At 46.4% G+C, this 124,032-nt stretch overlaps 3 protein-coding genes and 3 long non-coding RNA genes across 9 annotated transcripts in view; 4 read left to right on the top strand and 2 right to left on the bottom strand.

The window, feature by feature from the left end:
* gramd1bb (GRAM domain containing 1Bb) overlaps positions 1–15,199 on the bottom strand; it is a 59,320-nt gene extending 44,121 nt beyond the window's left edge. For all 3 annotated transcript variants that reach the window (XM_078108541.1, XM_078108545.1, XM_078108547.1), the window contains exons 1-3: positions 15,095–15,199; positions 6,910–8,053; positions 1,068–1,145 (exon numbers count right to left, since the gene is read on the bottom strand). In XM_078108541.1, the coding sequence (XP_077964667.1) occupies positions 1,068–1,145; positions 6,910–7,313 (482 nt within the window). In that variant the 5' untranslated portion in view covers positions 7,314–8,053; positions 15,095–15,199. The remainder of the gene's footprint in view (positions 1–1,067; positions 1,146–6,909; positions 8,054–15,094) is intronic.
* Positions 15,200–15,939: 740 nt separating this feature from the next.
* LOC144411480 (uncharacterized) lies at positions 15,940–16,897 on the top strand. Its single transcript, XR_013468661.1, has 3 exons — positions 15,940–16,144; positions 16,212–16,363; positions 16,625–16,897. It is a non-coding gene; the product is annotated as an uncharacterized LOC144411480 (long non-coding RNA).
* A 1,185-nt stretch (positions 16,898–18,082) lies between these two features.
* LOC144388217 (uncharacterized) lies at positions 18,083–22,283 on the top strand. Its single transcript, XM_078087918.1, has 4 exons — positions 18,083–18,856; positions 19,838–20,826; positions 21,671–21,866; positions 22,156–22,283. The coding sequence occupies exons 1-4, from the start codon at positions 18,406–18,408 to the stop codon at positions 22,281–22,283; spliced, it is 1,764 nt and encodes a 587-aa protein (XP_077944044.1). The 5' UTR covers positions 18,083–18,405.
* A 265-nt stretch (positions 22,284–22,548) lies between these two features.
* Positions 22,549–23,504, top strand: LOC144411482 (uncharacterized). The gene is made up of 3 exons (XR_013468663.1): positions 22,549–22,751; positions 22,819–22,970; positions 23,232–23,504. It is a non-coding gene; the product is annotated as an uncharacterized LOC144411482 (long non-coding RNA).
* Positions 23,505–48,389: 24,885 nt separating this feature from the next.
* On the bottom strand, positions 48,390–104,944 carry clmpb (CXADR like membrane protein b). Of its 2 annotated transcripts, none has more exons than XM_040179306.2 (7): positions 104,499–104,944; positions 63,905–64,056; positions 59,640–59,844; positions 57,304–57,471; positions 55,991–56,113; positions 55,392–55,533; positions 48,390–53,476 (listed from the first exon to the last, which is right to left on the bottom strand). In XM_040179306.2, exons 1-7 carry the CDS (start codon positions 104,527–104,529, stop codon positions 53,143–53,145), a joined length of 1,155 nt encoding a protein of 384 aa, XP_040035240.1. In that variant the 5' UTR covers positions 104,530–104,944; the 3' UTR covers positions 48,390–53,142. The 2 variants fall into 2 exon arrangements, with proteins under 2 accessions (XP_040035240.1, XP_077964662.1); XM_078108536.1 differs by lacking the exon at positions 104,499–104,944 and adding an exon at positions 64,287–64,376.
* On the top strand, positions 103,979–104,552 carry LOC144411473 (uncharacterized). The gene is made up of 2 exons (XR_013468650.1): positions 103,979–104,109; positions 104,320–104,552. It is a non-coding gene; the product is annotated as an uncharacterized LOC144411473 (long non-coding RNA).
* Positions 104,945–124,032: the final 19,088 nt, after the last annotated feature.

Genomic DNA, 124,032 nt, shown 5'->3' with positions numbered 1-124,032 from the left:
GCCCGTCACTAACTCTCAGCAGCACGCCGACGACAAGAGCGGCGGGAAGTCCCATAGGGCGGGCAGGTGCTGTTCCTAAAACCGAGCGAGGGGAGACACTGAGCGAGGAAAATCGAAAAGAAAAAAAAGAAAAGTCCGCGGGAGGGAGAGCCAGAGAGAGAGAGAGAGAGAGAGAGTGAGAGTGAGAGAGATGGTGCAGTGATCGGTACTACAGAGCTCAAGGCAGCAAGGTGGGCGGTTATTACGAGGCTAGACGAGGAGGGTTCCTGCACATGTTCTCTATTCATCAGTCACACACCGGGAGGGTTTCCTGCAGCATCAACATCCACGATGACATAACCAGCGGCAGCAGCTACTCCACCGGGCAGTCCGTCCGTCTCTCTCAGGACAAGCGGCTGGCTTTTATAAACCGTGTCACAAGAAGCCAGTTTAGGAGCTAATGCTGAACAGATGGAAAGCTTAACAATCATCAGGAGAAGGCCGGTGGGCTCAGGGACTAATTTTATTGTGACACCTGGTACCTGACAACGAGCATCTTGCAAGACAAGGAAGCCAAAGGATTAAGAAATCAAAAATACACAGTTAACGCGGAAAAACGGGTCGCACGACAGCTAGAAACTAAGGCCCCTCCCTGTGTGCAATGCACTTTTCACTTCATACTGTATTTATAACATATTTAAGGCTCCTGTGACGGGCAGCGTCCAACATGACAAAGAGCTAATGATGCTGTCCGCCCGCCAACCATAACTGAGTTACAGGGAAAGGACTAGAATACAGGCCGATTCCTGGAAAAACCACTGTTCATTCACCCACTATGGGTTTAGAAAAATCTCATCAGCTAGTTAGGTATCAGTGTACGGGAATGAAGAACACGCCCCCTAGTGGGGAATGCATGCAACACGTAGAGTGACGTGACCAAAGGTCAGGGAATAGGTTCGATCGAATGAACATGGTCAAACGGTTCCTGGATCGAACCTATTTGATTTTGATTCAGTAACAGTTAAAACAAAGGGAAAAATCTCTTTTAATAACCAGGCCCAGAGAGAGACGACACAAACGTTGCTCACCTCTCCTCTCGGATTAGAGGAGTCAAGAAGCGAGCGCCGTCGTCTTCATGGCTGCTCTGCTGGCTGCTCTGCTGGCTGCTGCACGGCACATGACACAAAAAGTGTGGCTGTCAATCATTACAGCGGAAGAAATCAGTGAATTAGTTCCTGTGTAAACTGCAAAGACACAATTGGACTCGGCAAACCAGAAAAACAAGGCGAGAAAACAGGAAGAAAAAAAAACACATGCCATTAATAAGCTTTATTTCATAAACTTGTTAATCATTGTTACAAGCTCTAAACACAAACTAACATCAGATATGCAATATTCTGGAAATTAAGCATCACTTTCATATTAATATATATATTACATGGTAACTGTCAATATGGCAACGTGTTCGGTTTGGATAAGAGTCCTCTACCATTCATGTACATATCCAGGAATAACACTAGAGGGAGCTATATGACACGGGCTATAAAAAGATAAATCCGCACTTAGAAATACTGCAGACTTGTAAAGTAATATATTTACAGAGAGAATCATTAACACATACAAAAGCACCAGCAGTTTGAAGATCAGACTGCCAAAGCAGTTCAGGTGAAGGTATTTGTTATAGATTTACTTTCACATTTCATTTTCGAAAATGTTTAAGATGAATAAAGAGAGAGATCATTTCCCTATTTTAAGAATCCACACTGACATTTAAGAATAAAGCCAGTCTGTTGGGAAAAGTCCTAATTAATTCACACTTCATCTCTGCAGAAGCAACGCTCTACACGCGGTGGGAAAGGAATAAAAAGCTCATTTTGAGGGTTACGATGGTTTTGATATACTTTATTTGCAACCCTGCAAATAGTTTTCCAATCGTTATAGAAGCCACTATCATCATCAAGCTGTGTGACCCAATTTACTTAATAAAGTAGTGAGTCTTCAAATCAAAGTCAGCTTTAAAAAAGTATGTCATGCTGTAAAGTATAATGTTGAAAATTTGTATTCTCAGCTTGGGTCTCTTGCGCAGGAGGCGCCGCGTGCCTCCCACTTTGTTGCTGAGTGCATTCTCGTCCTTTGGTGCATGTTTTCTTGAAAACAAAGAGGACCAAGTTGATACGACATGCGCCTCAAATGAAGGGCTCATTACTCAAACTAGGCCTGGGCGGTATACCGGTATGACATTTCCGCACGGTATAAATTTTCCACGAAACAACTGGCGTAGCTATACGGCAAGCGGCAGAATCTGTTTTTAGACGTCGTAGAGGAGCTCAGCGGTCGCAGCTACTTGTCTTACGTGTGTTGCAGTGAAAAACCCACTACAAACATGTCAACAACAGCTTGAGACACAAGCAATTTGTATCTCTAATAATTGTACCTTTATACAAACGACCCCACGAACTGCATGCTGGGTACAGCTCACAACAAGTAGTAACTGTTGCTACATGAAAACACGGAAAAGAGCGATGCAGGAGGAACAACGAGAGACCAGAGATGCACCAACACAACTTGTGCCCACGAGAGGAGCTGTGTCTGTTTGGAGGGTTTTGGTTTTTAAAAAATCCAACGTAAGTTAGCTCAGAAAACTGGTATTGCCTCTGGTGGCAACGCTAGCAGCCGCAACACACTAACGAGCTAACACGCTAACGAGCGAACACGCTAACAACCAGCGATCGGCTATTCGGGAAGTCTGCGACCCCTTTCGAGGTCAATGAATTAATGTGTTTACTTGAAAAAGCAGGACCGTCACATACCGAGATACCGTCAAAAGCTTTCCAAATACCGTGATATGGATTTTTGGCCGGAGCGCCCCCAGCCCTAACTCAAACACAACTGAATGAGGAAAAACAAAATATAGAGAATTTTAACCCAGAGCTGCACGGACGCACAAAACGCAATAAACTCACTTCACAAATCGCATTGTTTGGGAATACAGACAGACATCTTAAAGCATCATCTGGACATTGTTAATGTGTTGGGAGTGGCAAGAGTGTCTTTAGTTTGAGAAGCAGTAACATTGTTAAGTTATGTTCATGCAATTTTTATTTTTTATGTGACATCATTTACATTACATTACATGTTGTTTCATTCAGTTTAACCAGGAAGTTAAATGGCTGAAAAACAGGAAACTAATGAGCTATTCAACAGAATAGCGTCATCGAAGGGGCCGAGAAACCCCGAGGCACTGGTGGACCTACGTTACTTCGTTTGGATAACGGTTTCTCGTCCAGTTGACTGCTTTCCTAAGCTGCTCCGAGAGCAGTTGTGCGTCTGAAAAATTGAATTGCCGGAAGCAGTGCAGCCGGGCGAACGGCCGTACACCACCTACTCGACATCAGCCGGCAGGTATCAGAGCAGGAGACGAGGATACATCCTCCGGCTCACACTCCCCCTTGACACTAAAGCTTTACCAATTCAAAACAATCCGGGGGGGCAGAAACAGCACAGGGCTTCATCTCAGTGGAGTAAAGCAGAATGTCTCATAATTACTGCATAGCTAACAGTCAACACAAAATTAGAATGCTTCTGTGAGCAGGACACCACGTTAGCATCGGTCGGAATTTTCCCGACACAATAAACGTCTGATTAAATGCACCGCCGCGCTGGCTCTCGAACTCGGTAAGTCATGACATTTGGGGATCGAGAGTCAAAGTCCCGGGAATCCGTGAGCGATACGAAGAACAAAATTTGCAAGAAAAATATGTATTCTAGTGTTAGTTCCATCCGTGTCAGAAGAGATGTTATCAACACCATTTATCCTTCCTGATACCTGCACTAGCATATCGGCCCACTTTCCTTCACACCGTGATCAGTTGGCTGTGTAAAGAAAGAAAGCAGGGCTCCTTCCATGGCTCTATTTATTTTTATGTGAACACTGCAGAAACACAGGAATTCTACCAAACAGAAACCCTCTGGAAATGTCTCATTAATATCAACATTATTTCCATGCTCAAAAATGATCACGTAGACTCGTTGACAATGGGCTTTTTCGCTGTGCAAACTGGTTCCTTGGGGGCCTAATTTGGCTGTAGAGCCAAGTGGGACACGTCCTTCAACATCTCCACTCTGGCTTCCTGGGTGTCACGCAGGGGATTTTTAAGGCCTCCGACGCTCTCTGGTATTAGTGTACATCTAGTGGAGATGTTGCCCCCGCCTCCCAGGTAGAGACAAGTATCTTTGGGATTTTACTATAAATTATATATATATTATATATAATTATATATATTATAAAAAGGAGCTACTTTTACCCATCAATTAATCTTTGTCATGACTAAATACTATCTTTGAAAAACACATATGATTAAGTCTTTTAAATTATCTTTAATTTAGATATAACTAAATCATGTTCTTAGATAAACAACTGCAGAGAAACTATATAAAGTCATTAGTACGTAAAACAACAATAAAACAGTTTAATTGATATCATTCCTGAGTGAAGTTGATATATAATATATATCATATATAGAGTGAGCTAGAGACAGCTGTTCTGATGTGTAAACAAGGCAGCAGTGGCCGATTCCTCCTACGTAGACATAAAAAGATTTTATTCTGATTCATGAAGCCGCAATATCTCATTTCTGCCACGAATACCGCTAAATGTTGCACACTGTTTCTTTGAAACAAATTGTGCTGCCTCTTGTTTTTTCTATTTCACATGGTTCAGCATATTTAGTACCACGTCGAGCGCTTTAAATCGCCCCAGAGGGGGAACACAAATAAACTCGCATTGCTGCAGGTGCATCTCGCGTCAAGCACAAGAATCTCAACCTCAACATCCGAGGTGAACGGCTACTCACCTGGACAAAAGCTATTCCCCAAAAGTCGACATGAGATCCCCAAAATAAAGTTCACACAAGTCAAAAGCAACAAATGAAGCACAACGGGTCCTCGCAGCTCAACGTGACAAAACCCATATTAATGATAACACCAAGATTACCATCGGGATCGGGATTATTTATGGTCACTCCCACACTTCGCTTTGAGCCCGTGCGTGTTTTCACACATGCAGCTAGTCACAAGCAGCAGGCTGAGGAGGAGCAGCGTGGTGCTCAGATGAGGAACGCTTGTTAGACCCGCTTACTTCTCTGTGTCGCGCCGGATAACGACAGTGTTTTGCACTCGGTGATGCTGAAAAAGGTTATGTACTCATCCTGAAGAGGAGGCAGTGTTCAGTTCCGCTAAAATTGGACATTGGACTGATCTCTGGTGGGGAGGAGTCCGCCCACAGGTGGGAATCTGACCATCTGGTGGCGTGGTGCAGCCCAAATAACCTGGAGCTCAACGCTCTGAAGACAGTGGAGATGGTTGTAGATTTTAGGAAGAACGCAGTCCCACCATCACCCTGTGGATTTCTTCTGCTTTCTGGGCTCCATCATCGCCGTGGACCTCAAGCTGAACATCAGCTCCATCACCAAGAAGGCTCAGCAGAGGTTGCTCTTCCTGAGGCAGCTGAAGAAATTCAACCAGCCAAAGACGATGATGGTGCACTTCTACGCGGCCATCATTGAGTCCATCCTCTGCTCCTCCATCACCGTCTGGTGATCATCAGCGTGTCATCCGCTCTGCAGAGAGGGTGATCGGCTGCAATCTGCCGTCCCTGCAGGACTTGTTCGCTTCCAGGTCTCTGAAGCGAGCTAAAAAGATCGTAGCTGACCCCGCTCACCCCGGACAAAACCTGTTTGTGCCCCCTCTTTCTGGCAGCAGGCTGAGGTCCATCAGGACAAAGACCTCCCGCCGCAGGTTCTTCCCGTCGGCATTATTTTTAAATTGTCTTCTCTACATCCCCCAAGCCCGTAGCCTTATATTTTATTCCGTACAGTGAAATTGTAAGTTCGTAAATTTAACATGTAATTTTGTTGCACTAATTATTGCCAACACATTTAGTCTACCTCCGTTTAATGTCTTTTTAAGAGCATATATTCAAAAACTAATTTTCCCTCTTTAACAGCGCTCCTGGAGTGCCCATTACAGTTTAACATGTTTACACCAAGTTACTCTGAAAAGGACCCAATATACTTTCTGAAACACTTTTCTTCAGTGCCAACATCATATTCTGTCTCTCAGGTCTCTTTCTACTATGTATCGAGTAGAAAGAGACCTTTTGATTTTGTTAATCCCTTGACCTTTCCTCTAGTACTGCAGTCAGGCCAAACCTTTAAGTATTAGATGAACCATCACCTGAGGGACTTATTTCAAAGACACACACACACACACACTGTCTGCTGGGTGTATTGATGCTCTTAAGAAGATGGCACCTGTTGGCTGTGGTGTCCCCGGGGCAGAGGTCTGCTGAATCTTTCCCGGAGTGAAACGACCTTTGCCATTAATTGTGATTCTAGAAGCTCAAAAATGTGCCGGGTTAACGTTTCTTCTAAGTGTAACCTAGACCCACGTTACCGTGGTCACACTCCACTTAACACAAAACAGCCGAGACAGGAAAAACATGTTAAAACATCACTGAGTAAGAGAAGATGCCGGCCTAAGCACGCCACTGCAAGATCCCCGCTGATCCCTGTTAACAGAGGTAACACCCAGGATTACTTTAATCCCTTTATAGACAAGAACACAGGACGGGTGGCACTTTTTTTCTTTATGTAGCTACACATTTTTTTTTTTAAAGTTATGTTTTGTTTCAGTTAAATATAAGAAAAGCAACCTGGTAACCCTCTTGTATTAAAGCCACATGCATATTATATATATATATATATATATAGAAAATTGTCTCCTTCAAAGTACCCCCGTTGACATGACAACTTAACCCTCCTGCAGTCAGCGACACCAAACATAAGTGCATGCAGCACGCAGCCCTGGAGCAGCGTGGAGGTTTTTTGGGGGAGAAGGGGGAGAGGCGAGTAGGGAGGGGCCCACACCAACCTGCTCTCACTGCCTTGCTCCTTTTTCTGCCGGACCTTCAGCCACTTCCTCAGCAGGAAGCGCTTGCGGCGCGGCGAGGCGCTGGGCGTGGAGCAGCTGGACCAGGAGGAGAGAGCGTCCTCGTCGCTGGACGGCGTGATCTCGATGGAGGGCAGCTGCAGGTACTCCTTGGAGCCCGAACGGGCCTTGAGGCGCCCGACGGTCAGCTGCGCCGCCTCCGCGTCCCTCTCGCTGGGCACGTTCCTCATGCGCCGCATCTTGAAGCGTTTGCGCCTCAGCGTCGGGGTTGAGGAGCTGGATCCCACGCAGCCGTCCGACGCGGCGTTGCGCCCTCCATCCGAATACGACGGAGCGTCCTTCGGGACGCTCACCTGAAGCGATGGCGGCCTGAGGGTGTCGCCCATGGTCCCGACTAGCTGACACCGAAATGCCCTTCACAAGAACCGCAAAGGCTGTACTTCTGCAGCTTGACGGGCTTTTGGAAAGTTGAGGTTTCCCGCTGAAGAGATGAGGCAAAATTCAATTCGCCGCCCCCCCCCTCCCTCAGCTCTGGTAGTTTATTTTAAATCCCTCTCCACGTGCCAGCCAGTGGATGGAAAAGACTGGCTGAGAAATCCCACTAGCAGATATCAGGGGGCCGGGCCGAGTCCTTCTGCTGCTCCTCAGCTGCCGCCAGACGCGTATCGGCTCAGCGGCTGGCTGGCGGACTGAAGAGCCGTTTTCGTGGCAGTAAACTCTCGGGCCGGGAAGGAGAGGGCTGGATTAGATGACAAAGGGGGCTTCTGTTCGGGAGAGCAGCGGATGAAAGATGTATAAGGTCTGACAGCGGGTGTAACGCAACTCCTCTGCTGGACGTCCCCGGGGACAGGCAGGTCAAGTTACACACACATCTCATTGGCCACCGCTACTGTCCAGAGCTGCCAATGCCGTGGCGCGAGGGACGCAACGGCAGTAAGGCACCAACTGTCAGCCCTTGAATATTGGTGCTAATGTTGGGCACAGGCCGGGAGGTGGTCTGCTCTCACTTTGTGCTCATTTTACAGTCCCGGCAGCAGGCGAAGATGGCGTTGGCGCCGGGGTTGTGCGCCCATTGGGGGGAGGGTGAAGTCCGTCCTGCGCCCCGGCGTGTCCACGCAGGTGATGCCTACAGGTTAGAGGGAGGTGATAGGACTGCAGGGTACGAGGCAAGGCTGAGGGTGACGATGACCAAGTGATGCAGCCACACACGCACACGAGCACACAAATAAAAAGCAGTGATAGTGTAGAGCAACATGCACAGCCAGATGGCATGAGAACCATCACAGGAAACAAGCAGCACAGACAATCTCATGCTCTCATGCTCACATGACCATGTTCTGATCTACTTAACTCACAGCGCCTTCTCACCACCGTGCACCAGAGTTCCTCAATCCCCAACACTTTCAGACCTTTCAACATCCGGTCTAAATTCTGCAAACCAGACCGGAGATAACAGACAACCTGGAAATATCACCGCCGCCGAACACAATAGCTGTGTACATGGTGTTTTTTTTTTTTTTAGGGTCAAGGGGGCATCCACAAAAACGATAAGAGCACAGCACAGTAAGGGCATCTGATAAAAACTGAAGAAACAAACAAGCGCAACCTCTTGGCGAACGTTCGACCTTGACTGAAAGGCAACGTGCTGATGAGTCTGATGAGTATCGCCGAGCGCGGGCCAGGAAAGTGCCTGTCCGCTAACATACGAAATATAATATGAATTCGGGCAAGACTTCACAAAGGAAGCAGTCAAAGGTGAGGTGCGAACACCCACATATGTGTTCTCCTACTAGCCTACTTTTAGAGGAAGTGAGAAACATGGCAGTTGGAACGGAGATACAAAGAAGCACAGAAATATTGTACATCATACGGGTACAACTTGCTACACCCAAAAATACCATTTCCAAACTGTTATCAAATAAATCAACTAAAGCCGGAGAATAAAACGTCAACAGAGTTCAGATACCTTTTACATTATCACATATTAAAAGTAGTAAAGACAAACATTGATAATGTATCATGGTGTATTTCCTGTTGTTGTGCAAAGAAACAATACATGTACGGCTTAAAACAAATATGAATGAATTCAGCTAACATGAAGTTGGGTCGCCTACATACATGTAGAAGATGTGGCTGGTGTGTAAATAGGGCTGTCTACGAATATTACTACATTCAGATATGTATTCAAATAGTCGTGAAAAACAATAGCACCTGACTACTGACTGTTTATTGCATGAAGTAAATACATCGGCTACAACAGCTTCATGGTTTGATTATTTGCCGTTTCATGCAAAGGAAAAGTTCCGTCTTTACAGCACAGCTCGCTCGGAGCGTTCAATGTCGGTACTGTAAAACTTTCAGTTTCAATCACTGAATGCAGCCTGATGTATGTGGGACAAGAATCACGACCTTACATTGCTTGCACAAAACTCTCGATCAGCACTCAGCATTTGTTTATTGTTCATTTTAAACCGCTTTGCGCCGAGAGCGACGGTGCGAGAGAGAGAGAGAGAGAGAGAGAGAGCGAGCATGGGTGTGTCGTTAGTTCATTTACTTATTTTTGTGCAGGTAATATGTTCTTAAACATGTTTAAACTTAAATAAATTACCAATACAAGTAGTTACGTCTCGTTGTATACATTTGTCCTGTTATTGACGTGCCTAATGCGCAACCAGATATTCAAATATATTATTTTTTAAGCGAATATTTGAACGTCCCTTCGAGCAATTTTGACAGCCCTGGTGTGTAACTGTTTCGGGAGCTGAACAAGCATTGCCTCCTCAGAGGGGAACTCGACCGTGCAGTAATCTAGCCTGGAGCGAGTGGAAGCACGAAAAGGCCTTTTCTTAAATGGCAGAAGTGAGAAAGGAACTTCTCTTACAGTTTATCCAAGAGATTTAGTAGAAGGGCGAAATGACGAAGACACTGGAAGGCCAAGACAAAAGGAGCTTTCTGGGAGAGGGTTTTAAAGCTTCAGCCGAGCAGCTTAAGAGATACAAAAAAAACAATATCTTCCACCTCAAAGTCTTTTAAAAATACTTTTAAAGAGCCTAAATACAATATGTCCAAACTAAGTTTCAATGACTGCGTTTACAAGAAGTGTCATACTATATACTACAAAATCAAAACTCTGGTTATGGACAGGTACGTCTTCTGGTGAGGCAGTTGATGCTTTGGCTAGAAAACAAATGCAGAACAGTACTTCAGCATAAGTAAGTCTGCACACTGACCTTAATGCAACGATCAAAAACCAGATATGGATGCAGAACAGATACCACGGTCCTGAGAGAAGCCTGACTGAGACGGCTAAGCTACTTCTAGAAGTTGCATGGAGATTGATTTCTCCATTGAACGGTTTATTGAAAAGGGTATTTGGTGATCAGCCTTTTAATTATTCGTCCCAGCAATAACCACATAGTGGTCCGATAAATGGCTTGAACCAGGAGAAGAGGAAGCTTTGATAGGCAGATGTTTTCATTTTCTACCCCTTTCTAGGCACAATAGATAACAGCGTGAATGCAAACATTGCTATCAGTGAAGTGGAGATAGCCAGTCAAACATCAAGGGCTCCTTTGGGATCCCGCCAGCAGTTTCATAAGCAAATATTTGACATCAGGCAATTGGACTGTTTAAAAGGTACGAGCTAAAAAGGCTCAAGAGATCGGGTCACTTCACTGCACAGATTCTCTATTCTTGTTGGAATAAAACCTTTTAAAATCCCAGCTAATGAAAGGTGATTCGCTTTCTTTATTGCACTCAGTGAAGAAACAGATCTTCCAATAAGTTAATGATTTACTGCTTGACATACCTGCATATTGTAATATTCACACACACACACACACACACACACACACTCTGACCCGCAGGCTGAGTACGGAGGTGGGGAAACATCATGCATTAATTACGGCTGGACAACGTTTCCTGTTACAGTTTCACACTCTCTACCAGCCTCGGGTGGCTCTCTGGCATCGCTGGGCACGACCGGCGTGAGCAGATGAGGCATGAGGGATTTAGTGAGAGAGAGTGTTCTTTCATGCCACCTTGGTCTTTGCGTGTGGATGTTTTTGAGATTAGTCGGCCTCCAGCTGGAGAGCGTGTTGTTGCACCTGTGCGGTGTAAAAATATGGAAGAGAAAGAGTGCACAGCAGGGAGGGACCCTGACGGTCTAGCCGCCTCGCGCACGTCGCCTCGGACAGATGGACCTACCACGGTGAGGCTTTGCTTTTGCAGCTGAGGCCGGGGTCGGAGTTTTCCGTGGCCGTGACGGCGACTCGGCGGTCATGCGATTGCCGGACTTTCACGAGCCATTGAGCGCGGTTAGATTACCGCGGCATTGTTGCCCGAGTCTCTATTCTTAGCGCCGAGTCGCTGTCAGCACAGTGTCAAAGGCCGTGGGTAGATTACGCAGGCATGCTGATGCCGATTAAACGAACACTCACCGTAATACCCGCCGCATAAAGCGCCGTCATCAGTGAAAGGGGGCAAGAAACATGGAGCAGTGAAAGACCTGTAGTATGTAAGTAAGTATAACAACCGTCATGTAAATAAAGTCAAATAAAGGATAAAGGAGAGGCCAAGTCTACGGAATCTTTCCCCAAAAGATGGATCATTTACCAACTGAGCTGTGCTAAACTAAAGTGTAATGAACACAGAATCAGCCCGTGGCGGATGAGCGTATTTAGAAACCATGCGGAGAAAATGCTGGAGGGAGGAGCAGGGGGGAAATAGAGATCACTCCCCAGTGGAAAAGGAAAAGTAGTCACTAAGGCAACCAAGGCGTCGTTTAATTCAAACTTCTATTTACCGACAAGAGACGTTTGGAAAGAGAAAGAAAGGAGACATTGATGCTAATGCTGTGCCACAATGTGGAGCGCAAAACCAAACCCGCCGCTCCCCAGACTGAACACGATTACTGAGAAATTACTCATTCGTGTAGCATCATGCATCATGCGGCGCGAAGCTACGGTGAGAATCGCTCACAACAGCACCTTTGCTTCTCACCATTTCCCTTTCCTGTGCACCAGTATAAATCTTACGACAGCGCTCCAGTCACACGGGCAGCCGCATGCACAGCGGCGCGCCGCAAAGACGAATGAGGGAACACGTTGTGCTGCGAGTGGACTGAAAGAAGACAGATCTCTTCCTCAGAGGAGCTGCAAGATTATTCAAACATTTATTACGGACAGCAAAAAGTTACAAAAACACACGCACAAAAAGACCATCTCACGTGGCTTCCTCACAAATTTGGGAATTTTAAATGAGGCTTCACATGCAAACTCCAACATACAGCTGGTATTCTGATATTTCCAAAGTGTCAAAAGTCTTTTTAATGAGAGCCGGCAGGCAATCGATGTCAACGCAACAAAAGGGCTCTGCCTCCTCCGACTCTTTGGTCCACGTCGACAGAGACTTGCTGATCAAAACCCCAGCTTTCATCTCTTATTCAGACACCCTGCCTCCTAAAAATAGCCCGGGTTACGCTATGGAAACAGCCACGGCGCTTTGCTGAGGCGCAACACAGTGTGTAGTACTATGTGAGGACGTGAAGATTGATGCCAAAAATCACCGTTCCTTTAGTTTCAAAATGATTGCGTTTCAAATGAAGGTATTGAAGGATACTGATTGGAAATGTCACATACTCGTCAAAACCCTCCCAGTACAGTAGTTCACTCATTGGTTTACTGGTACACACAGCAGGCTTTATGGCTCCCAGTGGATGCTTTTTAAAGCAAAGTCAAAGTGAGAATAAGAGCACCTACGGAGCGTGAAGGACGCTGCAACTACATGAAATGACCCAGCAAAACGTTGGTCATTATGAAATAAGTCACTAAAGAAGGATGGGTGGTCCAAACAACACGTTGAAAAGCAGCGACTTGTGCTAATAATTAATCCTAAAGAGCCGTCTGATTTGATTTGTTTGATTTGCTATACTGGCTTCATATGTGGTTGTGAATATGAGCGATATGTTTATGTGGCAGTACGGTTTCCATCTGGCTGCACAAACAATCCACTAATCTTGCCCAAAAGCGCAACTTCTGTGGTTTAAAAAAAACAAAAAAAAACAACAACTCGAAAATAGCGCGTGGGACTGTGCCACATTTGGTTCCGTGGTCACAACAGCTTTTTCACAGCTTTGACATCGGATAGCTGGCTGTTCCACTCGCAATCAGATGAACGTCTCCGTTTGCTGACAAACCGTGTTTTGTGCGGTTTGTGAAGGAAGGGATGCGGTGTGAAGACAAATCAGTAGACATTCTCACAGGCTTTGAACAGTATACCCTTTTATCACGTTTGTGCACTTGCGCCAAATGTCTATAGCAAGCCGGGGTTTAGAGCACAGAGAATGCTCAACAGGAACAACGCTCTGAAAGCCCACCATCTCTGGAACTGGAGTATTAATACTGAAACCCCCAAAACCAAAACCACAACAATGTCATTTCAACGGGCCGCATCAGACAAAGGCATTTGGACGTGTTAGAATAAAAAGTACTTACAGGTTGCAGGGGTAGATGATGAAAGGTTCATGGTAAGCGACAACATTCAACACAATGGACAACTAAACACTGGGTTTTAAAGCGCATGTCCGAAAGTTAGAAGAATCACATTCTTCGACTCAATCTATGAAACTTTTTACAGAACCGCTGGGGGGGGGGGGGGGGGACCACTGCACGCAACGACACCAGTGCGTTCACTAACTGCCGTTTCCTGTGGGGTTCGGAGGCATTTTCTCAGGCAGCAGCTGAGGGAGGAAAAGCTTCCGGAAACCGGGAGAGATGAGACTGTGAGATGCATTTAAAGTGATCTCAATCAGAGAGACAGAGGGCTTGGGGACACAGTAACAGCCCCAAACGGTTCAGAGGAGCGACTGCGCTCTTTGGGAGCGCGATGCTGCTGCTGCAGCTGCTGTTGTTGCTGTTGTTGTTCTGCCGCGAGGGAGCTGCAGGACCTTCACCGGCAACTACGGCTCCAGATCAGCAACCCATTCAAAACGGTCCATTTCATGTGGAAACGCAGACAGAACAAAGAATTCCATGTCTCGCAAAGTAAATGGCAGAGAGACCGACCGTGACACATGCAGGTTCTGCTTTCTGAATATGCCGCGTGTCCATAGCAACACAGATGTGTCCTCTGAAACAGCTGGACAGCCGTCATATAACAGGACCAGTTGACCAACACTAGACGTCTATGTCCTATTATATCTGAATTGATCAGCACAGGTAGATCTCCTAATCAGTAAAGATAATACAAAACTGTTCAATATTTTTATTTACAGCTACTGATTACTTTATGAATGGAAATTCTTGGAAAAACAGCAATCATGCTTTAATGTGAGAATACTGTGCGTTGACACTGAGATGCATTTAACGTACGGTAAAAACATGCATATATTTCAGCTCATAGATTTCTAGTGTATTACTTAAGCATCACACCCACAAACTACAAACTACCAACACAAAGTTGAGAACAAATGAAGCAAACTGCGCTTATCGAGGACCAAACTGAAATATAATGTTGCAAAAGTCTTGTAAAGGAGCGAATTGTCTCAAGGTGAGTGATACAAGCAACAGAGCAGTACAGGCAAGCGCCTGTTGCCACCAACGTGAAGGTTATGAGTTGGAACAGGCGGGTTCTGTTCGACTCGGCTAGAACCAACACACACAGAACTAACTCTTTCTGCTCCTCACAGCACGCATGACCTGGAAGTGTGTCCAATACAAGAGAACACTAAGTTACATCACGTACTGCACGTACTCATGGAAGACAAAAAAGTCATTTATGGACACGGACACCTTCATCCAAGTTAAAATGGACCGACCGACACCCAGAAGGAGCTGGGGATCGAACCAACAACCCTCCTAACGCGTCTGCGGTGTGAGTTTGACTAGAGGCCCCGCTGGCTGACGCAGCATCCGCCTGAGACTGAGACGGCAAAGAGTCCCTTCAGAGTCCCATCGATGCCGCCAGGACATCGACCCCCTCTGTGACCACGAACACGTGTTCCGAATCCACGGCGACGTGTAAAGCGGGAACGTCGGCGACGGTTACGTCGTCGTTTCGACGTCTTTTGCCGGAGTGACAAGGTCGAACAAGACGGCGAACCTCAAAAAAACTCCGATAAAAGTCCGACGCAGGTGCGTTTATTTATATTTATTATTATTTTCTTTACCTTCGATTCGACCTCCGCCAACTTCCACGAACGTGTCCAGCCGACGCGGGCGCGCGCGCCGGTACGCGGAACTCATCCACGGCGACAGGTTGAGTCCACCCGGCGTCACTCCGCCACTACGAGAAAGTGGAATCAGTGCACCCGGGAGGCGGAGACCCGCAGCCCGCTACTTGACGGAGGAGAGCCGCGGGCAGCGGCGGCTCCACCGAGCGGTGACCTATCAGGGTCCAGTGACCTCCCTCCGGTTTTAACCTCTTAGCTGCCCGCGAGCTGCGACGATCGCTTCCCGAGTGGAGCGAAGTGTTCTCCCGATGTGCATTTCATTCATCTGCGCAGGTTGAACTTGGTGGCTTTAAATGTCTCTTCGGGGGGATGCGGCACAATCTGATGCGTTACAAAAAAATGGGACCACGTGGAGAACCTTGTCAGATGTTTTCGTTACTCAATCAACAGTTCTCTTTAAAAGCTGTCTGCTCTACTTAAAATATATTTCAGGGTCCTTGATGTGAAAACACCAATGAGATTTTCTGGACTATTTGGTTTTGTTGTTCTTCAACATTAAGTTGAAGACAATGTGTGGCTCAGTGACAGATAAAAAGAAAAGAAAAGCAACCTTCAATGTCAACATGAAAACATCTGGATAAAGCGAAAATAATTATTAATATAAAATACTGATACAAAAAAAAACACCACCACAAAGACAAAGGATCACAACGGCAGTCAAACTTTAATGTTGTTAAACATTAAAACATGACATCATCTTCCAGGATTGGACGACTGCACAAGGGCTTTTTTAATCACTAAAAAGGAAACCCATTCATCCAGTGAAGCACTACAGGCGATGCATGTGTAGCAGGATGACTGCTTTTCCAGTGGCTCCGTCCACTCGCAGTATTGTCCCCCTTTAATTTATTATATAAGGAGGGACCTGTAGATCTGCTCGCTCTCTGACAGCTGATACGCACCTCCCCCTTCCGGGTTTACCTGGCTGCAGGTTCGGCAGACGCTCGGCACTCTCTGCAGGGTTGTGCAAATTGTTCCATCGTGCAGGTATGTTGCAGTCTATTGCGCGTCGGCGATCTAGTCGGCACCGTAATAAACTTGCGTTTATGTGCAGGCGCTGGCAGGTCGGACTGCGTGTTTGCTCGTTTTGTCCCGGAGCTATGCCACGCTGAGGTCCCGACTGTCCTGACCCGTTTTGGACTGCTGCTGCTTTGTGTGGGGATAAAACCCACACTTTTTACGGACATTGCCTGCTGCTGCGTTCGGGTGTGGAAATCCCGTTGTCCGCATTTTTATGCCTATTGTATTATGTTTTCATGTTTAGCTGCCTGAAATAGGAGGTGGATGGCAAGGGAGATTTTTCTTTATTATTTTTGTAGCTATTTTTGATTATTTGATGGTTTAGTTCTTTGAGTTCAAACTGTAACCTGTTTTGATATTTTCCTTTCTTTTTGATTTGTATTGGATCTCTATTGTTGTTGAATTTATTTTCAGTCTCCCATTAACTGTCCATCTTTGTGATTCCAGGTGCTGAGGGCCTCACTGGTGATCCTGTTTGGTGATGGTGTCCCTTCGTGTGTAGTGTCTTATTCACTCCCCTCCTTTGTTTTGCTTTGCCCTTGTGTGTTTGGAGTGTTAATTTTGGATTGTGGTGCTCCCATTTTAAGTTTATACTCCCACCCCTCACTCACCTTGAGCACAAATGCCCCAGCCCTGGAATACATGATAATTTATACAAATAGGATAACTTTTTTTAGATTTGAATTGTGCCCAATAAACTGTTGTATATGCTTTTGGAAACACGTCTCTCGCCTGCTCAGTGTAACGAACTTGTGTTGTCCTTTTGTTTAGATTTAGTAATTTACCTTATTCATAGATTTCTTTCTTTTCCCTGGGTGATTTCTCCCAGGGTGGCGTTGCTGGTTTCCTTTAGTTTCTTTCTTTTTCCCCTAGTTAAAAACATAGATTATTGGGGTAGTTCCTACCCCACCTCACGCTTGCCACAAACTTGGCGTTGCTGGCAGGACTTATACTGAAAAAAAAAAAAAAAAGGCAGAGACGTGTGTTCCTTTGTTTTTTTGTTGTTTGTTTTTCTGAATAAGACAAAGCAGCAGCAGTCCCCTGGCAACCATGGAGGAAGAAATGCAAGAGTTGCGAGCTCTGGTTGCGCAGTTAAAGGCTGACAATGAGAGGTTGCGTCAAGCTTCGTTGGTGCCGCCCTCTAGTGCTACACCTTCAACCTCCTCAGTACTGCCGACTGCCCTTACTTCTATCAGTGCCCCTGCAGCCGAGAGGTTAGTGTTCGTGCCCCGAGACAGAAAGTGCCCTATGTTTAGAGGAAGGTCAGGGATAGCTCTGAGCGAGTGGCTTGAAGAGCTACAGTCGTGTATGCGGGCTCGTCATTTAGCCCCAGCTGATCAGGCCTACTTTCTGTATGACCATTTAGAGGGAGAAGCACGGGAGGAAATTAAATACCGCCCCAGCACAGAGCGCGGGGATCCAGCTAGACTAATCACTATATTACAAGAACTCTATGGCTGTTCTGAGTCGTATGTGGCCTTGCAGGAAGCATTCTTCTCTCGTAAGCAACATGAAGGGGAAACGCTACTCGAATTTTCGCTCGCTCTCATGAGCCTTATGGAAAGGGTGAAGCAGCGTGCACCGCCTGGAATGCTTAATACAGATAGTCTGTTGCGGGATCAGTTTGTTGAGCAGGTCTTAGACAGCACCCTGAGGCGAGAGCTTAAACAGTTTGTTCGTCATCAACCTGCAGCTACCTTGCTCGACGTCAGAGGGGAAGCCATTAGGTGGGAGCGTGAAGGTCTGCCCAGCACCTTCAGAGGCCGCAGTAACTCCGTCCCTTCCATCAGTGGCATTCAGTATGGAGTTCAGGGTGCTCATTCTGTTGTATGTGTCCCTCCGTCCTCAGAAATGGTAGAGTTGAAGGAAATGTTGAGGCTGCAACAAGAGCAGCTCAACCATTTAACCCAGACCCTCGCTCATATGCAGCGCCCTCATGCTGGTAGTCATACAGCGCATCGTGGGCCCAGAGTGTGTCATCGCTGTCAGAGACCAGGCCATTTTGCGAGAGACTGTGACGGTGTGCGCAATTCCCGCCCCCAGTTTTCTTCACCAGATTCCAGGCCGTCTGCTAGGCAGGCAGAACCCAGCACGGCTCCGGAAAACTAGCACCCACCAAACTGCAGAGCCACAGTTTAGGTGGGGCCCCTCATGGCTCACGCCCTGTGTCTGGTGGGCTAGCTCAAGGCCCCAGACTGGTGTCGTCCTGTCCCTATTTAGAGGTTCTCATGGGAGGAGTCAAGGTGCCATGTTTGATTGACACCGGCTCTATGGTTTCTACTGTTACAGAAAGCTTCTTTCAAAAACATTTTGAACCTTGGGGTCAGGAGCGGCTCAAAGCCTGTAGCTGGTTACAGCTAAGGGCAGCTAATGGTTTGAGCATCCCATACCTGGGTTATTTGGAGCTCGATGTTGAGTTGTGCGGTAAACTAGTTTCACTGTGTGGTATCTTGGTGGTAAAAGACCCCCCTGGTAATGCTTCTCTTCAGGCCCCTGGTGTGTTGGGAATGAACGTGATCCAGAAATGTTATCAAGAGCTCTTTGTGCAGCACGGTTTGTCCCTGTTTAATCTGCCCTCTGTCACGCAGGCCCCACAACCTGTCACGCAGGCATTACAGGAGTACCATCAGGTGACCACGCAGACCTCCCAGGAGCTGTCTGGGAAGGCAAAGGTCAGAGGTAGGCGTGCCTGTCGTATTGCAGGTGGTGTGATGCAGATAGTCGCAGCTACTTGCTCAGGGCAGGGTACCGATAGCACAGTGTTGTTTGAGCCCCTTGACTCCGGTTTACCTGCAGGTTTGTTGGCTTCTCCATCTGTGGTGAGGGTAGTTAGAGGTACAGCATACATACCCATTGTAAACGTTGGCTCTATAGAAGTACTGCTGTACCCATGCACTGTTCTTGGCACTTTACAAAAAGTGAGTGTTGTCAGCCTCCCTGCAGGAATCGCAGAGGTCCCATCCACTGTAGCCATTGTAGCTTCTCACACCGCCTTACCTACCGTGCCAGACCAGATTGAGGGTTTAGATCTGTCTTCTCTTTCCCCTGAAGAGCAAGGTCAGGTGAGGTCTCTCCTTAGAAAGTACAGTCCTATTTTCTCTACTCATGACGGTGATTTAGGCTGCACTAACCTCATCTCTCATGACATTCCTCTGTTAGACGAGACCCCAGTCACGCAACGCTACAGGCGTGTATCCCCTTCTGATTATGAGGCTGTCAAAGACCACATTAATCAGCTTCTTTCTGCTCAGGTAATTAGAGAGAGTTGTAGCCCCTATGCCTCCCCCATTGTGCTTGTAAAGAAGAAGGATGGGAGCCTGCGTATGTGTGTCGATTACCGGCAACTAAATGCCAAGACCAGGAAAGATGCGTTCCCGCTGCCACGCATTGAAGAATCATTGGATGCCTTGACGGGTGCACGCTGGTTCTCTACCATGGACCTGGCCAGTGGGTACAACCAGGTTGAGGTCACGGAGAAGGACCGACCGAAGACGGCGTTTTGTACACCATTCGGCCTGTTTGAGTGGAACCGTATGCCATTCGGACTCTGTAATGCACCTGGCACTTTTCAAAGATTAATGCAGAGGATCTTTGGCGATGAACAAGGTCTGTCTCTGCTTTTATACCTAGATGACATTGTTGTTTTCTCTTCTACTGTAGAGCAGCATCTTCAGCGACTTGACGTGGTACTAGCCCGTCTGAAACAGGAGAGACTCAAGGCCAAGCTCTCCAAATGCACCTTTTTTCAGCCAGAGGTGCGGTATCTCGGCCACATTATATCGGCCAACGGTGTCGCCACGGACCCATCCAAAATAGAGGCCGTGGCAAAGTGGCAGCCTCCCCAGACGGTCTCTGAGCTTCGGTCTTTCCTGGGTTTCGCAAGCTACTATCGCCGCTTCGTGGAGGGCTTTGCAACGCTGGCAGCCCCCCTCCACCGACTGATTGCTGAGCTTGGAGGCACAAAGTCTAGACGGGTCCAGCGGTCCCCACAGCTGAGCCCTGAGCACTGGAAAGAGGAGCTTAAAGACTGTTTTGAGACACTTAAGACCAAGCTCACTAATGCCCCTGTGCTTGCTTACGCAGACTTTTCACTGCCCTTCATCCTCGAGGTTGACGCCAGTTATGGTGGGTTGGGTGCAGTGTTATCACAAGAGCAAAACGGCAAGGTGAGGCCCATAGCTTATGCCAGCCGCGGACTGAAGCCCACCGAGCGTAATATGGCAAACTATAGTTCCATGAAGCTGGAGTTTTTAGCCCTAAAGTGGGCTATGACCGAAAAGTTCCGAGAGTATCTGTTGGGCCACCGCTGCATAGTCTACACGGACAATAATCCACTCAGTCATTTGGCGACTGCTAAGCTTGGCGCCACGGAACAGCGCTGGGCAGCTCAGTTGGCCTCTTTCGACTTCGAGATCAAGTACCGTTCCGGCAGAAGCAACCGAAATGCGGATGCTTTGTCCCGTCAGCATCCGCCTGGCCCATTAGATATGACGGCCATGCTCCCTGGCACACCACTCCCGGAACCACTCCGGCAGGTCCTAAAAGTGAATAAAACGGTCGTGACACAAGCAACTGTGACTGTTTTACCTGAGAGAACCCCTGACGACATCCACAACCTGCAGCAGGCTGGTCATTCGGGAAGTCCAGAGGTACTGGGAGGAAGGACGGCGTCCCAGTTACGCAGAGCGACAAGAGCTCTCACCTCCCGCATTGATCCTGCTGCGTCAATGGGGCCGGCTGGTTAAGCGGGGCGACATCCTGTATCGGCAGACCTTGCGCCCTGATGGAGCTGAGCCCATCCTCCAGCTGCTCCTGCCTGCAGTTTTAGTTCCTGAAGTGTTGACACAGGTTCACCAAGAACATGGCCATCAGGGTGTGGAACGGACCCTCGCTCTTCTACGATCCAGGTGTTATTGGCCGGGTATGTCAACAAAGGTCGCACAGTGGTGCCAAGCTTGTGAGCGGTGTCAAGTTGCCAAGGACCGTCAGCCTGCTGCCAGGAATCCCATGGGACACCTTTTTGCAGCAAGACCAAATGAGATCCTCGCCATTGATTACACCCTGCTGGAGCCCGCTCAAAATGGCATGGAAAATGTCTTGGTGATGACAGACATCTTCAGTAAATATACGCTCGCCATCCCCACCCGTGATCAACATGCTTCTACTGTAGCCCATGTTTTGGTGGTGGAGTGGTTTTCGAAGTTTGGGGTTCCTGCAAGGATACATTCGGATCAGGGACGCAACTTCGAGAGTGCACTTATCCAGCAACTTTGCAGTCTTTATGGCATCCAAAAATCTCGCACCACTCCATATCACCCAGCTGGCAATGGTCAGTGTGAAAGATTTAATCGAACTCTCCATAACCTCCTCCGCACACTGCCTCCATCCCGAAAAAGAGACTGGACCTCTTGCCTCCCACAAGTCCTTTATTCTTACAACACCACTCCCCATCAAACCACTGGCGAATCACCATTCTTTTTAATGTTTGGTCAGGAGCCCAGACTCCCCATCGATTTCCTGTTGGCCAGAGTCCAGGACCCTGTCAGTGGAGGTGTTCATGAATGGATCCAAGAGCATCAGGCCCGGTTGCAGATTGCGTTTGATGGTGCAAGAGAATGCATGAAGACTGCAGCGGAGCGCAGAAAGACGGCGCATGATCAGCACCTCAGAGGTGAACCACTGAAAGAAGGTCAGTCAGTCTTCCTGCGCGACTTGAGTACCAGGGGGCGTCACAAGATGAAAGACCGCTGGAGCTCGACAGTGTATTCAGTCCTCAAAGCACCAAAGGAAGGAGGCGCCGTCTACACAATAGCCCCAAAGGATGATCTGTCTAAAGTAAAGCATGTTCACCGTACCTTGTTGAAGGCGGTGGTTGGAGCAGAGCCCCCTGACCATGCGGTGGCCAGTCATGCACCGCCCCCTGACAGCCCAGTCTCTGAGTCCTCCTGTGATGGTGACTTGTTGTTCCTGGTCCCTAGGACTGCTCCCTTCCCCACCTTTCCAGCCACTCGGGCACGGGCCGAGACTGAAACCGCTCCTCAACAACTACACCATCGACCTAACATGGATCCCACTGTGCCAGGTCCATCAGTGCCCCCTGTTCTGAATCCAGACCTGCCATCTGCATCCCCAGTTGCTCCGTCCACCAGCTCCTCTGACCCCATTAACTTGCCACCCCGGAGGTCAACGCGGTCAACTGCTGGCCACCATCCTAATGTCCACCGCATTCCAAGGCCAGTGGGGGACTTGGCATCGGGGGCTGCAATTTCCGAACGCCCCGTATCACACTTAGTCACTGCACTCTTTAGACCCTGGAGTTAAGCACGCATTTAGTTTATCGTCGGGACGGCGATACAAAGAGTGGGGGTAGATTGTAGCAGGATGACTGCTTTTCCAGTGGCTCCGTCCACTCGCAGTATTGTCCCCCTTTAATTTATTATATAAGGAGGGACCTGTAGATCTGCTCGCTCTCTGACAGCTGATACGCACCTCCCCCTTCCGGGTTTACCTGGCTGCAGGTTCGGCAGACGCTCGGCACTCTCTGCAGGGTTGTGCAAATTGTTCCATCGTGCAGGTATGTTGCAGTCTATTGCGCGTCGGCGATCTAGTCGGCACCGTAATAAACTTGCGTTTATGTGCAGGCGCTGGCAGGTCGGACTGCGTGTTTGCTCGTTTTGTCCCGGAGCTATGCCACGCTGAGGTCCCGACTGTCCTGACCCGTTTTGGACTGCTGCTGCTTTGTGTGGGGATAAAACCCACACTTTTTACGGACATTGCCTGCTGCTGCGTTCGGGTGTGGAAATCCCGTTGTCCGCATTTTTATGCCTATTGTATTATGTTTTCATGTTTAGCTGCCTGAAATAGGAGGTGGATGGCAAGGGAGATTTTTCTTTATTATTTTTGTAGCTATTTTTGATTATTTGATGGTTTAGTTCTTTGAGTTCAAACTGTAACCTGTTTTGATATTTTCCTTTCTTTTTGATTTGTATTGGATCTCTATTGTTGTTGAATTTATTTTCAGTCTCCCATTAACTGTCCATCTTTGTGATTCCAGGTGCTGAGGGCCTCACTGGTGATCCTGTTTGGTGATGGTGTCCCTTCGTGTGTAGTGTCTTATTCACTCCCCTCCTTTGTTTTGCTTTGCCCTTGTGTGTTTGGAGTGTTAATTTTGGATTGTGGTGCTCCCATTTTAAGTTTATACTCCCACCCCTCACTCACCTTGAGCACAAATGCCCCAGCCCTGGAATACATGATAATTTATACAAATAGGATAACTTTTTTTAGATTTGAATTGTGCCCAATAAACTGTTGTATATGCTTTTGGAAACACGTCTCTCGCCTGCTCAGTGTAACGAACTTGTGTTGTCCTTTTGTTTAGATTTAGTAATTTACCTTATTCATAGATTTCTTTCTTTTCCCTGGGTGATTTCTCCCAGGGTGGCGTTGCTGGTTTCCTTTAGTTTCTTTCTTTGTCCCCTAGTTAAAAACATAGATTATTGGGGTAGTTCCTACCCCACCTCACGCTTGCCACACATGCGGAGCGTCTCTGCACAGAAAGTCACCAGCAGGGTGCACACTCACTCAGATCTGACTGTTTTAAAAAGACGGCACCAACGCGTACGATTCCGATCTGGGGTGACTGTCGCACAAGATGAAGCTTGACCTTCTCTGCCTCCTTGGGAACAAAGGGTCAAAGGTTACAGACAAACAATGTGTGCCAGCCTGACTGTCTGTGTATCACCACCCCTCCCTCTCCGGGGTGTGACTTGTTTTTCTTCCTCGGGCCTCGTGCCCGTTGTCCGGCAGAAACCACCTCAATTCAGGGATTCTATGGACGACACGAACAATGTCTCCATTGATGGGAGAGTGACAGAAAGAAAGAGAGAGCGAGAGAAAAAGAACAAAGGCAGACAGTCCAACTGATGAGATGGAGACAGATGTGCAGTTATAATTCGGTTACAATCAACATCATTCACTGATTCACTGATTGACTTCCATTAGTCGGCTCTCCTGAGGGTTTGCACCATTCCTTCTGAAACACGCTTTGTCTTTTCCATTGCTCTTTACTTTAAACGCCAAAGTCCTTTATTCTCCCAAATGGGCAGTTGTTTGCTACTACTGCATCAAAAAAAAAAAAAGATAAACACAGGAAATGACAGACAAAACTACCACACGTGGTAGAAAATCATTACATGCAAGAGTAAAAGATGAAGACGTGAAGAACAAAGGTTACAGTTCGGATTGGCGCTGCCTTTCAATGATCTTTCAACCTGATGTCGGCGAGTTTCTTCAGACAAAAAGAGACACGGCTCACTCAGCATATCTCTATTTCCTCCAAAGGCCATCTAATTATACAATACAATAGTCAGTTATGGTGTGATGCAAACACATCTGCCAAGACTAACACAGACAATGCAAAATACAAATACACCACACATGGCATACATTTTAAAGTTTCCTCAATTATCAACGGTTTCTGAGTTTTTTTTTTTTATTGTATTTTCACTCTTATTAAATTGCAAAACAAAAGACAAACATTTCTTCTCTTACAGCTTTAAAGTAAAGTCAATTATGGCCGTTGCGATGTTGTTTTTTTCACCCAATGAATAAAAATTGCCATATTTGACATTGAATGTCAATGTCTTATTGGGCAAACTGTGTAAATACAATTCTCAGGTCCTTCACATGAAGCCGTTGGTTGTTTCCAGGAGACCGAGGTCGCTGTAAAAGTGCCGCCTCTGATTGACAGCAATGGTACCAACGGTGAGCTGTCTTCACGCACTTCATTCACAGCTGCTGCATGAAGCTTTACTGTACAGCTTTGCTGCTGCACTGTACAATTTACTACCCGTATGAGTCTGTTAGAGCTGCAGATTAAAGGTAGAAAAGGATAAAAATACAAAAACCGAGAGATGGAGAATGACAACGAGAGAAATGCCGACCTTGCACAAGTCTTGGTACAGCAATTACAGCCTTCTCCAACACGACATTCGCCTGGAGCCGCCTATCTGGCAGCGCGGGATGAATGGGGAGGGAGGAATCTGTTGTTATTGTCAACTCCCCCTCGTCCCCGAACTGATTTGTGAAAAGACTCTTTCATATACAGTTTGTGTACAAGATATGAGGTAAGAAATATACAGAACGGGGGAAGGCGGATACAATTTTGCTTGGTTTCCACGGTAACAACGGGGAGATGGTTGCTATATTTAACTTCGGAGGATAAAGTTGGTTCACTGGTGGTGCATGTGTGGTTTATAGACTCTTATTGATTGAAAGGTAGTTTACATTTTTACACAAACTGCAATGAGAGACAATTGCTGGTTTTATTTGAAAACACCAAATTTGAAGAAAATGTTGATTTTCACATGTTTCAAAATATTGATATCGTCCTTCAAATTGTAAAAAGCAGGCTGTGCTTACCACAAACTTGCATATACAAAAACATGTGAATACCCATGTATATTATTAAGACTACTACGATGTTGCAGTGAAAATCTGAATCAGCACTTCTACCATAACTAAGTGAATATTATTGGGCCAAAAAAAATCTTTCAACTTGAAATGATGTCTTATTTGTAATAAGAAAAGGGACATTTTTTGAACATTGCATTCACATTTTTTAAATGGGTTACTTTTCTGTCAAATAATAGACATAAAATATATACATTTTTTTAAAGAAATGCTTTGAAGGCTAAAGGGCCAATGATGAGTCCTTCACGCTAATTTCATACAAAGCATCTTTTTACAATGCTCCACATAAATGTGTCAGTACATTTTCTTTTAGCTCATTAAACGCTTGGCTTCAATTTATGAATCTAGAGAATAAAAAAAAAGAAGGCTAATGTTTGTGAACATTATTTGAACTCGTGTTGTATAAGTTTAAGGCATTAAATTGTCCTGTTCTTTCCTCGTCTTGATTGCTGATGTTGCAGTTCCGACTTGTTACCATTAGATGTTACTGTCGTGTCCGTACTGAATGGATCTGAGTTTTACAAGTTCCCATGTGCCACTCATCTACTAGCAATAATACCAGAATCACATTGCTGACACAGTTTTGTTGGTGTGCTGATTCTTCCAGGAAATCTCTTTGTTGTTTTGGGAGCATCCTGCTTACAGACTAGAGATGTGAGGCTGGTAGAGAAGACAGAACAGAAACAGAAGAGATGGGAAATCAGACAGCACGGGTCCTGAAGTATTTACATTTCTACATGTACAAAACATATTGATTTAAGCAGTACATTACTTGGCCTCATTTCAGGTTCATAATTTGCTTCTTATACGTGCAATGGCTACATATAGCCCATAAGAGGCTGTTAAAGTACTTAACAACCTGAGCGGCTCACAAAATAAAGTGTTGGCTCTCTCCAAGTCCAATTTAGCTTTTAGCAAGATATTAGTGATGCATTCTTGTTTGCTGCATTTTAATTATAGTAAAAAATGTCAGTTGTAGTTGGCGTTCCAGTGCTGCTGGAGCTATTGATTTATCACACAAAATAACCTACTTGTCTCCTAGACGTGCGACTGCAAGGGGGCAGTTATGAATTATTGATATAGTTAGAAGCAAGTTTCTTATTCAAAGCACTGACATGAGGATGCGTCTTTGTGAAGCACTCGTTAAATGAGGGATCGTGGCGGTGAATGAAGAGGTGGGACAATAAATATAGTTGGATCAAACACGAGTAATATTAACAAGTATTATGACCGTAATTATTAATAAAAAACAAATGACCCGGCAACCCACAGCCCTGCAAATCATAGAGAAACTGTAAATTTCACATGAATATTGAAATCTGTCGAACGGCACGTTTTTCCACCGATCTTTAAAATTCGGCCTCATGCTTTCACGTGGCCAGAGCAGCCGAGGAAATAGAATACACAAAAACACGCTCGAGTCTTTTTGGTAATGAGGCTCACAGATACTCGTCCCGTCGCAATGCTGATCATAAATCCCAGAGATTATACCAAAAGGACATTGGCTCTTCATGGCTTCCCAGCGTTATAGATGGATCGAACTGGAGATCTGTCATCTGCTGCAACTTCACTATCTACACTAATGCTGTTGTGACGTTGGCGGATAGCAACAGTGATGCTGCCTGTGATTGGATGAAGCTCACAGCCAACTAACTCGATAGTTCACTTTTTTTTCCAGGATTTCAGCTCTTTAGCCTCTGAAAAGCTTTTTACATCGAACATGTTTTATTGTGTTTTAGCAGAATGAAACGCAGTGAGCCAACAGAAACGGCGGCTCATCTCCACAACACTGAAAGTATTATTTTCTTAACTGCGGTCACGTCATCGGAGGGAGAAAAAAAAAAAGCCACACTCCCGGAGGCGTGTGAAAGTGCTCAATATGTCCCTGCAGACGTGTGTATTTTGCACATTATGCAGATGAGATTTTCAGCAATGAGTGCGGGAAGAACTGTGAGACACATTCACAACCTGCAGCATTATAAATGGAAAAAGAAGCCCGCTGTCCTCACAGTAGAGGCCACTTTCAGCACAGAGAACCAGCCTCCGGTTTTCATGATTTGTCTACACTCCTTCTCCTCGTTTCCTTTCTTGAAACACTGAAGGATGCTAGAATTTTATTGCTGGTGATTACCATGACTGAGAATAGTTACATGGTTGATCATTTGTGCAAACACTCACTTATTCAGGGGATCTGGCTTTTTGCAATTACTGATTGGTTGCCTGTCTATTTAGTTAATTATTGATTGACAAATGTGACAATGTGTGAGGATTGCTATATAGCATTGTGACAAAGTGGGTGACAACTGACCTTTGTCCCCATGTTAGTCTGTGTCTTGGGTACTTACCATACTCACGTGTGCTGGAGGCTAAAGGGGAAAACAGGCAGTGAGCCCTAGTGTTTGCACAGGGGATGATGTCAGCAGTTAGACCAAGTATAGGAGGGGGGGGGGGGGGGGGGGGGTCTGTCGTAATGGGTGTCACCTGTACACATGATGCGACCTAGACCAGGTGGATTGACAAAAGTTAGAAGACATGTGGACTGTTGAGGGGGACAGGTGGTTGATTAGGTTATGTTGAGTTTATTAATTTACGTTAAAGTTAACTAATTAGGTTCATTCGTTCGCTTCATTCCTCTCTGATGTCTGGACCAAGTCACTCGGTCTTGGCATCCTCACAAGGTTCACAACGTGAATTCATTGCTGGATAGAACAATCCCTGTGAAACATGCAGCTCTTGGTTGTGTCCCAAAATCTCCCATCTGCAATAGAACATGATATTTGTTTCTGAGCTTTTCATGGACTTTGTGTCATGTTGGCCTGCAAGCTGAAGCTTTGAATTGGATTTTTTTTTTGTAATTGTTAATAATACCTCAGCCATTCGCTCACCATTAGACAAAAGACTCTCCGGGTTTCCATAAAATATCAAATCTACATGCAGAGCAAAGTCCATCCGCTGTTAAATATAATAAGATATAATCAGTAGTTACAGAACGGCTATTGGATGTGGTGACACTATTTTTTACCAACTCCTGTTGTTCAGAATGAACTTTGAGTCTCATAATACCTATAATTTCCTTATTTGATTCTCTAATTAAAGCCTTCTGCCAGTGCCGTTGACATGAACTTGAAGGAAAAAGTGAATCACAGGTCCGCTGGGTGACGAGGCCCACTTCCTCTCCAGTCACCTCTTATATTAAAGATTGCAATTATCAACCAGCTTACATAAACTACTCCCTCCAGTTTGGACCTTTCGGCGGTTTGCAAAAGAGAGCTTGGAGCTTTGTCTAATTACGTGCAGCGTTACTTCGGCAGGGTTCAGAGACAACTGAGTCAGGGTTATTTGCTTTGAATGAGATCATTTGCAATAACACATAAAACAAAAAGGGAACGAGATGTCCACTGATTCCAACGACGGAAAAAGCTTATGTGAATACAAATGTCGTAATATCAGATTTGTTGTCTTTTAGCATTGAGAATACATCTCTACATTACAGCCTTTGCCTGTTTGGAGATTTGTAACCTAGCGTGCAAAAGTTGCAATTTCAGATTGAGGTTTGACATCATCATCGTTATTCGTAAGCAAGCTGTAACTTTCAGTGTCGTGATCGAGCAGCCAGCGTGTGTGTGTGTGTTGCCATCTGGAAGCGGCTGCAAGTAGGTAATTAGGGCTTGAAAAACAGATACCTGGTAGCTCCAGAAAATGTAGAATATATTCAATTCAGCTTCTCCCTGAGGATTACAGCATCAATAATAATAATAATAATAATAATAAGTGACAGTAATGGACGTCTTCAATTTTTGAATGAATCAATATACTGCAGTGTTTGTGTTGAACTATAATAAATGGTTTTCCTGCAATTAAATATTGATTTATGAGACAAATGACGCAGGAAGTCAATGGATTGCATTAACTTTCCATAACAGCAGTATAGAAATGGAAGCACCCTGCGGTTTGTACAAGAACATATTTGAATATGAGTCAACAGGTGTCAAAGTGCCAGACTCCAGGAAACTGGGAATTCATCTAATCGCCTTCTCAAAAGACACTCAAAGCAGTTTGCATGTTGATAATAAACCCTTACGGGTGGCTTGGCAAGCTACACCCCATTCACCAAATCATTAGTCACAATTTCTGTACCTTAAAGCTGCCAAATGCTAGAAATGAGTCATGCCAGGTCTAAATTTCAGCAGAACGGACAAAGAAGAAAAAAGGAGGAGAATAAAACATGATGAACCATTTTGCATCATGACTCATTCAAATGATTAATCTGTGCTGAGGTAACGGTCATTTTAACAATGCCGGTGAGTTAACGCGTGAAACAAAACAAAACCGCAAAAAAAGTGCAAAGTGCTACTCCTCTACTGATAAATGTTCAGACAGCGTGTGAAAAAATAGGTCAGCATGAAGATCAGTGAGAGCCCAACAGATGATTACACACTAATGATATCATTTTTTCTTTTCCCAGCACCATCACGCATGCTCTTTGTTCACTTACGTCTGCCATCGTGGCTCCGTGTTCGCGCTGCTATGCTGATCTTTAGTGGAACAATGACACCGGAATTGAGTTCTGACAGAGACTGTAAAAGAACAATCTGTTTCACTTCCCGCTCTTGTAAATATGAGAATGTACGACGGAGGAAAAACCCATCAAGTCTACTCCCATTTGCAATGTGTGCTGTTCCTTTGATCTGTCGTGTAGATACAAAAAAATAATTGACTTAATAAATCCTTTTTAAATATTTCTTTCAAATCACCATCAGAGGCCCACTCAGAGGAAAGAACCATCCTCTTTCCTCCCAAAGAGAATGAAATAAGCGAACCCAACAAATCAATTAATCTCTGCACAACCACATAAAAGGAGGCTCTGCTACTTTAGCATGTACGGTGTAATAACAGCCTGCAGCATCCACTTCATTCATCCACAGAAATCAGTCAGTATAATCAATGCTTCACTTTGATCTACAAAACGCATGGATTTGAGGAGTCAGTAGATCCGACCTCACAAAACATGCCTTGCATAAGAGATAAAGGGATATTTACAACTTATAGTGTGCATATCTCGCGGATCACTTGAATGTGGCGTTCCGTTGGGGAGATCAAAACACAAACCCATTATCAGGAGGCACACTGTACAAAGCCAAAGCCTCCCGGGCCACTTTAGAATAGAAATGTTGAACGTTCCTCCTTCTTCTCAGATTGAATGTCCATATGAATGCAGTGTATATCGGTTTGTAGGTGGTCTCGAAGCAGGCCTTTGAGCAGAAGCAGCGTCGTACGCCACACAGACGGACTGACTGAGCTTGTTTGGGGGACAAGCGGAAGTCATCCAGCCATTCAGCTCCCTCGATCCGTCTGCATTTACGCACACATGCAGCGGCAAGGCTTGATGCGGTTGGGAGTTGAATTATTAACGTTTTTAGGATAACTAGGTTTTCTCCTCTCTCCGAAGGATTCAGGGCCACGCCAATAACATCCCGGCCAAAGCCACGGGAAGCCGCAGGCCGCAGTGAAGCACGTCAAACCAAAATGGCATTTCTTTGTCCGTTTGACTTTTTCAGTACTTTATGTTGTGCGTTGCAGACGCGGACAGACATCCGACACATCGGCTGCTGTGCCGGCATCCCGATACTGACCCAGGACCAGAATGCACAACCCGTGTAATAAACGTGTAATAGCCACATTGGACCAATGTAGTATTGTCACGATTTCTCCCCAAAATCTTGACAATACTACGTTTTATTTTGGCCCATTCATTTACATTGCCTCATTTACAAGGTCTTCTACATTCTCTGATAGAAGATTATGAAAATATAACTCATACCAAATACCTAGAAATGCCATCGAAATGCATACAAATGCTGATGCTTTCTTAAAATATTTTGTTTCTCACAGATAATAGACCGACAGTCCGCCACTTTCTGTTTATTAGCTGAGGGAAACTTGATAGTCACGTGACCTCGTTGCAAATAAAACGTTGTATTGTCACAATTTCTCCCCAAAATACCCTGTTGGTCCACAACGTAGCTATTACACGTTTTGCTGTGAGACTGGGACCAGAATGTAAGAGAGAGCACAGGATCTTGTTGTTAAAATGTATTAGTCCATTTATGGCTCCAGTTTGCCAAAGAAGGATGTGTCATAACTCCATGTGACAAATCAATTATTGCATCAGCGTTTTGTGTGTTTGTGTGGGTTGCTTGTAGGCTCGCAGGTAACTGCTGGGGAGGGATGAGCCCCTCAGCTCCTGTAAAGCTTCCCCTCTGACTCGCTCTGCGCTGCGTTTTTCTCCTCTCAAACATCCTCACACCGCAGTCTCCTCACCTGCACGCGACGGCGCGTGCAGAGGTTCACAAGGTGAGAAACACCTCCCTGTTTACAGAGGCTGCTTGAGTCCTGGGGGAGGAAGAGGTGGATCACTTGAACACGTCAAGCAAGAGATGAGACAGATAACAGTCTCGAGGGTCATCAAAAGGTCCAGCGGGCACAAAGAGAAAAGCTGAGGATTCTTCTGGCCAAATCAATCGAATCAAGGAGACAGAAGGAGACAGATGGAAGAAAATAAATAACAAGGTTCCAGCCGAGAGAGGAATGCTGGCTGTCAGTGGTGTTCCTGAGGGATTTCCGTCTGCAGCTGAAGAGGTGAGCGCACGCGCACACACACACACACACACACACACACACACGCGCACAGTAGCTTTTGCAATTGTATCCAACCTAAAACATCGGTGTGCTGATGAACAGAGCTGATCAGCATAGCCGAGGTCTCTCAGGAGACAAAGGAGGGATGTCAGGTCGTGACCTTTATGCCGTGGATGAACCCTGCCCAACGTGTCAGAGAAGCGACTCTCCTGTGAGAGGTCAACAGTCTAAAAATAGTGCCGCTGCCTTTGTTGAACAGATGTACTGCACACAGGTGCACAGTATGTGTCGAAAGCCTCGCTCCGCCTCATTCATTTTAGAGTGATTTTGATTGGTTTTCATTGATTTTTAGGTTCCCTGTGATTGATCCCTGAGTGATGCTAAACAAACAGGCAGCCGTCAGGTGAAATCTGAATGAACGCGAGACTTTCACGTTGTTGCCGTCGAGAGGGGACGGGACGCTAAATTATAAAGACCGTTCTTCAGCTGCTGATTACAGTCGCCAACTCTCTGGTTTCTGTTTCCGTGTCATCCGCTCTCTTGTGCGACATGTAGGAAGTCGGTTTTGTTTGCTGGTTGCGCGTTAATTTCCCAGAGGCAATGTAAGCGATTTCCTTGCATTAGCTTAACGATCTTTGGATATTGTAATTTCAGTTCAACTCGATGAGAAACTCAAAAGCACAGAGCAGCAGAACTGAACTAATATGTTTTATAATATCTGGAATACTGATAACAGCACAAAATCAACTTACCCGTGCATGGACCTCGGACTTAAGCCCTTTTCTGATTAGTAGAGTTCCCACGAGCTCCCGTTCTTTATGTAAATCAATTCATGCAACTTCTCGTCAAATGCTCTAGTTCATACATAACAAAATACTTATTATAGAAAGGACATCCGCTGCCAAAGGTTAGCAGAGTTTCTCTCCCTCTTCGTTCTTCTCCTTCAGGCAAATGTTCTACAAATCAAAGAGCGTTTGTCGTTTCCAACCGATCTAAAATGCGAAAATATGATTTATATCCTACTGTGGCTTTGCTTACTGTCGCTCAGCTTCAGTCCACCGTGCGGAAAGCGACCGGTGGCCTTACAGAGGGTTCACTTCTTGCATAATGCGCATGATGCTGGTGCACTGCGACGTCACAAGGACTTTCGTCCATGGGCAAGTGGTTGAGTAGAAGACTTGACGGGAGAACTGAACCATTCAAGAAACTGGTGGACGCGTAAGGGATTAACCCCTTGATACCAGTCAAACTATTCCAACCCTTCAAGTGAGTTTTTCATGAGAAAGTGAGGGAACACTCATTAAGTGTTCAGAGGTTTTTTTTTAGCACAGCAAAACAACAAAAGGGAAACAGTTTCAACACGGGCCACTCGGGAGGGATTTAAAGAAATCACACTTTGTGTGCAGGGAAAAGGCGTCCGAGCTGAGCAATTATAGTATTCATTGGGTCTGACCTAATTCAACACACGTATTCAAAGTAACACACACTGAAGAGTAAATGTGTGCTGTGCAGCAGGCGCACGGTGTCAAGATAATGACAATGCAACAGCTCACAGCAGGGTGGTTAGCGAGTCGGCTAAAAAGAGATAACGATCAGTTAGAGGCAAGAATAGAAAACGTGGCCACGTTCAAAATCAAATATCCTCTCTGAGATCGAGGGAAACAAAATACCGGGGAAGTGCAAAGAGTCATGCAAGGTGACTCAATGAGTGTTGAGCCGTGTGCTGAAGAGATGATGTGCAACAATGCAGACATGTGTTTAACATTGCACTTAGTGAGTTTTGCTTACAGCGAGCTATGGAGGGCAATGACGTGCAGGCGTTGTATATTTCATTCCCTTTTGCTTCTGCTTGAGGAAAATGTGAAAGAAAGAAATACATTCAAATGAGTAAGTGACTAACCTGATCTTTCTGTGCACACCATCTGTTGCCAGGCTGACCTCACACAGTAACTGTACCTTGACAGTATCTCAATCGAGGCCACCGCTGGGTACTAAAGTACGGCACTAGACTCCGAATCACCTCCTTTCCCAATCGCTCCGTTAGACAGGAAGCCAGCTAATGGTGTGTTTCAGTACCGGCACTAGAGAGCAGGAGTGACCCTGGCAAGCCAACATCCATCTTTATTGTGAGCGGGGTCAATGACGCCTAAAAATAAACACGTACTACCAAGTGCAAAATACCGGTTTGAATTGTAGATCGTAATCGTAAATTCGTATATAGAGCAGTCTTCCGTCCGATGTGTTTGAACAGTGCATGACATCCGGGCTTCTATGTCTGTAAATATTTAATTAGCACAAGGTATAGCCTTCCTAGTACACACGCCCGCTGAGGGTCTCAGTTCTGCACGACTCTATTATGTTCTAAGTCTTTTGGAGGTCAGAGATGCAAACTGCATGCAAATTGATTCCTAACTTTTCAAGTTGCGGGCACAACATTACCATTTAAGAGTAGTGGAATTCTGTAGAAGAATGCACTTTTTTTGCCCAATCATTCTGGTTTGTCGTATGTCTCGTGGTATTCGAGCCGAACGGATTCACCTTGGATCCCATTTGGAATTTGCGTTTCCACATTATGAAATGAGACTACAGTCGATGGTGCAGACTCAGGAATTGTCTACAAATCAACCTCACGGACAGAGCAGACATCAGAGGACAGAAGACAGACGTGTGTGTGTGTGTGTGTGAGAGCGAGAGACAATTATTACACAGAGCCTAAGCTTGGTTACTCAGCCATTGTTTCTGATGCATACTTCCCCACATTCAAAAATCTGAGACTGCCACCTATTTTCATAAGGAAATTAAACAATACATTTCCAACAGTGTTGGGCTGCTTTAGAGAAGCTAGCACATTGTGTTGAGCGCATGGATCTCTGATGTTAATCCTGAGCGAGAAAGAGTACACAAGTGGAACCGAATCAAAATAACTCTTGTAGAATTTCAGGTTTCCAGTTGCACGTCGAAGGCTTGATGAATGGCTTTAAAATACAATTGCTGGAAACAAGTGCGTTCATTCTTTCAACACGAAAGTACCAAATACCAATTGCGTCGTGCCAAAAATGCCTAACCTGCAACCCTCCATATAGGCCACCCTGCGGACAGTGTCTGTTATTTCCAACACAGCAACTGCCTCTGTTGCAACTTTTGCCACCATGATTAGTAAAACAGCAAGTCCAGGCACAGAGAAAAGCAACATCAGATTTAATTAAGAGTCAGCGGGGTGCAGACAGCAGGGCGCTGCCCTTCGCCTCGCTCTGGACCTCAGGTTACCATGGAAAACAACGGTACACCTCCATCGCAAAAAGAAAAGAAAAAAACACCAAATCCACCAGCTAAGTCCTGTTAAATAACTGTGACAGGGTGCTGATGGGGCGCTGATTCGGACACAGTTCTCCATCACACACACACACACACACACACACACACACTAATGACCGAGGACCAACACATGCAGGCGCACTTTGAGCTGCCACATTCACTTCACACACTCATTCCAAAGCACATTGAAGGCAAACAGCGCTGCAGGATGAAGGTTTTTGGGCATGCAGCTTTTCTTTGGCGTACGTTACCTCAGCGAGGGGGGTGAGGACCGGTCCCCGGGTGAGAGTCAGAGATCACTCTGCCGGTGCCATCTGTCAGGCAGGCTGGGTGGAAAGGAAGTAAGAGCAAGTGTCCCTCTCGCTTCTCCCGGCGCGCCCGTCTTACATTAAAGGAGAGAGCGTGGAGGGTCGGTGAGGGGGGGAGGGGAGGGGGGGGGGGGCTTTGGGGGTCTTCCGTCAGGCTGAAGCCAGTTTAAATCCCCCCGAAAAAGATGGGAGAACGCCTCTCCATTTTTATAACGCGCCTTGCTCCTGCCTCCGTACAACCTTCCATCTCTCTCTCTCTCTTTCTCTCCCTCCCTCTCTCCCCTGTCTCTCTCTCTCCCTCCTCTCCCTCTGCCTCTTCCTCCGCTGTCCTCCTCTCCCCCCCGATCTTGCTCCACTTGTACACTCGCCTGCTCGCTCACTCGCTCGCTCACTCACTCAGGCATGCACTCTTATCCAGAGTGGCTCAGGCACACACACACACACACACACACACACACACACACACACACACACACCCTTTGTTGCAAACACAAACATAATGAAAATAACCCACACAAACAACCGTCGGCTTCAGTATTTCGGTTGGTTGCTTCTTGGTCCACATTGGAACACGTGTTTGTGTTTTTCTGTTCCCAACATCTACATATTGTCAGATGCATCGTACCATCAGGGTCAGACGTAACCTCATTTGGCCGTGAAAGAATACTTCCACTTCAACTGGATTGTATTCATCTTCAGAGAATGAGTCACACTCATATGTGTGTGTGTGTGTGGAGGGATTCAGACGGAGCGGAGGATGCCTCTGCTGTGATGTAAAAATGGACATAATGAATAAGATAAATGGGACTGAGTCACAGACCACAACAATACAGTAAGATTTCCCTCGCTAATCCCGATCCCTGATGCCTTAAATGGGCTCTACTGCCCGCTCGTGCACAAAACTACCATTAGATGCTCTCTAGAGATGTTCTATTTTCAGCCTTTTTCTAATTTGCACAACGGGGGAATCTCCCCTACAACGACACCTCCCCAACCCCCCCCCCCCCCCTCCTCCCCGTGCTGAATACTGTCCCGCTTTAAAGGGATGGTGGTGGCAGGAGGAACCAATCAGATGAGAGGGTGTTTTTCTTCTTTTCTGAAACAAAACTTTTTGAAGAATGTCTATATTTGTCTTCATGTGCTCGTAAAACACAACACCATCTGCCACATGTCCAGTTGACCCTTTGATGGAAATATAGCATCCGGCTAATGAGGCACAGGTTGTGAGTTGGATTGCAGCGACTCTTGCTAATGAAGCTCTGGACACGCGTTCTTCTCAGGGTCTAATTGTGAAGCCTGCGCCGAAGAACAAACGAAGATTAAAACTGTTTTAATCGCCAGAACTCCACCAAGGCTCCCGCCCACCAACATCCCAACCACACATAGAATGAGATGATTGACATCACATCGCGAGCCCTTCACTGACCTTATAAACTCAGTAAATGTGTAAATGTCCCAGAACATGTCAGTCCGTTACAGTATTTAAACCAGGCCGGTGAGGCCTTGACGTCCTCCCACAGCACGACCAATTCATCGTGATTAAAAAGTAAAAGCGTGGCCGCTCTAACTTTTAGTTTCACTCTCAACTCGAGTCTAGATGAACGTCAGCGGCCTGCAGTCTTATTGCCAGCAACAGGCAGCACCAAGTACAAGAACCATTCTGTGCAGCGCGGTGGTCGAAGACTTTAACCGCATTGGGAAAAGACAAATGTAGCCGTTTTAGACTCAAACAGCTAAATCCGTCCATGTCACCCTGGTAAAAATTGAATGTTTGATTATTAAATGTAGCTTCATGCTACAGAGAGCTGTTTTAGCTGGTAAAAATACAGCTATCAATTGCATTCATGTGTCAGGCGTCATTGACAAACCGTGAAAGGGATTTTGAAATTGTAGCACTTAAATTGTACTTATAAGGCCACTCATCTATAGCAAATTGTAAATTGGCTTATTTGAGGAAATTGCACTTTCTTGTTTCTTGTTCTTCTGAGTTTGTATCCTTGTGGTTGAATGCACTTATTGTGAGTCAGCTAAATGAACTGTACTGTAATGTAATGATCTGTGAATGACACAACCATACAGACGTGTGACCATTGTCCAAAACCCACACAGCATGTAGTGCATTAGCGGCGTAGTTAAAAATAAACCTCTCTGTGAGGGAAAACAACGATGCTTTTCTTCCGCCTTTGTTAGTTATAAATTCATGTTTTTAAAGAGAGCTGAAGGCAGATGTTGCAACACACAGCTAATGTGCCATGATGGTACTAACGGATACTCGTTGGCAGCTGTATGGGCTTCATTAGAAGTATATCATCCAAACATGATCAATGTGACCTTCATCATGGGACCATGTTGAAGGTCACAGAATAATGCCTGAAGCTAATGATGGTAATATAGGAATTGTCCTTCTTTAATAGTTACTCTATCAAATGTTAACCATTTTATAACAGAACATTCTAACCATTTCCAAGTATTATATTGAGCCGAGGGGCCTAAACTTGATGGCAAATTAGACTGTCGAGATTTTAGGCAAAGGTGAAGGGAGCAGCTCTTCACTTGAAATGCAGAAATATCTTCAAAATCACTCAGCGGCAATCAGTCGTGTCCCTACAAATACCCCCCACTGTCCAATCATCCCAGCAGGCACCTCCGGGGTCTGAAGAGGCCTCTATGCAAACTTCTCTCCCAGCTGTGAGGTCAGACTGACCCGTACCTGCAGATGGCTTCTTAATGCAGGACCACATCTTCCGCCTGCTAGAGTCTACGTTAACGGGCCTGCGCGCCCTCTTAAATGTCATTTCTCTCCGGCATAAAACTCACAAGTAGGGCTGTCACAGAGGGAAATATATGTCACAGCGAGGAGCCATTGTGACCACGACACGCAACGACATGTCAGTGTGACAAAAGTCTTTTGTGCGACGTTTTCTCCCTGATGAAGATGCATGTTGTCTCAAATGTTTCTGTTTAATGAGAAAAGAAGAACATTCCGACGCTTCATTGCACTAAAACATCCATCTTCTACTATGGATTAAATGAAATTATAAAATAGAGTGTGTGTGAGAGACAATGGCTGATATCAAATTGTGGTTTGATAAGTGCGTTGGTCTTCTGTGATGATGTGATGTGTGTGATAGTGTACTCTATATTTACACTTTCCTCACACCCTTTAAGTCACAATAATATCACTTGGAAGTCAATCTAATATGTCAAAGAATAAAATGAATCTAATATTCCTGAGTCAAGGTATTTTATCATTCATTCCTCCGGTCCTCTGTCCTCCTCAATCTGCGAATGGGACTTTTCTACCTGCAGCAGAGGACATATAAAATGTGCCATTAGATACATAGTATCTAATAGGATAGGATGGATGAGCCACGGCGGGAAAAGGCCCAAACTATCGCTGTAACATTTCACTTGTCATGAAGGAGCCGATGCTCATCCTCTCCAGAATGAGAACGTGTGCCCGCGCTTTAATTTAAAACCCTCATTCAACAACACAATCGAAAGGCTCCAGCACTGCAGTTAGTGTTCAGCATAGCTGCACTGTCTCACTTCAAAGCAATAGTAAGAGGATAATTACAGAAGAGGTGATGGAGAACCTGTAAAAGTCGCAGCACAAAGGACAATGTTGTTACCGATTGACACTTTGTTCCACCTTCTCTTCTTCTCTTTGTGGGGAAAAATCATTCAAAGCATAATTTGAAGGAGGATTTAATACAATTGGTCTCACTGTATCTGCTTGACGAGGCAGCTATGTGGAGGTGCTACACCGTATTATATGACAAAAACAGGTATTTAGGAATATAATCAGGACTGAAAAAGCTAAATCCGCTCAGGGTGGAGGAATGCTGTGTGATCGCAGTGGAGCCGTCTTAACTGTATGCGCTTAATAATAACGTCGGATTCCCAGAGCGTTGTTGAGAGAAGAGTGAGGAAGAGTGAGGTGTGTGTGTGTATGTTCACGTTTCACCGATTCATTTCCTGTTGAATAACCAGAATGCATCAAACTGCGGTGATTTAAATTCTGTACACGTAGCGTAACGACCGACCGCGCGTACAAAGTAAACAGAGTTGTTAGTTTGTAAAAGTCCTCTCGGCTTTTGAACAGCACCTGTTTAATGAGGCGGAGAAAAAGCATTAAAAAGGGGCCCCGATTGGACATTTTGGGAAATACGCCCATCAGCTCTCAGTTAGATGAGAAGATCAATACCATTCTGGTACCTGTCTGTTAAACATCAGGCTGTCTCCAGCCAGCACTTAGCTCAGCGAAGCACAAAGACTGAAGGACATTTCTGCAGCTGGGACGAGAAGCGTTCCTGGACTTGCCACAGTTAAATATTCCGGCAAACCTTCACTATGCAAAACAAACTACACGCAACGTGATGGTTAGAGCGCTTTTGGCCAGCTGTTTGAGGTCGTCAGATGCTAAGCCTTGTACTTAAAGGACTTAAAGGAGTGGAACCCAGACAAGTGTCCGGGATGTTCTAGATTAAACCTTTGCGAGGCAGATTGTCTGTGCGTGAACTATGACAGGAGGAATACTATTGTGCCACCGTGTGGACAGTTATCTACGGCACATTACATGCTGCGGATGCAGAATGGGAGCTGTAATGGTAAAATATGTCAGAACATAGTCTCATGCTAAAAGAGTGCTAATTGTCTGTATTGAAGTTTAACACGTGGAAAGCAGAATGACTCCATGTTTCCATTTGCAGCTGCGAACTGTCTGTTGCCGAGTAGTCTCACCTGCTTTGCAAGGGTCATAACCTAGTTCCATGCGTATCGATGCAGGTTTCATATCTGCCATCTCCCATGTGGTCTAGTGGGTAGGAGTCGGCGGCGCTGCGGACCACCTGCCACATAAAGGCCCCCGAGCTTTGACTGCTCGGAGACGCCGTCTCCACAGAGCACTGTAACACGTGCTCGTGTGTTTGAACCTCCTGCTTTCAAGCAATAAATTGACTTTTACAACTTTGATGATCATTCATCAAGACGTTTTTGTTGGATGAACATTGAAACAATTCTCTCCCCCCCGAACGAGTTGCAATGAAATATTCCAGAGCATTTTCAGAATGTGGGCTGCAGGTGAGGGTTGAACACTTTTGGTTGTTGAATTCTGTGGTTAAAGTATTGCACAGCAATGATCTCCATGATATCCAGACTCAATTTTTCAGGATAGATTAAACATTTTTAACGTGTGTGCGGTCAAATTACTGAAAGAAGTTCTAGATAGCTGGGTGTCTAAATAGAGGCAAGTTTTATTTACTACCTGTAGCAGAGGAGGACATTTTTATATTGTTTTTTTATCTCTCTTACATAATCGTTTGTGCTTTTTGCAATAATATTCCACAGAGGGATAATAATAATAATAATAATCATATTGGAGCACAGGTGCATCTTTACAACCGTTGGGCTACTTGCTCACAGAGCAGGATTGCATCACCGTGCTCACTAATTAGACCTGATTCTAGCTTTTATTGCTCTATAATTAATCTCTTCAGTCAGAAAGGAAATTACTTGGGACGGCTTTACTGAGCCGCACCTCGGGGGACTCACCCCGTTTTTATCTTAGCACTGCACGGGTATGGAGATGGGAAGGTGGAGACTAAATCAATTTCCTTGCTTTGGCTCATTAGCTGGGGCCCTCGGGTGAGCTGATGCCCTTGGCGGAACAAAGCCGAGTCACTTGCAGTCGGTGTTGTGGAGCCGGGAAGTGAGAAGCTGCAAAATGCATACACATGGAAATAAGAAACAGTATCGGATGCATCGGATGCGTTGGTGATATAATCAACCAAAAAAACAGATTTTATTCTTTTTAGATTGACATGCAAATTCCCTCTGAATCAATGACAATACGGGAGGAAAATGCAGTAAAAATTGTTAGACCAATTATAATTGTTTCCAGTTTCTGCACCAAAAAAAGGTCCCAACAGGATCTGCAGTAGGAAAAGATGATTTATCACATACTGTTAGTATATACATGTGTTAGTATATATCAATGTGTTGGTCCAGCAACACATTTATCACTGTGGCATAGGGCCTTAAAGGAATGCGGGTAAACTTGTGATTCAATAAACAGCTTAGTTTTAGAATCTGTCGGGCAGCACTTTGCTATCAGGTCTGCCAGTTAAAAACCAACATAATGCAATCAACAGGATTAGTGCTTTTGTTGTCTGGATTTTCTGTATCTAATTAACCCGCTAAGGAGCTGAAATGACTGCGGCCCATCTGTCGTATGTCGAATTGATCCTTTTTGGATTAAACTGACCAACAAAACAATAATTATTTTACAGAAATGAACCTCTAATAAGTCAACGCCACAGAACCAGTGAGGGTTCACTGCTCTGAAGCTACAGGAGACATCGGCTTGAGAGACGGGACTTTAAAATGATGTGTGTGTCAAATGGGATATGTGATATCTTCTAAGTCTGGTATAACAGTACAAATACTGTATATTCAACACTCTCTTTCCGGTGCTGCTGTACGTCATGAAGAGTTTCACAGTGTGCTTTTTAAAGTCTTTATTCTCTCGTTCTCCATAAGGCAGTGAAAACAAGAACTGGCAAGCAAAGGTCAAAGGTCAAAACCAAAACACACCAAAAGCAAGGACGCTATTAAGATGCTTGGTTATTCTTTTTCAAATTATTTAGCGATTTATTTCATTGTTCTAAATGTGTACATTTTAAATGGACCGTCTGAACACGTGTCGTCCTTTCCGTCGACCTTTTTTACGCCTCCATGCTTTCACTGGCCGTCCCGTTTTTTACGTCACATTGCAATGACTTGTGGGTAATTCCCTTCAAAGTCAAAGGGTTCATAAAGGGCTAAAAACTGTCTGCCAGAGAGTCATCATTAGCATAACACATCATTCTTCATCTCTCAGCATACACAGGCCGATTGGGAAAACACACACAGAAGCCAGAAATACTGCTGTTCTATGGAAACACATCCATGACCGTTCTTTTATATCAATTTATACTTAAACCGGGACAGTAAAAGAGATCGTACTATGTGATTCTTCCCAGAACCGCATGACATCACAGTTGGCAGCTGTGGCTGTTGTTTCTGCTGATTGGAAATGAGCACAGGTGACGTATAGCGAAACGTCTGTTCTCATCCGTTTGAGAGGAGTGCTGTGGGCTGCGGGGGACCAGATGAATTCTTTATTAGTCCTTTTCTCAAGAGCAATTTAATCAACCGGCAGTAAAAATCGGACCGCAGTTTGCACCAAAAGAGCAGAAGTTGAAATCGACTAAAACGTGCATCACGTAACACGAGTCTTGTTAGCTGTCACAATGTCATCTGATGCATCCCATCGTTTGGTCCATGACAGCAGACAGACTTGCGGGCAATGCAAAAAAGAAATAAAAAACGGACTCGCTGATGAATAATGTAATGGATTTATAAATAGCCCACAGCGGGATACAGAAGCAACGCCGCCAAAAAATTGTACGGGCAGCCGTGACATTTTCAAAGTGCTCCACGCTGCAGCAGAGGTCGCCGGAGGGAGGCCGGCATGTGGAACCTAAATTTACTCTCACATGAGACGAGCTTTGACACCTGACAAGTGACAACCGTACAAACGATTAAGTGGAGCTGCCCATCGGCTCCTCATTTCACAGGCAATTGATCGCCCATTCTTTCTCTGCAAAGAGGAGCAGGAACGAGCAATTTGCAACGTCAAATTGGCCCCAGAATGCCCCAAAATCGCCGGTGGGAAGACATTATTTAAACAAGCAGCCCCGACTGTTATTTCACGGCTTGCGGCAATCGTTGAAGTTTAAAAAAAAAAACATGATTCCTAATATGTGAATAAATCAACAACACGGGAGCAGTGCAAAGCACCCTTGAGATGTCGGGCCCATGGTGAGCGTGTGTCATGAGAGATTCAGCACATCTCAACACTTTACTGATCTAATCTGATCACCAGGCAGAGGAAACTTATTTTTTTCGAGCCCAGAAGCTGTCTTTACGAGACACATCCTTAAAAAAAACGGATGCCCCTCAGTGCTCTAACACCACCAACCGAGCTGTGTGATCTGGCTCCGGCATGGTTGGCGAGCACCATTTCTACCGAGGGAAACAATAGATTTGTGACATTGGAGGGGCGGATGACTGTCCAACAGAGGGGGAGACGGACACCTAATCAGCGTACACCAGTACCGGCAGGCAGTTTTCATGTCAGACAAAAGCCCCAATTAGACCCCAACCGTCCACGGTGACACAAGGTCCCATAGCAACAGGCCGGGATGTCTGCAGCTTCACAGCGAGGTCTCACATCGCAGTCAGCTGCAGCATCTGGCATCGGTCAAGTTGCTTAAAACCACCAGCCCCTTTTCACGATGTGCAATCCAAAAACTACAGCAACACACACATTGCTACGGCAGAAATCGGATTTATACTGCACTATTTTGACGTTTATTATAGAATAAAAGAGGCCGTTTGGTAGATACAATCTCACAGGAAAGGAGAAATAATGCTATAATGGCCAGAGACAACAAAATGATGTCTCTGCAGACTGCTGTTTCTCTCTGGAGTAATACTAAACAAATATAGGCTATATACCATATAGTTTTACCTTACATGTTCTGCTGGGCTGTAATGAGAAAATCTACTTGGTAGAAGTTTAAGAAAACTTTTTTAGTCTCCTCCACAACTCACACAATGCTTTTTATTCCCACCAGCTGATGAAAATCCTCAGTTTGCTGTCGAGTGTTTCACAGGTTATTTGTTACTCCATTTCTCCATCTTTTCCCTTTACACCAAAAACCTCACAGCGAAATTCATAGAACCCCCCCTCGCCCCCCTTCAGGCTGCAAAGAAGTCTTACTTGTGTGGTTTCCTGTCGCCGCAGGGAGGAGATGCCTTCCCACGGTGGTGGTGGTGGTGTCCATGCTGCAGGGTCCGGAGGGCGATGCTCCGGAACGAGCCGTCCTCCGCCGCCTCCTCCAGCCTGAGCTGAGGGACGAGATGCCCACAGGCCATCGTCCCCGGTCGCAGGTGTTCTCTGCAGCTACCTCGGCCCCCCCCCCCCCTCCCTGCTATCGGAGCGCCGCTCTGCTCTGCTGTCTGCTGTCTGCTGGTGTGGAAGTGACGCGTTGGAAGTGGAGTCTTTCGTGGGGTCCCGCAGGTGTCCTAGAGGGGGCGGGTCAATGAAGTCAGACAATCATTTCACTCACTTTAATGGGCATTTTTTTGTGTCACTTTTCCTCCACCCTTTTTGTTACTGTTGCACTAATCGAATACGATCACTTCATTTTCATGTAACTTTTAAAATGAAAAAATAAATGGTTGCCTGGTTATGATAAGTATTATTACGTAAACCCTGTTTCAGACATACAGTATAATTCAGATGAATATGCAAATAGTTATTGTGATGTAAATCCATAAAGAAACTAAATGCAGACTTATCTTCTTTTTTTATTTAACCTATAGGCTTGCTGGTATAATAGTACTCATTTTCACAGCTGTCAAAAGGTGAAATCCTCAGCAGAGTGGTTCTCCTCTGCAGAACGTAGAATTATGAAGGTCCTTTGTCTAATTTAGCCCACAGTTAATTTTACTTGCTTGCTCCATTAAAAGATACGGTGTCATTAATTGCCTCATTTTTCAATTAGATGAGCTAATAGCTTTCAGAATTGAGATTCTAGTTTACTGAATTGATATTGATGCATCGTGCTGTCCGTGTTTAACAAAGAATGAATTATTGAATACCAAGAAACATTTGTCTGTGTCGTATCTGTATCCTGTGAAGCGACCCTGCAGCGTTTTCTTCTCCCAGCACCGAAAAAGTTGATTTATCCTGAACCGGCAGCTCGTCATGAAACACATCACACTCCATAGTTAGTTAGCTACAAAGGTCAGATAGTCAGAACATGGGATGGATGCTCACATTTAGTGGGGGGTTTCATGGGTGCATTGTTCATAATTGGGCTTCTCAGGCAGAACGGTATCAGGTAGTTTACAATTTAGTCTCCACATATGGATCATTTCTCTTCAGTCTACTTGCAAAGACAACTCAAGTTTTGAAAGTGGAAAAGCGCTGGCGACCGAGTGTCGAAAAATAGCGCGCTATTAACCTCCCTATCTAAATTCATGCAGCTCTATAATTAGTGTAGTTGTTAGAGAATGAATATGCTGCAGATGTGGGTCACATCACAGTATTCATTACCCAGAGATAATCAGTGCAACGACACACAAAGTCCACAGTGCTGCTGAGGGTCGACAACGGGGAAGACAACTCATGCCATCGGTGGTGAGCGGACAATACTGTGCTTTTATTAACGGTGATCAGCTCAGAGAGGAATGAAATGTGCGGATTCAACCGTGTTTCAAGCAGGAGCCCGAGAGAGCAACAGCACACTTGTTTTCCTGCACTTGGAGCACATGTGAGGCTCCAGCAGAGGGCGCTACAAGCACAGACACCATGACAATGGCAATTTGAGCCATTAGACGACTGTGCACCGTGACTGCATGAATGGACAACTTCTCCTTGACAGACCGTGTTCACAATGAAATCAGGACACGGTTTGGGGATCCAGGATGTGAGATCTGATGACGAGATCATTTTTGAAGAAAAAGGAAATATTATCCTAGCCTCACAAACTCAGGTTATAAAAACGATGACACAAACACAGCTGAAGGCTGGAAACTCAAGGTCCAAAAGGACATTTCTGGTGCACTAATCTTAGCTGACAATGTACGATGTGTGACTTCTGATTCCTCTCGTCCCATCAGCGCCGCAGATAACGAATCAACACCAGGGGGTGCAACTATATAAGTGGATTCACTTATCAGGGACTTGTGTGGCAATCTCCGATCTCAAAAGTATTTCGATTACAGATGGAGGCCGAGAGTAAAATACCATTTGTTATTAATTAGACCGAGAAACTCGCTCAGAGCGAAACACGTCTTATCAGCGCGACGCCACATTGCATCACTCTTGTGTTGGGGGATAATTAGAGAGCAAGTGTCTGCGTTAATCCACAATTGTGACACATCGCGCTATTCGATGCCTCGCAACAAGATGTGCCCTAAATAGGCCCAACAAATTGTGTGAGTAACACATTATCTCAAAGACTCTGAGTCACTTGCTTGACGGTCCGAGCTGTTACCAAGCGACGTCCACGTGCACGTGACCGACAGGTGCGTCTGTGTGTCCGTGGGCGCGGCCAGCGACGAGGGCTTTGTGACAGCGCCATCACACATGGCTAATCATGTGGAACAATGTGCACAGAAGCGTGGGACAGAGAAGGGGACGAATTGGGGATCTGGCCTCAAAAGACGAGACCCCCGCCTCATGTGGATGCTGCGTTTTGAAGGGATGCAAATGAAGCAGGCGAATCCTCGACAAGGTCAAAGAAGGCGCCGGCGAGGGCGCCGTCGCGCTTTTGTGTGCGTCCTTGACGTAGAGACAAAGTCGCACGCTGTCCCTTCAGCCGAGGGGGGGGGGAGGGTTGACGCCGACGATCCATCTTGGCAGTTTAATACATGGTCAACATCAACTTTTCAGAGGGGAGGAGGTGAATGTCAATGAGTGGCTAAAGGGTCAAAGGATATGGCTGACCTCGCTGCAGCCGGCTCAAGTGTCGCGTTGAAGGGATGTTGATGGAGAGACACCAAGGAAGCAGCGTAAGTCGCATCCTCAGCCGCTGTAAGACCGCTGGGCGTGATGGTGCTTAGTTATACTGCTGTACGGAAAAATGGACGTCCATCAACGGCCCATACGAGCAGAACTGCATGGTGCCACATTCATTCCAATGGAAGCGCTCCCCGGGTGCATTTACACAAAAACATCAGGCAATGAATTTATTGTTTTACTGACTAACAGAACTTTTACAGCATCTTTGCGCAGGTGCAGAATTGATTTGAACCAAATGCCCAAACAGAAGCATTATGGACAAGACATTTCTAGAGTTTTTTCATTCAATTCCATTCAAATGTTGATATTTTCGTGGAAAGAATGGAAAAGTCAGTGGACACCCAAATTAAATTGAGTTCATCCCCAAGGGGACATGAATGACATTTGTTTCATGGTAATCCATCCAATAGTTGGCCACGTCCTTCACAACTGTGCGTCAGCCGCTCGGTGCTGCAGTTGTTTGAGATGATTTAGATATTCTCAGGATGAAGTGAAACATTTGACCCGAGGTGACACTACCAGAACAGATCAGGTGGCCACAGAAGATACTCCAGAATTTGTCCTCTGAGGATTTTTAAAGTCTTTACGAAATATCTTGGCCATCTATCCAGTAATTGTTAAAGTATTTAAGGTATTTTAAGGTATTTAAGGTATTATTAAGAAGCAGGTATTACTTTTTTATGTACACACACTCCCCATCAATGTGATGCACAACAAGATCGGCTCACACAAAGGTTTTCCAAAAATCTGAATTACATGATTGTCACTCAGGTGAGTGTTGAAAATGTCGTGTTGTTCTTGTTCAGAGTCCGAACTCCAAATCACGATGCAGCAAGACCAGTTAAGTTGTCATTGGATATTTTATTTGCAAATGAAAGAGTAATAACTCAGAAGTCGTAAAAATATACATTTTTTTACTTGTGATATTTACATGGATTGTTTTCATCAAACGAACCAACAAAGAAATCTGTACTGTTTTATAAAACCAAAGAGAAGCCACGGCAGAAAAACGGATGAGAGTAAGGAAAACAAAAGTGTCTTACGTTTCCCTTTTGTGACGCCGCGCCGAGCGCGTCCCCCTCCCCCCCCCCCCCCCGACATCCAATCAACGTAGTCGGAAGAACCCGCCAACCACACAGATCCCACACAGGCCCGTGATGAGCTCACAAAGAAAGTGCAAAGTACATAGATGATGAATTCAAAATGAAGAAGACAAAAATAAAGCTTCATAAAATTTTCTGTGAATATATTTACAATTGTAGATTTTTCTTTTTTCCATTTTTTTTCTTCTTTTTTTCTTTTCCTATTATTAGCCGGATACAGTTATGTTACATCAAAGCAAAGCATTCCCATTCGTCTGCTCGATCTCCTATGACATGCAGGTACCTTTGCTTTCCTTCTCGAAGGTTGACTACAGCTCCTCCATTTCCTCTCCCGAAAGTATCAATACATCACATTCCCCTGTACTCACATAAAAGGCCAAACCACAAAGTCTGAGCATCAGCTTGCTCTGCTCAATACCTTAAATTGGAAATAAAACCGCTTAATAGGACATAAAACATAGTGGCTACATGAGATTCACACTCCTATCATATAACGTAGGATTTCCATTCCATGATTCCATGTTTCCTCCACCTCCCGAGTGTTGATAAGACAATATATAGTGCTGATGGTTACTGCTTTAAAGAATGATATTGATGTGCTGCTGACTTCTCCCCTCCGCTCTCTGCTCGACTGACAAAAGCTCCTTAACACGAGTTTATTGGCAAGAGCGCAAAGTTAGTCCAGATGCACACGCGAGGAGGGATGAGCACACGCGAGGGCTCATAAACTGGGGAATCTGCCACCTGAGACTTGAGCCGTGGCTGCAGAGCAAATCAAAAAAGCGCGGAGGAATTTAACCGCTGGAAGACTCGCATCCCGTCCTCTGCCTCCAGCCGCCGCTTTCACTGGTGCTGGAGTGGAATTAAAATCGCAAAGAGCCAACAGCCCAGAACCCCGACCGATCCCGTCACACCTCTCCTGATTCCCAGTACTACTCCCGCACAAGAAAAGGTCCTTAAGCATATGCTCTGCAGATAGTTAAGATGCATAGCAGAGTTTGTATTCCCGAGTGCATGAGTGTTCTGCATGCACATATGTGTGTGTGTTTGTGTGTGTTTATGTGTGGGCGCACACGTCCCCCGGGTGATGTAGAAAGATGTCCCTTTCTGTGCCGCATTCAGCATCCCGCTTCCATCAGTCAGTCGTAATACCTCCAGACATTCAATCCATCAAATCGATCCTGAAGGAGCAGAAATAACAAGGGCTGCCGTTTGGGCTTTTGTTTGTGCAAACTGTGTGTGTGTGTGTCCATTTGTGAGCGCATGCGTGCATGTGCAAACTGTGAATGTGCACGAAGCACACGCCTGTGTTTCAGTGCGGACCCGAGTGTGCCACGTGTACCTGTTTATGTGTGTGTATATACAACCCTGACCTGTGTTGTGTGTGTGTGTGTGCGTGCCTTGAGATGCCATCAGTACACCCAGGGCCAAGTGCATTCTATGTTAAGAGACGGCGAGAGCAAGGAGAGAGCGTACAAGTGGCCTCCACCCTCCAGAGCTGACAATATTATGAATTATGGACATGCTTTGTCTCGAGACACCAACCCCGCCAGCGAAAACATGACTGCTGCCCGTGAAGCCGAGTTCAACGGGCGCAGAAGTCAGTGAATACTAAAATAAACACTGTCAGTCCGCAGTCACATCAATTTGGATCGAGGTTACTTTGCCTGACTGGATCCATCTCACTCATTGAATGGCTAACATGAGGATGTGTGGGTGTGGCCAAAGGGCTTATACGGAATTTACATGCACACACCCACACAGACGCACTCGCACACAAACATGCATGCATGCACCCGAGCACGCACACACACACACACACACACGGACGCACACAGCAGCCTCCCTGCTCATATATGAACCGTTGTCTCTGGTTGAATATAAAAAGGCATTTCTCTCTTCTTCCCTTACAGTTAGTCGCACGTGAAACCCCCCAAAGTGAAAGTCAAACCACATGATTTTTTTTTTATGCTTTGTCTTTACTTCCGTGTGGAAACTTGGTTTCGAAAGTGAAACAAGAACAAAGCCCCCTACCAAGCCGGGAAAATATCATTACGAGCTAGAATATTTAATAACATAAGTGATGGACGTACTGACAATTTGCTCTTCTTTGGAACGGTAACAGAGCTTTAATTGTTTAATTTGTGCCAGACGATGTTCTCCAAAATATGAGTTATTAGTTGACTATAACTACTAATATTTACTATTCAAGGTCAATGCCCACATTTTGACCCAGCAGAGGAGGAAAGGTTATGGAAGCGGTCTTGATTTGATTAAGCTTAATTTTCCTAAACCTTTCCTTTACAATTACATAGCTCATATTTTTACCACATAAATATTTTAAAAAACAGCTGTCATATCACATCAGAATGGGGGGGCTTCACTTGTTTGCACAGCGTGTGTACAGAAAACACACGGTTTAAATCCACCTCTGGGTTTCCCATTTGACTCGTTCGTAAGGGACGTACTGTATCCACCCTCACACAGCTGTATTTATTCAATTAAATGACACTGTGTGCGTTTTTCTATGCGTATGTACAATATAAAACAAGAGTGATTACAGAATGCACAGTGCACTGTCCCATGGCGTTGGGATTGCTTTCTCCCCATTGGTCTCTGCCACTGCTCGGTGCCCCCCGGTTCTGCGTCTGTTAATTCTAGGGCGACTTTTGTCAAGTTGTTCCCCCTCAGCTTTTGCTACTGTTGACCCTCAGCGCTGAAGATAAGGAACAAATAAAGGAACCAGAGGAGAAGAGGGATTGCAAAGGCACACTATACAGGCTACTTGCCCCCTTTTCTTCTTTTTTTTTTTTAACTTTCAATCAAAGCGCGCCGGGTCCGTCTGAGGATACAACGAAAGGGGGAATTGGCAGCACCGGCCGACCAATAAGCAAGCAGGTACCGATGACCCGGCGAGACAGCAATCGAGTGCCATTCCATTGTGACGGATCCGGGCAGAGCACTGACAATGAGACCATACGCTCCCTGTACAACTGAAGTATCTGGAATCATACTCCTCGCTCCCTTCATTCAGACAGAGTAATTGTAAAATTGAGCGCGGAGGTCAATTCTTTGTGCCGTCGCACGGATATTGATTGAGTACCTATAGGGAGCTGAAGAGAGTGGGATCCACCATCTTTGTACATCACACATTCATGGTGATTGATTTTGGTTTCAGTTCACAAATGAAGCAGGTAAACAAAAGAGTAAAAAAAGAAAAGAAAAGAAAAAGCAACATTAATGACCCATCCTAAGGATTGGTGGCACTTCTTAATATGGATGAATGGACATATAGCTGTCTGTCACCCTTTATAACTTGTTCAGAGAGAAAAAAAAACACAAACAAAAAGAAGAAAACAAGTCCAGCTGGTCTAATAGATGCTTATCCCCTATATTTAAAGTATTGACACGCTATAGGCCTAATACATACTATTTAATACTCATGAAAGGTACTCAGTTCCAGAAAAGGTGTCCATAGATGGAGACAGGATGTGGGAGGGGAGTGTCTCTTCCACTGATTGGCTCCACTGTCAACGCTACATCCGTGTACCTGAAGTTTGCCCGCAGCTGATTGGTAAAGCAGACGAGCCGTTTTGGGGGGCCGGCCGAGTCGGTCTCCGGACCGCCCCGCGGTTATGAGAGCACGGAGGACAGAGAGCACCGAGGCAGATGATGCACACGCCGCACACACCGTCTCACCGTCCACGCGGCTAGGGGGGGGGGGGCGCCGTCGGCCCGGCCCGTGGGAGGCGAAAAGGGGTTCGTGGGGTTTTCGGAGCAGGTGCCGGAGGCGGCGAGTCGGAGGTGGAGGGTGACATGAATCAGAGAATCACCCCCCACGTCCCCTTCCCCTCCTCCAGGAGAGAGAGAGAGAGAGAGGGAGAGAGAAGAAGAAGAAGAAGAAGAAGAAGTCAGCAGCTGTCTGACGCACTCGCGCTCTCTTTCCTCCCCCTTTCCCGCCCTCTTTCAAATCCGTCGTGTTCTGGTCGACAACCAAAAGCTCAACAGTCTTTGAGTTTGGATCTACTTCCTGTCACCGTGTCGGTTATTTTATTCTCCTCCTTTTCTCAGCTGCATGCCTAACCCTTTGATTTAATATATAAAGACCGCAGGGGGCTCCTCCTTCCACCTCGCTGCACACGCCGCTTCCCTTCCGAAGCCAAAACACGGAACTCAGAAGAAAAAAAAAGCTCTGCCTTCAGCGATGAGACACAAACACAGCGTTTGCATCTCAGGCCGTGTTTTTTATTTTGTTGTTTTACGTAATTCAGAAGGGGGCAAGCATGTCTTATTTTCCCTTTTTAAGTATGCATTCATTTAACGTACTTTTGGACTTATAGTATTGATTCTTTTAATTACATCCTCTTAACTAGTTGCATTTCTTTGTTAATGGTAGAGTCTTAGTCTTTGGGGGGAGGGGGGGCGGGCTAGGGGGCTTGGGCTTGGGATGGGAGTCTCACATGGCTGCAGGAAGCGGTTGCCTTTTCAGTCCTACACAGTCTGAAAGGCCTTGGTCTGGGCGGGGACCATGAGGGTCGGCGGTGTGGGCCCGGACGTGTTCCTGGAGTTGTATTTGGGAGTGGCGGGGGGCTCGGGGGTCTTGGGCACCACTGTAGTGTAGGCCGGAGGGGACTGGGGGAAGCCTGGAGGCTGTCCATTCTCCTTCAGGGCTGCTACAGCAGGCGGGCGGGGGCGGTGACCACGCTGGGCACTGTTGTGCACCATGGACTGGGTGGAGGAGGCACCGGAGCGTGAGCTGCCGGAGCGGGACGAGGAGAGGGAGTTGGGCTTCACCAGCTTGGCCTTGGGAGCCTCCGCATCCTCCCTGTGGTTAGAAACACACACACACACACACACACAAACAGAGCAAACAATGACGACAAAGCTACATTCATTTGGACTACAGAGGAACTACACAATCGATCACTATTCTCAGACTCTATGCACATGGGACCAGTATTATATTGGGATCTTGGGTAATTTATGAGGTACCCTCCAGCCGCTGAGTTTAGTGAAAAACATTTGCATGAAATAGTAAAATCTGCTGAAATCACCAGTTTGACAGAGACAATATTTGAAAAATAAAGTTTCTGCTGAGAGCACAATGAAAACTTCCCTTCATAATTCTACTTTTATGACGTGAGAACAAAAACACTTTGGCAGTTAATATGAGTCCAGACCAGAAATACATCCATTTGTGCTTTGATTGTCAGTTGGATGGTATTGAAATAAATCACATGGTCACCTGGGTGTGTGTGCTGCTTGGCTTATATCATCCCATTATTATGATATTAAATTGTACACTGTACCCTCTCAGACACACAACAGATGGTTCTAAAAGCCTAGGAAGCAAAAAAAAGAAGTAAGGTCCAAAGCCACAGCCAGGAAATGAGTGCCATTAATGCTGGTGTCTTCTGCGTTTGGACATTAGAGGAGAGGCTCAGACGTCACATCATCCCAACTACCCCCCCTAAAGCTGTGCCTTGACCAGTGAGCAGTATGTACCGCTACATTCGTAAACATTCACCTACTCGGGGCTTTCAGAAAGAAAACAAAATACTGTTGCTTTTGTGATTGTTATTGGTGGTCCTCAGCATCCTCCACTGCACGCAGGCTGAGACAGAGGGGAAGGAATAGCAGTGTGATCCGTCCGTGCCTCTGAGGCCACACACAGGGGTGTGCGAAGAAGGCCACTTAAAAGATAATCCATGAGCACTTGACCTTGTAGTTGTTTCTATTTTTAGACAAACGCACACACACACACACACACACACGGGCAGGTAGACACATCCAAGCAGAAAGGCGTTGTTGCTGTGTCAGTTAGCATTTAACTAACCGCCGCCGCGGTTTCGAGTGGTTTCAGTTGACCTGTGGCTTATGGGATAACGCGCACACACACACACACACACACACACACACACACACACACAGACACACATGCGATTGCCGCTATATTTCTGCAGCTAAATACAAAATCGACGCGGGTGTTGGAGAGGCCCCGTCTGCTGGCACATTCAGTTCTACTCTATAATTCCCCAAAGACATTTGACTTAATTTTCCAATCTATTGATTTTCATTACCTTTTCAAGCAATTGCTAAGCAGAGTTTAAGCCAGTCGGAAAGCACTTTTGCATAAAACAACATATATTGGCATTTATAGTGTGCATGGGCTTGTCACATTTAATACTTGTGGTATCAATTATTAATCACCTATTTCCCGTTTTGCCCTCTAAAGAGTTCCAATGCAACAGCATGTTTTATTCTCACACTTTAATGCGAATTATTTCAGTCCATTCTGGGGCGGCGACCTGCTTACAAACGGAGAGAAACTTCAGGCTAAAACGTTAATTTCCTTCCAGCATTAACTTTGACGGTTCATGTATTGCTATCATATGGTCTACAAGGCTTCAGATAGCACTTGGGAGGTACAGGTCCTGCAGCACCCACGTAGCCAGGTGCATCGCCCCCGGCCCCAGGTGGCTGTCAAGGCCTATAATTGTATTTTTGCAAATGTCTCCGGCTAAAGCATGAGATCCGTTGCTTTTGCATGAGACATCAGCTAACACAGGTTTGTTCATACCAGGTTTGGTAGGTATTCAAAGAATGTGACTGGCAAGTATGGACACTTACAGAAACGCACGCGGGAGCATCTCCTCTCATAACCCGACCTTACAGAATGCATTTGAACTCAAACAACCAGTCACTTTAAAATGGCACAGAAAAGGGGAGGATCCTTTAACCTGATCTCATTTGGAGTCTCCTCCTCCTCGTACTTCTTTTTTTCTTTCTTGCGGAAGACGAGCCAGATGATTAATATGACAATGAGGACGCCAAGGGATATTCCCACCGCTGCACCCGCGAACTTGGCCACATCCCTCACATCTGTGGATGGAGAAAAGCAAGTGATGAGCGATGGAGAGACAGTCACTGTCACATATTATACTTACACTATGACGCTCGTTCCCCCGGAAACACCCCAGCACTTCCTGCATTTATTCACAGCGCACAAATCCATCGAACTGTTTCTGCTGAGCTACCCTATGTGTCGCTTTCTCCACACCTGACCCCAGCCGTCCCGGGCCTCCCAGGAAAGGAGTTAGTGTGACAGTGAACCATAACTGTTGGGAGCATATAGGTGGTGCCCAGTGGCCACCAGTTTAGGTTTAATGCAGTCTCTATAGTGTTAGAGCACATGGTGGGTGAGAGGGGGGCGGGGGGGTGATAGTGTGAGGAGGGAATAAATGCATTTCCAGCCGCAGCTTGAAACAATAACCATCAATCAGTGCGGCAGTTTGGTAAACGCTGCCGCTTCGACTCTCCCTCGCCTCCCGAAACTCACGTTGCATGGGGACCTCGATGGTGCAGTTCTCCTCCCCCACGTCGTTGCTCGCCGTGCACCTGTAGACTCCGGTGCTCTCCATGGTGAGATTCCTCAGAGTCACAAGCTCCGGGTTCTTGAGATCTGTGGAATCCCCAAAAAGAAACAACCAATTGGGTCTGCTGTGTGCGTTTCAAGCATTGCGGCATGTTCATCCACAACGTCAGGTGCGTTCAAAGGGCTTGAGCAGAGGACCGGGAGCGTGCCTGAGGGAACCATGGCGCCCAACAGCACCGAGGGATACTTTACTTTTAACTGGATCTATGAATAATGGCTGCTGACGCTGTGTGTTATCGTCCAATGAAAACTAATTAGACTGAACAGGTGTTGTTTGTCGGAGGTCATTAACTTGAGGGTTTTTTGTCTGGGCACGTGCCGTCACAGATGCCGATTGAACACTGCCGGGAAAACCGAGACAGAGAGAGGGGCGGCACTCCGGGGATGTGTGCGCCGGTTTAGAGAATACACAATAGGGAGAGTTGGCCTGCCATTAGCTTTTCCAACACTTAACTGTCTCTGTTGCTATTTAGAGGCGACCGTATTTGGTTCTGATCCAAGAAGGTTGCCAGAATCCACACCATGTGAGTAACGTGCGCCTCAGGGCTCTACTGCCGAGCCAATGTTTTGCTTTGGCAGCTGCCAGAGCGGTTCTGTGTATTACTTTTGATTTTCTCTACTTTACATACAATCAAAGAAAGCACTCAGTTCCCACTGACTTCCTGCATGCAGGTGTAATCCACTTGAGCCAGGCTGACATTTCACTGGCTCGGACATCTTCATCAGATGTCAGTATCAGCTGGGATCCTTGTGTTCATACAACTCATCCCAACGAGAAATCGCAGGATTGTTTTCCGTTTGATTTCACCGAAGAAAAAAACGTGCCTCGTGCACAACGTGGTCCTTAACTGATGGGAGAAACCGGCACCGGCGTCGAGATAAGAAAGGCAGACCCAGCCGTCTAATTGGGACAACCGGAGCCCATTGGAGTGCCCTTTAGTAAAGAACTGTAAATGCTAACGATGTGGCGAACGAGTTCAGAGAGCCACCAGGAAGGATTCCGTTGCTCGAGACAGACACGGGTGTCAGTGTTTGAATGCACGGACGCGAAGTCGGAGGAGGGAGCGACGGAAAGGCCGCGTGCTCAGCAAAAGACTTCCTCGGATGGATGCAGCCTATAAAAATCACTAATATGATCATGAATCTTCGTAGCATTTCCCTGCAGAGGGCTCGAAATGATGAATCAGCGCATCAGCAGTGCCAATTATTTTCCTTACCTATCAGTGCCAGGTTTGGCAGCTTGCCCAGACTCTTGCCTTTGTCCAATACTCGCTCCCACTTGTAGTTGATGGGGTCAGAACCGTCGCTGGACTTGCAGCTCAGCTTGACGTCGCTGCCCTCCTGGAGTTTGCCGTCCAGCCAGCACCTCGGCTTGGAGGGTTTCACTGTGACAGAAAGCATGTGCAACAAGTCATTGTGTGTTTCTTTGTCACGTTGGCGCACATACACTTGTGACTGAGTTTCGCGTTACATTTCTAATGATGTAACGGGGCGAAGAGATCAGACAAGCATGAAAAGTAAATCATTCAAGTCTACTTTTTCATTTGTTTGCAGTTGGAAATAAAACAAATATGACAATATTATCTAAATGTACACACAAATATCAATATTTGTGGATATATAATAATTAAATTAGCAAGAGATACAACAATAAAGTCCAATTTGTAGCACCATCACAGATGTAGTTCATTCTGATAATGAATGAAGAATAACTAACAAACTGGCAACAATTTAAACATTTCCTAATTTGGAATGGTTATTTCTTAATGTATAGCCTCGTATAAAAACAACACTAACAATGATAAAATGTTTGTTAAAATGTATAACTAATATTAAACGTGGACCTTATTAGTGGTCATGTGTGACATGTGTGATGTGGGGTCTCTGTGCAGAAAAGCAACCGCCCTGTAGGGGATGGATCAATGTGACCCCAGAGCTGGCCGCCAGAGGCCCGCGGTAGCGCGTTCTCCACGGGTCAAAGGGTTTTGGTCATAGTCCAGTAGCCGGGGGGCACGGTACAGTATAGCTGGTGCCTGCTGAGCCGTGTGCAGCTGCTCGGTTTAGAAACACGCCGAGAGGCACATGCAAAAGCGGCCAAACAGCACGCACTTTTCCCCCTTCCCGAAGTGAGGTATTTTTAGATCAGCGCTGAGCTATATTTAAACATCTATTTTGCGTTCTTTGTCATGCTCATATTAGAGTTGTCGACTTTTGTGTATTTACTGTCGCAGCGTGAGCAACGCCGCGACGCTGGAATGAAGAGGGCGACTGGTAAACCGCCTGCGGAGCCCGATAGCTTATGTGCCTTTGTCCGTCCGAGCCGCTTTATCTCCACCCCGTCCTCGTCTCGCAGCTTTGTCGGGGTCACTTAGGCCTAACTGCAGCTGCAGCAGTCACAGACACACACACGCGCGTACAGACACGACTGCGCTGGTCCACGCACAAAAGATACGACACAAGTCAGAACTTCTGCACACGCCACTGGCTGGAACCCGCTCGGTAACAACAATGGCGCAGGCATTGCAGGCTTTACCGCGCGGGCTTGCACGTGAGCACAAACACAGCCACCGGGGGCGCGCTTAAACCCCGGTGTGTACACAAACACACACACACAGTGTCTCATGCCAAGCCAGCTACCAGTTTGGCTGCCAAGCTATTATCTTAGCGGGGGGAGCGGGAGAGAAAATGCAAATGTTCCCCTCTCTCAAAATCGAAAGTGTCACCGCGAAGCTGAGGGCAATTTGTAAAAATCGAGGCACTAACTCACTGAAATGTCTTTATGGAAGAGAGATGAGAGCGAGCGCGAGAGGATTAACAGAATGTTCCATTAGAAAACCAATAACCGCGGGTTGGACTAATCTCCCATGATGTTTTAATAAATCGCCCGCTCTTCCGACATTGAGAACGCCGTGGTTCCTCCCGCCGGACTCTGTGGTGCAGCCGCTCCCGTTTTGCTGTCTGTCCTTCGGCGATGTTGAGATACTCAGGGAGAGAAACGCGTTCACGCCGAGCTAGTCGTCCGGCCATTTAGATCCATCCGTGTGAGGAAAAGCTAAAGAAGGGACTAGAATGTACAGACCAAAAACAGGCCTTACCACAGTTGTGAGAGCTTGTAGCTCATCAGTGGTTCCATTGATGACTGTGTTTTTTTTTCCAACCACTCAATTTAGTTCCGGCAAGTACCTCAAAGTTAGAGACGGGTCTGTTTGTCTCATAGAGGGAACGTACACCGGCACATAACACATTTATCTTTCCTTCTCTTCTGTGTAACTCAAAACATAATCAATCCCGCTCCTCCAGAGCCCGTCGACATGTCTCTGGTCTCACCTCATCAACGAGCCAATCCAAAGGAACCCAAACAGCACGAGCATCAAATCAAATCACACCGTCTGAATCTAATTGAATCATTAGGACGGTCGGCATGACGGAGGAAATGTGCCAGGCTAATGACCCGGTGGCTGGGTCTTCTGTGTGTGTCTGTACATAAATAAATAAATATGTGTACAAATGGGTTCGGGTCTCCTCATAACCCGAGCTCTGTTACGACACTCACCCAGCACGATGAGGTTGACCTGGCTCCAGTGGTACTTTCCTCCAGTCTTGACTTTGCAGTAGTATTCCCCGGAGTCGGTCAGCAGCAGGTCACTGATCAGCAGGGAGGCGTCTCCACCCAGGTACTCGCCGGCAAAGGACAGGCGGCTGGCCTCGCTGCTGGTCGCCACATTGGTGTACACCTGACCCCCAAAGAAGGTGATGATCTGCAGACGTGGAAAAGGGAAGAAAATCCGAGAAACATTTTGGTGCATTCACAGAATTTTCTGAATAAATACAAAGCTCCCGATGCCTCTTTCTGCAGCAACTAGCAAACTAGCATTTACTGGTTGTTGATGTCAGTATTCATCGAATTAATGCCACCAATCCCCTAAATACGGCTTTCCTATTACTTAACAACACGGTTGGTTAGTTTGCTGAAATGTTTATGTCCCAACAGTAATACCCTTGGTATATTTGACTGGTGGCCTGGCATCAACATTTATCATTACATAACTCTAACGATGGTGTATTTACAGCTCAAAGGGATCCACCTAGTGAAAGAGAAAATATCAGCACCCAATGGTAACGTTGCTAACAATCACTTTGTAATCAACACTTGGGAAATAACATTTGACAAATCAACGCGTTTGCTGGAAAGCTGGTATCCTGGCGGTGTTCATTTAGCTGATTATCTGTGAGCGCCGTTATCTCTTTGTGCTCTTCCTACGAGTCGGAGCTGTCAAATTGACCAAATAAAAATCTATTCCGGTAGTGAGATAAAAGATTAAAGCGCCCACAGTGGCACTGATGCGATGTTAGCGGTCTGGCTGGAATGAAAGGATTGAGCGCTAATCAAATGTTTCCAAACCCCCTCCAAAGAAGACATGCTAGGATACTATAAATCCAAAGTATGTAGTGTATTTTTCACTAAATTAGTTACCAGGTAAGTAAAAACAAAAATAACATGTCTTGTAAGATATGGATCTTATCGTTTTAGTCTTTATTTCAGCATAAAGTGCTTTTTCCATCCAGAAAATTAGCCAACATTAGCACGTCAGCTAGCGGCCTGGGTCATGACCTGGAGCCTCTCTCCATTCACTCCTCACAATAAACAGCACACCTAAGTAAATACACAAATGTGTAACATATATATGTATATACAATATGTATATATTATTTTCTGTATGATCTGCTTACCAGGGAATGTTCACATTCTCTCTAGTACAAAATAGATCAAATGTAAAAAACACAACAAAACAACGAGCCGTTGAAGTGCATCTTTATCAGAGCTTTGAAACAAAAAAATGTCTGTTACAGTTTGGGATATTTCATTTTTCTTTTCACATTTATTTTTAGCTTCAGGTTCTTTGATGTTTGCAAAGACGTGGTCTTCAAAAAACGACCGCCTCTTTCCGCCGATACACTCTTTCCGCCTCTGCCTATTTACGTGTTTGCATGGCTCTTTTCGTCATTACTCTCCTTGATTCTCTTTCCTTCTTTCGCTCTTTTTGCCTCTCTTTCTCCATTCAAATCCACAAACAAAGACAAACACGGCTGTCACAGTGGCCTATTACTCAGGGCGAGTGAGAGCCTGCAGATGGGGACTGCTAAATGCCGGTGCCACAGTGTATCACGGCCTCAGAAACAGGGTTACCTGCTGTGATCACAGGTCACTACTGGCCATTGGCCACACGCACGCACACACGCACACACACACACGCACACACACACACAGCTGCACACATGCTCAAACCTACACACACAAAGTAGATTTTGAGCAAAAGTACAAATGCAAATAGACATACATTACTTTGCCACCTACACAAAGTGGGACATATTTTTTAAAAACATATATAATATATATATATATATATATATATATATATATATATATATTATGTGGATAATAAATAAGATATAAGTCCAAATGTATTCTGAACACATTCTTATGACAAGGAGGTGGTGGAGGTGGTGGTGTAAAATGGCAACAGGCTGTTTGCATGGTTTGCAATTCAAATTAGGCCGTTTATTTACTTAAAATGGAAATAATGAAAGTTAACTATATGTAGACATTTAGCGTTTTCATCCATCTTAAGTTTATTTTAAACAGATATGAGCGATTAGATGAAATATGTAGAGTGTAACAGTACCTCGTTGCTACCTGTATATAGTAGTACCAGCATTTCTAGCTGAATAATAGAATAAATCAAGAAGAAAAGGATATACTGCAATTTTGCAGTTGAAACACTCTTAATTGTCCCGTTATAAACGCCAATAAAGTAGACCTATTTTTTTAAATTATGTACTACGTGGGCAGCAGGCAGTTTTGCATTGTGAGAATCAACAGCATTCTCTAAAACGCAGTACTGCGCTACTGCAGATGTTTTTCAAAAAAAGATGATAACTTTAGAGTTTCAGCTATAAGCGGCTTACTTCCATTGTTTCACATCTTTGGGAACATGACATTTTCCAGGTCTGCGCCAATGCTGTTGCTATGGCGATACCCAGTGAGTGAATAGAGTTGTAGGTCAGTCCTGATGGGACAGCCTATTGAAAGTGTGCTGGATAAACTTTGGTGAGACGTCCCTCGCCCCTCCATTAACACGTGTAGCCTATGCATGTGCTAACAGAGGCTAAATGTTGACAAGATGCTCTTTCCCTTCTCAACACGAGCCTCCAGCATTACAAAGGAATAACTTATTCATTCAGCCTCAGGCGTAGCCTCTTTCCTAATCAAATTTTCAGACGTTTGATTTTAATTAATGGCGCCTTCAATGTTATCACACCGTTAAATATTCATCGCAATGTGGCAGTCGCGCCCCCCCCCCCCCCCCTTTGAATCATCAGAGCAAAAGACACTTGTTTTCCCGTTTCTTTCATTCCAAGTCGCTCGCTTCCCTGCTGCACACTCTTATTCCTTTCTCTTATATTTATCTGAGCCAACAGACACGTCGCCACATGAACGGACGACTTCGAATCTCTATCTTCCGATGGGAAGATGGCGAGATTTTACGCCTTGTCTATCCTCGGATGACACCTTCAATTTGGGTGAAGAAAGGCAATCATTCAAAACCGCTGAAGCTGAAGCCAAATCGTCTTGAGAAGTGACGCATGACAAAGTTAAGGGCTTCCATTGAGGTGATACTTTACTGATGACGGAATAGTTGAACCGACATTATGATGAGATCTAGAATCAGCTGACCAACAGATATATTTTTTTCGAGGTATCAGGCGGAAACAAAGGAAAATAAAAAATTTGACAATAAGTAAGGAATTGGAATTGAAGTTGTTTTGTTTCATTTTCTGCAAACAATGTAAACGACAGACCAGATGCTGCCCAGAACGAACGATTCAAAGTCTCAAATCGGGCCTGTAATAACTCAAAAAGAAAACCGGAGCACTTCAGAGCGACGGATATGCAGCGCAGGCCTTCTCTCTTCCATGGGCTGACATTTCGGAAACAACGAAACGCCTTCGCAGAAGCTTTAGGGAGTCTGTGAAGAGTCTCATGTTGTTTGTGTTTTAGTGAATTAGGTTACAGCAAAACCTCCAGAGAACCGGCGAGGCTGTTTAAAGGACAAACGCTGCAGTAACGCTGCTCCGGCGGTTAGCTAACTTTCGCTTGAGTTAGCGGTTCCTACCTAACGTTAGCTTGCAACATTACAGTTTTTCGGGTTTCTACTGAGCTAACAGCCACACATCCGATGGGAAGACATACAAATATAACTAGGACTGTTTCTTAGAGGAGTAAGGGAACATTATAGTCACATTTAAAAAAAAAAAACACAAAAAAAAAGGCTAATTGAAAATCTTTCCCAAGTCATTTTATTGTTACATCTTTAATGCTTTAGAAAAAGGGTTCAAGGTTACAACTGCAGAATGAGTTGGGGGACATTCCAGGTGTACCTGTTCCTTTGTGAAAGGTACTAAAACTTGAAGTACCACAGTAACTTTGGCCATTGAGTTAATGTGCAACTGTTATGGCTCCTTGGAAATCAATCAGCGTGCCTCCAAAGGATGTATGAAAGAAGAGAGAGGCTAGAGAAAATACAGTAGGAGAAGAGGTCTGCGTTTTAGTGCAAATGTTCTTATGTTCTAATGTTCCGCCTTTAAAACCACTTTTACTTCTGAAGAGGACACAATTTAGGCTGCTCTTGTTGGCAATGAACAGTTAAACAAGCATGACCTTTTTTTTAAAGTGTTACCTTGCAGTACTTCAAAGAGACTCATTTCAATGAATGTCTTTAAACCCTTAACATGGAAGAAAAAGGAATCTCAGCTCACCACATTCTGTTTGGAGTTTGGTTTCTGGAGAAGCCACTCGATGTCAAGAGAGCCGGATGACGGGAACTGGTGGTGGCACGGTAAAGTGGCATTGTCCCCGACGACCTTCTTCATCTCAGTCTGGGCACCCACCGACAGCAGGCTGAATAGAACTGAGGAGAGAGGTAAGGAGATGTCAGATGCGGACACGCGCTCGATCCAAACTTGAGACAAAGAGGCAGATGCTGCAGACGGGAAGCAAAGCCATGCCGATGGAGGAAATTGCGACGCAAGGCGCACATGACCCAGAATCCCGATTAATATCTGACAGATGTTGAGACACATCACACCCAGATGCTGAAGAGAGAGGATTCTTTTATTTTTTACAGGAAATTGAGTTTACCATAGAAGGTCGGAGGGCAGCATTATGATGATCTTTCTTTAAACCTTTTGACGTCAGCTGTCAAATAACACTTTCCACCTTTTAGCAATTGCGACCTGTGGAGGAAAGATACACGGATGGGAAACAGTTTCCAGAGTCCCTCTGAATTACTACCAACCTTTTCCTCACCCTAGTCGGGCTACTTTTCCATCATCAAAATGGAATTGACACTGGACACTATCCACAAATGGGACATGCAGTCCTACAGCAGTAACACACGCACCAACAACAGTCGACTCAGTGGGGTGCAATAAAAAGCTGCAAGAATTATGATTTTGTGCACAAGCAAGTGACTTGTCTCCCTGTGGGGGAGCAGCGAGGCTAATTTATTGGAGGATGCAGGTCAGCCCTGCGGGCTTCAACAGGGAATTATCCAAAGGCGTCGGGGTGGGGGGTGGGGGGGGCGCTCGCTAAAAGCTAAAGCTATGGATGGTGTTGTTGTGTATTTTTGTGTGTGTGTCCAGAGGGTGGGGGGGGGGGCACTGCTGAGATATTCGACTCCCTCCACCCAATAGAAAGGCTTTACAATACTGCAGAGCGCCACTGAGCTGAGATATTTTTGGCTCAACATTGTTTATTTAGTTTGATTGCTGAACAAGCCAACAGCTCCTAGGAATTCTAACCGCGTGTATGTATATACATACTATATTAACCCTTGATAATGAAATGGAGGCTATATAGTCTCCATTTCATTATCAAGCTATTGAACAGCACGGAGGTTTAATATTTCCCCACGTCTGCACAGACTAAATAAACGTCATGGTGTGGAAACCTGTCCCGTACATCCGCAGGTGTTGTTTTCTGTGGTGGCGTATTTCCACCGCGAGCCTCTCTCTTTAAAGAAATCTCCTTGTGTTTTAACAGACACAGTCGCTGTCAGATGTTCCACAGGAGACCGAAAGCGGCCTGCGCATGCATCAGCATTCACTGGGCGCTTGTCCACTTGCTCGCCCTCACAGGAGCCAACACCCTGTCCCATAAGTGATCTCCGGGCCAATGAAAATGTCAGCTCTGCGCTGTGAAACCAGTGAGTCAGTGCTGACGCAGGACACAGTGGAGCAGCCTCACGCAAACCACAAACCTAGGGAGTGTCATACGAACGACATCATGTGGATTTCAGCAGTTATTTACGTTCTGTTTAAGCCCCGTCTGTACTTCCGCTGTTGGCCCGAGCGCCTCGCTGTCAATCAACTTTCCAAGTTTCCAATTGACGTTCGCTAGTTGTTCAGAAAAAGGCCATTTCACGGTTGGGCGTTTGTGTGCTTGAGAGCCCAAGAGTGACGGTGTGCATTGCTCAGGTGCCTGTGCGATGTTGGACCACCTGTTTAGTTCAATTCATTAGTCAGCAAAAAAAAAATAAAGTGCCACTTCCGTTAACAGCGGCACTCCAGGACCCTGAAGGTATCCCCCCCCTTTATGACTTTTTAATGCAGCACTTGCCGGGTCATTCATCATGTGGGCTCCCCACCGTATTAGTTTGGATGTCAGAAAAGAGAGTTTTGCAGTGAAAAGGAGGGAGGATGGTCATAGTGTGTGTGTGTGTGTGTGTGGGCAGTTGGTTGGGCCTAATGGGGCATGTTAATACCCGATAGTGGTTTAGGGGTCCGCTGGGACACCTGTGCCCACTGTCTCCCCTCAGTTCCTCCAGCTAACCTCTATAATCTCACTGCCCCCACAGCCATCGCCAGCGCAGGGCAGAACGCAGCACTGCGTTACACGCCTGATAAGAGCTGCCAGGCTCTCCTCTCACCTTCCACCTTCTACTTGACTTCCCAGGCCTTCGACTGTAGGCTCTGTGAGTGGCAGGGTTTACCTGAAGGACAAATAGGGCCGCTAAAAGCCCAACGAGATTTTCGACATGCTCACGTCTAGATTGATTGTTACAATGGCCGCGGCCCGCTCACAAACTTTGGTGCCGCTGGTGTTAAAAATGTGCTTCATTGCCAAAATACTGACGTTTTTCATTGCCACAAATTGTACGTATTGTGTTTCACACAAGAGAAATGAAAAGCGAATGTGCTGTTCCTATTTCTCTGGTGTTTTTGCCACCGAGAATCGGAAAACAAATCAACATTTGCATTGAGTGGCGTAGACACCTGCTCCCCACTTTCCCACTCATTAAAGTTCTTGCAGAGGGGCTGTGCTGTGGTATTGGATGACACAGTGGTCCCAAAATAAGCTCGCTCCGTGATGTGCTTTTGCATTTGGATTGGCCTCATTCGCCGTTTGCACAGCTGGAACGATTGGACTGCGAGACCCCATCGTTTGTGTCAACATTAACTATGAGACTAAACAGAATAGATTGCTTTTGCAGCTATGCTCACACAGAAGAAAAAACGGTTTGGTCAGTTAAGTTTTGGTTTACGACCTCGGTTTTAAATTTACAGGGAGGTGACCTAGAAAGAATATAACATGTGAGACTTATTAGCGTAAACTGAGAAGAAAACCTCAGGGTGCTGCTCATGCATTCACATGTCTCAGTGAGATTCCATAAAGACGTGGGAAAGGCCACCTACAACGGCCATGTTGAAGCAGAGATAAATGTGGAGGGAACTTGAGATGTGATAGCTCACGCTTTCTTTTCAGTTCAATCTTTATCCGAAGAAAGAAAGGAAAAAAGCATGTCACAATTAACCAAAAGCGAGAGGAGGCCAGAGGTTTGGAGAGAGGCAGAGAGAAAGGGAGGGACTCGTCAGAGAGAAGTACAAACACATTTGACAAAAGGGAGGGAGTGAGAGGCTGTGGTGAAATATAGAGGAACACATTTCTATGAAAAAGCCCTAGGGGGAGTTGTGCTCCAGTAAATCCGCCTTACAGAGCCCTGCAATCTCGTTATAGTGTGTCCAGTGAGACGGACAGTCAGACAAACAAGGCAGGCCTGGATCTTTCACACTGCCCAAAGTCAAGCTCTGTATCCCTTCACTCAGCACATTGGCCTGGTCGGGGCCTTTGCTATTTCCAAAGCTTGTGACCTCTGGTACTCAAACACAGCGTATCAGAGAACAGAGAGGGACGGGATTGGGGGGGGGGGGGGCGGGGGGGATAAACCATAGGGGAAAAATACTAAGTATCGCTGTTTCATTACTCCCGCCAATGTCCTATTGTGTGCATCAACGCTGCTTTTCCTGTTCTGCTTTATGTGAACACATGCTGCATAGCTTTTTGCGGCAAAGACGGTAAATAGTTCAAACCTTCAAGTCACATTTGAGTAACGTGCACAGCCCCCACTGCAGATGGCCCAGGTCACATTCATCTCCCTGCCACTATGTAAAAGGTCTGCTTATCTTTGGCCAAATACAGTTATGTCAAGGTCAAGTGCCGGGGAGAGAGAGAACTGCTTGGGCTACGACGTCCATAACAATTCCCTAACATATGGCGCTTTATGCATCTCACTAGCAAAATCCCACCCGGCGAATGTGAATAGAATTCGTCCATTGTTACTGCTGACATGAGGTAAGTTTTCAGCTGGGACATGCTGAGAGGAGCATGGTACTGATGAGACAAACAGTGAAATATTCACAGCTCAGCGAGCTGCTTAAAAGGCAGTGTCTCCTCCCCATCACGGCAGTCCTGTGTGACCCCAATTGGCTATCTAATGTCAAGCATATCCCGACTGTATACGCCTCAAATGCCACCAAAGCAGCAAGAAGATTCATGGATAGTACATGTAGGTTACATCTTCTCCTCCCGAATGTCTTTGGGGATTTTGAGACGGACTCGCTGGTTTAAAAAAAAATCTTCAGATGTCTCAAAAGACGAGAGGCCGCCTCCAGTTGAATGTCTTTAAAAAAACAACCCCCGATATACACTGTGTGAGAGAGAGAGTCCCTTATTCACTCAGCCACCGCTCGCTTTTTAATTACAGCATCTTAAGGGGTAAGTCTCTTTAAATGTACCACGTTATCATGCCCTATTAAAACACATGTTTTGCATATGGCACACTACACTAGTCTCCTTGTAGTTTCAAGGTCCAACTCATGAATACATCGCTCCCCGTAAGAAATCAAAGGGGCTGTTTTCTTCCCCTGACTGGAGGCTGACTCTTTGAAGGGATACGATCCCATAATCCTCCTCGCCTCACACCCAGCGACCGGCGCTCCCTTCCGCTGACAAAGAACTTTTGTTGGTGTCATTTTACAACCAAAAAGGTACGTAGAGTCATTACCAAGGAACGAGTAGGGAACACATAGGCGCTAACTGCTAACTGGCAATAGTTTACAATTTCCGCAACAACTCCTGCGTCGCTCATTTCTTAAATGTTAGTGTTCTGTGCCTCTTGCAAGTGAGAATTGTGCGGGAAAGGAGCCATTGCTTCAAGGTGCAGGGTTTCATTTCCAACTAACAAGCAGCTGCCACTTATTGATGAATGACACCAACCCAGAGATAGGTTGCTTACCGGTAAACATTATTATGCAATAATGTTGTGATTCATTCCTTATAAAAATGTAAATCTAGACGTCCTTTTTGAAATTGACATAAAAAATGATACATTGTCCCCCTTTCATATCCGTTAATTGTAGCACCACGAGGAGTGAGTCATTTGGAAACATCTAGGTGAAGGGCTTCCTGTTCATGTCTCTGACGGGGGTTTCAAAGAAGTCTGGTGCAGTAATGGATGGTTTGAGGTGGAAAAGAAGGCATGGAATCATTTCCACAATAGTCCCTTGATCTTGGAGAGGGGGTGGGTGGGGGGACCAATGGCTACAGGGAGAAAGGAGATGAAATAGCACTGGCGTCTGAATAATGTAAGGCCTTGTGGTAAATGTTCACCTTGAGTCACTCTTATTGTGTTCATTAGCGTCTCTTTCATGGCCCCGTCATTGCTGTCACGATTGAGCAGTGGGGACGCCGTCCCGCTGACAGATGCCCAAAATAGATCCAAAATTAGTTTTTAGCGTACAAGCACTTTTAATTCCCTCAACGTTTTCTGCATTTTCTCCCTGCAAAAAAAAAAGAAAGCAGGGAGGAGATGGGGAGAAAAGCTAATTACAACATCCCCCGAGGGAGGAAGAGAAACCTGCTTACGGCGCTTTACGTATCAACGCGGCCTCTGGTGGCTCCACCCACACTCATGGGTGTAGCTGTCCAAGCTGCTCAAGTTACTCAAACAAACGCTCCAAAAAAACCCAAATCGAATTCTAAAGAGAACATTAAAAAGCTAGACATTACTGTGAGCCGCTTGTCCTGTCATTTGTTTTAAGCTTTATGCAGAAAAAAGAGTGACGAGAAAGTTTTTTTTTCTAAAAAAAATAATTCATCATTTTAGAAAGAATGGTCCCCATTGTATGGCATAATGGTAATTACAGCAATGCATCTTGACTTGCAGAGTAATCTGCAGAAGCATAAACCATTTACAGGGTTGCATTCGGCTTAAAAAAACAAACACTTTCCAAGACATTTTTCTCCCCTTTAACGTGTTCAGACTGAACACGGTCCAAATGTCAAATGGTGTGTTTTGGACCAGATAACACGATTCAGTTAAATGGGGCCCGGGACAGCGACCTCCCCATTTTGTAGAAGCAACCGTTCCTCACGACATCTGGCTGAGAAAGCCTCAACGGACCAGCGTGAGTGCACATTCACTTTGTCCTGCACATGCATGTCCCAATGTGAGCCTAAGTAGGAGCAGGCAGCAAGGAAAGAAGAGAGTTACTGTCTGTAGAAACTTATCCCCAAGGTTACGCAAGCTGTGTGTGGTTGTGTGCGTGTTTGTTAAGGGCAAGTACTTCCTGCGGCACGTGCGCACAATCTTGAATAAACCTGCTTGTCTCCCGACTGAGAAAACACATTTAAACAGAGGACAGAGGAGAGTGAATCCTATATTTAGACATGCACAAAAAGTGCTTTGTTCTTTTCTGTGGTTGCCACGAGAACTTTCCTGAAACTCATTTTCGTCTGACTGAAGGGAAACATGACAATTCAGCAATTGAGATTATCAAAGGAAAACAACTCCAAATCCGTTCTGAGGAATCATATTTGCTTTGACAGAAATCAAATTGGGTCTCCCTCGCAAAGAAAACCTTCTTTTTTAAACAATATTGTCTCAGGGCCGGGCACACTTATTACTCTGTGAGGCATTAAAGTATTTTGGTCGGCAGGGTGTTTTTGAATAAGAGCTCTGTTTCACTCCGTATGCCCATGCAGACGGGAACAAGATGTACCCATTAAAACACTGCAGTAGACAGGTCCAATGATCAACTTAAAGCTCTCCTGTTGGACATCGTCTCTCAGCTCTGCTGGGCGAGCTGCAGCCATAATGCCCACTCTGCACATATAAACAACCCTTCTCTCCTGCATAGTTCCCCAGTGACACAAAATGCTCCTCCATTTCCCTGCCTAATTTAAAGTGGTGGCTGGCGAGTGTGTGAACAAACTCCTCTCACATTGTTGGAGTGGCTGGACATGGCCACTGACCCTCAGCGGATCGATAACTAATAGGCTTTTGTGCTGCCAAGCCCATTTTGCTGCAATCTGCAATTTCTTTTTATGTCCAATAGGTTGAAAATAGCGCTGACTAGGTGTATGACCACAGGAAGCGGAATGTATCGCGCGGTCGCCCGGGCCTTTCTCTTATGATGGATGCTTCGCAATAATGCAAGCCGATGTGAAAACTTAGCTTATCTACCTCATGCACCATAAAGAACCACCCGCGTGACTTTTATTAAATGCAAGTCAATAACCCAGTGGTGTTTCCCCAGAAGTGTTGAGAGACAATAAGAGCCACAGTGGGCTTTATGGTTAACTTGGAATGGGAAAACAAGCCCAGAGATAGAGCTATATTTGGAGCAGCTTAGCTTTGGAAGCATTGTAAGATAGCCGCGGTCTGAATACGTAAGAGAGTGTGGCGATTCTAGACGCTCCTCGTATTCTCCTCCTCCTCCTCCTCGCCTCTCTGCACACACAGATTAAATTCCATTATTTAGGTCGCCGCGATTATTCGCCGCTGTCCGAAGTCGGAGTTCACCTGGAGTTAGAGACGAAGCCTCTGTCACTGGAGAGTCTAGTTTAGCGCGGTGGGTCTGCACGGGAAAATGGGAACCGAGCACGAACACAGAGCAGCTCCCGTGTCGTACATTTCAGCGGCTAATTGAAAACAGACGGGACGCTAACTCCCTCTCTCCATCCGCCCAGCTCCCGCGCGCCGCGTCACTGACATATTAGCGCTTTCCACCGGTCCTGTGGTATGCGCCTGACGTATCACTTTACTCCAGCGGCGAGGCGGAGAATAACAAAGCATGGCCGACGCCTCACACCGAAACAAGAGGATCAAATGGCCGCCGCAGAGCTGCAAAGGACATAGAGGTAACCTATCCATCCAAGCCCGCGACTGGGAAGGACACGTCGATGGCCACCATTTCCCCAGAGGTGAGCAGATGCCACGTCTGCTTTGGCAGCTGTACACTGAGAGGTGTTGACTGGTGGCGCGGCTGACTGAGGCAGAACGGTCGCTGCACGACGGCCGCGCGGGCCAACGGGGGCTGAGGGGCTTCCAGGAAAAGGCCTCACTTAGGCTCATTTAGAAGAGTTAATGGACCAGCATAGCATCTGTCCTCATGATTAGCTGAGCCAATTCAAGCGGGACACTAAACTTCAAATGCTAAATATACACACGCACACAAAAACACCTCTTGGAACACTTTTATTGCGGTATTGTGGAAAGTGGTATTTTAGCTTGTACCATGAATAATAAAAGGAAAGGCCACATTTAAGGTTGCAGATTGTAGAAAGAACAATGTCCACATCTTTTTATGTCATAACGCAGGTTTAGGTACTTTTAAAGCTCCACCCAGAGAGTAATAACAGCGTCAGGACTTAAACAGTAAAAACAGTAAGGACGCTGGTAGACGTGTCGATAAACTGACACACCTAGTGAGACACTGGCTGCAGTGACGCTGTGAGGATGTCATCAGCGCTGACGTGGAGGACCAGAAAGCGCTGACCAACCAGGACAGAGTGTGCCTTTTCAGGATGGCAGCTCAAAGAGACGTTCACTAGAATAGAGCGTTGAAGACAGGGCAACGAGAAGCGCTTTTTACGAGGATCAGAGCATGTGAACAATACGAACCTGCAAATGAACACCACGCATCTCCTTAAAGGTCAGTCAAGCAAAGTGGGAATGACTAGACCGTTTATTTTTCCATTCCAGAGGACCACGCTAAACATTTTTTAAAGTCACCAGTAATTGCGTCGTCTCCTAACGGTGATACAAAACACACACAAACGCACACGCTCCTCAAAACAAATACGCCTGCCCTGTGTGCTGCTCAGCACCACCTCTCCCCACCACCCACCCCCGATGTCTAGAGAAGGAATGCCCAGGCGGCCACATCCGAGGGCGGAGAGAAGATTGAAACCAGATGAATGAAGCTCGGGGTACAGCCTGCTCGCCAGGCCCATATTTCACTCCCCCGAAGCCTGATTAAAACGAGGTGCGGCACCAGCCGGGCCGAGCCGGCTCACTCCGGCTCGAAGGAGGACATTTGCTCGCGGTGACACTCGGGGCGAGAAGGAAACGGGGCGAAGGTCACCGCCGAGGTCTCGGCAATTTGCTCACACTGCCTTTTTTCAGAGGCTTCTTCAACGAGACGTCGATAGGCCTTTACATTTGTACAGATTAAATTCATTTGATTAAATGACTGGGAAAGAGGAATCTGTCAACTTGGGTTGTTTTTTGTTGCGGCCGAGGAGGTACAAAGTAGGCCATTGACACGGAAAGTATTAAATGACGTGCCAGCGGAAATGAGGGCAAACTGCAAGAATTGAGGAGCAAGAGTTAGTGCTTGATTTTATTTAATATGGATCACATTTAAACACCGGATGGACATTTAGGTTTTGTCAGGCCCACATCCATGTCTTTGCTACTCCTTTTCGGATTTGAACAATAGTTGTATTGATTTGGTGCCAAAAATGACCTTTCAAAATATTCGTATATTGTGGATGTACGGAGTTTAGTGAGAGTATTAAAGGTCTTGTAGCAAATCACTTCGCTTACAAGGATCTCGTGTGCTGTGTATTAAGGCCGAGTGCTCACGTCAAGAATAAATCCAGAACTCTTAGAGAATGTGACACTGTTTTGAATTCTCTGAGGCAGGATCTTCATGTTTGTGTCCTGAGATATTACAGTCAGTGTTGAGCAACGGTGCAAACTTTGGACAAGATTTACAATCAAGAGGAAAGAAAAAAAAAACTTTTCTATTGAGTGGATAAAGATAAAGTAGAGGTCAGAGAGTGTTTTGGTTTTTATCGTCCACACTACCGGCCTGAGACGTTTGAAATCGCTGACACCCGGATTGCATTTTATTCTGGAAGGGCCTTTTGAATAGAATGACCTTCTGGGGGAAAAAGAACAACAACATCAAGGATTTAAGCTATTTTATTTAAGCTACGGATGCGCGGCTCCTTTTGTCGGCCGTCTGCAGTCGCCTCCTCCCCAGATAGCGAGGCAGAGTGGGAGGATATGGTGCTTTTCTTCTTCTCCCCTTCCTCCCCACGCAGCCGGTCGGCCACACGCGCCACTCGCAGCCCAACGCGCTCCCCCGTTCTATCCCCTGGACGTTTTAGCTACGTTCCCGCCGAGAGAGTCGCGGCTCGCCCGCCTGCACACACGCCAGCAAATTGGGGGCCCCAGCTCGTTTAACTGCGCCGTAATGTTTAATCTGCGTTTGCTTGGTCAACGAGAGGTTAATCTCATTACTTTATGCTAAAAGACATGCTCGGGCATCCTCTGACAAGGAGAAGGCTACACACAAGTTAATTAAAAGAGCAATTAAACCAAGACAGTAGTTCCCGCTGAACAGCGGTAATATGTTTCCTTGACAGCGGCTCAGCGCGATGGAGAAACGCAGTTCTGCAGTAGTTTGTCAGTGATAACATTTTCATTATGAAGGAGTTATTAGTTACTAGTTGTACTGGAACAATAGAAAAGTCTGGCACGAGATTAGCTTCGCTCCGCGGTTGTGCACATGCTTTCAACTAAACTTTAATGACTGTCTGTGGTTCTCCTGCCAGGAGGCGCGCTACTAAAAGGGTTACCACAATACACACGCACACTATTAGAGCTCTTAATTAACTCCAACAGGTTGTGAAAATGAACAATTAGTTGAGACTGAAATGAAAGAAACTTCAATGTCATGTGTTTTATTGGAATCCCTCACAACGCTAGTTTGAAGCATTTCGTCTAGAAAAAATATATTAAGGTGAATGTTAAACTAGATTGTCTGTTAAAGTGCCTTGAACCCGCCTTTAACCCCATCAAACTCCTCTTTTCAAAAACAAGTCTAATTGTACGAGTCTATGAGAAAATGTACCTATTCTAACTTGATTTATCGGTCAACATTATAATCATCGTTTAATAGTCTCACTTATAACTTTCAAGATTTCACCAATACTGTGTTCATTTAATAAATCAGATTTGGGGTAAAATAAGACTAAAAGAAAAAAAGGCTTTGGGGTGATTGACAGGTGAACCACGGCACTAATAATGAATACCACAAAGCAGGACGTCTGTTAAACACATAATCCATTAGCATATGTTAACGGCCGACTCCGTACAAACCCGACATTACGCATCGGGACGCAGGATTTACGTCACAAAGACTCACGTCATCCCCAAAATGTGCAGTCGGACTCTACGAGATCTCTCCCTCGCCGAGGGCCATTATGCACCCTTCAGTGTTCAGCGTCCTGTTGGGGAACCGGGAAGAAGCCCGCTGGCTGCCCGCGGGCCCCGCCGCCGCCGCCGACCGGAGCCCCTCCACGGATGAATCACAAACAACTCCCCTCGGCCTGCGTGACTTAATCCCCTGTGACATCGCCACGGGGGGCACAGGGGAAGAGGGAGCGGGGAGAAAGGAAAGGATGCCCTGTGCTCAACTATCAAGTGAATTAAACATTTGGATGAATGCGTGTGCGGTGTATCTGAGGATCTGTCATCGGGTCCGACTAATTTCACACAGGATAGCATCTGCACTTGGGGGGGGGGAGTGTTTATAGGGGGGGCAAAGGGACTTAGATTTCATCTCTTCTTTCCCTGCATGTGTGTATAATGCAAATTCACGTCCCACGGTCCTTTCATTTTAATATGGCCACACAGCTTAAGTTTGGGTACTCTACACAGTGTGGCAGCTACCACCATAGTCAACGTCACGCTCCTTTTTTAGGAACCTGAATGCCGCCTAGAATCTTAGTTTAGGCCTCGGGATGCAAAGTGCTTTTGTCCCTTATGCATTTGCCCTGGGGCAGTATTTCCTCCAGTATTATAAATAGCAAGGTAGAGCTGCAAAACAGTGTCAGCAGTGTGATATATAACAGAGGTGGGAGCAGCATGTTTTTTTTTTTTTTTCCCCTCTAAAAGTCTGGGATATGATTTCCAGTCACTCTGCAGGCAGTGCTGATGCAAGGCGCTTTCGTCTGGAGATTAATGAACGACGTTCGGCTCTTTGGCATTTGGAATCCCACACAAAAGGTTAAAACAGCCTGTGACCAGTGAAAGGTTTATGGGGCGCGCCACTCAGAAGGTTCTGCTCAGGGAAGCATTTCCTTCATCCCACACCTTCCCTGCCATTTTTACAGACACATCAAATTTAAACTTTTCCCTCCAAGTATCTCGCCTGACAAAATCAATTCCAGTCTACTACTACTTTCCTCTCCTTTCCAACAGGCGAGTGTGTCCATGTGTTGCGTATTCCTGGATGCTGACGCTGATAACAACAATCTGGTTAAAGGTTTGTCCGTGTCAGAAGACCTCAGAATAACAACACCCTGCCTCTTTCGTGGGAATGTCATTGCTATTATTATCTGGAGGAATGATTTGGGCGGCCAGGTGTTGGTTCCAGGTCCCATTTGTCTGTCTGGCTGACCTTCAGGCATTTATAAACTCTGTCCAAAGTACGTACGTCACTCTATTTTCTCTGTTTCAGAAACTTGAGGCAGTCGGTTTGAGCAGACTTAGGAGCTTCTGGGTGGTCGGGTCCCAAAAAGCTTCCTGAGATAAACACCTTGCCCTGTTCTATTGTGGTGGGGACATCACATGTCAGCTGACAGTGGTCATGATTGTTACAGAACCTTTACTCAGGATTACACCAAAAAAAGTGCAAATCTCTCCACGGCGAACCTGGGAGTCTTTGACGCAGAATGGAAGACAAAAAGACTCACTGTGTGTGAATGCCTGCACCAGAGGAAATGTGCCACACAGCATCGGATGGAGCTCTCCTGTGAATTGCAAACCTATTCTGCATCCCTTCGCTCTCCCCTTTCCTATTGGACGATGCTGCGATGGGGAGGTTCCTGGCACCGACAGCGGCGTCATCATCATACATCTATCTTACGTGTCTTTTATCACTCAGCTGTACCACAGATCCAATAAAAAAAAGACAGCAGACTGTGAAAGCACACTTCTTGCCACCGCGCGGCGCCTGCTCAGCCGAGAGGACTTAATGCCCGTGCCACGCATGGCCGGACCGATGCGAGGAAGATGACAATGTTCTCCCCTCCTTCCTCCCCCCCCCCCGAGTCCAGAAGAAGAAACTGTTCAGACATCTCAGCCTTCCTCCTACTTGCCACATGCTGACCCGCTGCATCGCTAACCCCTAATTCCATCTGAGGAGCCATCCGGTTTGGAGCTAAAATACCACGGATCGAGATCGAGGGCGAAGACGTCAAAACCGAGGCCGAAAAGAAGCTTCTCATAATGAGAGGAATATCAAAGACGGAGCCAAAGCCGCAGGAGTCTGAATTGATCAACTTGCATTATGTTGTAGCTAAGCAGATTCCATTTGCATTCTGTAAAAAAATAATATTCATTTTTCTTATTTTTTTATTTCAGTATCTGAAGTAGCAAACCTCCTCAAATGTTGAAATACAACAACAGTCAATTTAGTCATTCTTTAGTCAGTGATTTTACAGTCCTACCAGAGCGGTCAGAGGTTTTATTGAGGGAAGCTTTAAACAAATAATGTGACAGTACCGGAATTCAGACTGTTTTTAAACATTAAAGCATCTAAATAAGTGAGTAAAAGCGAAAGTACGAACCCGAAAATGAGCACGATATTTCCTCTTTAATGCTTGGGAATTGATTCATGTCATGTTCTTTTATCTTAAGATGCATTGTAGAAACTCCTGAACCACAAAACTGCATTTGATTAGAAAACAAGAGGAGTTATCCCCCCGGAGGAATTCAATTATCTCTGAAAATACTACACACGAGTAGAAATGACAGGATAAAAATTGCCTTCTGCAATGCAGATCTATTTGCAACAGACATGTGTTTATTTATCCCAATGTAGCCTATCAGGGAGAATTCATCTCCTCGCATCCCTAAAGGATTAGGTACTAATCTGTTTGCTGAGGGAAAAAGGAGAGAGAAAAGAGCTTTTCTCTCTCATCCTCCCCATGTTAATATTTCTATTAGGGTTGCCTCCAAATGATGTGATGTGACACTTGTGGCTCCGCTTGAGAAGCCTGGCTAATAGGGAGGATAGAAGAGGAGGTCAGCCTGGGAGACGAGGGGATTTCGTTCCACCTGAGATCTGGCACCACTGCAAGTGTGTGTGTGTGTGTGTGTGTGTGTGTGTGTGTTTGTCCGCATATGCATATGGTGAGTGTGAGCATTAAAGTGAGATCTGCAGACGCTCATTCGGTGTGTGAGCGGTGCGATGGCGGCCTCGCCTCGCATGCCGATGGGAGGCTCCGGGTGCGCCAGCGACGGAGAAGACGGCTGCTCCCGTGCGGTTTAATGAGCAGGAGAGTTTCGCCCCGGAGCGAGGTCTTCTGAAGCAAACACACATCCACCGCCAAGCCACAATGTCCCTCTCCTCTTCCCGTATACTCGCCAGATAGAACATCCGGACTCGATTCATTTGTGCACCCGGATCGTGCACACCTAGCAGATTTGTAAACAAACACGTGCGCGCACACGCGAGTGAGAGAGCGATGCCGCCCGAAGCAACACGTTAACTGATGCCGTGATGTACGACTTTCAAGCCCCAATGTCCTCCGCCCCTGAGATGTCCTTTATTACAGCTTTGCCCCCATCCCACGCTAATGCAAAAGGACGAGGGCTGGGAATAACATCTGCATGAGGACGAAAAGCAATGATGTGACAAGAGAATGGGTTGAGGTGTGTGTGTGTGTGTGTGTGTGTGTCCATTCTGGATTGGTAATGCATCGTCACTACAGTAACTAGGTGCAATCCTCTGTACTCCCTTTACGGCACATACGTATCTCACAAACGCGTCGAATATTCTAACGACCTCGGAATCAAAATAACCTTTTGATTCCGAGGTCGTTAGAATATTCGTTAGAATATTCGACGCGTTTGTGAGATACGTATGTGCCGTAAAGGGAGTACAGAGGATTGCACCTAGTTACTGTAGTGACGATGCATTACCAATTGTGATCACGGCGAGGAGAGGGCCTCCAGCTACCCTGTTACAGTGTATGTAGATCATCCGCTAAAAGCGCAGAGAACAATGCAGAATGACATTTGAAGGGCTGTTCGTTGCCATGGAGTTCCCACCGGCAATTCCAGCACCGCATTTTTCAGCGAAAGAACGCTGCGGATTAAAGATGGTCAGTGAACGTCTGCGCCGGCCGGTCGCCTGTAATGTCACTGGGTTTTAGCAGGAATTAGTTTTAATGTCACTCCGTCTCCCACACCTGAATGTCACTGGCTTTTAATTGGCTCGCTTGTGAAACGGCGGTGTTACTCGTGGCTGAGAGCTATGGTTGGATGGGTGGATGCATGGAAGGGGGAAAGGGAGGAGGAGGGGGGGGGCTATAATGCATGGTACAGTGCACCAGACCCTGCGCCTGCTAGTTGAAGCATTCGAACATGTGCCATTGCAAATGGGCCGGCCCACAAAGTAAATGGGCTGCTCCGCTGCTGCATTGTTTCATTACTGCCAGGAATTGTACACAATGGAGTGTGAAAGAAAGGCCATAGAAGTTACAAGTTTAGTTTGTCTGTGCCCAAAAAGCATTTTTTTTTTATTAGCATCTAATAAAAAACCTCCTGCAGGGCCACTAATGACCTGCAAAGCTTTATAGTTGTAACAGTCCCACAGCACTTTAGTGGCGCAGCACAAATACTAACGTATAAATAGATCTTTCCACCCAACACGCACTTCATCTGTACCACTCCAGTAAAAAAAAAAAAATACCAGTCTGCAGAAGCAAAATCCGGGATAGACCCTGGAGTAAAATATCCAGAGGTCAGAGGTCAAACCAGTCACAGCTGCTCTAAAGTGCATTGCCGATGGGCTCGGGGGACACAAGGAGACTAATCAGAGACACACATGTACACATTCAGGCTCCTGCCATTTCTGTCTCTCATCCACACACACACACAAAGCTGAAAAGGGCATCAGTGACATTACAGGACACTGAAATACTTTGTCCATCTTCTCCTCCATTATGATAACAAAGAACTGGGGAGGACGGAATTTGTCACTAAATCAATTTAAAAACATGAATTGGATCAGAAAGTCATCATATATCGCTATTGTAGTCTCCAAACCCCTTTTGTTTGCCTACATCACATCACATCACATAACCGACCATCACTTACCAAATTCCTTTCACCCCCTTTTCGCTCATTGGGCCACAGCAACAAGCATGTGGCTGATGTCCGGCACGAGCGGCGACCGCCTAGTGGCCTCACAAGCAGCCTCTTGACCACATCCGTGCTTCAGGCGCACGACAGCAAAGAGAGCCCTGAGTTCCTATTGTTTGCTCGCACACATGCCAACTGCAAGAAATCCCCACCTTCTTTAACTGAACTGTTCATTTGTGCGCAGTGGGTATGCATTCCAATCCCTATTGATGAAGTCCAAGACAAGGCAGCAGTGTGCAGTGACATTTTTCTGGTGATCTCCAGAATCTAGATGAATGAAATCCCCACGGGTGTTCATCTATTAGCGCACTGGAATCCGCCATGACATGCAATAGCTTTTTGATGACGAGCAGCTAACGATCCCTCTGGCTCCGGGAAACAGTCAAGTTTCCAAACCTCGACTGTGTTTCAACCCGAAGAAAACTGCAGATCCAGTCTCAGTGGTCAGAGTTTTGAAATGCAACAGGAATCCATGGAAAGAGCCAAATGGGAATGTGTTGCGCAAATGTTACTGGCATGGAAAAAAAAAAAGTATAGGTTTGTACATTTTAGGAAGTTAATTAAAGTTGTTTTTTGTTCAGACCTTGACATCTCAGAGAAAGCGCTTAGACTTGAATAAGACGGATAAACACATGGATTAAAAGTTGTGTAGCCACTGAGATAAATACAAGAATTGCTGTTGGATGAGTTTTTTCCTTTCCTCTGTTACTATAGATGGCAGTCAGGTAAGTCTGGGGATCAGAATACAGGCCCACAAAGAGGCTCCTCCTCTCCGCTGCACGGTGAGAATACTTAGCGGCATGCAGGCTAACTCAAATGTGCGCAGACACACACACACACACACACACACGCGCGCACACACACAGACAACAAACACAAAAAAAAACCCGACCACATTCATCCTGGTTGACCCTTTGCGTCTGTGACCGACGGTGCCGACATTCCTCTTTCCGGCTCAGCCTGAGCTTTGTTTGGATTAGCTGAGAGAGAGCAGAACCCCTTCAGTCCCTGTGGCTGCGCGGCACACGTCAGCCTGCTGCAAGGCTGCAGTCATACAAACACACACACACACACACACGACATATACCCGAGTGAGTGCACGCACACACACACACAAAGACCAATTCAAAAACTCTTCGCCTCTCGCCTTCTTCCAGAGTTTACTCAAACGTCCACAGACACAAACACGCACAAACGAGCGCGCCGCACCGGGCCGGCCGCCCGGCCTTATACAGGCATGCTGGCGACCCATCGCCTTTCATGGCAGCCGACTTCCTGACATCCCGTCCGCCCGACTAGTTCACAGCAGGAGGAGAGGAGGAGTGCCGGGGAAAGAGAGAGAGAGAGAGAGAGAGAGATGAAGAAAGACAGATACATTTAAAAAAGCAGGGGGGAAAAGGGGGGGGGGGGTTGAAAGAATAGCAGAGCACACGGCAGGAGACGCAGGGGATGAAGTGGGCTCTCACAGTGTTTAGGTTTTAGTCGTTTGGCACCAGCCTCTTCCCCTCAAAAAGCCTCTGTTCCCAGACTCCAAAGCACCTGAGAGGCTCCCGCAAGATCCAAACAGAGTCGAGATGGCTGGACTGTGACGGCGGAGTGGGGCCTTCAACTCCTCCACAGCTACAGTTAATCCACACCAAGTCCTGTCTTTATGAGAAGTACGGAGTCATCCTTTTGGAGACGAGTACTCACGTGCAACATAAAATGGGTTGGCACTTCCTTTTTTGTTTTTGCGCTCATTGAGCTAATTGGATGTCATTAGTTATCATGTAACTAAATGGAATTTTACAGAAATTGGTTACAGCAAAGGGATTAACAATAGCGAAACGATCTGAGGGTAAATACTGAACCCAGAACGATATCAGTAACAAAGGACTTGATAAAGAATGCATGGGAAATGGCACAGAAGCAAAGTGCTGGCTGAAGCTTATCTAAAATAGCTAAACCATGCTATCGTCTGCTGCAGCTGACTGCAACTACAAGATGGAATCACAGAAAGCGTCAAATGAAAACGCCAAGTGATAATAATACACCTTAATAACCCCTGACTAGGCACAGAATTAAGTTCCTGGCTCCTTACATGTGTGTCACACATAATACACGTCTTAATTAAAAGGAGTCCCTTTTGAATGGTGTGTAATATGTAACGCTGTTTGTCTGTGTTCTGGTCTACTGGTTCAGAAACGCTGACCTTTTCCACCGTGGATCACGCAGCGGACTGTTCTTTTGACAACGTCAGACTCCATCTTGTGTGATACCACCGTTATTATAATGACACTTACGCTTACACGTGCGACTTTTCTACTGTTTCCCGTTAAAAGGCTCGTATTGAAAGGCCTGTTCTTAGCTGTCCTTGGAGAGCAAGAGGGAGAATTAGTACAACCTTGATGGAAAAACACGCGAGGAAGCACATAGCTATGACTGCATATTGATGACCTAAGTCTTTTGCATGTAAATTACGTGAATCATGCAGAACAAAATTTGACCGTAAAATTCCAAACATGTACTAAATATAATGATCAAAAAGAGATTCAGCTCATTGCCGGTGGAAATATGGGAGAAGAAGATTTGTGGGCTTCCGTAAGTGCCTAATATTCATTATGAATTTACACCATAATGACCTAACATGAAGCTAGCAGGCTATGAGTATGCAATGATATGGATCCTATAGCGCCATAGAAGTAAAAATCAATCTTCCATAAGGATTACAGGAAATGCTATGTGCTGTGTGGACATGTTGAAACAAAAGCACACCTCTGAACCATAAGAGCTTTGTACCATGTTCAAAGAAGAGAACGATAAGTGCACGGTTTATATTTAACTGATATTAGATAGATTTCTTCTGTGGGTTTCCAGAAGCAGGCTTAATGAGAATCACTCAAATGGGTTATATTAAGCTTTGGTCCAAATAAACCCCACGGTTGGAGTTTTGTTCTTTCCTGCTGTGTGATGATAAATCTGCAATTATAACCAAATGTGTGGTGTGCTGAATAGAACTGTGATTTCTAGCCCTCTGAAGCACTAGATGCTGATATTGCAGCAGCTCCTAAACCTTGTATGTGGCACATCCCTGCAGGAGGTTCTGCTTGACCGAATAGCAGGTGACTCAACGGAATCGTAACCCACTCATTATAAACGAATGATTCGGGCAGAGGCTACAGTAAATATTCCCAGCACGACAGTGGAATGGAAGGGGCATGTTTTTTTTTTTTTACCACATCCTAGGAAATTTGCAGCCCAGAATATTGATTTTAGGTTAAACCATGATGACCCGACTTAAAAGCATCGCAGGAGGAGCAGCTTGATGACTGTTTTATGGCCGTTTTTGTAAATGACTCCACCTTGTGTGCTCATCCGGGGGGGAAGGAAAAACAAAAACTAAGGTAGTTGGTGCTGAAGGCGATGCATATGTATGATGTATGACGGAGAAGGCAGTGGGTGTGGGATGATGCCCGTGGTGAGGGTGAGTCACCGGGTAGCGTTTGAGCCAAACAGCCTTTTACGGCTGTGGTGTAGAACAAGGGCTGTTAGTTGTTAGACGTGTTGTATCGCGGCTAAAACATTTCTGCAATAGCTTCCTCCGTCGCTACCGCTAGCTAATGCTGACGGATATGAATAGCACGACTCAAGGTTTAAAGAATGACCACTGAGAAAGTGCCCCCTTGTCCGCGCTGAAGGCCTTTTTACCACCGGGCGCTGGCTGTATACTACATTCTGGTCCTCCAGGAAAACAATGCATGTTCCCATCAGTCATGCTACACCGCAACCCCCCCCGCTTCCATGCACCCTCGACGCGATCCATCACTGCTGAGTACGGTGGCCGAAGGGCAATGTCCGGGAGCTCTCTCTTAAGGAATGGGAGGCGGAGGGGCGAAAGAGAAGTCAAAAAGGGGGAGAGAAACAGTGGGTTCCTCCCTCCACACAGAGGGAGACATGGGGGACGTGAAGGAGACGGGGCAGGACGAAGGTGCGGCCAGAGGCCACTTCCACACTGTTACTGCAACTGAGGAACTTCAGTTTATGGCTTGAAAATGGAGTTTTGTTTTCAAATGTCTTCACGGCTTTCATTGCCCCCCCCTCCCCCTTGTCCTTTCCCAGAAGCTCAACGCTGCCTCTCCCTGACGTCTCGTTTCCTTTGCAGCTGTACTTCATTTCTTGTCTTTTTTCCCTCTCTGTGCTCATTTCATGCACATTTAGGTTTGTCCACCTCCTGACTCCATACTTTTGTCCCTGCCAATTTCTTCTGCCATTGACTTTCTGTCCCCCCCTCCCTTTTCTCCCGACCATACTCTCCTTACCACACCATCTCCCTCTCCCCCACCTCTTTTATCTATCTCCTGTTTCCCTCGCTCCCTTCTGCTGTCTCATTAGCTGACGGCGGCAGCGGTACTCCTATGAGGGCGCCAGATGAAACCCGGAGCGTACTGTGACCTTTGTTTCATGATGGGGCCACTATCAGTGACGAGCCATCAGCAGCAATGCCTTCTAAGGTGTGCATACAAATACACACGCACACACACGTGCACACAACAATTGTTCAACAACAGTACAGACAAAAGCCTCATGAGCTCCCAGGCGCACAAGCACAGGCACGCCACATTGTGGCCTGAACGTATGTCAGCTGCCTTCAGCCTTCAGGCAGCCATTCACCAAGGCCGAAGAGGAGAAATGACAGCCATCTTGGCCCTTCTTTGTCTTTCTCGTTCCCTCACGTGATGCACTGCAGAGGTGGGAGGTGGACGGGGGTGTCGAAGGTGGGAGATTGGGGAGCGGGGGTGGGTGGGTGGGGGAGGGGGGGCAGTGAGGCCACGAGCCTGCTGGGGGCTACAGTCCTTGAGACGCATGCTCACGTAAACAAAACGCACACACACACACACACGCGTGTGGAGGGGCTGTAAATAACGGCCGTCAACCTGTGTTTTTAATCAGCTTCAGGGACGGACGGCTGATCCCTGTGATGCTAACAGGCCATCCTTCATTGGCACGGGGGGAGGGGAGGGGGGGGGGCGAAGCATGGGCGCGTAGACCTGAAAGGTCAGTAATCAAGCCCTCTTCTCGACCCCCCTCGGGCGTGACAGTGACGAGTTGGCAAACCACAAGGTGAAACGGCAGCAGGCACAAGAAGGAGTAACGGCCTTGGCAGCAGGTGAATATGGGCAGTGGAGAATCGATTAGTTAAAGAAAATCAAACTATCTGCACTTTGAGAGGGAGAGCACAATCAGTATTATATAGGCGGTTCTGCTGAGATGATTGCAAAGTTCCACCGGATGCCAATACAGCATTAAGCGAGAGGAGCTGCACTCAAGACGGTGATTGGTAATTGCTTTGATTAGTTCCCCTCTTTCCATTCCCTAAATTAAGACAGGGTTGTTTATTTCAGAAGTGCATTCAAACCCCTCTAATAAAATGACATTGTTCCTTGGGGTAGAGAGAAACCGCTACTGATGTTCTCTAATGAAGCGTTTATATCACAAGTAGAAGAAAGAGGGAAGAAACAGCAAAAGAATAATGTTGCTGGAGAAACAGTTCAATGTAATAACATCATCACAATGCTAATGGCGTCGGGCCCGAAGCTGGGGAGAAACCGACTACGTAGCACAAGGCTGCATTAGCTGCGCCAAGCTTTTCCTCATCCCGCCGCACGCTGCAACGGCCAGACTCGCCATATTCCGTGCGCGTCAAAAAAAACATCTGGCAGCCTAAACCCATCCCGGTCCGCCAGTGACTCAGAGAGCAGATTCCTCCAGCCCCCTGGCCCCTCATGTAGCACATCCAACCAGGCTTTCACAAGCTTCGACGAGGTCACAGCCTCATCTCCGTCTTCCTTCTATGTCAACACACCAGCTGGGTGACGTCCCAAACTTTTCACCTCTTCGAAAAATCAACTGCATACAGACTTTTGACTTCATGGTGTTCATTAGGAAAAATGTTTCCACTTGGAACATCTCGAGTACAAAACACCACCTGCTTTTGCGGAAATGTCAGTATTATTGTGATCGGCAAATTCGCTGCAAAGCAGATGAATGGGAGCCATTGGTGTCAGAGAATTTAACGGAAACTGACTGTTAAATATGTCACTCGTGCTTTCTCGGTAAACAAGAGGGGGACAAAAGAAGGAGTTGTAACGTAAGGAGGTGTTTTATTGACCAGACAAGTAACGGTGCACACCTTGAGCTCTCCTTGTCTCCTTACTCTCCCTCATAGGCGAATCAACACACACACACACACCACTCTGTTTAGTGGCTCTCCCGCCAAGGCCAATACCACCTTTCACTTACTAAATCACCTCATAACCAGCCATGCGAGTCCAAGGCCTTGCTGTCTTTGTCTGGTTGTATGCATAGCTAATTTTCGGTGACACGTCGGTGATGAAACGGCTTTTGTAAACGGCGGCTAATTAGGCTGCAGGTGCAGCTGCTCAAATTCCCCCAGATTTATCCATTTCCAGCGGATTAATGTGCTCAGACACCCCCTTCTTCCACACAAACGGGTTCCACTGGGCCCCGTCAATGACCCGAGTCCAATGAATCCGACTGCAGTGGAGGAGGTTTCTGTGACCTCTAGAGGCGCATCAGACTCTGGCTCCCTGAGTGGGGGGAGGGTGACATTTGTGAGCAACAGCAGAGTCTCAAAGAAGAAACTGACAGGATTCCCGAAAATTCACTTTAAGTCGCACAAACGAACAGGTTGAGCAAATAATCCCAGCAGAACAACATGAATCCTAATGGTCTTGTACGTCAGCTAAAAGCGCGCTTAAAATACAAAAACTTGTTTAAGTGCCTGTGATCATTAAGACGGCAGCGGGAGTCGATAAAGCACATGTTGGACGGTACAAAAGAGGTCAGCCGGGCTGTTGAACAAGCTACTTAACATAAACTCTAATAGCCCATCATGTGTAGGGAGGAAACTTTTAACACTTTAAACCATTAAGGCGCCGTGTCATCAGTGTGTCATCCTGCATGCTGTAAATCAGCAGTGGCCACCAAGGGCGCCATCTGGCAAACGATAAGGATCGGCTCCCAAACCGGCCACTACGGGCATTGCTGTATCATCACACGCAGTCTCCCAGAAAACAATAAAGCAAGAAAATGGGCCGCGATTAAACCGCCCCAAGCATACAGTATATATACTTTTATGCTCCGCAGTGATTCATTTCAGTCTAACTCCTGTGGTCATTTCATCTAGAAATCTTAGCCGGGCTAAAGTTCCCCCGCCATCTAGAAACGGAGCGATAAAATATTTAGATTGGTGCAACTCGTACATCTTAGGGCTGATTATTCTCTGTGGTTCGCTTGTCTAAAAGAACCCCAGTCAGCCAGAGTTCAATAGGTTTGTTTAGCAGCCGCGCTTTGCCGAATGAAGCAGAATCCCTGGGCGGGTGGGCTTCAGAGGAGAAGAAAGAAACTCCGTAACAAGGAAAAGTGGAACACTTCAAAGTTCTGCAGATTGCGGTTTCTGTACCTCCAGAGGCCGGCTACATAAACAAGCGGGACCTGTAAAGCAAAGCGTGAAATGGGGTCCTGGATATGAGCTGGAGAACAACAGAGCCTTTTATAGTTTTTGAGCTTTTGCCGCTTTCACGCTAAGCTCCCGAATATTCCCCCGATGACGAGTCCAAGTTAAACATCATGCAACCGTGTGCATAATACTCACAGTCCCCAAGCAAAGAAGGGGAAACATTATCGTCCCAAATCCATGTATAGTTAACCCCCCTTCAGAGATAAATAGAAAATGTGAGGTTCTGTTTTTCCTGTTGGTTCAGCATTATTTTGTAAATACAAACAGGTTTTTCCGATTTATTTTTTAGTAGAAAAATAAGACGTGTACCCAACAGAACAAGCACTGATTCATATCGTCTTCCTTCACAAATGGGTTATTTTCTGAAAGAGAGATCAAGAAAAAAAAAAAAGCCGTATCAAATGCAGCGTGCTTGTCTCAGTAAAACAATGGGGTCTGTGTTTGAAAATGCCTTTTATGGTGTTTGTCCAGTCAATGGGGAGATCAGCCTCGCTCAATCATACCTTAATGTGCAAAAGCTGTGGGTTTGAGAGGGTGGAGGAACGAACGTGCACGCGCACACACACGCACACACACACACACACACACACACACACACGGGCGGTTTGCGGTGCAGAGGACCCCAATGATTATAAGCTCGACTTAATGGGTTGGAGGGGCTCCAGGTGTTTTAAATTGTGCATTAGGCCTGTTTATTATGACTGACTGAGAGCTTCACAACAGGATCTGCTAAACGCTCTCAAACATCCGCACTTTTTTTTTTTTGGTCCGTGCCTCATTTTTTTTCCCTTTCAACCCGCTGTCTGTTTATTTGTCTGCCCCACATTCATTCGCTCTCCCTTTCATCCTTTCTTTCTGCCTCTCTCTCCATTTTGTCTGTCTCCCTCTGTGTTTCTCTGCCTCCTCATTTCTTTGTTCCAGCATCGCTTGTGAGGAATCCACAAGCCAGCGCAACCTTGCAGCAGGTTCGGGGGTTTGGCCCCATTTGTACGCGCATGCTGCAGGTTGAAACGTTACTATTTCAGTTAGTCACACGTGTGTGGTTCCATTCTGACAAAGAATCATTCAGAAGTGTTGTTTGGCTTCCTTATCTTTTGGTTTCGTGTTGATACAAAGCATAAAACGTGCACTCGGTAATGCAGAAAGGAGGATCATTTCTCCTCTTGCATCAACACGGTACTGATTAATTAGCCAGATGTTGGTCGGTTCATCGTATTTTATCACACAAAAAGGCTTACGCATCTTGTCTGCACATTTGTAACGCCTGTTTATTTTGTGAGAGGAAGGTTATGAGCTGAAATGCTTCACCCAAGATGTTTTTTAGCGTGCAATACTGTCTGCTTAAGTAGTGAAGTGAACACGTTCAGGTTTGGTGTAAATAAATATTACCACAAATAATAGGTTTTTAAAAGTTTTAAATATCACAACCATCGTCCGTGGATTTTCTTCCCTTTCTAATTGCATGGTACAAAGCATTCCACGATGACGTTGGAACCAAAATCACAGTGTGCTGTAATGCCACTTGATCCCACAATCTCATGACAACCAGCTCTCAAACTAACAGAATAAAACTCTGCACCTCTCCCTCGATGACTATTAGTGCTCACATGCCATCATAAGGGAGGAGAGAGTGATCGGGTCGGACAGGGAGACGCTAATGGTTCCGCTAATGTACTGAAAAGGCACACGCGCTAATAAATCCATAAACAAATATTCATAAATGCAGACGTGCGTGACAAACGGATGGCCACACGTCCTTCACATTAGCGGGCGCGTGCGTCGGGGCGTTTGCGAGCCGTCATGGCTGAGTTGCATTTAAAGACAATCACACGTGAGTTCGGTCGATGACGCTGCGACGCATGTTTCATCAACAACAACAACAACCAAAAGCTCACTTCCGGATGCGTCACAGGAACAGCCTGATCTGCTGATGCCAACAGCTTTGCACATGTATGAAATCACTATTTTACTATAATGCATTATCGGCGGAGCATCTGTCCTCGCCTGGTGCAGTGGTAAATAACGCATCCCCTCGAAGGGAGGGACCGGCTAATGAAGTCGATGGTGTGCCACTGCACTGCGTAACTCACGAGGCCGGCTGGCTGGCTGGCCGGCCGGCCGGCCGGCCGCAGCACGGGGGGGCTCCGCTCGCGCCGGTCCTTCCCCTTCGGCTGGTGGCTCATACCGCAGCGACATACAGATCGATTCGCGAATAAGGGGAGATTACGGCGTGTTTAAACCTGCGCGCCCTCTTCTCACTTTCACTCTCTCTCTCTCTCTCCACATGGCAGAGATGGATTTGAATGCAGTCATTAGAAATCCCCCGACGGAGGCGGGATGCAGATGATTTAGGCGGATAACAGAAGCCTTTCCAGCGCAGGGGCCCTCCTCCTTAATGCGTGCAGCACTATCATCTCGATGTCTTTGTGCCAGTACTCTGTTCCCCGGTTTGGAAATGAGGTAAATCGGATTCAGAAAACAAGTGGATTAATTTAATCACCCCTCGGCTTTGACGATGACCTTCGCTTCTGAGGCATAATAAGGATTAGTTAGAAGTGGAAGGACATATGCCATGCAGAAGAAAGAGATTATAGTTCTCCCGTGACAGAGTGATTGAAATGTGCTATTCAACATTCCTTCTTGGTGCGAGGCTGCGATAAGAGTCCATGGAGCAATGCATCATAATACTTGTCTGTAGCAAGCACGCAGAGTAGAATGCTGCAGATACACATCTGCTTTCATTGTATAGAAATGCACATAAACAAACCACAATGTCATCGCTAAAACAGGCCGGGGCAGGTTTACATTTACATTAGAGCCATTGATTGGAAATATTCTCCAAGAATCCTGATGCTATTACGGGGCAAAATGGCGTATTGTTCCTTACGACCTGCGCTTCATTATTGATCCCCCTGCACAGGAAGGAAGTTATTCTCAGGGCTGCATGAAAGACAATACAGACGCACCACTGCTCAGTGGCACATCAAAGTCATCGAGGTCACGCAAATTAATAACAGGCTGCGACCTTCGTTCTGACTGAAGGTGAGGTCACGTGGGAATGTGAGGTCGGCGGACGGGCTCCTGCAGGCAAAGGGAGGAAACTAGATCCCCAACAGAAGAGGACGGATGGCGATTGATCCGCAGCGTCTGAACGGGCGGATCAATCAATGCCACCGACCCGGCGCGTTCTTGCATCCCCGGAAACTGATCCTTTTAAAAATAAAAAAAATAAATAGGAAAATACAAAAAGACGCAAGGGGCAAAATGTGCTGACGTGAGTCGAGCGAAGGACGCGGCTGTCCATCGCTGTCGCCGTTCGTCGGGATCAGGATTTATGCACGTGGTGATGTAATGCCATCCCTGTTTCTACCCCTCCTTGTGTCCCTCTGTTCTCTCCAGCCCACCCCATCCCCCCCCCCGAACAACAAGGTGCCGTTTTGGGAGGAATGACATTAAGATGTGTTGACTGCAGTTACATAATGGGAGCTGGTGGTTGAGCAATGTCTCCATGCGTTTATCAGCGCCTTCGCAGTCTGTCTCTTTAAACGCCACCAACTTAGTGTCCTCTATGTACGACTGTGAACTAATGTGATCGTTTCCCCTGTGTTTTTTATTACCAGCCGTGTTCGAGTTGTCCTGGAAGGATCACGTGCCGAGCAAAGGGCCTTTCTGACTCTGACGAGATATAAAGCGGCACCGTTTGTTGCATTTAGTACTCCTTAGAGCAGAACGCAGTCATCTGGTCCTGAGAAGAAGCATACGAGTGTCTCACTAGGGCTGCACCATATATTGTTTCAGCATCAGCACGTGTCCGATAGTTCACAGTAGGACGCCCAGCGTCCACTCGAGGTCTTTAGCCCGAGCTCACTTAAGATGGACCGACCTCTAAGGTGGACCAGCTTTTCTCATTTTAGTGGCAAGCTCCTCCTTCATAATATCCGCAATCCATCCCATCTCCTGAGTCCCTTCTCGACACCAACCTTCTTCATTCACCTTATTTTAAGGAGAGTGACATGGATTATTAATATCATGACATGTTATATTACTGACTCTAGCTTGGATTGACAGGAGAGTGTGCGATGGTGTCAAGGTGAGTGAGCCCGTGTAGCCTCTCCATCCAAACCCATTGTAGAAGTAAGAAGTCACAGCGCTCACCCACCTGTGTGTGTGGTGAGTTGAAACCAAATGTATTAAAGTTCAAGGTAAATTAATAAAAAAAAAATATATTCTTTCTTCTTCAAACAGATGCCGGAGCAACCTACAAAGAAGAAAAATGAAATATTGCAATGTCGTTTTTATCCAATCTTGTGCAGCATTTCTATTATTAGCCACCTCTGTCTCGTTCCCTCATCCGTTGTAAAGATTGTTCATCATGTCCCGATGGTCACGACGTCTATCAATCTCGGGCCCGACTGAAGGTTTGTCAGATGTGTGCCAGTGCTGAGAGTTGGAGGACGCACACACGAGGCACAAACAGCGACATCGACTGGGCGATTGCTCATTGCTGACTCACCCCCGCACGTTACCAGGGAGGGGATGCTCATACAGTGGTCCCTCCCCTTTTGTCCCCCCCCCAACCTGCTTCCCCTCCTTCCCAAGGTTATCCAGCAGCTGGTGGGGGTGCGGAAAACCCACCTGAAAAGGCTTCACTAAGCAACCCTGAACACACAAGGGCCCTTGAATGGAGCCCCGGCTCTGATTAGCAATCGGGCCCCCTGGACACGCATTGCTGACAGCGGGTAGAGGGATTGTTACTGCAGCGTCTGAGCTGGCTTGTTGGCTGGAGAAGGTGTGTGTGTGTGAGTGAGTGAGGGGTGGGGGTGTGTGGGGGGGGTAAGCTGACGTGGGGGGGCTGATGCACCATTTTTCTAGTCCAAAATGAGCCCAATGTCACCGTGACAGCGGCGCGCTCCTCTGAGGGCGCCGCGGGCCAGGGAGGGAAAATGATGGATGAGTCGCCAAGCAGCCTCTCCTGCTTCATCACTGTTCAAACAAACACACACACTCAAAGTAGGGGAAATACATACACCGAATATACTCACTCGATGACAATGCAAACCCGGGCAAGGTATCTGGGGATACACACATCCAGTATGCACACACTACGAATATGCGCACACATATGCCACACACAAACACCTGCATGTACGCACACACGCGCCTTGAGTGATTTATTTGTGTGCACATGAGTTATAATTAATCGCCGAGATATAAACACCCCAAATGCGGGTATTTCCAGAGGTTGTCAGTCATACACTTTCACGGATAGAGCACCCGTACTGGCTTCATTATGACTGCAGCCAAGGCTAATGCCACCGGATCAATGACAGATCCTCTCCATCTCCCCCCCCCCCCCTCTCTCCCTCCCTCTCTCCCCCTCCACTCATTTCTCTGACCCAAAAGCAGCAGCACGCTGCCATGCAGAGCTCCCTGCAGCTTTTATTCCTTCACTGACCGAGCAGTAGCCTCTAATAAGGCCTCGGGGTCATTCTGATGCTTTAATACTCCACCTCAACGTGTCCATCCACCGCCCCCCCCCCCCACCCGCATTATCCAAAGCCCACCATTCAACTGCAGCACCAGTTATGAGGGTTAGGGGGATTACTGCACATATAGAGGCAATTACTTAAAGTGCTGATTACCTGCAGAAAATTGTAAGCAGTAATGCTGCTTGAATAGTTTATTACGTCGCTCCTGTAAAAGCATCCGGTTGAACTGGGTCCTTTTTAATCTACAGTTCTGCAAGACGTGAAGGAGTTCCACAATTGAAATGCCGCTGTTGAATTGAGCTGTGCAATAACTCTGAAACATCATGAGTATTTGTGATCCGATTATTGCATATTTACAGTAACTGCAACAGATTACAGATGTCATCTTTTTAGAATGAGATTACCGTAATTCCATTACATATAATCGAATAGTGGGTCTTGCTGAGCTCACAGAAAGCAGCAATCCCTGACTGTCCTCATGCAGATGAAGGTGTACGCCGCCAGTGAAGGAGAAAGATGGCTGGCCTCCGGCGAGCGAAGCGGGGGAATAGCTGAGTGGCCATCCATCAAGACCCCTGCGGCGGAAAAGCTATACGCGCTCCATCCGTCCAGACCCCTCCTCTCGTAAAGCGCAGAGGGGGGATCGGGAGGAGACAGGACGGTCAGAGAAAGGGCTCATAAACATATTCCCACACAACGGAGTTAGTGTGGCATGTAGAGGCCTCCAACATGGAGCTGGAGAAGAAGAAGAAGAAGAAAAAAATGGCTGGCCTCTTAGATTGACGGACTAAGCTTGTGCACTTGTAGTGTTTTTCTTGCAGCACTACACACAGCGGCGTATGGCCATGATTACTCGTAGTCGAGCCACGGCCGGCAGTGGATGGCTGCTAGGGCCCAAATATTAGGATTAATGGCCGCGCTGGTCACTCTAGTGAAACATCGTTCATACTTCCAATGCGATCCAGCGGCGTGTAGGCTAAACAATAGCGATCCAGAGGACATTTGGGGTCTGCCAAAGAAAACAACTCAAAATAGCTTTTCTGCACTACAATCAAATAGAAGAAGATCCTTTGTGCAATTTTATATGACAATATATAAACGCGGTACCTACTGCATAACCCCACGCCTCCCTTTGACGGGATCAATAGCAGGGGGTGGATATATGTATGAGGAGGTTGGACAATGGAGAAGTACAGCAGTACAGCGGGGGGGGGGGGGGGGGGGGGGGGCACAGGAGATGTCGCCAACAAGGGTGAGTGACAACACCATGACTCCGCTTCAGAAGGTCTGTCCGCCTTCACCAGACGGCTGTTAGCTTGAGCTAAAAAGGACGGCGTCGGCACGCGCCAAAGGTCACTCGTATCATCCGCCCGGGACACGATGCGTTGGACGGAGCCTCTAACACATGAGTTTGAACACAACACAAGCACAAAACAGTTTCCCCAATCGTCTCCTTCTGCTTTCCGCTGCTGTGCGAGCTGAATATGGAAGGAAAAGGTCATTTCTCAATGAAATGCCTGCGTCGAGTCCACGTGGAGCCGAAAAAATGAAGTCTGGATGAAGGCGAAGCAGACTGTTGGTGTGTGGCGGCGGCGCGTTCTGTGTTATTCACTCTGTTTTGCAGGAACGTAACCTGTGGTGTCAAGTGACGAACACACGCGGCCCATTTATTTTTTGTTGCTAACTCTGCACTTTTGCCGGTGCCATTGCGAACTCTGCATCTTTAGCGTCCTGTAACTGAAAACCGTCAGCTCCGTCATTCTCCAACGCTGCTACTTCAGAGACGGCCGTGTTTCACACCCGAGCAGAGGTAATCTCTCAGTATTGATCGGGTCACGTGGCGAAGGCAGATATGTGGACACCGTGAGCTGCACAAGAGGGCTGAGAGCCGATAGCGGGGTGCCAAAGCGTTGCGTGGCACATAAGCACACCTTTGCCGGCCTCCATAAGCTCCGATGAATCTCCTCTGATAAGTTGGGGCAGACACATACTGGTAGAGGCAGCTTCAGAGGGCCGGCATTGATTTCAGGCAAAATCTGTCCGGACATCTCGTCTTTCTGGTTCGGTACACCTTTCCGCCTCCTAATGAGCGGCAGTCTTCTTTCCCTGCCAAGTGAGACGTTCCTTTTTATTTCACGGCCTTGTGTCAGGAAACGCTTGTGATTCATTACCAGGCAGGAGAGATGGAGGAGAATATGGTTAAGCCCGAGGTTTAAGACAGACAACGGTGTCCCCCTAATCCCTTCTGAGCAGCCGTAAGCCTTCCGTTATCGCTCGTTAGAATTGTGCATCCTTTACACACATTAACTCTCACCCTCACGCCGGCCCTTTTCGTGTGACTCGGCAGCTGCTCATAGCAGGCAGCCACTAGGCTGAGAGGCAGAAATCATGCTAATTGTTGTCATTTACTTGGCTAACAAGTGTGTGTGTGTGTCGTTTTTTTTTTTTTTTTTAAATGGATGCAGAGTATCAACACATTTAACCGCTATCAACTTCATCCTGGAAAGCTCCTGAGGAAATGACAATTCTGTGCTATTCATCAGACAGAGAGGGGATTTGATGATAAAATCAGGATTCAACACACACACGCTGACCGACACTCCATCACGTATGCGTGTGCGCCAGATCGTTTATCCGTATCTTTTGCTTCCCTTCTGTCACACGTAGGGGGATCGGCCTTCTAGCTATCAGCATGCAGGTGAAAAAGAGAGGAATAACCTTGAGGTCTTGTGGGAGTCGGCCCAGAGCTACATCCTCACTCCGCTGTACTGTACAGCAAACCTCCAGCCACAATGCACAGCAGCCCGACTCCTTTAGCCGCATGAATAACTCACGACATAAAAGAAACACGGTAAATACTCGAGTCCACCGGACACGCAGAGGCCCCGGCATGGGGCTGAATCACATCCGCTGCGGAAATATGATTCGCACATGTCAATCCATTTGCTTTGGAAACATTGTGAGTCCCTGACAAACAAGAATAGGGTATCATTACTCATTCTGAACTGTGGAGGGCGGTGTGTAAAAGCAACGCTCGCGTTTACTTGCAAGTCGTGGCGTCCCAACAGCTCACCGGTGGGTGCACAAAGATCATTTTAACTTAATATATTCCTCCCTTTTTCATGAGCCGCGCTCCGGTGCACGCGGATAAACGCGACCCGCCGCCGCCGCCGCCCTGTGAGCCCCCGGCCGCACTAACAGGGGCGGAACACAACGATTGGGCGGCCGCTATAACAAAGCGGGGCTTGTTACGTATTCATGGCTGCATGTTTGCTGACACAGCAGACGAGTGGCCTCGCTCTCTGCGCCCTTTGCTCAACCAAGGCAGGACAGACTTAATTGCCTCATTAGCCAAAGGGGGCCGGCGAGGACACATTGTTCAGCGTCGAGGGCGCCGACGCGGCGAGGAATGGGTTGATAGAGCAAAGGGCCCCTCCCTCTCCTAGATGGAGAAGTGTTTGTTTTGTGAAGGGTCGGCGGCCAAAAGCCTCGTTTTACTCCACAATGACAGAATTACGCGTGTAATTTCACTTAATGCATATTCTAACCTCCATTATATCTCATTTTGGAGATTAACACTGTTGGTGTGTGTGTGTGTAGTTCCAAAGTCGTCTTCTTTTCAGCTTGGACCATCATGAAAGCAGTCATCGTGCCAACTTTAATTATTTTAAGAGCCTAAATGTGCAAACTCCGCTAGTTCCTCCTCTCTGGCAACTTTGGACTCTTTACAGCAAATCAAGCCAAAAGCACTCTTGATTTCCTTCTTGAAGAAAGACGCACAAAATAGAAACGACGTCTGCTGCCGAGAGAAGACGCCAGGTCCCAAAAAAAGCCTCGCGTTTAATGATTCTGAGAGAGACATAAAATCCGCCCCACTGCAACGTTCACACACTAAAGAGCACCGCCGGCTTCCTCCAGAAACCACAGCAGGACAATTTCATTCAAAGCGCGACAACAGCGCCAAACCACGACGGGCATCTTCGAACGCCGTCCTAAGCCTGCGCCTGTCTCTCCACTCGAGACGCGGTGCGATCTGTAACTCGGGTCTGACTTGTTTCAGCGCGACGAGGCCCGAGCTGAAGATGCAGGACGAGGATGAAAACAGATGGAGGAAGCACGGCGTTGTCTTCACCGAATGGGCCCGTTGAGTCATGATCGGGGGAAGCCGTTTGCGTCGCTCCGCTGGTCGCAGAGGTGCACTCCATTGCTGCAGTGAGCGAACGCGACCGCACGAGCGCCACCGACCCACGGCTGCAGGGGAGAGAGCTCGTGTGCGAGAACCAGCGATTAGTTACAGTAACCGGCGCAAACATACCCCCGTGTTCATTTTATGCCCATGAAAAGCTAACGCCGCCCACCGCCTCCCTGCTGATGGAGAACACAACACGGAGCCGTGTGAGATACAAATCAGGAATCAGGAAACATTTATTGCCAAAATATGTCAAACATACAAGGAATTTGACTTGGCGGTTGGTGCGTGACAGTAGACGGTGTAACAATAAAAGTAAAATGAAATGAAATGCTAATGCTAATGGGTTAGTAGAATAAGGCTATGGGTTAGTATAAAATAAGAGAATAAAGTTAAAGTTAAAAATTAAAAATATATAAAATATAAAAAAAATAAAGTGCATTATAGCAAACAAGTGACGAAGTGACGAGTGAAAACAGGTTTGTGGATTATATCCCCGCGATCTGATGGGCGCGTTAGGAGAGAGGCCATGTTAGAAGACGCACAGCTACACATCTGCATGGGCAGGGTGGCGTAAAGGCTCCATTTCATCAACAAGGCAAGTCTAACGAGTCGGAAAAAACAAAGGTGGTGGTGCCATCTGTTCTGAACCACTTTGCCGGGAAGGGGAAGGGAAAGGGGAGGGAGGATGAGGGGGGGGAGAGAAGAAAAAAAAGCTTTTTAGCTCTGCAAATATAAACTGTAGCCTGACCGCAGCCTCGACCTTTTGGGCCTGACAGAGGGCTCTGCGCTCTTTAATATGAAATACTGATGGGGGAGCTGTAGTGCAATCAGGGACATTACCGACCTAATTTGTTGACGACACACCGATTAGTCAATAATATTAAGTTTACAGTGTCAATGCGACTGGCATTGTGGTCGGGTAATCAAACCGTTTGTCAGACAACGTCTACTGCAGAGAGAGGGAGCAGCACAGGAAACCCACGACTAGGCCGAAGTTATTGCTCTACACTTCCACATCCTGTAAATAATGAATGAATTTTACACGGCTTTAACGGTAATTCCATAAGTTTTGTTTCAGTCAATAAAGAGATTAAGCCCATTACAGTTACTGCACCATCGTTTTGGTCCAGATTCCACACACGCACAGTACGGATCTTAATTGTGTCCTGACTTCAGCTCTCATGCACTGCAGAGTGGAGAGGATCCTCCAGATGGTGTTCAGGTCTCGTGCAGGTGAACGCTTTGTCTTCCAAAACACTTCAATCAATGGCCACTGAATTCCCTCCCTTCCAAACACCATCCATCTTCAGGTCCTTCCAAGCTGCTCGGTGACGACCAAAAGCGGCCAAAGATAAATGTTTAAAGGGCAGAAGGGCCTCGACGCTTGAAGGAAGGCTGGCAAGCAAAAGGGGAAATGGAGTGAGACAATGGAGCACGCCGGATCAAAACACCCAACGGAGCGTCTGAAAAGAGCGAGGCGGAACATTTGCTCGCGTTCGTTCCGTCAGCTCCCGGTGGGAAAAACAGGGGAAGAAGGAATAATAACTTGAGTTGCCGTCGTTTGATGCGCCGCAGGTTGCTGTCATTCATCATGCAATCAATTCTGCGGGTTGCATTACAGCCGAGTGCCATGTGGAGCAGAAGGAGTGTCAATGTTTGGCGCATTGGCTCCACACTGGAATGAACAGAATGAGTGCAGGTCTAAAAAAAGAAGAAAAAAGAGAACGCCGTCTGCATTGACGACCACCCTCGGAGGACGCGCTGCCGTCCAAGTGTCTCTGGGAGCTCGTGTTCTCATCTCGGCGGTTCGAGGCTGTGATATTTGAACACGAGAAATCGATAAACCACAGCGTGAGGTGAGGCGCGGCGCCGGTCGGGGGCCTTGCAGGTGCGCTCCACGACCAATTAAAGTGCTCAGCGATCAGTGAGAAAAGATTCATTATTGACACTTCGCTGGGGGTTCTGACGCTGGCTGAAAATGTTAAGTGTCCATTAGGGCAGCTGTAAAATTATCCAACTGTTCAATCGGGGTCTGCTGGGTTAAGAGAATGACCTCATAGCGATCGCTTGACGTGATCCGGCTTGCTCGACATGTAAAAAGGCTTCCGGTCGACCAAGGAAACGCACAAAAGGCACGAGCGCTACTGAAACGCCACCAATGTCACCCCTGCGCTGCTCGATGGGTGTAAATGTTTTATCAAGAGTCTGCTCTCTCTCTTCCTTTGTGTCATTGATGTAAGCGCCATGTTAAGCTGCTTGAAAGTGTGTGGGGGGGGGGGACACCTCAGCAATGGGGATTTGGTTTTTTTGAGCTGTTTATTTTCCTGCACGGTAGGATTGCGCTGCAGCAACAGAGATATACCTGGTTACAGAGACAGGGAACATAGATCAAAAGCATGTTCTGCTTAGAGAAGACAAGCACGCCAGCTTTATCCCGCACTGCCAGTTTTCACTAAGGCAGAAAAGCCCTTGGAAGCACCATAACGGGGGGCTGGGAGCCCTCGGATGATTCCATCGCTGCCCCGGCCGCTGATAAAACATGATCATCCACACTGAAGGTGATCAAACGGCATTTTGATCACCTTCTCCTGCTGCAGCCGAGGAGCATTCGGGCGGCGACGGACAGAATCCCGTCTCCGGGCAACGTCGATAGCTACGAAAAAAATTAATGTCGAGACGGATCCATAGCGGGGCGAATCAATGGGGGACAATTCCATGCTCCACCTCACTGACAGCATCAGCGTTTATCTCGTCATTTGGATCTCCCCGCTGCTTACATAAAACAATCAAATATTTATGCACGCGAGCAGCAAATCGCTTCGCATTCTGCAAGAAAATAGAAAGCTGTTATTGTACCTGCGCCATTGACTTTCAAACGGCAAGTAAGACACAAATCCTCCCTTTGCAGGGCGTAGCCATGTCTGGAGAGATTATGAGGAACAAAGGGGCTGACGGATGGTTTTAAAAGGCCGCTCGTTTCAGTTTTGGAGCAACGGACCTTAATTGACCTGATTTTTGCATCAATAATACAAGTTTTAATGAGTTGTGGCTCCATTTGAGGCATTTCATGGTTGTATGAAACATACATTCTCGAGGCCATGATGTAATCCCAGAAATCGGTATCCATACACGTAAACATGTCGATGACTTGGTTAACTGCATCCATTCATGCTGATGTCGGTCGGCCAGAAGCCCGCGGACAGCGAGGTCAAGTGATTCCCGGGGTTTGAAGGTTATTTTATGATTGCTTTGTTATTGCCGTCTTCTCGTTAATAGATGACAGCGTGTTTCCACAAAATGCTGATCAGTTGAAAACATTTCCAGAACATCAATCAGATCTAAGTCCAACTGAACTAGAGGAGATCTGCACATTTGACCTGACATGATACAAAAAAACAATAATGTGTTAGCCAAAATGCCTCCCATTCAGTTGTCTCATGCATACCTGCATCCGTACATCATGTCTGTGTCTTTAATTGTTAGTGAGCGGCGTTCCACTGGTGCAGTGTAATGTGTCCTGGGTATTCTCTGCACGTGGCTCCAGTTAAATGTGAATGTGAGCCGGTCCCGAACATCTGTCAAAGATTAGCAGTAAAGTGAAATAGGCAGTTCCCGCTCATACATTCCAAAATAATCTGGCAGTAATTTTCCCAGTAGAGGATGAAAAAAGGAGAGGGGGGGGCGTCGGTCACAAACCCAGCTCTGTCAAGGAATGCGTCTTTTGTTTTACGAGACGTGAGCGCCAAAAAATAAGGCCCCTGCTTGGATGTCATGAGTGTGTCAGCAACACACCGGGAGAACTTAAAGAAACATTCAAACCAAGACCAATTGGATTCGAGAACGCATGCGCGCCCCGTTGTTCTTCACCTTGGACGTCTTGTAAAAAAAAAAATCCCCCTGCGTGGTCCCTCGAGTAGTAGGAATGAAATCACTTACAGCACAAAGCAGCTACACTCTCGCCTACAAACACTCTTGTTCGAAGCACGCCATCCGCCGTGCTGCGACAGGAAAGGGAAAAAAAGAGAAAAGCGTCTGACTAAAAGCACTAAAATCAATGAAACATGAAGAATCCCTCAGGTACAGAAAGAGGACGCTTTGTTATTCAAGGAAGCGCGCTGTCATTCAAAGGCTGTGCACATCCGCTGGAAAATGCTTCCGAGGCAAATCAGTGTTTGTTAACGATACGGGTCAATTGTTCTGAGGACGGCTTGACCTCTGCGCCCCGTCCTGGGGGGCCTCTTCGGTGGAGGTTTCGTGTTCGCATTGTGCTCCGTCCTTGCCCGCATCGTTCGCATTTGGCCACTTTTGCTTTGAGCAATAAAATCCTCTCTTGACGGAGTTGTGTTTACTCTTTGTGCTGCACGTCGAAACGCTGACATTGTAGGTGGGAGTCAGTTCACTATCTGGAGCGCTGCACCGCTAGCTATTTGCTATTCTCCCCCTGACAGCCGTATCTTCACTGCACTCCACCTCCTATAGCTACAGGATACTGATGCATTGCACTGGGAAGTGGAAATATCTTTGCATCACGTTCAAGTAAACTCCTGTAAATGAGTCATTTAAAGGGCCACGCGTCTGCAATGTGAGATGAAGGTGAACTCGCTCCGAACCGAACCGACGCACGCTCTGAACGCGGCGCACGTCTGCGTCCCCGCAAAGCAGATCTGCCAAAACCGCCGCACGATCTGGAAGAACCCAAACATATCCGTAGCTGAGCGGTGCTGAACGGATGCCACGTGACAACGCGGAAGAATAACAGGCATCAAAGCGAAGACTGAATGTATGGTAACTAGACGTCAAATATCGAAACGTCTCCGGCTTTGCAGGAACGTCGGGAGTCTTTGGACGGTTGTGCGTGTGCATGTGTGTGTGTGTGTGTGTGTGTGTGTGTGTGTGTGGGTGTGATTCAGGCGCAAACACATCAAGATGTCACTTCATAACCTCTGGCTCAGGAGGCTCCTGTCATCTTCACATTTCAGAGATCCTCTGCCTCCCCCGGCAGACATGCTAAATATAGAATGGGGACAGAGTTTCTGTTTGGAGCCACTGCTCTCTTTACATCCAACACTAGCAGGCGTGCACAGGCGCCCGCGTCCCCTCCCCTGTCGTACGCATGCGCGCACGTGGACACGCGGGCGTCCGCGGTCGACATGCCGTCGTCTCGCGGATTGAACTGTGCAGAGGTTTTTTCGGCTCCCGGCTCATTCTCTCCGAGTCACTTGCGCCATGTTATTACTTCTTGGACAGTCATTTTCTAAATCCCCTCGTTCCCAATCGTTTAATTGTTTCACAAGGACGGACGGGCGATCCATCGCCGGCGTCCTTCACCTGGGCGGACCTGCCACGGGCTTCCTCGAGTCACTCTCTTTGACCTTGTTCTGTTTCTCACTCGGTATCGAGCAACGGAACTCCCCGTGGCAATTAATTGTGCTACTTATCTGTAATGTGAACAGTGGATATTACATCTCCAGCCGATATTAAATTAAGGATGTCTCAGGACTTGCGAGGCCACAGCCAAATAAAAAGGAAATGAGCCCCTATTAATGACCATCGATTCTTTTATAATAAAATATCCACTTCCTCTCTTTGCGTGGCCTCGGCGTTGATCTTGAACTAATGGGCTCTATAGCTTTTTGGGGAGATGTCCTTCAGTCCTGAACAAGCTACATCTCCCCTGGTTGGGTTGAAAACGCCTTTTTTTTCTCGTCTGACTGGCAAATCAGACGAGATGTGCCGCACAGCACATTGAGCCTGGCGGTATCCTTTTCAGCTGCATGGTTTCATGTAGGAATATCTCGTGACATTACAGGGGGAAGTAAAAAAAAAAAAAACGCCTCACTATGGCAACAACAAGCCGTCTCGTACTGGCCGGCTGATGGCTATTTAAGGAAAAGTGCACCATCATTATAAATAATAAGGAAATGAAAACGCTGCTGTATGATTCCAGGTTAATGTGTTCTACTTAGCATTACTGGCTCGGCCGTAGCAGCTAATAATTGGTCCTATTTATTTACCGCCTATTTAGATCATCTCGATGCTCAGCCTGTTGTTGAATACAGGCAGCTTGAGGGGCCGAGGCGGATGTGCATCATGCTTTGTAGTGTCCACGGTCAAATCAGCTGCTTTCCACAGGAGCCAAGCACCACTGAGGACACACCGTGGATTCACTGGTTGACAAATGTAAAGCTCATAGTGGCAAATAGTATCCGGGTGCATTCATTTTCTTTACCGGACTGGAGCCTTACCCAGAATGCATTGGGCATGGGGACATCAAACTCTGCAGGCGTCCAGGAAGAGCAAACACCGCCACGCCGTTTGTCTAAAACTGAAATGTGACTCACCGACGATTCCTTCTATAACCCCAACAAGCAGCGAGCGCCGCTCAGAACCGGAGCACGACTTTTGGAATCAAACCAGAGCGGGCGGGCTGCCAGCTCTCGGGGGGTCGCCTTTTCCACCACGGTTACTTCCTAACTTTTTCCAACCAAGTAGCCCCGTTTATAAGTCACTTGAGATTGGAAACAGGCTTTTTGGAAAACTCCGGTTGAAGCACAGTTCCACGCAGCTACACGCTGGGGATTTCACTGCAGGTGATGAGACAGCAGAAACCTCCTACTGGAGGTCCTTTTCCTCACAGCGCCACGGTAACTTCCAGGCAGCGGAGTCGCAGTGGAATCAAACAATCCCCCAATTCGGCTCTCAACCTGGAATGTGGCTTTGAAACAATAAGAGGTGTGATCCTTAAACAGCATCAGCAGAAGTGGAGGTGATGACATGAACGGACAGACGGCTCCTCGTTTCAGGATCATCAGACAAAAAGACAAATTTCAGCACTGCTTTTAACATCACTGAACAATGGCGTATGGAAAATATCTCCCCTTGGGCTACTCAATTCTAATATTTCTTTGTGAGGTCTTTTGTCTGTCTTTGAGGAGATGTTGGTCAACAGATCTGGATCTACAGGGAGGGGTCAGGTGAACTTTTATCCCTTTTAATTCACACAAGTAAAGCAGCTTGAGGAAACCCTGCTTAACTTGTGCGTCCCGGTGTTTTTTTTTCTTCTTTTTCTTTAAATATGCCTAAATATAAAGCGCAATGTCTCAACAAATGGGCATTTTAAAGCACGAGGCTGAAAATAAAATTAAAAAAAAAATTAATATAATCTGACATCATTCTCATTCCAGGCTGAAGTCATTTGCCAGATGTGTTGTTAGGGACGTTCTAAACAATAGAAACACACTCGGCGCAACACAACAACGACACCCATTGGAGTCCAACGCCGTGCGCGGCATTTTGGGGGAGACGAGCACGCTCCCTAAACGGACGCATTCCCCCTTTTTGACAGCGACGGCAAGTGACTTACCCAGAAACAAAGAGCGGAACATCGCAGACATCACGGCTGGAAATCCCACATGCAACGCGGCTGGAAACAAAGCGCTCGGATCGGCGCGCAGAGGAGCGAGATCGGAGGAGGAGAACAAAAAAAAAAGAAGAAGAAGAAGAAGAAGAAATGTTCAGAGAGCGTAAGAGTCCAAGGGCACTACGTGTGGCACACGCCCGACATATCGGAATCTAAGGAGCGGAGCAAGGAGCGCGGATCTTCCTGCTCGTCGTCATCTCCATCGCGGGCCACTTGGCGTCAAATCAAAGTTCCCCGGCTGTCTGGCTCTGGCGTGGGACGTGTTGTCTCCGGGTCCCCTCTGTCTCCTCCTCGGCAGTCTCTCTCTCTCTCTCTCTCTCTCTCTCTCTCTCTCTCTCTCTCTCTCTCTCTCTCTCCTCCGCTGCACACAATGCCAGAGAGGAGGAGGAGGAGGGGGAGGAGGGGAGGGAGGAGGAGGAGGAGGAGGGAGGGTGAGGAGGGGATGCTGAAGGATGGAGACCTCTAGAGTCTGAAGTTCTCTTACACAGCACGAGCATCGTAGGTGAGCTTCGGTATGAATGGGGGGTTAGATATATATATAGTATAGTATATATATATATATTGATGTTGTTTTTATTGTGTGTTTGTTTGAGAATGGAAAAGGATAACACAGGTGAGCGTTTATTATATCATTTACAATAATACACAATGGCCTTATTTTCACAATGTACCTGTATTCAACTGTGGCTTCTTCTCGTGGAATCGATGAATTATTAAATTCAGTTCACAGAAAATAAGGTTGCAACTATTTAGATGATTGATTCACCTCTGGATTAATCTCTTAAGTGAAATGGCAAACCATGTCTTTCTTTGCCTCATGTGATTCTAGTGAGCCCACAACCTTTGAATGGCTTTCATGACGGGTCAACGAGTCTCATGTGGTCAAAAGCTCTTCAAAAACAGAAGAAATTAAGAGAAGAAGTAAATAGTGCAGCATATAATAATGCAGCGTAAATGTTTCCACCGTGCTGGATTGAAAACTTGATTAAAACGGTACTAAAACTTACAACATGAATGAATGCATTATCAAATGGTTTTGTTTAAGGGTCTATTAAATTATAAATGAACATGTAGAGATGATCAAACATCACAATCCAATAAATGGATGCTGTAAATCCTGTCCAGATCCATTTGTATGCATTAATGCTAACAGAGACTAACAATGTGTTTTTTTAATCATATTTGTTAGCTGGATGATCTGATTTAACATCAAGGAATAAGATATTATAAATTCAAAAGCATGATATATTAAACACATGATACATTTGCCAGTCTATTTATATGTTGCAGGGTGTCATGACGCATGTCTGCGATCAAAGGCACGTTGGAGCTCTGTTTTCAACCGGAAGGCATCATTTTGCACGCTTACCATTTTGTATTTGTCGGCCAGCTTCTCAATTTTCGGATTATTCCATCAATCGTTTCAAAGCAACCACGCAAAATGCATCCCGCCACTGGCCGGGCGAGATATTTTACAAGTGCATGGTCTAAGTTAGGTAAACAAGCAGCGAGCGGGACGTCTGCTGGCCGATGGGTGCTCTCAGACCTTCAGACAAATCTCCCCCCCCCCACTCCTCCCTTCCTCCCTCCCTCAGCAACCGACAAACAACAAAAGGATTTTCACTCGCTAGCTCTCTCTCTCTCTGTCTCGCTCTCTCTCACCCTCGAGTGGCCTGCTCTTCAACACCAGCCCTCCTCCATTCCTTTCCGTTCCAATAGCTAGATAGCTTGAGAAAATGTGTCACACACACACACACACAAACACACACACACACACTCCATCTCTCCTTTACTGCTGTTCTCATGGCAAACAGAGAAACACATGTAAGCAGGCAGCAGTTGATGAGACACGGAGGGAGGCAACACATACATGATCACAGACCTCGCAAAAGGAAGATGAGCTAGATTCCGCTCATCGCGACACTCGTCTGCGTCCTTTTTTTCCCCTTCTGCGTGGCGCTGCGGCCTTTAGCTTTGTGTGTCCAGCCGAACCCGAAAAGGTCACGGCCTCATCGCAACTCATCTCGGCGACGTTGTGCGTTCTCCGAGGCCGGCGGCAACGCGGCGCGGTAAAGTGAGCGACTGTGCTCGGAAAGAAACTGCCTCGCGATCAGCTGTCAAACTATGACGGATGGCCGCTTGTAACGGACACGTTCGCCCCCGAAATCACCGCAGCCCTGCAGGTATCAGAGTTCAGATAAAACGAAAACGCACCTGATTGACTGTATATTACATCCATGTTGCCCCCCCGCCCCAACCCCCCTCCCCCCTTCTTCAAAAGCAGGCAGCTCTGCATCACGATCACATCTGGATAACAGGGGCCTGCAGCTGTACAACGCACGGAGGTTTTCGCTGAAAAGATGACCTCGCTTAACGAACTGCGACCCGACATAAAACAGGGGGCGTAGCCGGCGTTGGGGGTGGGGGGTGGGCGGGGGGGGTGATTCTGCCGGCGGCGTGGATAGCGCCACGGGACGAAAGCTGTCTACGTTTGGTGGCTTGGCCTTGGTTGCGTGATATAGCACCCCAATGCAGATGGCCTCGCAGATGGTTGATATTTATACCACGGGGCCTTGAAAAGTCACCGGCGTGGAAAGTGCTCTTCCTCCCCGATTAGTTTCACATCACCAAGAACACAGCGATCCCCACACGCCCGTTTCTCACTGCGCAGCACCAGTTGTAGAATGGTGTGACTTATTAGGAGAAATAGAGGGATTTGGAATAAACATAATTCGCTGTGTGTGGGCAAACCCTTTTTTGAGGCGATGATGTGTCGGGAACCCCCCCCCCCCTCCTCCCCCCTCCCCGCCCCTTTTCTTTTTATTTCAGCGCATGAAAACGTAATCCGCCTAAGTGCAAGCTCCATGATTTTTAAAAAAATCTCCCAGACCAAACACCTTCGCTGCGACTTGACTTACGTATTTTAAGTGGATTTGCCATTTTTAAATTTGAGCAACGAGACGCTCCTCAAGACCTCCTGGCAGAGAGGGGGAGCGTTCCCCCCTCTGACCTCCACAGCTGTATCCCCCCCCTCATCATGGCATCCCAGGGACGTGTTCGACGCACAGGGACGACCCCCCCCCCCCCACTGCAAACACACGTGAGCACGCCGGGATGCCCGAGTTCGGCCCTGACTCTCCCCTGACCTCGGGGGGATGAGAGAAAGTGGATAGTTAAAAGGGTTCTTGAGTAACAATATGGAAGTGGAAAAAAAGAAAAACTCTTTTGTTTTGTCCTCTCTATTTTTAGCCGCCGCTGTGACGCTTCAGCCCTGGTGTTTCACGGCTCGCAGATCCCTTATAATTTAATGAGGGACGGGGTCGGCCCCGTTGGAGATTTATGGCGAGCGTCTCAAGGCGGCGTTGGCCACTCGGCTTATTGATCCGAATCTGATGTTTGTTTATGGGTCAGTAAAGCGCTTTCCCTCCGGTGCCGTGCGAGCCCACCATTGGAACATTTAAATTGTCAGCTCATTCCAAAGCCAATAAAAGAAATGGATTCCTGGTCACTGTTCATTATTTTAGTCCCTCTTCAAACATAAATAGCCAATCTTGACAGGCAGTCCGAGACGTGTCGAGCGGCCCGCTGGTACCTCTGCAAAATGTTTTTCTGTTTCACAGAGGCCTTTTTCGACAGGAGGAATCCGGTTCATCCTCCAAGCAACCGCACGCCACATTCTGCTTTATTGCATCTAACATACGTACATGTATCCCGCGACGAAAGGTGCCAGACTCTTTCCCATCATGCCCTGCGAGCGCAGCGCTCGTCTCCTCGTACTGCGAAGCCCCGGGGGGGGGATTCAATAGTGGATGTTTCTCCTCCATTTATTTATGAGCCTTTCGCGGGAAACATGAGGCCGAGAAGGATAGAGTTTAAAAACACGTTAGCGTGCGCTCTAATTAAAGGGCGAGGGAGGCGAGTGCATCAAATCCAGAGGCCCGGCAGTTTAACTTTACATCTGTTAGTCTGCGGTGAATAGGTAAACGAGTCGGCTGGATGGGGGGGATGATCGAGTGGATGAATTCATCAACCAGAGCCGGTGAAACGGCCGAAGAAACCAAGCGCGCAGGATGGCGCGATTGGGAAGGGCGAAATGAGATCGTTGTGTATTTTAGATTGCCCCACTCTGTCTTTAGGAAAAGTAATGATGCTGAATTGGCGCTTGCACCTGTTGAGGATAAACAGATCGATCACGTTCAAATAACATTTCCTCCACATTGTTTGCGGCATTAGAATTTGTTTTCCTCAAGACTGGCAATTTACACACCAGTAGTTCGCTGGAAAATGCGGTGGCGTGTCCTTCTAGTACACAAAAAGTCCAATACGCTTTTAATTAGAGGAGGTTGTTTGCGATGTTTACACATGGATTGCCATTCCTGAATGACCACCACTATAGCTATATATATATAACCGGAGAACTACAATAAATATAATAACAATTATTTTTTTTTACTCGATATAGAAAGAATTAGCCACAGTTTTCAAAATAAAATCATTTAAAAAATGATTCTGAAGAATTAAGCTAATTTCAGTAAAGCAAACTAATTGTGCATTATTGCGATTAAATACTGATGGCAAAGCAAAGATAAGACCTCAAAACCACCTTCCATGCTCTTTTGAAGCCTCACCATTCCATTGCCATTTTTGACACATACGTGAATGAAAAATAGCGGCGGTTGTATAACTCGACCCGTCCGACCACCGTTAATTGACGTTTGTAAAATGAGAAAACAATCTTTCTGCTCATTACCGGGACATCCGAGTAGCCTTCGTGGAGAGCTCAGGAAACCACACTGAACCAAACAAATTAGCTGATTAGCCTCACATTTAAACCCAAATTGAATGCTTTCTCTGCCATCGATCGCGGGCGCCTCTTCAGGTTTATTGACGCAGGACGGAGAGCTCGCGCGGCCGTCTTTGTTTTGAGAACAAACAAGGCCTCCTTGATTGGGGACTAAGCGGAGGTGGGTGGAGGTGTGTGTGGGGGAGGCGGGGGTTGATGGTGCCGTTTCGACTTGACCGATTTTGAGATCCACCCTCGCTCTTCTCTACCACCACTCCTGCTTTCACCACTTCCCGCTCCCTGATGAAGTGGTCTCCACACTGGTCATTTGGGGAATGAGTGATGGGAGCCATGTGGTGGTAAATCAGCAGATGCTTTACATCATATACTGCCAGGTGGGGGTGTAGCTCTGGCTCATCCATCTTCCACAAATGTCACTTCATCACTTGAGGAAATGACCAAGATGTTGATATACACTTTGACCGAAGCCTCTTGAGGGTTTGAAGGGGAGCCGTGTTAAAAAGGCTTCTTGGGGGCTTTTGAACCTTGAATCTGTTAAACGTGTCTTCTCTGTCTTCTTGAGCCTGTAGCCTGTAGATAATAACCACTATCATTTTAAAGGATTATTTGTAAAACAAAAGATTCTTCAATTAGCAAGGAGCCAATTTCAATCTATAGTCATGAGATATGGAGAGTGGGTTGATGGACCGACAGTTAAACATGTATATGTATCAAAGTACACTAAACGTCCTGTAATAGAAAACTTAATGGGGCCGATTTTGGCTGCAGATTTTATTTTCCTTTTTGTCAAAAAGCTTTTAAGACTGACGGCACCTGCAAAGCAACAAGAGCCAGAAACACACTGATGGCAACGAGCTGGCGGACATAGTGAATAGTAACTAAGGGTGAGACGTGGGCGAGATTCACGCACATGTAAGAAACAACAGTGTTCATCAATCGAGAGGTAACTGGCTTTTGTCTTTGCTTCTGTAGCTATAGTAAGAAATACAGCCACAACTAGTTATTTCTACGACACAACGATTGGGGAAGACTTGTCTCCTGCAGACAGGGCAAAAATCAAAAGGGACACACAGAGCCAAAGGATAAAATGGGCTGTGCAGTTTTTCTCTTTTTTTAATAGGCAAAAAAAAGTAGGATTATGTCGTTGTGCTTTGGGGGCTGACTAAATAAACCCAGAATTGGGAAAAATAAATTATTTTCTGGAGAAAAAGACGACGTTGGTCACAGACAATTCTATTCCCTGAGCCGGGGACTAAAGCCCAGGCAATTTTCCAGAGCTACTAGAGGCTGAGGCGTGACTGATGCAGTGACCAGTGAAGCAAGATCATTTCTTTGACAAGCCTTACCAAGAAAGAATGACACGAAATGAAAAGTTCAGCACAAAGCAATGATACCCTCATTGGCCAATGGGGACCATGTGACACACCTGACGGGGCAGGGGGGGGGAGGACAGGGGGGTTCTTTTGATACAGATGATCACGGTGTTCCAGTCCACCGTGCCTCACTGAGCCTGCGTTACTCTGATGAAATATCTATGATATTTTTCTTCTCAGGGGTTAGACGGCAACGTTTGGTATTAGAGAAATGCACACACACACACACACACACACACACACAACCAAGCATCCTCAGTGGGAAGTTGCTAAGCGTGCTGGTGGGGGGATTTTAGGACACTTACACAAATCAATCAATCGATCTGCCCGTTACACCCGTTGGTTGACTTCAGCTCCTGCAAGCAACAGCTGAATTAGTTCACTCATGTGCGCATGTAGAGTAACGTTTGTTGAAGGGAACCACATCAAACCGAGAGGCCATTTCATGTAAGGTAAAGAGGAGTTCAGTCATCATTCACGATGCTGTCAGCAAACAGTTTGGTCCGTTTAACCAACTGCTGTAAAATCGGTTTCGATCGTTGCTGATGGATTGGACAACAAATCTCAAGAAATTTACAAAAAAAAGAGCTGCTGACTTTACGGATAAAAAGTTTGTTTTTGGTTATCGCCGCTTCGATTCAACACCTTTCTGCTCGTGAAAACGAGTCTTCATCTCTGTTCTCACCTTTCAGGCAGGGAACACGTTTCATTCATCACTGAAGCTGAAAAAGAAATAAATCTCTACTGATCACTCCATCGTCTGTGTGTTGAAAGAACAACTGGGAGCAACAACAATCTGGTTTGAATCCAGCCGGGCGATTTGAGGAGAATCCCATATCTCCGGTTCAAGGCCTTGGAGGTCTATCTTGATTATCTGCCTCCTTTCTCATGGGTGAGTTAATTCATGGTCCTTCTTATTTGTCCGTATGGTGTCTCGCCACGAAGAAACCCCGTCGCAGCTCGGATAGGCCGTTCCATATGCTACCAACAATATGAGAAGAAGCACAAGCAGCCTCTGGTCTCCTGGGAAGGCTCACCTGCATGTGAAGCAGAAAGCTCAATACCACAGGTAATGAATATGATAATGAAGGTTTGCTGGGCCTCGCGTGTCAATCATGTTTGGATCAGGTAACCTGGCACGTACTTTGGAAAGCATCACGCTTGAGTTGACGCGAACGCTCCAGAGACGTGGACAGAAGAAGCACAATCAATTGCAGCGTCTTCTGGGACAACCTGCAGCGGGTTAGAAATTGCTTTAACCTCTTGTTACAAAAATAGTGCATTTAAAAATATAAATAGTGCACTAGAGACATGACCGTTTCAACAAGAATTTATAAAGGGTTTATTCCAAAATGACATGTATCGTCATTGGTAATTAGCAGGAATCAACGACCTATTGGTTTCGGTGTGTAATAAATTGAGGTGAGGGTTAAAGGGTATTCTGCAATTCAGATATGAGAACTAATCAAAAACGGGGTCTTTGTCGTCATCAACCATAGCGGTAAAAGGAAATCACTTATTTTTATATTAGGACGTAGAAAGTCTGACAATGCTTCAAAGAAAATAGAAGGTTCTATACATTAAAATTGACACTCAATAAACTGTCCGTGTGTGTGTGTGTGTGTGTGTGTGTGTGTGTGTGTGGTGTTTATCTGGATATTTGTCAAAGAAATACATCATCCAAACTGATACATAAATCTGTATGACAACATAATGCTCTAATGCTTTTTTTTCCAATTCTTTGAGAGAAGAAAGCATTACCCCCACCACACACACACACACACACACACACACACACACTCACACACTTTGCAGTTACCTATCAGATGCAGAGAGCTGCAGTTTGGCACAATGCAGCAGAGAAATGATTGTTGATTCGGATCAGACGTGATTAGATGTCGCGTCTGCCTGAAACTGCTTCCCATCGAACCGCAACCCACGTGACGCGTTCTCACATCTAATGAGCTCGGACACCGAACTGGGGTTTTATTAGAAACAAATTAAAACCTAGCATGCGGCTGCCACTTTGCTTTAGTCAGGAGGGCCACCCACTAAATATCATCTAGTTCATTACTGCAGCGGGCTTCATTGCTGCCGCACATGAAAATAGAAATCCAATGCTAAAAAGGTATTTGCAATAAAGACCCGTTGTGCGCTGAAGAATCCCGCTGTGTTCAGATTGCACGTCAGGCAATACACCATAATGGTGAAAGTCAGTTTTACTGAATGTACACTCATGTACATTCATGTACAAGGTATTTTTTCATACACAACGCGCCCCGTGGGGATGGTTGCCATTTATGGATGAGTGAACTGGTGTGCGGCGCGTGGGGTCAACTGCAGTGCCGTGGCTGGATACCAGGGCTGTGTGTGACGCTTTGAACACAAGGGGCTTCATTAAAGGAAGTTAAATAAGCACCGTAAGTGAATTAAAAGCAAAACGCTTCCCGCTCCGGCGGACTGTTCACCGCAATCCACTTTGATCGCGCTCCAACACCGGCAGCACTCGCCGCAGCGAACGCAGGACGAGGATTCTGACTCACGCAACGCTGACTGATTTGTTGGCTCTGCAAAATGAATTTGTTGGGCCAAAGCCAGCCGTGCCGCCTCTCCGCCTTCTCGCGGGGCCACTTCCTCTCTCGTTTTCCATCCACAGTCTTTGATAACCTCAGTTTTCTCTCTCGGAGGACGTTCAATGCCGCGGCGTGTTGGCGGCCTGGACCGTCAAGGTGGCTTTGAAAATGGAACGGATGGGTCCGTACTCCCGTCCTGCTCGCGGTAGCCTTGACAACACCTGTCAACTTCGGCGATGAACACGTGTGCTGGAATGACCTCTGCCGCTGCAGTCAAAATACAGATAAGAAAATGCCATATGGCCGCCATAATTATACCTGTCACATTCAGAAATAGCTCTCTGGCAGCAGGACAGTTAAGTCTTCTTTTATTTTTTCTGTCATAGATGAATGAGCACAATAGGGGTGCGGCCTCCAATGACAGCTCACAAATTGGATGTTTTTAGGGGATGATACCATCACAGAGTCATTTCACTCTCATGCCTTTGTCTCTCTTCGAAAGCGCCCCAGAAAGAATATCACCGAGGCACCGAAGAGATTATCTTATCTGATGATATTTCTAATGCTTAATGGCCCCGTGTGTCTGAGGAAAGCATCTGAAATGGGGGAAAAGAGTTCTTCTGTTTCCTTTTTCCCCTCCAAATACACTGCTTCTCTCTTGGCAGGACGGACGGGGGTAGTTAGGGGTCATAGAAGAAAAGGATGTTTGGAAAGAGTCAAGTGTTAAGAGAGAGAAAAGGAAACGATTGTCAAACAAAATTGAGAAGCACAATGTTTGAGTAGAAAGTGAGAAGGCGCATGCGAGAGAGAGGATCACAGAGAGGGAGAGAGGGGGAGAGGAGGAGAGGGGGAGCCGCCTCTGCTCTCAGCTTGTGGTGCTTGCATAGGGGAAGAGGAGGAGTCCTCTTGCCTGCATCAGCACTGCAATGTCAGTGAGGACTAGCGTATATCACTTGCTCTATGAATGGATTTCTTGCACAGCTCCAGCAAAGAAACTATTTTAAAGCCCGGCTATGCAGTTCATTAATTTGCCGCTGGCTCAGTCAAATGAAAAGACGGTAGATAAGTGTTTCTAAAAATAGAAACAGTACAAATCTATGGTGCCTTTACAGGACGTCTCAGTGTCGTGTTTTTCTTCTTCTCCCTGGTCCATTTGTCCGCTGCCATGTACTGTAGGAGACAAAAGAGGTGGAAGAGCGAGTGATCCATCAGCACATGGGCATGGAGTTGAATTGGGGGATGGAGGGGGTCGGGGGGTGGAGGGAGGTGGGGGGTGCACCGATGCCCAGCTGGCACATGGTATGATTTGCAACCAAGCAAACATTTTTTTTTTTCAGTAGTAAAAAAAAAATAAGGCAGAGAAAACACTGAAAAACAGCCAAACACCAGCTGTTAGAAATAGCTGCCCTCCCTGACATTTTTCCCTCTACCTTCCAGCAGTTCTCCTAATAATAGCAAACACACACACACATAGCTCAGGGCCACTGCAAACAGAGCGGCGAGGCGGGTAGATGCGCTACGTTATGGTAATGCTTTCAAGCCAAGCTTCCTCCTGCAGGCCACACTGCTCACCTCAGCCAGTCCCTCAGTCCGGCTTAATGAGCTCCAGCGGAGCACGAGTGAAGTACATGGAGAGGAATCAGAAGGGAATTACGGCACGGTGATAGATGGGCTGGCCTGTCCGTAGCGAACAAGAAGCATCGCCACATAACACAGGGGAGAAGGGAGAGGGGGGATCTTGAGTCCGGTTAAATGGCAAAGTTGGGGCCAACGCAGGAACGCACTCAGACGCCGCCGAAAGTATCAGACGCCGCCGATTCGACGAATCTAATTACGTGCATTTAAAAAGGCACGGCTGCGACAGTTACTACTTCCTCAACGAACATGATGGATGCTTCTCTCTACAATGGAGCAATTCATTAAATACTTCCCTTACTTTGGATTAGCAGGCCAGAACCATTATACTTGCAAATCACTTTGGCACAGGATGAAACTCAATATCCCCAAATTTTACATATCTGGCCACTGTGGCGGAATCTGCTCCGTCACTTGCTGTTTGTGATTGGTGAGTGCACAATGTGTCATGTAACAGGAGGAAATATCAGAAATAAGGACACGAGAGTTGTGCAAACTTTTTCTTTTTCCCCGCCAAACCTGGAGGATGCTTTTTGTGTGATTCAGAAGACAAATAACTCAGAATGTGACGGTGAAAAAAAGAAATAATGTGCTCATCAAAGGATGAGGGAGCTCAGACAAATGGTGTTGTCCTGAAGGGAAGACATCATTCAAGCACAAAAGATGAGATTCAGGAGGCGATGGGAAACAAATACAGTCGGTCGTCAGCGGTATGATTTCAAATGAGCTCCTCGCCTTGGTGATGTAAATGCCGCACTGTTTTTTGAAATAAACCCTCTGAGGTGTAAATTGGACGTGCAGTGTAAAAGGCGGAGCAGTGTTTAACAACATGCGGGGCACATGCACTTCTCCGTACCAGCGCCTCCAACTGAACGTCTGAAGGCATTGTTGCAGGCAAGATCGCAGACAAACCGAATGAATAATGTTACAATGAGTGAGTTTCAACCAAAAAGCATGATTAAGTGGACTTTATTCAGAGGGCTCACTGTATTTTTAGTCAAAATAAACTAATTTGATACTGGAGAACGGTTTTGCGGAGCTACAAAAGACACATTGCATTTTTTCCTATAAATACCTATACTTCCTCATTGGTGAAACGGAGACTTTCTGAAATAAAGTCTGCATTTGTGATCAACGGAGGACAAATTGATTGTTTATTTCACTCGCAAATAAGGCACCAATTATATTTTTCTCTCCCCTAAAATATCTATGATAATTCTTCCAAAGACTGAACCGAGGCTTTTTAAATCCCAAATGGTCATGTTATAATCCAGTAAATTTCAGAGCCTAATTGGATTTCTGAAAGGCCCAGAATAGTGGCAGAATATTAAATACAAGCTCGGTCAAATTCCGTAATAGAAAAGGGGGTCAAGTGGAAAAAACGTTGACGACAAGCGGTCTAAAAAAGTATATATTTCGCATATCATTTAGCCCATGACCAAATGTGGTCAGTCACCAAAACCAAACTCTAATGACGAAGTTAAACTCCGGAACAAATATGAGAAGTAAGCCTTTCAACATCCAGATATAGACACTGAGGATTGCGACACATAGAAACTAATTAAAGGGCGTCTGTGTGACGCACGGGGCCACGCAAGCACAAAAGTGAACCGTTTTCCCTTCGATACGCTGAGAGCGAGCGAGAAGGGGAACCAACATAGCAGAAGTGGAAACCAAATCTCCTTTACAATCCAGTCACATACCAGAGCATTGCCAGCATTACTTATTGATAACATTTTGAAATAAGAACAAAGACTAGGAATAAGGAATATTGTTTGTTCATGAGCATATCGTGCTCTTTGATTCATGTGGCCATTAGGAAAGTAATTTCCACGCAGGATAAAATTGTCCAATGAAAGACCATTTTATAGTATAATTGAGGTCCCTGAGAAGTCTCCTGGAGGGGCTGTTGTAATAGCCTTAGACCACGTGTGCATACAGTATCTTGATTTGTTGAGCTTTGAGCTTGACATTTCCTCCCCTCGCGTTTTACCATTGAGCTGTTTCCGTGACATCCGAGTTACTGGGGGCACTCTCTCTTAATTAGAGCCTGAACTTGGTCCAGAGCCTCCGCCTTCTTCTCCTGATGAATATTTCAGACGGATCAGTGGAGGTGATGGCTCCAGGCTATCGCCGATGACCTCCCTATCATTTCATTTAATTGCACTTGGAGCCATTGAAGCGCTAATGGTTGCATACCTGGAGAAAGCTGACAACAGAAGGTGCTTATGAGGGGGAGCATTCATTTGCCCCTTGATAAATACTTCCCTGTGAGAAAAGACTGACAGGTGAGGAATTACAGGTCTTTGCATGGTAATCAGGCCTCTTCAAGCACACTAATGAATGCAAGGACGGATCCATTTCCCATTCGGGCCTCTAGTAATGAAAAGGAGGGACGGCTTTCCCCTACAGCACTACCTCTGTGGGCCAAGCTGACACATGCGTGTGACTGAGAGATTGGATTTGCCTTTAAATGATTCACTAATCGCTGGGGAACCATCACCTTATTGTGGTGGAGAGGTTTGTGTGTCCCTATGACCCTGAGGGCTGTGTTGTCGGGAGCCTTGTGCTCCTGGTAGGGTTACCCTTGGCAAAGTGGTCTCAGGTGAGGGGGCTAAGGGGACTAAGAATGGTTCGAAAGACCCTATGAAAAAATGGAAGAGGGAAGGAGTTACCTGGCCCGGAGGATGCCCGGGGTCCCCATTTGGAGCGAGTCCCAGATGGGGGGCCCGACAGCGAGCATCTGGTGGCCGGGTTTGCCGCGGAGCCCGGCCGGGCAGAGTTCGAAGGAGTGACGCGTCAGCCCAAGACTCTACTCCCCATGGGCTCACCACCTGTGGGGGAAACCGATGGGGTCGTGTGCGCTGCTACAAGGGTGGCAATGACAGTGGGGGGTCTAGACGGAACAGACCTGGGTGGCAGATGCTGGCTCTGGGGACGTGGAACGTAACCTCTCTGGGGGGGGGGGGGGAGGAGCCGGAGCTTGTGCGGGAGGTGGAGCATTATCAGTTGAATCTGGTGGGGCTTACCTCTACGCACAGCCTCGGCTCTGTAACCACACTCCTGGATAGGGGATGGACTCTATTCTACTCCGTAGTGGCCCATGGTGTGAGGCGGGTGTGGGGATACTCATAAGTCCCCGGCTGAGTGCTGCTACATTGGAGTTTACCCCGGTGGACAAAACGGTCGCCCCTTTCCCTACGCCTTCGGTGGTGGGGGCGAAAACTCTGACTGTTGTCTGTGCATATGCACCAAACAGCAGCTCAGAGTATTCAGCCTTTTTGGAGACCCTGAATGGAGTCCTGCATGGGGCTCCAGTAGGGTACTCCATAGTCCTACTGGGAGACTTCAATGCGCACCTGGGCGACGATGGAGATAACTGGAGAGCCGTGATTGGGAGGAATGGCCTCCCGGATCTGAACCCGAGCGGGTGTTTGTTACTGGACTTCTGTGCCAGTCACGGATTGTCCATAACAAACACCCTGTTCAAACATAAGGATGTTCATAAGTGTACATGGTACCAGAGCATCCTAGGCCAAAGATCCATGATTGATTTTGAGTTACAGTGGTGTATGTTCAAAACCTCCATTGGTAAAGCCGTGGCAGTGAGTTGTGGCCTCAAGGTCTTAGGTGCATCAAGGGGCGGTAACCCTCGAACCCCGTGGTGGACACCGGTGGTCAGGGAAGCCGTCCGACTGAAGGAGGCCTTCCGGGTTATGATATCCGGAGGCAGTTGCAGTGTACCGACAGGCTCAAAGGGCAGAAGCCTCTGCCGTGATGGAGGCAAAGCAGCGAGTATGGGAGGAGTTTGGGGTAACTATGGAGAAGAACTTTCGGTCGGCACCAAAGTGCTTCTGGAAGACCAAGTGAAGGAGTTCAAGTACCTCGGGGTCTTGTTCACAAGTGAGGGGAAGATGGAGTGGAGAGATGGAGTTTGGCCGGAGAATCAGAGCAGCGGGGGCGGCATTGCACTCGCTTTACCGCACCATTGTGACGAAAAGAGAGTGGAGCCGGAAGGCAAAGCTCTCGATCTACCGGTCAATCTTCGTTCCTACCCTCACCTATGATCATGAAGGATGGGTCATGACCGAAAGAACTATGTCACGGGTACAAGCGGCCGAAATGGGTTTCCTCAGGGGAGTGGCTGGCGTCTCCCTTAGAGATAGGGTGAGAAGCTCAGCCATTCGTGAGGAGCTCGAAGTAGAGCCGCTGCTCCTTTGCGTCGAAAGGAGCCAGTTGAGGTGGTTTGGGCACAGGTGTTGGTTTGTCCTCATTATTTTGTACTTCCCGGCCTCTCTTGTCCTTGAGCCGGCTCCACTTCCTCCCCCGGTGTGGTTTTCCCCTTGTGATTGTCTGCCTTGTCCCGAGCTGTTCCCTCCTCTGGTCAATCACCTGCACCTTCCCAGTGTATTTAAGTTGTGTGTGTCCTTTGTCTCATTATCGGGTTGTCTGTCATTTTTGATGTACCTTGCCTTGACTTTAGTATTTGGACGATCTCTTGACCTTGTGCCTGCTCCCTTCCAGGCAGATCGTTGGGTGAGTACGGACCAAGAAGCACAACTGATAGGGAATACTGCTTATTGCGCTCTTATCATTACGCAATATACTGTTTCATTGTCCTGTTTTAATTGCGTTAAAAGAGGAAATGATGGACTCAATTGTATTTTCTCTACCAAACTGAAAAGCAACTCAATATATGGGAGGAAAGTCCAAGACACATTTGCACACACTCATAAGTTATCTTACGCACACACACATTCACCCGTGTAAGCTGTTTTAAACCTCGAGTTGACATACCCAGTTTGGTGTACAATGCATTTTGCTACTACTGCTGTACTACTGACCTTTTTAACAAACAAGTGTCGACTCATCATGCTTACATAGTTCACTACCTCAATAAAAGGAGACTGCATGGGGAAGTCTGGTCGGAGTTGGCTGTGAAGAGTCCAGTACTCTAAGATTCTTGACCGGGCTCCCCTTGCAGCAAGTAAGACTTACAAGTCGACTGAGTGTCTTTGTTTCTCATGCTATGATTGTTTTCTGGTGTAATCGGCAGGGTTTGTGGTTTCCAACTACGACCTAACAACAACGACAAAGCAGCAGCAGTAGAAGTTCATTACAGAGTCTTTATTTTTCTCTACACAATCAACACAGGTCGTAGAGTCACCGGGATGAGACGCGGTCAGAGACAGAAGACTGGCTGAATAACCGGCGAGGGTGGGGCAATCAGGAAGGGTTGGCAACGGAAACTCCGAGAGAAAGTCCGAGAGAAACCGCGCAAGAGAGTCTGGTAGAGCGATCCGGCAGCGAGTGACTGGTTTAAACACTGTGTTTGGTCTTTTTTCTATGATAGACCCCAAACAATTCAGCGACAGGACGCGATTCATTCTTAAGGTTTAATCACAATGCTATCGCATCCTGGGTGTCAAATAGAAAAGCTGTGTTTACCGTGCAGGTGAACAGTGCCTGGCAGTTGAACTCATGCCCTAACGCACCACTACTCGAAACATAACAAAACTAACAACAAAGCTACAGAAGCCCGCGAATGCAGAATCTGCAGCCTGTACCGAGATGCGCGTTGGATCCACTGGTCTCTGGTACCCGAACGAATCGCTGGAAAGCGGCGCTCGCTAAGAGGAGCAATATCTCCCAACACGCAGCGCCGTCAACGACACGCCGAGCCAAGTTTGAGGTTTAAGTACACGGGTCACGTGCCCACACTGAGAGCAGTGAGCACAGTGCACTCCGGTGTACACGAAGGAGACATGGCCAATACGAGAATACACAGGAGTTTGCCCCAATATAAAGGTGAAGTGCCTATTTGACGCATTGATATTTTTCAAAACATTTAATTTGATGATTGGAACTAAATAGAAGACAAATACAGTACAGTTAAACTATGAGGATTTGTTGACATATGAGTTGAGAGTCAGAATGATTGTATAGATCAAATGATTAAACATAAATAATATGTGGATGCCACCAGTCAGTAAAGTATTGTTAATAATACATGATAGCAAATTTGAAATATGCGGATATCTGAAATGCCAAACCTGATGCTGTTATAGCAGCTTAAGGTAAAAATGTATATTATTTGCAAACATTCAAATATCTGTGACTGAGGAGAAATCGTGGTTAGTCTACTCATCACAAGATCACAGTTCGATCCCTCCGTTCAGTCATATTCCATTTGGTTGGCCCAAATAGTTGGAGACGGCTGCTATCGCTGTGCCAGTGTGTGTGAATGAGTGTTTGTATTAAACCCTGACAAGCATGCGGTGCCTTTCATTGCAGCCTTTTACCACGTGTAAAGTGCTTCGGCTGGTTGGAAGAACAGAGAGCAGCTCCATAAATGCAGGTCCATTTACCGGGTCCACATGTGGGCTGGGACTCCTTCATGCATAAACTGTAACTGCATTTACTAAACCCTCCTTTCTGTCTTTTACACGGGAAACCTTATCATCATAAGAACTGTGTGACCTGGGTACTACGCGCTGTGGGACCTCGCTTGCTCCGCCATCTATTTCCACTCTTTACTTCCCCTTTTCTCTCCCCCAACCAGTCAAAGTGTAACAGCCCCTGCGCGTTCACTTTACACTCCACTGAGCCCATGTCATCATCCCTACACATCTTTCCAGGTAGAATTGGCCTCCTTTTCTCCTTCCTGTAGTTTAACTTCTAAAAATAAAGCTCCCCTCTGCAGAGCTGCCGCGAGGCTGCAGCCTGCTCCTCCGCGGGGTCGAAAACTTCCCTCCCAGACTCCTTCTCAAGGGTCACGGGCAGAGTTGTCACATTGTTTGCGCGCGGACCTACAATTATTATCTGCATACAGGGTTTGTGTGATTGGTGTACTTAGTAGTAAGGAACATCTGACACTCCATAACGTTCATTTTGCGTGCTTATTAACAGAATAGTCTTTTTTTCTGTACATGCGACATATAAATTGCACTTCGGTCCCTCCTGAGAGGGTGACTCCTCCATGTAAAAGATATTTAGTAGATTTAGGCAAGTTTTGAAGATGGGAAATGTTGATGTTTTTGATTATGTTATGTTTGGCAGAACAAATAAAACTTAATTAAACCTGGTAGTTTGTGGCAAACAACTCAATACGGTTCTTTTCACTGTTTCTTCCACTGTGATTCTAACCTTTCTTCACATTTTAAAATTCACATGTGATGCTGGTATTTCGAGGGTTTATCAAAGATATAACAACTATCGTATCAAGTGCTGAAAGGTCCCGGTCTTTGATCCAGAGACAATCTGGGCTACTTTTGTCTCCAGTCTACATCCCCTTAACTCCCCCCTCTACCGAACACAGTGCCAGCTACGATGTATTATCTGGGATAGCGCGTTTCAAGTCATTCTCCCTCTGGTCTTTGTCGGCTCTCGCGGGAAACTAATTCATGAAATAAGATTGCTATTGCTAGTTAAAACGCTGCAGGCCGCGTTTTCCGGTCTTCCAGTTCAACTTCTTATTCTGTTTCACAGGCGTAAATTACAAGGCAACGAGCTGCTGGACGACCAGCTACAGAGATCCATCTGCACTGGGATGCTTTGCTGATGTACATCTCTCCTCTGCACGCCGGATCCACTGAACCTTTGACGGCGATTGCGACAAGCAGAGACGCCTCCCAAAAGCCCCTCTGCTGATTATCACCCAGCACAAAAGACCGGGATGCAGTCTGGGTGGATGCTCAGCAGCTTCCCGTGGTTGTTTGATGGGTTGTTAGGCAGGAACTCGAGAGTGAGACAACGCTGTGTTTGGGACGTTTTCAATAATGTATCGATGCACTAAGCCGGATGGCTTCTCCCAGCACGGGCTTGTCTTGTTTCAGACTACTGAACAGAAACGTGACTGGATTATTCAGGTGAATTAAAAGAGGTCATTATGCTTCGTCAGTGGAACTTTGACTTTGGGAGGAATATTTGATGAACCTTCCTGATTTCTTTTCTGCACGTCCCCTTACTCTTTACTCTTTGCCAGATCAGCGGCCATTTTGGACACATTTTTATCATTTTGGTTAAAAATCTGTTCAGCCCAAGAGTCGCACATAGTTGCTCCCCCTGATCCCTTGAGCAAGCAGAGGGCAGATCCTTGTCTGCTCACATGGAGCTGGGCAGATGGAGGGTTTAAGAGGGCAGCTGAAGAACGGACATCTTGCGGATTGAAAAGTAGGCAACTGCCCGACGTTGTTATATGTGAGCGATTAGTCCAAATACTTCAGGCTCCGCTTTACACCCACTTTGTCTGAAGTAAAATATGGGAAAAGGATTGTTTGACTATTTATTAAGGCATTTACAATCTTTGTTTGCTTTGTTTCATCATCCATTAAAATATTGACATTTAGTTTCGCCATGATGTACATTACCGTTCCCAAACGATGATCAAGTTTGTGATTTTGTGGTACTAATTGTTAACGTTTCAACTTGCCAAATATTGAAGCTCGATACGTGTTAACGTGCTAAATCTGCAAATATGTATTTATGTAAATAAAGCATTTAGCTACAACTGACTGAAAGTACATCTTAAAATTATAAAACCTGAAACAGGTGAAGCGGAGATGTCCTAAAATGACCGCCAAAAAAAACTGCATTTTATCCTTAATGGTGGTAAAGTTCAAAAGATTTGTGCCAAATAGAAATGGACCAATAGAAAATTGGTCCATTTCTATTTGTATGGCCTACAACAGTCATTACGACCTCATTACAGCCACTACTGTCACTACAGATGTTCAGTGTTGATTCCAATTTTAGGGCAGGGATTACGGAGGCAGCTGCAGATGTTGAGGGTCTTGTTTCGGTACTCCTTATCATGTAAAGCTGCTGACTGAGTCACAGTAAGATACACGTATTATGTTCCAGAAGCTGAATAGGACGTTGCTCAGTCTAACCGGGTCCCGGTTGTAACACTGGAAAACAAATGTTAACAATATCTTAAAAGTTTCCATCCTTGTTTCTAGACACATTTGTTGTGCTTTGACTTTGCCTATAAGGTTGAGAGCGTGAACCCAAGGAGCATAGCTGCTAATTTATCCACCTCTTATCTCTCCTCACTTGATAGTTAAAGGAGCGTGGGGGTTCTTCGTAGCTCT

Source organism: Gasterosteus aculeatus, chromosome 1, assembly GCF_964276395.1.
Source record: "Gasterosteus aculeatus chromosome 1, fGasAcu3.hap1.1, whole genome shotgun sequence".
In the NCBI taxonomy this organism is placed as follows: Eukaryota; Metazoa; Chordata; class Actinopteri; order Perciformes; family Gasterosteidae; genus Gasterosteus; species Gasterosteus aculeatus.
The sequence above is the reverse complement of the archived record's forward strand: the minus strand, read 5'-3'. Positions and strand labels throughout refer to the sequence as shown.

Excerpts from the sequence above, each read along its gene's own strand:
- LOC144388217 (XM_078087918.1), top strand. The coding sequence starts at position 18,406 with ATGGGAGGAGTCAAGGTGCCATGTTTGATTGACACCGGCTCTATGGTT. Across the intron at positions 18,857-19,837 it reads TGGGAAGGCAAAGGTCAGAG|AGCAGCATCTTCAGCGACTT; the intron begins GTAGGCGTGCCT and ends CTTCTACTGTAG. Across the intron at positions 20,827-21,670 it reads GTCATTCGGGAAGTCCAGAG|GAGCCCAGACTCCCCATCGA; the intron begins GTACTGGGAGGA and ends ATGTTTGGTCAG.
- clmpb (XM_040179306.2), bottom strand. The coding sequence starts at position 104,529 with ATGTCTGCGATGTTCCGCTCTTTGTTTCTGG. Across the intron at positions 59,845-63,904 it reads CAAACTCCAAACAGAATGTG|ATCATCACCTTCTTTGGGGG; the intron begins GTGAGCTGAGAT and ends CCACGTCTGCAG. Across the intron at positions 53,477-55,391 it reads GAGACTCCAAATGAGATCAG|GGAGGATGCGGAGGCTCCCA; the intron begins GTTAAAGGATCC and ends TTCTAACCACAG.